Here is a 144179-nt window from a genome sequence, read left to right on the forward strand (position 1 = left end):
CCACCACCAATATGTTTATGAATCCATCCTTATTGTTACAAAAAGTCAGTTCAAAACATGCATAATTCGTTCACTGGGAAGAAAGTTATACTTTAATCACCACTTATTTAGACAGGCATCATCACTTACCAAGACCACTGTGACACCAGAAAATTCAAGCCTTCTTCAACTATGTTCAATCCCAAAACACTATGTGTTTTGTGCATAAACTATTACACACATCACCACTTATACATGCCCTATTTCCCACTTGCTGTGTGATATAACCCAATGACCACGACACCACATCACCTGTCAATAACTGGGAATGCAAAAATTACCCTGGGAAACCCTAAACCCACCACCAATATGTCCATGAATCCATCTTTATTGTTACAAAAAGTCAGTTCAAAACATGCATAATTCGTTCACTGGGCAGAAAGTTATACTTTAATCACCACTTATTTAGACAGGCATCATCACTTACCAAGACCACTGTGACACCAAAAAATTCAAGCCTTCTTCAACTAAGTTAAATCCCAAAACACTATGTGTTGTGTGCATAAAGTATTACACACGTCACCACTTATCCATGCTCTCATCCCCACTTCCTGTGTGAGATAACCCAATGACCACCACACTACATCATCCTCATCAACTGGGAATGGAAAAATTACCCTGGGAAACCCTAAACCCACCACCAATATGTCCCTGAATCCATCGTTATTGTTACAAAAAGTCAGTTCAAAACATGCATAATTCGTTCATTGGGCAGAAAGTTATACTTTAATCACCACTTATTTAGAAATGCATTATCACTTACCAAGACCACTGTGACACCAAAAATTTCAAGCCTTCTTCAACTAAGTTAAATCCCAAAACACTATGTGTTGTGTGCATAAAGTATTACACACATCACCACTTATCCATGCTCTCATTCCCACTTTCTGTGTGAGATAACCCAATGACCACCACACCACATCATCCTCATCAACTAGGAATGCAAAAATTATCCTAGGAAACCCTAAACCCACCACCAATATGTCCACTGGGCAGAAAGTTATACTTTCACCACCACTTATTTGGACAGCCATCACCACATACGAATACCACTGTCACAGTAAACAATTCAAGCCTTGACCAACTAAGTAATACAATAGGCCATTAGTTTTGTACATATTAATGAAATAACCTATTAGTATAAATGTAATGATGCATACAATTCCTTTGTCATAACCAATATAAAAACTTAAACATATCACATGTAAATAAATTTAGAATTTTACATTAACATGAAAACAAATATTAATAGACAATAAATCTATAATGACTACTACAGTAATGTAGCTAAATTGTGTACTTGTTTAAATAATAAATATAAATTAAAATATAAAATATTTAATGTGTAATAGTACAATGTCCCAGAAACATACTAAAATTAAGAAAAAAGGCATATATAACTACAAACGCTTCCTTCTTTTCCTGGAATATGTCATCCAAGGTGTTTTCAAAATAGGAGCCTTTACACGAATTTTGGGTTCACGTTTCATGCGTGATATCATGTTACTTTCTTCATTTGGCACCTTTTTTTCATCTTCTTTTTCATTTCCCCCATGTTGTTGGTCTTCTTCGTGTTGTCTTGCGTCAATATCATTAAACTGATTCATTTCCATGTATGTATAATTCACTGAAAGCGGTTCAAGTACAGGTGAAGGACAATCTTCTGGAACAGACTTGTGCATTTCACTTATGCATAGCTTTAACTCCTTCACAACCTTCTCAACATAGGTACTCAAATAATCCTGCTCCTTAGCTCGATGAACCATTTCTGCAGTTTCTTTAAGCATATGACGAACATCATCTTTTATTGGTATGTGGATGTTATATCCTTGTCGACCTTCTTCAAAGGCTTCTTTTACAAATACATTCTCAAACTCTTCCTTAGACGCGGACAAATGAACAATAACCTGATTATGTAAATATCAATGAAAAAAGTAAATCAATGCACAACTACATCAGCAACAACAATATTTCCCAACATATTTGTATTAATGAGATGATGTTACTAGTCTGAACTTTCAGGATCCTACTTGTGGGACTCCACATTCTTCCTTAGCATCCTACTGGAGCAAGAAGCTGGGGAAATATGATTTGAATGCTTATCAGGTATTCTCCTTTCACTCGTTGGGATTATCTGTCTCATTGTCATACTAATATGTAATTACACTTGTAACAGGCATCACTCAAAGGAGGAATTTTCAATATTAGTTTAGATGACCAGAACCAAACAGTGTTTTTGCGTGGGAAAGCAGTTATAGTCATGGAGGGGTGTATTCTGGTCTAGTTTTATTTCTATAATTGCAGATTAGGTAACTGTTATATTCTAAAGTTTTAGGATTTAATTAGTTAGGATTTAATTAATAGTTTCTATCATTTATCTTTAGTTGGGATTTAATTAGGATTTTATCATTTATCTTTATCATTTGTAGTACTCTATAAATAAAGTATTGAATTATTATTTGATATATGAATAATATATGCACTTGGTTTCCTTTTCTCAATTCTCTATCATTGTTCTTGTTTTTGGTATAATTGGAAGCCACCTAAAGGTTCCCTTTGTCCAAAGCCTAATCGTTCTTCGAAATCTCTTATAAGAGGACCTAGACACTTCTACACACGATCGTTCATATCAGTAACCAGATTATGTAACCAGAATCCCAAATCTTAATCCTACACAGACCCTAAAATAAGAACCCAAAACGAAACCCTATCAAACCCCTAAAATCACAATCCAAAATAGAAATAAAAAATACACAACATGAAATCGGAAATGAATGCCAACCAATCACAAAAGCATAAAAAAAAATTGCAACCATAATGCAAAAAAAAAATGAAAACAAACTTTTTTGAAGCCCCAAATCGCAATCTCCCAACCCTTTCGGAAAATGAAAATGAAGGTGCAAATTGGTGGCGTAAATCGAAGGCGCAAGCTATGAATTTGAAGGTTTGGTGGCATAAATTGAAAGCGCAAGCTATGAAATTGAAGGTGCAAATTGGTGGCGTAAATTGAAGGCGTAACCTATGAAATTGAAGGCGCAAGCTGGTTTACGCTGAAACCCTAAACGAAAGAACCAAAATTTCATTGAAATAAAAAATCCCATTTTGTTTAACCTTATTTTTATTTATTTAAGGAAAAGACACATTTACCCTTTGCCATGTCATCAAGTCTGCCACATACTTCAGTTGTATACAGGCGCAAGATGTCAAGCAATCATTTTCCGATTTTTTTAGTGTGCATGAGAATTGGTCAGTGAATTTGGTGAATCATAGAGCAACGATAATTGAGTAGGGATTTGCACATAATAGAGAAATATTTTGTTGCACTAAAGTAATTTGGGAAAACATATTGGACCAATTACATTTAGCTTCTCATGTCTCATTGAGAAATTTGATATTTTAATTTGGTAATTCAATTCTAGTGTCAATCTTTAGGTCTTTTTTTTAATGTCTTTTTTTATGGTCTTTAATTTCTTGTTTGTCATAATTTTTTAATTATTTTTATGTCTTGTCTAGTCTCTAATCTCTTGAGTTTAACTATCTTAATTTTGAGTATTATTGATATATTAAGATGAGAATTATTTCTTAGTGTCATTTTTGGAAAAGGTTGACTAACATTGTTAGGTAGCATATTGGAGAAGAAAAAGTTAAGTTAAGGATGATCACTCTTGAGAGAATCAACAAGTAGAAGTTCAAAAGCAAGAGCTAAACACTAAAGTGAAGAGAAAAGTGCAAACACTGGGAGAATATTTTTAATTTTTCTTTTCATATTAGTTCTCTTGTAATTCTTTGATACTAATAGTGAAATTAATAATGTGTGTAGACGGTGAGTGTGTCTCAAAGGTCCATAGGTGCCAATGAGTCTCACCTAGGGTTCGTGATACAAACCAAGTAGTTATGAAGATGACCAATGAAGCAAAAGACAAAGCACATGGCAAGCAGTCATCTCAACAAACAATTCATAACACCACTAAGGATCACATGGACCTCACCAGAGGAGCTGAGCATAAACCAGCACACCAACTATTGTTCCTTTTGGTCTTCTTATAAGATACAAATATGTTGTAAATAATTTGGGCTCACTTTAGGGGTCCAAATAGCAAAGATATGCTAGAATAAGGTGCCTTTAGCATAATAGAGGGTGTAGGTAACATTTTAGCTTGTTCCTAGCCCTTTAGCAAGGCAATTTGACCTAGTTTCTAGAAGGACAAGCCTAGGATGCGGGTTTGACTTAGTCAAACTCTAAGGCTGCCCATTTTTCCCTTTTCCCATCCTACCCCTCTTGCTTGTTTTCCAAGGCTCCTTCACCTATAAATAGGAGGCCTACCCATTGTATTTTACAAGTTGAGATTAATAGAAGAAGAGTTACAATGCACAAATTGTGTGAGGTGTTAGTGAGGTTTGAATTCCTCTTAGCATTTAGGTCTTATCTTCTGAGTACTGAGAGCTCTCAAGTGGCGACTATCATCACTTATCTTGGAGGCCAATCACACTCCAAGTGGCATGTTCCACCTCTCAAATCCATCACATAAGCTTTCTCCTTCCTTCATCTCTTCTTCCATTTGTCATTTCGTTTTACTCTTTGTATCATGTTCTTATTTTGTTTCCTTATTCCTTTCGACAATGTTTCTTTGGTTTTCCTTTTCATGTTCTTTAATTTTGCACCTATTGGCATCATGTTCACCTTGTAATTGTCTTTTCCTTTTGCTCTTGTGAAGTGAACCTTCACACTTACTTAACCACTTGGTTAAGTTCGTGTCCAGTGGGGATCTTCTTAGAGTTCTCACCATATTCTTGCTTAAAATATCAATCTAAGTAAAGTGACACATCATAAAATGAACAATCCTAAAATCAACTCACATCAATTCGTCTAGTTTTAACTTCATCTTAATACGATTAGACGGTGAGTGTATCTTAAGAAGTTCACATGAGTTTCTAAGCCTCACTTAGGATTAGTGTCTTATAGTCTTTTCAAATGTTAACTTTCTTTGTAAGAAAAATTAATTGGAGTTTTCATTAAGGAAGACAAATGAAATCTAACTGAGGGAACTCTGGCTAGGAAAGACTTAGTACTTAAGAGTGTCCATTGTGACCCACCTCTCTTTTCTGATAATTTACCTTGTGTGTTAAACTCACTTTCATTCTTGTAAAAAATCTTATAAAAACTTAATATATTTATGTATACTTCTCATTATAGTAGAAGTAATTCAAGTTCTTCATCAAAAAAATTGAAAAATATTTCTCAGAAACTTAAGTCACTTCAATTGTGGAGGCAACAAAAGGTTATTCAAAAATGATCCTGCTGGTAGACTTCGCACCAGAGCGTTGCCTCGTCACGAACCTCTTCACCAGCTTCACCCACGCGCTCTCCAAGTCCACCCCACAGATAGCCTCTCTGAGAACCTGAAAAACACAAGGTGGGGCCTCTGCGGCCGGTGGCGCTCCAACGCTCAAGTCAGTAACAGAAACACCCAAAACTCAGAGAAAATATGCTTTGTAGGATCGTACTAAAGCATACAACCCTAGCAGAATGAGCCGTAATAAAAATGTACCTCTGCAAATTTTGTTAAGGTTACCTTTATAGCTAGGTTTCTTCTCTCTCCAGGCCGTTATGCTTTTGGACGTGTGGCTCGCATCCAGCCCTGCACGTGTCGCCATCTGGGCTGGGATAGCAGGTAACACCCAGCCCTACACGTGTCATCATCTGAGCCAGGGTAACTCGAGCGTCATTTCCCTATTGCGCCTAACCCTACACGTGTCATCATCTGGGTTGAAGTAACTGGTAACATCCAACCCTACACGCGTCGCCATCTGGACTGGGGCAACTTGAACGTTATTCATGTGTAGTAACCAGTCGCGCGGCTAAGTCCTCTATTCGAGGGCGAGCTAGCGCGCGACATGCTTCTAGAACACCACCTGACAAGGCGAGTATCGGGTGCAGCAAAGTGCACCATCTCTGTGATATCGCTTATCCTAATGGCACCCTCCCTACCGCTGCGCCATGCATGTTCTGGCTGGGGAAACATCGCCATCAACGAATGTCCACTCTCGAAATCCCGTCGCTGATAGGCGAGCTAGCCCCTCAGCCCAAACACCCTTCACGCCCCATGCTGGCGCACCAATCGCCTCACTGGAGTTGTACACTTGAACTTACACCTCTGGGCCCTCATCAGCTTCAATCTGAGCTTGTCGGAAGGTCTGGCGACGTGCTTCCTGCGGCGATGTCAAGCTACATGATCGCCAATCGCCAAATACGTCGATGACGAGCCAACCCGGCGACAACCGGGCATGTTCCTCGCAGAACGCCACTTCCATGAAATGGCGATCACGCTCACCTCTGAACCATCCATCTGTTCTTGCCCACGTGTTCCACTGAGCACGCCCCACCTAGGCACGTGCAAGACACGTCATCACACCCGATGATCTGGTCGGTACACAAGCCCCCCAGTCTCGAGCTGCGACTTGTTCAGCGAGGAGACTAAAGAGGTTTAAATCCAACGGCTTACGTGGCCTTTCGCGTTGGCGCTAAAACTATTCACTGACTGGACATTTCACCAACTCCTTTGATCGTTCGACACGTGGACCCATCGACGGCCATTGTTCACTGTCGTTTGCGCTTCTCGCAACGTTCGACATTCTTCGAAACTCTTAAACCCTTCGCGCCATTTCACTGTTTCATTATCTTCCACCTCTCTTCGAACTCTCAAAACGCTCCAGCGAACGCTCCGATTCTCCCAACCTCCATCTTTCTGACCACTCTTCTGATCGTACAAAGGTAACTCTTTTGTCACTCCTACTGATATTTGCTGCATTTTAATCGGTTTGCATCATCCAATACTTGTCTGGAGCATACGTTGTGGGATGTTTTTCTGTTTTGTTTTCTTCTTTCTTCGCTTAGGGTTTCTGAACCTTTCTCTGCGAACCCCTGTTGTTCTCCCCTCTTCTCCCCTTCCGTCAAGTCTTTCTGTTTGCGAGCTCTTATGCCTTTTCGTCTTCTTGTAGCTTCGTCAATGACTCGTCCAAAAACCACACCAAACCCTCCTCCATCTCCTCGCAACCCTCCGACGAAAACCCGTAGGGCAAACCCTTCATCTTCCCGCGACCCCCCAAGGGGTTCCAACGTCCCTTCCGACCGAGTCGCGAGACCCGCGTCCTCTCATCGCAGCCAACCACAACCAAACCCACCACAAACTAACGCGATGGCGAAACCTCTCCCAGATTATAAGCGTCTATACCCGTGGGCCTCTGCAACTTTGTTGGGTGAGACTTCAACCGTTAACTCCGACCTTGACATCCTCCGCCTCAAGAAGGGTGATAGGGTAAACCTCTCTTTCAGTAAAGAGCATGACGACAGAATGGTCGTGCGGCCTTGTCCTCCCGGTGAGCCAATCTGCACCGATGATGAAGTGAGCGACGAGACCCCCTTCTGCTTCATATACACAACTATGTTTAAGAAGGTCAAACTCCGGTTTCCCTTCACACGCTTTGAGAGGGAGCTTCTGACCGAGCTCGACATTGCCCCCGCCCAGCTCCATCCCAACAGCTGGGTGTTCGTGCAAGCTTACCAGATTCTCTACGCCCACTTGGGATTCCCGGCCTCCGTCGACGTATTCTTGTACTTGTTCGAGGCGAAGAACCCGGGTGATCACCAATGGGTCAGCCTCAACGGGGTCGCTGGGAGGTCTATCCTCTCCATTTTCCAGCAATCCCATAAGGATTGGGAGGGGAAGTTCGTGCGTGTGTGTTGCAACGATCAAGACCCTGCCCTTCTCGACGGATTTCCCTTGTACTGGGTGAACAAGGGAAAGAAGGACTCAAGCTTCAGGAAAGCCAGGGAGCTAGAGAAAATGGGAGACCTCGACAAGGACTTATGCGGCTTTTGGAAAAGAGTCGCCTCCTCCAACGTGGTTCTCCCCACTTCCTCCATCATCTCTTACGAATTTCTCGAGAGCCAGCTTGACGTCCATATAGGTTTTTCCTTGGGCTTCCTTAGCTTACGTTCGTGTCGTCCGACCTTTACTTTGTGTATGGTTTTAGCTTTCTCTATGTATTGTCTTACATTACTTGTCTTTCTTTGCCTTGTTGACTGTCGAAACTTTGTGATGACTGTGTGTCGCTAACACAGATATGATGCTGGGAAAAGATCGGATTGCTGAGCTACGCGCCATAGGCAAGCACCACAAACTCGCGGCGGGTTCCCAAACCGTGCCAAACTCTGTTGCAGAGATCGCCGCTGCTCAAGACAAGTCCCCGCCTGTTGATCCATCCGCAACCGCCGTTCTTCCAGCCCCCCAACGTAAAAAGCTACCCCTGAAGAAGGCTAAGAGGAAAGCCCCCAGGGTGGTATCAGACGAAGAAGCGGATGAAAGCACTGAAGACGGGCTGGTCTGTAAGAGGAAAAGGACGGTTGTGGATGAGCCTCCAGCCGTTGAGAGCGCCGCACCAGACTTCATCGAGAACCCCCCAAGTGCCTCTACACCATTCGAGTCTGCTGGGGATGTTCTCGTTTCAAACGCCTCAGTGGCTGAGGTCGCTCCTGAGCAGCTCGCCGACACGCAGATTTCCTCACAAGCTGCCGAAGAGCTCGCAACCTCACCACCGCGCCTCAAAACTTCCCTCGCCGTCCAAACTTGTGAGGGCCGTGGTGAGCACCAGCCTCCACCCCCACCGCCAACACCAGGCCTTCCGACTTCTCTTCAAGAGGCCTTAAAGAACTTTAACGCCCGCCAACATGCTATGGCCGACGAAAACCTTCCTCACATCGTCGCTGAAGGATTAAAAGACCACTTGGAGAAAGTCGAACTCGACTGTCGTATCTACAAAGAGGCGTCCAGCACCGCGAAGGCTGAAACCGACAAGGTCAAGTGCGACATGCTGATGCAAGGCCTCGAGTTTTCGCGGGTAGAAAACGCGCTCAAAGACGAACTCAGAAGCGTGCGCGACGACAAGAATGAGCTGCGTAGAAAACTACATGATAAGGTCCAGGAGACCATCGAGTTGGAGAGCAAGCTCGTGTCCTTGAGGAAGCAAGTTGCGGATGTCCAAGCTCGAGAAGAAGTCAACCGAAAGGGAAGTTCTTCTGGGCAAAGTCGAGCAAGATCGGGATAAGGCGATCAAAGAACTAGGTGAGACTGCTGCTGAGTTGGCCCGCGCTCGCGAAGAGAACAACGAGCTCAAAGCAAAGGTCGAAGAGCTCCAGCTTGAGGCTGCCCAAGTTCTTATTTCCGGCTTCGGGGTAGCTCTGGAGCAATTCGCTTGCAAGTTTCCCGATCTGGACCTGTCCGAGTTCTCCGTGTACAACTAAGTGGTCGATGGCAAAATCGTGCCCCCAGCTGATCCATCGCCTTAAACCCTTCGTGTCTCACTCTGACCATATGTAATATTTTCATTCTGTTCGAACTGTTTGGTACTTATGCACACATATATATATGTATGTATGTATGTTAATCTTCCGACTTATCTGTCGTGCGATTAACTGTTTCGAATTGCTTCTTAACTCATGTACTTCGCCCAAACATGTACTTAACCTTTAGAACTCAGCGTACTTTGCACTCGCCGGTGCTTAACTTTCTGCAAGCCACCTTAACTTGAACAGATGGTTAATTTAAGACGACAACACTTAGTACGAAATTACTTACTTGGCACTTGGAACTTCTCTCACCTGACCCATCAAGGGCCAAGGGCATCTCTACATCGTCGCTCAGAACCTCGCTGGTGCGGCTCTCACCATGCGATTCTCTTTATACTTCAATCTCTTTCAATTTATTACTATTTATTAATGAAGATCGATTTGTGATAAAAATATTCACAAATGAAAGATGTGAATCAAACCAACTCGAAGTTGAAGAAAAGATGAATATTTCTTGATGAAATTATTCACTTTATCATAATCGGATAATAGTACATGAGTTTCTGGCGACGCCACCTCCCTTTTAACTGAACGCGCCCTACGGGGCCGCTTATCTCCTCGTTCCCCCATCTGGGGGTAGAGCCGCCTTTCGGATCCTTCTCTACCTCCCTGGGTTTCAGAACAATCATCTGGGTGGTGGGGTGCCCTCTGCGAACCTCTCCCACCACCTTTTAACTTCTAACTTAACAGACCTTACTAGGTCAATATTGGTGTCTCACTCAAGGGGAAAGAGTTCTTCTCCAACCCTCCTTTCCCATTCTCGAGATTGCCAACACCCCTGACTTTTCAGTTTCATCTTGCCTGAACTCACTCGAGGGCGAGAAGGACATTTCCTGATGCCTCAACTTGCCCAGGGGCTACATCTCCTCCTCCCCCGGATGCACTGAGGGCTTTCAACTTGCCTCAACTTGCTCATGCAAAGAGGTCTTGCACCCTGTTCTTGCCTGCGCTCGCTCATGGCGAGTAGGGCTTTAATTTTTTCTCGCCTACGCTCGCTCAAGGCGAGGAGGTCTTTTCTAAATCTCTTTCTCGCCTGCGCTCGCTCGAGGCGAGGAGGTCTTTTCTAAATCTCTTTCTCGCCTAGCGGCGGTCAGAAAAACCTTGTTCCTATACCTCTGATCGCCGGGTGGCGATGAGGATTTTAAAGACTTCTCGTTTCGAAACTTTTGTACTGGATGCATGCGATTTGGGTTTATTATTTTTAATCTTTCCCCGCAAACTTAAAAAACAAACAGCATGCAAATCTAATAACTGGGAAACTTCGAGAAACTTCGAAACTTTCTTTATTGGGTGGCCTCATTAAAAACCCTTCTCGGGGAAAAGAGTGCCCCCTTGAAAAATTGTTTCAACTGATACATCTCAAACTGTTGGAGTTTATTGCTACTTACCCTGCCTTAGCTGTAATAAAACTTGAGGTGGGTGGCGTTCCACGTGCGGGGGATGGCCCCTCCCTCCAGCGTCTCCAAGTGGTAGGCGCCATTCCCGAGTGCTTCGGTTATTCTGAATGGACCTGTCCACTTGGGCGAGCTAGCGCGCGACATGCTTCTAGAACACCACCTGACAAGGCGAGTATCGGGTGCAGCAAAGTGCACCATCTCTGTGATATCGCTTATCCTAATGGCACCCTCCCTACCGTTGCGCCATGCATGTTCTGGCTGAGGAAACATCGCCATCAACGAATGTCCACTCTGGAAATCCCGTCGCTGATAGGCGAGCTGTCCCCTCAGCCCAAACACCCTTCACGCCCCATGTTGGTGCACCAATCGCCTCACTGGAGTTGTACACTTGAACTTACACCTCTGGGCCTTCATCAGCTTCAATCTGAGCTTGTCGGAAGGTCTGGCGACGTGCTTCCTACGGCGATTTCAAGCTACATGATCGCCAATCACCAAAACCGTCGATGACGAGCCAACCCGGCGACAACCGGGCATGTTCCTCGCAAAACGCCAGTTCCATGAACCGGCGATCACGCTCACCTCTGAACCATCCATCTGTTCTTGCCCACGTGTTCCACTGAGAACGCCCCACCTAGGCACGTGCAAGACACGTCATCACACCCGATGATCTGGTCGGTACAAAAAAGAAAATGAACAGATTGAAAGAGATACCTATCTTGCCATTCCTAAGAAGGAACTTAGAATTTTAAGAAAAAAAGAAGGAGAAATTCGTCTAGCTCTCTTAGGACAAGAGCTTTGGGCCAAGAAGGCAACCGTCATAGAGATGATGAGTATAGTAAAAAAAGAAAGATTTATAACCCCTATTATCAAAGAAAGGAAGGAATGTGTTTTCAACCCAAAAGTTTATATTATTCTACAGAGCTGAAGTATATATTTCCTACTTTGATGAAAATAAAAATGTTGAAGCATATCTAGAATAGGAGACAAAGGTTGATCAAATCTTTGAAAAATATCAATTGGATGAATTTAGTAGATTTTTCTTGGTTACCCTAAGTTTTCAAGAATATGCCAGGTCTTGGTGGACACAAATGGAAACCATGTTAGAATTGGTAGAAAATCAGAAGTCCTAAATTGGAGATGTGTATGAGAAGAAAATTTGTCCCGCCTTAATATGTGAAAAAAAATAAGCTTAGAGAAAAAATGAAAGACTTTGTAGAAAAATGAAGAAAGTTTATAAATGGAGAAAAAAAAATATGTTAGAAGAGAAAAAGAATTTAAGAAATAATTACAAACTCTTAAAGAAAGATACATGAAAGAAGAGATAGAGAAAAAAATAGAATTAAAAGAAAAAAAATTTATAAAATTGAACCATACATTAACATAAACTCTTCTCTCATAAAAAAAATCCTTGTGAAAATATGTTTGAAGTAAAATCTGTGTCCAGAATAAAATTTCTCAAAATAGAGGCAATCAAAGGAAGGGAAAAGGTCTTCATTAATTTCATCCATAGGTGAGATCTCAATTCCTCCTTTTTAACATGCTAGTAATGTTATTTGCTAGTTTTTCCACAGGAAAAGATCGACCCGTCGATACCGTATGGAAACAGGAACAAGAGACCAACGAAGCCCTACATCACTATCTTCCGGAATATATTTAAGATTATGTTAAATTATGTTTATCGCTTATATTTAAGATTTAAATATTTGATTGGGTGTATAAGTGTAATTTTTTAGTTTATAACTTTTTTAATCCTTTAACATGATACTGATGTGATATTATTATTGATACATTTTCGTAATATTGATGACGTGATGCTATATAAATGTTGATGTCAATAAACATTTTTAAGAGAAAAAAAATAAAAGTTCAACAATAAGAGATGTTTAATTTTTATATAAATATAAAAGAAAAATCGTTAATAATTTATTAATATTTATATTACATTACATGTTTTACGTGTTTAGTATAATTGATTACATAGTTAATATTTTATCAACATTTATATTTTCAGTATAATAAATATATGTATTGTTTTCTATATATCTTATCTTTTTTTTCTACTTCAAAATAATTTTATTTTAATATTTTTTACTTTTTCATTTTTCATCTTCCATTTAAACAAAGGATGAAAGAAAATTATAAAAAAACAAAAAATAAAGGACATTAAATTCTAAGGATTAACTTCATATTTAATTATTATTCTTATTATGTAAACCAAACATTTTTGTGTGTTGTGGCTCATGTATATTTAATTTGAGTTAGGATGAAGGATGTTTAGAGGATAACTCGTCTTTAAAAGAATTTAAAAAGTTTTATAATAAAATATTTTGTTTAAATAAAAAAACTAAAAAAGGAAATTGTATGAATTTATAAAAGTAATTTGAATATTTTGATATTAGAGAAATTTAAAATTTTTATATAAAAGGTATAAATTTGAAAGTCTTTCCACTCTTTTTTTCTCTTAATTTATATTCTCGTTATGGTTGAACTTCGATTGAGATTGAGATATGTTAATTCAACTTTGATTAAGAGGAATAAAATCGAGAAACCATTGACTTGTTATTTGCTTTAGACTATGTTAATAAAATTCATTTCATGTTAAATTTGATTCTGATTATTTTTTAATTTTTTTTCAATTGTCGACTGATGTTAAACTCAATTCTTTGGTTAATATCAATATATATTATTTTCAATTAATATTTTTACCAATGTGAGAATATATATTAATATTATTATTTTTATCAACATTAATTAATTAGGATTTTCTCGTCATCATATGTCAGTTAGGATATTTTATCAATGTTAACAAGTTTTTTTCTTTAAGATGTTAGCATATTGGGATGACGTTATTTTTTTTTATGGATGTCAACCATTTTTATGCAGTTGTAAAGATAGGAAAACAGTTGATCATACTCTGAACTACTTAAAGCAATTAAAATCCCTGTAATCATCCAAATTAAGGTGACTGAATAAGGGGTGTTTAGGTATTCACAGAACTTCACGTAAACATAAATCACTAAAAGCTATATACACGCTTACAGTGTGATGTGATCCGTGAAGAAGCAGCATAGGAGAGGGTTCCACTGCCACAATATTGGACCCTGCTTTGAATGTGATGTGCCATATTCGTATCCCTTAGCAGCATACAACCCAATCTTTTTTTTTTGTTTCGGTTCAGTCAGTGGTACTACTAAATTGTCGTTGTATAATACCCACTCAACTTGCCTTTTTTTTTTTACCCAATGTCATGATCAAACATACCCACAAAATGTTTTTCTTCCATTCAACTAATAAGGGTGTGAGCAAATTGATTTTGGCTGGGGAAATTTTTCCGTGCCGAAATCCAAGTCTGACTGATGGAGAATGTATAAAAAATAAAGCTTTAAAAAAAATACAAGCCCTACACATGGAATTGCAGACCTATAAGAGCATACCAAATGCCAAGAAAACTTTGAAGATAAAATGTACCATCTATGGATTGATGTTGCATTCTCGCAAATACACAAGATCATGGTCAACATACTTCGTCCAATAACCTCGGAACTTGGGAATAGTAATCTCAAGCCATGGTTTCATGTTTCCATTGTAGTGTATAACAGCAGCCCGTTCAATTTCTTTTTGGTTGGTATTGGGGTTGTAGCCTAGACCCAAGACATGCCAAGAACGGTGCAGTGGGAAAGTGCGTTTCCAGAATGTTATAAGACCAGGCGGCAGTGTTCCTAACTTCCATAGTCGTCTATCATGATTCTGTATGTCAGTTTGGTTACAAATGAAACATCAGTTCACAATTCACATCAGAAAGAAACAAAACAGGAACAGGTGCATGCCACTTCATCTTCATTGGTCTCAATACTGAGATTAAGCACCAAAATATTGTATATGTTGAAATTATGAGATTTTAGGTATACTGGGAGGGAAGAAAATAAAAGAGAACATACATGATATTTATTGAGATGTATTACAATGCAATGACCATGTGAAACCCGGAGCATTAACCCTTTTTTAGACCAATACCCTTGACTAATTAATTAGGTACTTCTAATAAAGTTGCAAGACCAAGGACATATCACTAGGGAAGCTTCAAAATCAAGGTGATTTCTTTAGGAAAGCAGTGGAGACAAGCCGAGAAGTTGTGGCCAAGGCTGGTAGCTGGTTGAGAACAATAACAAAAAGATACCCAAGAAAGTCATATATTTGAACCTGTTAAAATGATGACAGGACAATGGGGAATCCGCAATGGTGACCAGAAACTATTTGTGAAACACTCCAAAAGTTTACGATAGATTGAATCCCAGTGAGAAGTACAGTTGTAAGGACACACAAGAGATGTCAGGGAAGTAGATGAAAATAACGGTCAAAATAAAGAACATTACCATCAACTGCAGAAATGAGGAACGCTGACTAGAAACTATCCAGGACAGAGAAGACTGTAGTCGGAATGAATACACAAACCAGAAGAGGGTAGACTCATCAGAAGGAACAATACAGTAAAAGGGAGTAAAAACTCTACAACTCCCACTTTTAGAGAGGTTCACATAACAAGAGAAAAAAAATAAAACATGAAGAATCCTGAAAATAAAGTAGAATCCAAGTTTTAGAGAGCTCAACACCAAAGTAGTGACAGAATAAGTCACAGAAGATGATACAATGACACTTTGATATCATGTTAAAATTATGGGATTTTACACAAAAATGGAGGGAGAGGTAAATGAGAATGAAACTGTTGTTGATATTAAATTAGATTTGTTACCCTGTATTGATGTTTAAAACCTAGACCTAACCTTTAATTACACTATATTATGATCCTAACTAATTAAGAAAAGAAAACATGACAGGATAAAAAAATTATAGAATAACCAATCCTAACAGAAAAAGACGAAATAAGGAAACAGATCCTAGATGATAATCTAAATTAACATTAAGAAATGATTCATATATGATACATGACACTATATAGTATACTTATACAATCTGATATTAAGAAAATAGAAAACACTGTGTTTTGCTTACCAGCTTCTGCCAATTGTGGTACACCTCGGTGATGTTTTGCTTCTTCCATTGAACCAAATCAAAAATATTCATGCCGTATGCCCATCCACATGCATTAGGGTCAAAATTCTTTGCAATAAGAGGATTTGAGAAATTGAGATAGCGGTCAAAACGATGGAAACTTTCTCTACAAGTTTCTACTGCACCATTAACATTGCCCTTCAAATCAATTGACCAAAGACCAGTCAGATCCTTCTGCACAACTATATCATCATCTAAGAATAGCACTTTGTTGAGCTTTGGAAAGATCTCAGGCAGGTAGAAACGAAGGTGGTTCAATATAGATAAATATTTGGGATTCCTAAACTTTAAGTTCGAATCGGAACTTGCCCGATGAGTCTTAAAGTAAAAATCTATCATAGAAGGAGAACCCAACTGCTTAAGAACTGGACTGTAACTTGAATTCAACCATGTAAAGTCTTCAATGTTCTCAACTTCAATGGTTGCCTTTCGTGGTGGATTCACCAAAAACCACATCCTCATTGCCGCATAATTGAGCCTATCAGTGACGATGTGGAAAACATGTTTTGAGGTGTCCTGCAATTTTATTAAAGTAACATAATGATATAATCCGAAATGGCATAGCCACTATTAATATCAAATAGCTCCAGTTTCTTTCTTTTCATTTTTAATTCTTCACTGACTATAGGGGCCAGAAGAAATGGAAACGAATTTCTTTGAGTCAAAATAGACACAGTAGTACAGTAACTGCAAAGACAAACCAAATTTTCATCGGTGTTTCATAAGCCTGGAAGATAAAAACAACCTGAGAAATTTCTGCGAACATAAGTTACCTTAGCATGGGCAACAGTAGAATTCACAACGACAGCTGTTGCCAATATGTTATCTGAAAATATAGCATAGTGGTATAGTCGAGGGTCTTCTAACTTCTGTTGGTTTGGGAATTGTTGCTGAGAAGTATTCAAGGTATAATACTCAGTTGTAAGGCGCAATGGAAGACAATGGAGACCTTTAGGCACTGTTTTTGCTATCAACTGTGTTAAAAACAAGGTCTGCTTCTTGTGCACACGAAGCTGCTCCTCTGTTGAGTGAAGCATAGCCCTAAGCTTCTTCACAGCAGCAGCACAATCATTTTGAACTTGCCTTCCTTTCATCAATGTTTGCTCCATTGCCTTCATTCTCTCATTTGCACTGCATTTATACAAAGTATAAAATAAGATTAAAGACTGAGTAATAAAATGTAGCTCAGTGCAGAATTGAACTACTCAACATCCATATATGTGCAGATAAACTTAAAAGATGAAAAACTAATTTGTGAGTTATAAAAACATGAAAACCCGATGACATGCATAACAAGATTCTTTAAGTTACACTTACTTCCTTGGCAAATCAGAATCTTTGCTTGCATCTCCTAGTGTTCGTGAGACTTCCTTCACCCGTAACCGAAGCTCTCGAGTGAGATGGGGAATGTTCCTTACTGCCTGAAGGGAAAGATATACCTTGGCCTGGATGAGCTGATCTTTTAGTTGTCGCAGACGAGCATCAGCTGGCGTTGGATCATTATGCTTATCAGTTCCCAATAATGACGGTCCTTTCTTGGTTATTTTACCAGAAGATTCAGTATGTTGTTGCTCCTGCTTAGTGTCCTGAAAGAGGATGCACCAAATGTCAAGAAGAAAACTTCAACCTGCATTGAGGTTGATTAACCTTTATTATATTAATATAATTTGATATTTTTTTCTGAATATGTAAGTTAAGAAAATAAAGTAATGCCCAGTGATGGCAACACTTATTTGTTCCTGTTCATTGTTCAGGAGGCCAGGGAATGAAATAATTTAAACTATATAAGTATGGTCCAGGAAACACGAGCACAGATTAGGAGTTCGAATATAAAAATATATTTTGGCTGTTGGCATTAGTTCCATTCATATTGATAGCCTCTTGACTCAAGTTCTTTTGAAGCACTACAAGGCTCATATTTATGAAAACCAAAGGAGAGAGTGAGAGAAGGGAAAAGCTTGAACTCAACCAACATACATATGTTTTTTAACATAATTGCACTGCCATAATTGCACTTTAAACCCCATATAAAATGTTTGGGTCTCAATCGATTATGTAAGTAAATCTGGCCCAAGATGTGTTCATCAAGGGCGCAAGAACCTGCCTTTTTAGATTTCCATGGCATCAACTTGACCAAAAAGGGCATTAAAACATGAACACATTTTCAATTAATAATAAAGTATGGCAAAGCTAGCAATGGAAACAATACAGCCTGGTCTTAAATTCCTCATAGCATTGTCAATTCAGGGTCCAAGCATCAGAAGCTTTCAAGTGTATTATACTTCATAGATGAGTGACCCACTACTAGACATACATGCACTGATGGGCATAATTTGTTTAGCATAACCAGAATCCTTTAGAAACATTAGAACCAAAACTGAACAAAGTCAGAAAAATCAAGAGGCACATATATCACTTACCAAAGTTTCAGATGCTTGATCAGAAGCATCAAAAGATTTAGCTAGTTTCCCTTCATTGTCATCAACATCAATAGCATCTTCCCCATTTACACTATCACCAGTTGTATCATATTTATCCAGGTTGCTGCTTTGATTTCCTCTCTTAATTCCCTCGGTCACCAGTTTGATGGGGTTCTCACCTTTAGTTTGACCTCCCTCATTTGTAGCTGACAATACCCTGGCAGATGCATGCTCCCCCTGCTTGGGAAAGAGAAAGCCTAGGCCAACCAAACAATAGAGTAGACAATAATGAAAAAACAAGAAACAGAACCCCAGCAGAGAAGGGAAAAAAATCTTGCTGAACAAGAACAAACAAAATACCACGACGCAAATTCTTTGTGTTTGTAGTGTCCTCTACAACCACACTTGGTTCCTCAAGGGCAGCAGAAAATTCCTGTTTTCAAAGAAATTATCAAGAATTTAGTTCACCCGTACATGCAGCCGCCAGCCATAAAGGAAAACTTCATCACAAACTTGCGTTATGGAGTAGAAGGAAAATATGCCTGGGAAAGGAGATTCAAATGGCCAGAATCTGATCCACTGACAGCCTGAGATAACATAACAATAGAAAACCCACTAAGTCAGAGATCTAATTTTGCTTGAATAAAATTCAATCTATCAGGTATATTACTCACAAAAGCAGTTACAGCTTCAATTACCTCCTGCTCAGCTGAAAAACGCATACAAAAGACAATCCAGACAAACAAAGAATTTAGCTCCTTGGAAAAGCTTAGGAGAAGATTAGAACCATTTAAAACAAAGCAGTTTCCAATAAACGAAGAAAAAGAGAGAGACACAAACACATACCAAAGGGGTACCTGAAGGTGCCAAGAGGGTCAGTGTAGAGCACAATCTGAGCAACAACAGTAATAGAAAGCAGCAGCAACACAATATTTCTGGTGGCCATCATCTCTAGTCAAACCCACTGCAATGATCGGTGTCGCCAAGGAGCCACAATGTCTCTGCTGTCGCTTTCCCGCGTAGAATCTAATCTCATAGGGCACTGGCACGACCAAAACACAAACCTTTTAAGCTGTAAAACCGACCCACTTTGTGTTTTAAGCTCTGGGCACGTTAAAAATCTCAGAATTGTAGAAAAGGAGGAGGAAGAAGCGAATCTGAATCAAGCACATAGAGTTGGCGAAAAAGACGCATTTTGAGGTGGTAAAGAGAGAGATGCGTAGAAAGTGTGGCCACAAACCACACAAACAGATGGGACCCGTTCTTCAAAAGCCGCTATTTTGTTGTTGTAATGTACAAACAAGAGTTGAGAAAGTCGAAGACAATAGAAGGCAGCTAAAGGATTAACGAAGACAAAGGAGAGAGCATAAGAGAGATATGAAGACAATAACACCAAAAATCTTTCAACCAATATAATGATCAACTCATAATGAATTAATGAATCAGTGTTTAGCTGTGTTGCAGTCCCTGTGTGCGTCCGTGCAATGTCGTTTATTTGCCAATGCCAACTTTTTTTCCTTCTCTGAATTGAAGGAAAAAAAACACTTAATGGTGAACGATGCATGCTTAAAACCGACAAAAAAATAAAGATCGATTTTTTAAGGTAATCTTGGTATTGTTTTTGCTACTAATGGTGGCGCGGGTGGGACCTTGCCCAATGAGGTAATCCCCACACACGCTTCTACTAGGATATTTTTGTCAGAACTTATTTTATTGTTTTAATACTGAAAATTTGTTCCAAATCTAAGAAATCCTTCAATAATGGATTCATCTCCAACAGCATAAACGAGTAAATAAATCTTCTATTGTTATGCAAACTTAATATCATGATAACGATGTATTAAACTACAATAACCTGAAAATTTATGAAAACTCTGTTTACCCCTTTTGAGTTTTGAAGGAAAGATTTTTTTTTGCCAATTGTTTAATTGAGTTGTGATGTTATGGGATTGGTCAAATACTCTTGTCAAATTCGTTACTAAAATGAAAATATTATAACGTTCAAAAGTTTGAAAGGCAAAAGATGAGACAATAATACATTCAAAATTAGTTTACTTTGTGATTATATTTAATTCAAAGAATTCTATCATATTTTCCATTAACATTTCTTTTTCTTTTTCTTTTTATTCCATTAAAACGGAAAACCTAATAAAAATCCCTACTTCATTGTTTATTTTAAATAATTTTTTTATTGTATCGTTAAATTATAATATTTGTGGATATGTTTACTCTTTCTAATATCTTTTGTATGATTGATTGTGGTTTTAACATATGGCTTGCACTAAATTGTAATTTTGTTAGGTGTTTTTTTTATGAGTTCTTATTTTTTTATTATCATTTTTCATTATTAAAAAAAGTCCAACTGAGTACATTATACAAGGGACAACGTCTATAATAAATATACGTTGATAGTGAATTCATTCTCTGCAACATTAAATTCTAAAGTTAACTATAAAATCACTTAAAATAAATCATAATTACCTTTTGGCTAAGATCAAATGTAGTATTTGTTCTTATCTCATATGTGCGTCATTGGCTCAAACGTTATTAAATTAATCTTGTCAAGGGGAGAATCTACAACCGTAGCTTGCTATTGGAATCTCAGGTGTCGCTCATGTCTTGTACTATTACATGAGCCTCGCACAAAAAAAAAAAATCATGATTACCATGCTCAGAAAACAAATTAACCATAATTTTCAAATTTAATAACTAGGTTTAGAAGATTAAATATCAAATTGATTAATTAGTAATATTAATTTTAAAAATTAGATTAATTAACATTTATAATACTCTCACTTACCAAACCTTCATTTATAAGGTGTCATCTATTACTACTCAACACAATGTTTTCATAACTAAAAGTTATACCAAATAAAATATAAATAATATATATAAATTCGTCCCAAAAAGTAATAAAATGAAATTATTATTACGTCTCCTCTTCATATTTAACTCTTGGGTTCTCCATTAACATCTTAAGTATCAAGTACAATCAATATTTTTTTACATATAACAAATAAAGGATATATTGTTGAAAACAAAGGTAACAATAAATACAAATTCAATCATATATAAGTCATCATATCACAACTATAATTAATTCAATTTTGATGGACAACCATCCTAGTCACCTAAACAATCAGACTTATAAGAGAAGAAGTTTTGATTAGAAGATTATCTTTCTAAAGTCTTGTAAAATTTATATAGAGTAAATAGGATTTCAATTTTTGTCTCTAATTTCTATATAAGAATTTTGGGTCTTGTATTTAGGTCATTTTAAACTAGGATTATAGAATTTTAGAGAAGCTCATTAGGCTGCCCACATGACACACACATGGCGCCACATGAGCTTCCTACAAGGCACATTTCTTCTCCTTCCTTCCTTCTCCTCTTCTTCTTGGAGCATATGAGGTGCCTCCTACTTGTCTTTTCCTCTCCCTTGTACCATATGATACCTATGAATGGAGAGCTTTTCAAGACATAGATTATCACTTAGCTATCCACCAATGAAGAATTTTTTAGGTATCACGTGTCACTTCATAAATGGAGAGTTTATGAGAGCTCTAATAGTCACTTTATTTCTATAAATATAGAGTTTCTCTTATATAATTCTTAAACTTGGACTGTGTAATGAATTTATACCTAAATGATTTGAGAATTCTTTTTCTAAGTCTCTCTTATCTCTTACTCTCACTCTTTAGTGGATAAGTCCTAGAGACAAAGCTAAAAGGTAGCTCTAACCTGCTTCCTAGCACCATTCTCCTACAACACTCCAAAACTCATGCCAATTTGACCCATTTCTGCTTCCATCAAATTCACATCAAACCAAATAACTTTAGAAGGAGCCAAGGAGAACTTCATCAAATTCTATTAATAATTTATGAATTATAAATCATGAGATTAATATAGCAAAAAGATATTCAATAAAAAATATTTATTCATGTCTTTCAAAAAATGCCTATTATGTTCATACTAGCACATGACTCATTTAAATATGTATGCGACTTCAAAAATTAGCGTAAGTTTAAGACATTTTATATATTTGGTACTCTCCATGTTTCAAATGCGCAATAATTAGAGTTTGTACTTAATACATACATTTAAATAAAAGGTTCATTTTATGTTTGTGACATCGACTAAACTCCATTCCATATATTCATCACTTCATACACATTCCAATAATATTTAAATCATTGTAACATTATTCAAATTCATAAAATCACTTGATTCCCTTAAAAAAAACTAAGCTTAAAGAATAAAAGTGACATTTGGAAATGTGGCTTGAGCAATACTGTTTTGCTATATAGTGAAATCCAATTAAAGAATATGGTAATTTTTTTTTTCTTGCTTGAATTTCAAACAATAAATCAACATAAGCAAAATTCAACTGTGTATCATTTTTGTTTGAGATATAACATCTCATTTGAACGAAAATGAATCAAAATAATATTTTTATGCAACAATTCAAAATGCATACAAAACTCGCAAAAAAAACCTATTCTATTAGTTATACTTTCTTAACAAGTTTAATATACCAAATTTCAACTATACCCTTCACAAATTCCATATTTAAACTCAATTTGACCAGGCAAGGCACAAAAATATCGTTTAATTAAGTTTAAGCACAATTCAATTAAATAAACAAGACTTCATTATTCTACCAAGTTTTAAACTACAATTAAAAGTGACTTGTATTCTAGCATGTACTAAAAGTTTCACTTAAAACTATCGTGATTTTTCTGTCCGGTTGACTTGCCTCACCGGTAATCTTCTACGGCTGTTTTGGCCCTTCTATCCTTGCCTGAGAATCGTGACTTCTCCACCAAGAAGCTTCTCACCTGCAAAGAAAAAAGGGCGCCATAGCGGTCGTTTGCACTCCGACGCTCAAGTCAGTATTAGGGCAAAAACCATCAAGTGTATAAAATAGCTTTAGTCTCAAAAGTTGTGTACCTTACTAGGGTTCTTAACACCCTTTATATAGGTTGAAACTAGGGTTTGCCTTTGTTCTGTTACCACTGTCTAGGGTTCCTAGGGAAATGTCCTTCTGCCGCTATTGCGTAATCTTCGCGTATCTGGCACATGAACTTCCTTTAACTGGAGTGCAAAGAATAATCAGAGTGCCGCCTAGGTCCCAACTTGGTGCACCTAATAATCCGCGCCATTTGTTTCGCGGGTGCCCTAAGTACCCACGTGCCATGCATGCAACTTCTCTGGAAACCCTAATTCTACTGGGCCCTTACGCCTCCTAGGATTACCCACTATGTTGCGCCTTCATGCGTCATACATTCCTCATGCACGGATCCCTCGTGCCTTAGGCTTCCTATACATATGTTATCTTAATGAATTTCTAGGGGCCCACCTTACGGGGCTTTTACTTCATCCTGACAGCCGATGTCCGATCTTATCCCCCTACAAATGAGGTCCGATATCGATCTTCGACATCAGGTTTGGGGTAGCAAACCCAAAGACTAACCAATCCCCTGGTAAGTGCGTCTGGGGCCCACCTTAAGTGACCCCCTTTCATTACCATACACCAGTGCGCGATGTTTGAGGTCAGTCTTTGGGTCAATGACCGAGGACTGGTCGGGACACAAGCCCCCCAGTCTCGAGCTGTAACTTATTTCAGTGAAGAGACTAAGTGATCGCGCTGCGCGACCTACATGTATTGTTCAAACACTTTTAACCCTTGCGTTCCCGCCACTGTTTCATTACTTTCGCTTACATGACCCTTCACTTAGAATTCTGCAAAGCGTAAACGCTCGCTTCTCTTTCCTCTGAAACGTAAACCCTCGAATCACAATGTTCGAAAGGTATGATTTTTATTTCCCGATCGCTTTGCCATTTATGATTTCGCTGCTTGTAGTGTGCTTACAACTGCCTGGGACTGTTTTGACTTTCGCGTTTCTTTGCACATTGATTTCGGATCCTACCGGTAGACCTGAGTGCAAGAGTCTTGCCATGTCAAGGATGCTTTTCTCTATCAGCTTCGCACCACGTTAGCCTTCGATCTTCACGTCTCAATTCCTCGTAAGAACCTGAAGAAAACAAAGAAACAGAGTGGCGTCGCTACGGCCGATCACGCTCCGACGCTCAAGTCAGTGACGGAATCACCAAAAACTCAGAGAGAATATCTAAACTCCAGGAACCGTGCGCAGTGAATCTCAGTGTACTGAAGTGTTCTAAAAGTGTACCTCAAAAGTCTGTTAAGAGTTCCTTATATACCTGAGCGTTTCTCTCTCCTGACGGTTACACCTCTGGACACGTGGCTCACATCCAACTGTACACGTGTCACCATCTGGATCCCTCTCCACTTGAGTGTCACTTCTACTCTTCGAGCTATTTCAACTAAGTTACCCATGCAAGGAGTAACTTGGTGCACAGCTTCCTTGGAGCGCGACCCCTTAAGTGGCGAGTACGGGGTGTCACCATGCACACCTTCTCTGTGGTCTCGCCTGCCGCTATCACGATCTGCTTCACTTGCACATCATGCATGTTCTGGGAAACTGCTCCCTTACCCCGACCTCTGGCTAAGGAGTGATCGTCTGATAACCTCGTCTTCCGTACTTGTACTTCTTGAAAGCCTTAAGCAAGCCTTCCTGATCTTTCGGCGATGTGCCCCTTTCGGCGGTCTCTAACCACCTGATCTCCTGGAACTCACATACGGCGACTATGACGCAAGCCTGGTGACCGCCGGTTATACATACTAGAGATCGGAGAATGCCAAGCCAACAATTGGCGACTACACAGACTTCTCGATGTACTTCCCTTTTGTGAGCCAGGTGTCCCGTTCAACACGCCTACATTATCGCTTACCGCCACGTCATCACTTCCGATTACCTGATCGGTACAATTTCTATTGCTTATATTTTCTGAGTTTTCATCTCTCTAGGTTTCCTCTGGTATCGGTGAATCACGCGGCTTCCCTTCTAAGGTGTCTCCTTTCTTTTTTCTCTTTAGCTTTCTCGTCAAGATGACCAAGCGAACGAGACGAGTTTCTGAACCAGTTTCCCCTTCTGACTCTGCTTCGACCTCGTCGTCCTCTTCTGTTCCTCCACTTTCCTCAGTCCCCCCCCCCCCTGCCTACCTCTTTTTACGAGTCTCTGTACCACTGGGCTCCAGCAGACCTTTTGGGGGAGATGTCTACTTTCACGACCTTAAAAAGCATATCCGCTTATAGGAAGAGACAATCATGCCACCAGTCACGCATTTTCGGTAAAGACCATGATAAGTTCGTGCGGATGGTGGCTTGCATATGGGGGAACCAGTGTGTGTTGACGAAGCCCCCGACCCGAAGGGCGCCTTCTGTTTCGTTTATTCGACCTTTTTCCGAAGGTTGGGGCTCTGGTTGCCTTTCACCCCCTACTGAATTGAATGTAGCCCCCGCCCAGCTTCATCCTAATAGTTGGGTGTTTGTGCGGGTGTTCATGATTCTCTGTTGCAGTCTTGGCCTTACACCATCGGTGGACGTCTTCCTCTATTTCTTTGAGGTCAAGGACCCAGGGAAAAAGTTGTGGGTTAGCCTTAACGGCGTGGCTGGGAGAGTGCTTTTAACGCTTTTTCAGCATTCGTACAAAGGGTTCAAGAAGAACTTTTTTAAAGTTCGTTGCAACCACAGGGACCCTTCTCTTTTGGATGGGTTTCCTCTATATTGGACAGAGAAGCCGAACCTACGGCGGGTTCGACATTTCGAGGATCTTTCTGTCTTGGAGAGAGGGGTATGTGAGCTTTTATCTAGGTTTGTTGCTCCTCTGAGTACTTTGGAGCTACTCAAACGCGAGTACAGGCCCGAGGACCTTGATAGCTATATTGGTACGTCTCCCTTCTGCTCTAGTTCTTCAAGCATTTGCATTTCATTTGCCTTTATGTTGACCTGCTTCTATTGCATAGGTATGCACCTTAACGAGGATAAGAAAAGGAAATTGGCGGACCTTCTGGTCAAACAAAGGGCGGTTGCCGCTGGGACGAGTCTCTCGGTACCCTTGGCTCCCTCTTCATCAACTGTCCCGGCCACTCAGCCGATGAATCTGGCCCCTGCTGCCAGCAAACTTAGGGGGGGTGTTGGTGGTTGAATCGGATGATGAGGACACCTGCACTGGCTTAGTCCATAAGCGACCGAGGGTAGGTGCATCTATGGTGCCCTCAGCTTCTGCTTCAGCTGGTGCTCCCCACTTCGTAGATCATCCTCCGAGTGCATCCTCCCCCTTCCCTACTGCCTTGGGGGGCAGGGAAGGGAGTGCTACTTGGAGTCAAGAGACTGAATCCCCAGCATCCTTTCCATCGCTGTTTAGACAGGCATTTGGTTATTCCTGAAGCGGTGAGCTGAAAGGCCTAGACAATAATCTTTTTCGGGACCGCATGGCTGAGTTCTTTGGGGGACTCGCACTGGCTTCCGATCAGGCTCTTGTCAAGGCTCAAGCTTCCAGTAACCTAGAGAAAAAATTGGCGAAAGTGAAGGACGATCTTGCGACCAGGGAACAGGTTTTTGCCAACCGTGAGACTGCTTTGTACTTGGAGGTGGCCAACCTTCGTCAGATTGAGAAGGACGTCAAGAAGGCCCTTCAGGATAAGAGCATGGAGGCAGTTGAACTAGAGGCCAAGATTCTTCCCTTGCGTACCCGCAACATTGAGTTGGGTGATCAGTTGACTGAGTTAAAAAGGGGAGATGGCTGACCTAGAGGATAGGACCACACGGCGTGAAGTCCTTTTGGGGAAGGGAGAAGGAGATTTGGTCGTACTGAAAGGTGAGTTGGCAGAGAAATCTGAGTCTTTCAAGAGGGCTGAAGAGGAACTTCTGAATGACGCTGCTGCGGCCTACGACGAAGGGTTTCAGGATGCTGTCGCTCAATTTAGTTGTGCATTCCCCGACACACATCCTTCCCTTTTCCATGAATCTAAATACGTGGTGGACGGCCAAATCGTACAACGAGAATGACTTCTTCTTGTAACTTTTTATTTTTACATTATATCTTTCGATGGATGAACATGTAGTCCTTTATAACTATTGTACCGACCAGTCCCCGGGCGTTGACTAACCACTAGTAATGTTGGTGCCACGTAAGCGGGTCTCACCAACAGTGCGGGCCAGTACCTCGTAAAGCACGTGCACCAAGGAGCCGAGAGTGTTCAGGCATCGATCATCAGGATGCACCGACTTGTCACTAAATAGTGTGGAGAGGTCGGACATCAGATCCAAACAGTAGAGATGGGCCACGAGAAGTGGATCCCAAATCATACACCAATTATTAGTAAGGGAGAAGCCTAGATCACGAGTGCCCATGCGTGTAGAGTGGACGACGCGTTCAGGCGTGACACAAAGTATAAAAGCCACTCGAAGGATATGGCCAGCAAGGGCCACGATCAGGGGCGAGCTGCATGCATGGCACGTGAACAGCTAGGGCACTCTTAGAGGCGGGTGATCCCAGAGATCAGGTGCACGAGGAGGCATCCAGGTGATCAGGTTGCACTCTAGTTAGGGACCCCACGCGCTAGGTTATCCTAAGAAATCCTAGTTTTCAGTTTATAAATAGTAAGTTAACAAGCTGGGCCAGGGGAGAATCCTCTTGTGTCGTTACACACACACAAGAGCAAGAGTATACAATTTTTGGTGTTTCCTAGCCCTAGTACTGACTTGAGCATCAAAGTGCAAACGGCCGCTAAGGCGCCCATTGTCTTTGTGTTTCAGGTGTTCATCACAGGGAAACCATACGCGAACGCAGAGACTCTAAACGTGAGCGTGACGTAGACGTACGAAGGCATTTCGAGTCAACCGGCAGGAACATTTGGCACCCACCGTGGGGCACGATACAAAACATTGTCCCACAAGCAAGAACCAGGAAGGCCCAAGAGATGAGAAGTACGAGGCAAGGACTTGCTGCACCAAATGGGGGTGAGGGCCTCACCCTGCAGCAGGTTATGGAGATGATGTGAGCCCTTAAGGAGGAAGTGGTCGTGTCAAGAGCATATCAAGAAAGCATCCAAGCTGATTTGGTAGAGTCGCAAGCCATGAACGAGGAGTTGCGTAGAGACCTGCAAACCCACACGGCTGAGTGTGAGGGTGCTGATCAGGGGCATGTGACGCCACCTAGAGAATTCCCAACACCGTTCTCGACAGAGATTGTGAAGGCAGTGATACCAGCCACGCTCGTGGGGCCCAAGGTGACCTTCACCGGGATGGAAGACCCGGAGGCCTACCTTGCGGCCTTCCATACATAGATGATGCTAGTTGGGGGCTCCGGAGCGATGCAAGCTGTTCATGAGCACTTTGGCAGGAACAGTGATGAAGTGGTTCATGAGCCTCCCTGATGGCCATGTAACATCGTTCCCGCAACTCACAAAGTTGTTCAGGGCATAATACCTCGTGAATAGAGCCCCCCCGTCAGTCTCCTATGACCTCTTTGATGTAAAACAGTATCAAGGAAAGTCTCTGAAGGAGTTCCTCTACCGTTTTGGAGCGCAAGTGGTGAGGTTGAACCTCACAGAAGAAAAGATGATGGTGCACGCATTTAGGAAGGGCATCGTACCGGGACGCTTCAGCGAGTCACTCATACGGAACCACCCCAAGACCTTCGCTGAAATAAAGCGCTGCGCGGTGGCCCACATTATGGTGGAGGAAGAACTTAGTGAAAAGCGCATATGTGTGGTCCCCACGCAGCCACGCGCGATAGATCGCCCTCATGCCCTAAGGGTCCACAAGGCGACGATAGAGACGAAGCCTCCCGTGAAACAACAACCCTATTAAAGGCCTAATACAAGGGGGCATGGGAGAGATAACGTGTCGCCAAGGCACGACTTCATAGTACAGCTGAAAGACCTCATCTCTATCCCAAACATAGCGGAGAGACTAAAGGTGCCTCCCAAGACCGACAAGAAGCTCGGGCGCAACAAGAACGTATGGTGTGAGTTCCACCAAGCATACGGCCACCCCATACGCAATTGCTTAGCATTGGGACATCAGCTAGATGAGCTGGTGAAGAACGGTCTCCTAAGAGATTACCTGCAAGAAAAACAGAGGATCGAAGACGCGCGGCAACAGGGGGTGACCTGGGGCACGAAGTCCCCGTACATGGTGAGGTCCACACCATCGCAGGAGGGTTCTCAGGTGGAGGCTGTGCCGCTTCTTAGCGAAGAAGATACTCACGAACGGTGATGTCAGGAGAAGCACAGAAAATCGAGCCTTCGACGTAGACCTGGTCTTTACTAAGGCCAACCTAGAGGACGTTGTCCCCCATGACAACGATCCAGTGGTAATCTCAACGGTAACCACGAGAAGGAACGTGCACCGCGTGCTAGTAGATCAGGGAAGCTCGGCAGACGTAATGTTTTGTACGACTTTCAACAAGCTGCAACTATCCCCCGACATGTTAAGGCCTTATGGCGGCTGTCTTTACGGTTTCGCAAGAGACCAGGTAGAGGTGCGGGGATACTAGGAGCTGAGGACCACCTTCACCGATGGTACCGCGTCACGAACGGAGAGCATCAAGTACCTTGTCGTTAACACCTTCTCTGCTTATAACATGTTGTTGGGCAGACTAACGCTGAATAGGTTAGGGGCGATGCCGTTGACAAGGCACATGAAGATGAAGTTACCGGACCTTACAGGAAAGGTGATTACCATCAAGTCAGATCAGAAGGAGGCCAAGCGATGCTACGAGAATAGCCTCAAAGCAAGACGAGGGGTATCTATGGTAACTAATGGACCACCGTACATTGAGAGAATCCCCCTACCCAAGATCAGCCGCTCTAACCCAACGAGGCCACAACAGAAATCGCTTGCAGAACCAAATCTGATCCGTTTGGCAACTCTGGGGAAAGAGGGATTGGAGAGAGAATCTCCAACTCAAGCAATACTCCCGGTCAAACGGTGCAAGCCCCGGTTCAGAAGACTGTAGAGTCCAGAACCGGGATAACCAGTGATGATCAACTAGGCGATCGGTTTGGCCCCCGAATAAAGGCAGGGTCAGTTTCAAGGTCTTACGCCCAGGGGAAGCAGAGTATGCTAAGAGCCTGGAGAGAAACTTCCTTGCGTTAGAAGTCTTGTGAGCAGAGAGGTAGGTACGTGAGAGAACACCTCCTCTCTCGAGTGAAAGCGCCAAGGTTGAACAAAATAGTTCGCCAGATAAATCCTCCTCGTGCTCGAGCGAAGCTGAGGTCATTTAATAGATAAATCCTCCTCGCCCTCGAGTGAAGCAAAGGTCAGTTAAGAATTTGTTTGCCTTACGTTAGAAGTCTCGTAGGTGGAGAGGTAGGTTCGCAGAGAGCACCTCCCCTCTCGAGTAAAAGCGCTAAAGTTAAACATAATAGATAAATCCTCCCCGCCTTTGAGCAAAGCTGAGGTCAGTCGAGCAATCGTTTTCCTTGCGTTAGAAGCCTCGTAGGTAGAGAGGTAAGTTCGTAGAGAACACCTCCCCTCTCGAGTGAGAGCGCTAAGGCTAAACGGAACAGTTATCAAGCTAAATCCTCCTCGCCCTGGGCGAAGCTGAGGTCAGTGAAGAATTAATTTCTTTTGCGCTAGAAGTATTGCGAGCAGAGAGGTAGGTTCGTAGAGAACAAATCCCCTCGCGCCTTTCAGCGAAGACGAGGACAGTTAAGAGTTTGTTTCCCTTGCGAAGAATGCCAAGGCGGAACAACCCAGTTCACAATGAAAACCTCCCCTCACGATAAGGGGAACATGCAACAGAAAATCCAAGGAAACGACAGGAGCAGTTATAAGAATCAAAATAAAGTTTAACATATAGAATGAAGAAGATATGAGTTTAAACAGTAAAAGTAGCAAGAAGATAAAAGAGTGTGTGCGTCAATACAAGTCAAGGAAATGTTGAACCAAGTGGTGTTCAATGTTTTGAAGAATCCAAATCCTTTGAAGGATGTTGAAGCCTTTGCTTTGCTTGATGTTGCTGTGCTGGTTTAAGCTTTGTTCTGGGGTAGTTTATATGTTGTAATCTACCCTTTGATTAAATCTCAAGCAATTAGCATCTCAATCTTTATGAAAGTAAAATGTTTTTCAAACTAAGTTGAAACAATCGATTGTTTTGTCGAAACAACCGATTGTTTATACTTAGGTGTTTTGAGAAAGATTGAAAACTGTTTTTGAATGGTTGAAACTGTTAAGTACCAAAACAACCGATTGATTCGAGGAAACAACCGATTGTTTGTTTTGGAACCATAACAGAAAAAATGTTTTGTGTTTGACTGAGCTTTAAATGCTTTAACTGAATACGCTCCAGTCATTAAATGCTTTGACCAATCTTTTAATGCTATTTAAGAGTTTGTTAAGATTTGATAACAAACTACATCTTTGAATATATTAAGAAAAACAGATTTGAGAATTAAGAATTTTTTTGACAAAGTTTTTCTAAAGAGTTTTTCAAAGTGCTGAGATTGCTTAAGAGTTTGTGATTGATCAAGGTGCTGGAATAGGATTCTACTTGTATTGATTTCAGATATTCATCTGTAACAAGTGTAATCTTTGTAATTTGTTGAACAATTCGTTTCTGTGTTTGCTGAGATTGGCTGTGTGTTCTTGAGGTGTTCAAGATCAGCAATCTTAATGTTGGCCAAGGAGAGTGTGTTTCTTGAGGTGTTCAAGGTCATTCTCTTGGTTGTTGTGTAAGTGATCATGTGGTGATTACTTAGTGTATATCCTCAGGGTTTTGAGAAGACTGGATGTAGCTCTGGATTTGGAGTGAACTAGTATAAACAACTGTGTAAAATTTCTCCATCCCTATCTCTTTAAATTCAGTTTTGTCATTTTGAAACTGGTATAAACAACCGATTGTTTCGCTAAAACAACCGATTGTGTTTCCAGCTTTGTGCTTTTGCTATTTGTTTTGAAAAACTGAATCCTTAATCAAGGTTCTTTTGAAGAATTTTCATTCTAAGCTGAAAAGTTTACTAAAATCTTTCTTTAACAATTCACCCCCCCTCTCATTTAAGGCTATATATTCTAACAATTGGCATCAAGAGCTTGGTTCTTGAAAGTTATTCAAGTTGATCTAAAATTTTCTTTCTATGGCTGGAAAACTATCTTTTGAGGAGGGTGCTTCAAATCTACAAACCACCTTTATTCTGTGGATTGAATTATAAGTTTTGGGAAGCAAGAATGAAAATATTTATTGAATCTATTGATCAAAGAATTTGGGACTCAATTGAGAATGGTCCTTACATTCCAAAGTTCAAAAAGGATAAGTCTTTCATTGCAAAACCTTTGTCCAAATGGACAAATGATGAATGTAAGATGGCTCAGTTTGATAGGTCTACTCAAAACATTATAGCTTCTGCACTAGATACTAATGAATTTTTCAGGATATCAAAGTGCAAAACTGCTAAGGAAATGTGGGAGACACTCAAGGCTGCTCATGAACCAAAGGAAGCAATGACAAAAAGTCAAGCAAGAAGAAAGAGAAGGCAAAATAAGAAAAGCCTCAATCCTTGCTTCATGGCCAGAAAAGAGGATGACTTAAGTAGTGTAAGTTCATCAAACTCTTCAAACTCTGAAAATTATGGTCAATTACTTCAAGCTTTTCAAGAAACGCATGAAGAAGCCAACCGATTGGCTCTCTTGAACAATCGGTTAAAAGAAAAGAACAGTTGGCTTGAAAACAGAGTAAAGGCACTGGAAGAAGATTTAGAACATTCATAAACAGATTTTGAAAATCTGGAAATCATTTACAAAAATTCCTCTTGCAAGTGTGATACTCTAGTTTGCGAAAATTGCGAAAAATATTGAAAAGAAGGTCCATTATCTTGTTAAAACAGTGGATAAGCTTTCTAAAGGCCAATCAAACTTTGAGAGTGTGCTAGCATCTCAAAATTGTGTTTTTGGAAAATCTGGATTGGGTTTTAATCCACAAAACAAACAAGATAGATTTTCAAAATCATTTTCGAAAATGACAGAAAAACAATTGATTGGATCATCGAAACAACCGATTGCATGCTTCTATTGCATGAAAAGAGGCCATTCTGTGCGATTCTGTAAAATCAGAAAACATGTTGTTCCTAAAGGGCTTATGAAGTGGATTCCCAAGGGAAATAAAGCTTTTGTTGATGAGTATAAACCAGATGGACCCACATTCATAAGGGGACCAAACCTTTGTACTTGAAAATCTCTTTTGTAGGAAATCTTGGAGGAGAGCAAGCAACTTTGGTACTTGGACAGTGGATGCTCCAAGCATATGACAGGGGACAAATCAAAGTTCCTGAGAATATCCTTCAAGCAAGAGGGTCATGTCACCTATGGAGATAACAACAAAGGAAGAATTCTTGGAAGAGGATCCATAGGAGATGAGAGCATCTTGGTGATTCATGATGTGCTCTTTGTTGAAGGCCTAAAGCATAATCTGCTGAGCATTAGCCAACTTTGTGACAAGGGATATCAAGTGATGTTCAAGACAAACACATCTGAAATCTGTCTACCCAACACCAAAGAGGTAATGTTGGTAGGTAAGAGAGTTAATAATGTGTATCTTCTAGATATCTCTTCACCATGTTCAATTGGATGTCTTCTATCCAAGCAAGATGAATCTTGGCTTTGGCATAGAAGAATTGCTCATATTCACATGAATCATTTGAACAAGCTAATATCAAAAGATCTTGTGATTGGGCTGCCAAAACTCAAGTTTGAGAGGGATCACATTTGTGAAGCATGCCAAAAAGGGAAACAAGTGAAAAGTTCTTTTAAAACCAAAAATGTTGTCTCTTCTTTGAGACCTCTTGAACTCCTTCACTTGGATCTCTTTGGACCCTCTAGAACTATGAGTCTTGGTGGAAATTATTATGCCCTTGTTATTGTTGACGATTTCTCTAGGTACACTTGGACCTTGTTCTTGGAATCAAAGAGTGATGCCTTTGCTGCATTCAAAAAGCTAGCAAGAAGACTACAAAACACAAAGAAAAACAACATAGGATCTATAAGGAGTGACCATGGAGGAGAATTTCATAATGAGAAGTTTGTCAAGTTCTGTGAGAAGTTGGGGATTCTGCACAATTTCTCTGCACCAAGAACACCACAGCAAAATGGAGTTGTAGAGAGGAAGAATAGGTCTCTTGAAGAGCTTGCTAGAACAATGCTTAGTGAATCATGACTTCCTAAGTATTTTTGGGCAGATGCAGTGAGTACCTCTTGTTATGTGATGAATAGGGTACTTATAAGGCCCATTTTGAAGAAAACTCCATATGAACTTTTAAATGGAAGGAAGCCCAACATCAGTCACCTCAAAGTCTTTGGCTGTAGCTGTTTTATTCTCAACAATGGAAAGGAAAGCTTGGGAAAGTTTGATGAAAAAGCTGACCTTGGTATTTTCATTGGTTATTCACTCACAAGCCATGAATATAGAGTCTACAACAAAAGGTTGATGACTGTAGAAGAATCAGTTCACGTTGTCTTTGATGAGGTAGATCGCAGAATCAGTCAGATCCCAAAGATCAGTGTTGAGGAAGATGAACAGAGCATCAGTTTGGAGAAGCTGGAAATCTGTGCAGAAAAACAACCGGTTGATTCGCAGAAACAATCGATTGAAATTCTGCAACAGAGTGAGCTGCCCAAAGAGTGGAGGATTCCTAGAGATCTGTCAGTGGATAACATCATAGGGCAGATAAAGGAAGGTGTCTCCACACGTAGCTCCATCTCAAACTACTGCAGGCACACAACTTTTGTCTCTCAAATTGAACCAAAGTCAATTGAGGAAGCTCTCAAGGATGAGAAGTGAGTAGAAGCTATGCATGAAGAGCTAAATCAGTTTGAAAGGAATGAGGTATGGTTTCTTGTCCCTAAAACTAATGAAATGAATATTATTAGTTCGAAATGGGTTTTCAGGAACAAGCTAGATGGGGATGGAGTGATCACTAGGAACAAAGCAAGGCTAGTTGCTAAAGGCTACAATCAAGAAGAGGGCATAGACTATGGTGAAAGCTTTGCTCCTGTGGCTAGATTGGAGGCTGTGAGGCTATTGCTGGCCTTTGCTTGTATGAGTGGTTTTAAACTCTTCCAAATGGATGTAAAGAGTGCCTTCTTGAATGGCTACATCAATGAGGAAGTCTATGTAGATCAACCACCGGGTTTTGAAGATCACAAGTATCCCAACCATGTCTTCAAGTTGAAGAAAGCTTTGTATGGACTGAAACAAGCTCCAAGGCAGTGGTATGAGAGGCTTAGCAACTTTCTGCTATCTCATGGTTATGAAAGAGGAATGGTAGACAAGACTCTCTTCATCAAGAAGTCAAATGCAGAAATAATTCTTGTGCAAATCTATGTTGATGACATCATCTTTGGTGCTACACAAGATAGATTGTGTGAAGAATTTGTGGCTGCAATGAAAGGTGAGTTTGATATGTCTATGATGGGAGAACTATCTTTCTTTCTTGGATTGCAGGTTAAGAAAACAAAGGATGGGATCTTCTTAAGTCAATCAAAATATTGCAAGGAGATTCTCAAGAAATTTGAAATGGAGAATTGCAAAGAAGCAAGCACTCCAATGCCATCAAGTTGCTACATGGATGCGGATGCTGCTGGAAAGAGTATAGATCAAACAAAATACAGAGGTTTGATTGGATCCTTGCTTTATCTAACAGCTAGTAGACCGGACATCATGTTTGCGGTGTGTCTATGGGCAAGATATCAAGCAAATCCTAAAGAGTCACACTTCAAAGCTGCAAAAAGAATTCTGAAATATCTCAAAGGAACATCATCTATTGTATCCTTTTCACTCTCCAATACATTTAATTGGTTATTTAGATTCTGACTTTGCAGGTTGCAAGCTAGATAGAAAAAGCACAAGTGGCACTTGTCACCTTCTTGGCTCAAGCCTAATCTCATGGCATAGCAAGAAGCAAGCATGTGTTGCTCTCTCTACTGCTGAGGCTGAATATATAGTTGCTGGTAGCTGCTGTGCACAGATTCTATGGCTCAAACAACAACTTGCAGATTTTGGTTTACAAATCAGCAAGGTTCCCTTGATGTGTGATAACACAAGTGCAATCAATCTTACCAATCAGCACTCAAGGACCAAACATATTGAAATAAGACATCATTTCATCAGAGATCATGTGCAAAATGGGAACTGTGAAGTGAAGTTTGTGGACACCAAACTGCAGCTAGCTGACATCTTCACAAAACCATTACCAAAAGAGAGGTTTTTCTTCTTAAGAAATGAGTTAGGTATTCTTGATCTTAATAATCTCTCTTAAATCTGTTTGTGGTACATGTTAAAGTCTATTTGTGAAGACAAATAGGGGGAGTATTATTAGTTCTTGTATATCTATGTCTGATATTGCACAAAATGTTAAAAACTCTGATATAAAAGTGTTTTCTGCTGCTGCTGATAGAAACAACCGATTGTTTCGTGTAAACAACCGATTGTTTATCATGTTATATTCTTTAAATGAGTTAAAATCTAACAAGCTGCGGTAAGAAGCTTTGGATAGTATAAATGCTTTTTCTGCAGAAAATGCTTCAGATTTAATCAGGTACAACACAAGCACCAGGGATTTGTCTTCATAAAATAGGGGGAGATTGTTGAACCAAGTGGTGTTCAATGTTTTGAAGAATCCAAATCCTTTAAAGGATGTTGAAGCCTCTGCTTTGCTTGATGTTGCTGTGCTGGTTTAAGCTTTGTTCTAGGGTAGTTTATATGTTGTAATCCACCCTTTGATTAAATCTCAAGCAATTAGCATCTCAATCTTTATGAAAGTAAAATGTTTTTCAAACTAAGTTGAAACAACCGATTGTTTTGTCGAAACAACCGATTGTTTAGACTTAGGTGTTTTGAGAAAGATTGAAAACTGTTTTTGAATGGTTGAAACTGTTAAGTACCAAAACAACCGATTGATTCGAGGAAACAACCGATTGTTTGTTTTGGAACCATAACAGAAAAACTGTTTTGTGTTTGACTGAGCTTTAAATGCTTTAACTGAATACGCTCTAGTCATTAAATGTTTTGACCAATCTTTTAATGCTATTTAAGAGTTTGTTAAGATTTGATAACAAACTACATCTTTAAATATATTAAGAAAAACATATTTGAGAATTAAGAATTTTTTTGACAAAGTTTTTCTAAAGAGTTTTTCAAAGTGCTGAGATTGCTTAAGAGTTTGTGATTGATCAAGGTGCTGGAATAGGATTCTACTTGTATTGATTTCAGATATTCATCTGTAACAAGTGTAATCTTTGTAATTTGTTGAACAATTCGTTTCTGTGTTTGCTGAGATTGGTTGTGTGTTCTTGAGGTGTTCAAGATCAGCAATCTTAGTATTGGTCAAGGAGAGTGTGTTTCTAGAGGTGTTCAAGGTCATTCTCTTGGTTGTTGGGTAAGTAATCTAGTGGTGATTACTTAGTGGATATCCTCAGGGTTCTGAGAAGACTGGATGTAGCTCTGGATTTGGAGTGAACCAGTATAAACAACTGTGTAAAATTTCTCTATCCCTATTTCTTTAAATTCAGTTTTGTCATTTTGAAACTGGTATAAACAACCGATTGTTTCGCTAAAACAACCGATTATTTTTCTAGCTTTGTGCTTTTGCTGTTTGTTTTGAAAAACTGAATCCTTAATCAAGGTTCTTTTGATGAATTTTCATTCTAAGCTGAAAAGTTTACTAAAATCTCTCTTAAACAATTCACCCCCCCTCTCATTTAAGGCCATATATTCTAACAAGAAAGACCCCGGGAACAATCTTCCCATTATCAACCAAGCTCGACGCGGAAAAGGGCGTAGTGTCCACTTCTGGATGCGCACAAGCAACTTGAGCGAGAGCATCCTTGAAACCCTCGTCGTAAACATCCAGAACGTCTCCAGTCAGGTCAGCCTCAGCTTCCTTAAACCTTTTGGCTTGCTGACGAAACTCGGCTTTCTCCCAATCCAGTTGCACCTCAAGGTTGGCGGACCTTCGTTCAAGCCCCGTAATCTTGGCTTTGGACTCCTCCTCGACCTCTTCCAACTCAAAGACCTGAACCCGCAGGGACAGAACTCTCACCTCCAGCGTAGTAACCTCTTGGCGCTTGGTGTGGAGAAGCTTCGAGAAGTGGACCAACTCTTCTCTCAGAGTCGCCTCACGGGCAACAAACGAGTGAGCTGTCGAGGAGTCCCCAGATTCAGCCCTGGACAATAGAACGTTGAACTGAGCGAGAAGCGCCCCGAAGTCGAAACCTAGTTTCTCCCTGGCAGCAGCTTCATCCAGGTCCACAATCACCTCTTGCTGAAAGCCCTTGATGGCATGTTGAAGGACAAGGGGCAGTTCAGGGGCAGAAGAAGTAGAGACATCAGTCCCGCCGAGACTAGGGAGCAGAGAAACACCGGTTGAGCGACCACAGGGCGAGGCAGAGCGACCGAAGGAAGAATAGTGTGATACCATCACCGGAGTAGGTTTGGGTTTTTTGTAGATTGGCCCCTCGGCAGAATCCTCGTCTGACTCAATCACCACGGCTTTACCTCGGCAAGAAAGGGAAGTGGGAGACGGTTGAACGGTGGGAAGAGGGACCGAAACCCAGGATTGGAGGGAACGGGTGAAGATGCAGTGGCGGCGAGGGTGCAGGCATGTTGAAGAGAAGTGCCCACGTCCCTAGAAACCCTATGAAGACGAGTGAGAATATTAGTTAACTTGGCCCGTTTTTCCTCGGTTAAACCCATGCCTGCACACAAAGTTCAAGAGATATGGAGATAAACCAGGCGAACGTGTGGAAGGAAAGCGCAAACGCGACATTACAGGAACAAGAAACAACATCTACAAGAGTTTAGGGTTTCTTGAATCAAAAGGAAACCCAGAAACAAAAAGCGATCCATGCAAAGATTAAGTAAACAGGCAGTATCCATAACCAGTAAACATGGGTGAATGAGAGTCAGTGTTCATACCTGCAGTCGATAGCGAATGAAACAGAAACGCTCAGAGGGAGTGTGAGAATGCTTGGGGAAGAAGGCGAAACAATCAAAAGGTTTCGGAGAATGATGTAACAAGCGATTAGACGCTCACGTTTTCCAGAGTTTAAAAGAAAACGAAGAAGCGTAAGCAACGTTAAACCCTAGCCGTTGATCAAGACACGTGTGCACAAATAAGACAAGCCCGGAAAGACATCACTTTGGCGCCGTATTTACGTCCTTTCGCACAGAGCCACGTAGATCACCTAGGGCAAGGACTTAGCCTCTTCGTTGAACGAGTTACAGCTCGAGGCTGGGGGGCTTGTGTACCGACCAGTCCCTGGGCGTTGACTAACCACTGGTAATGCTGGTGCCACGTAAGCGGGTCCCACGAGCAGTGCGAGCCAGTACCTCGCAAAGCATGTGCGCCAAGGAGCCGAGAGTGCTCAGGCATCGGTCATCAAGATGCACCGACTTGCCACTAAACAGTGTGGAGAGGTCGGACATCGTATCCAAACAGTAGATATGGGCCACGAGAAGTGGATCCCAAATCACACACTAGTTATCAGTAAGGGAGAAGCCTCACGAGTGCCCATGCGTGTAGAGTGGACGACGCATTCAGGCGTGACACAAAGTATAGAAGCCACTAGAAGGATATGGCCAGCAAGGGCCACGATTAGGGGCGAGCTGCATGCATGGCACGTGAACAGCTAGGGCACTCTCAGAGACGGGTGACCCAAGAGATCAGGTGCACGAGGAGGCATCTAAGTGGTCATCCCGTTAGAGGTTGTACTCCAGTTAGGTACCCCACGCGCTAGATTATCCTAAGAGTAAGGTAACAACAGTGTTGGGGCCCGTCCATCAGAAAGGCCCATTTCAGGTAAACAGGAAACCCTAGTTTTTAGTCTATAAATAGTAAGTTAACAAGCTTGGCCAGGGGAGAATCCTCTTGCGCCGTTACACACACACAAGGGCAAGAGTATACAGTTTTTGGTTTTTCCTAGCCCTAGTACTGACTTGAGCATCGGAGTGCAAACGGCCGCTAGGGCGCCCATTGTCTTTGTGTTTCAGGTGTTCATCGCAGGGAAACCATACACGAATGCAGGGACTCTGGACTTGAGCGTGACGTAGACGTACGAAGGCGTTTCGAGTCAACCGACAGGAACAACTATCATTTGTCTCGCTTGGCTATCTGTCTGTGTTTGGCTACCCCGCGAGGGTGGCTACTTTCTTTAACCTTTTGCTGTACAGAATTTAATCATGCCTTCCCTCGTAGGAGAGTTTTAACCGTGGGAGACTAAATTGCTTGTTTGGGAGGTCCCTACTGCCTCCAACTTTTTTGTGTATTACCTCGAAGAGAAGGTCTCCATTTTGCTCTCGAACGGGTGACCCCTTGCAAGAGGGAGATTCCCTCAGGGAACCACATTACTTCCGCTCCTGGCTATCACCACAAAGGGAGATTTTACTTATTTCTGCGAACCATACTATTCTCGGACTTCGTGAACTCACGTAAGAGGGAGGTCCACTCGGGGTACCATATTACTTCCACTCTTTACCTTATCACTACAAGGGATAGGTTCATTTATTTCTACGAACCATACTGTTCTCGGACTTGGTGAACTCACGTAATAGGGAGGTCCACTCGGGGTACCATATTACTTTCGCTCTATACATTATCACTACAAGGGAGAGGTTCATTTATTTCTACGAACTATACTATTCTCGAACTTGGTGAACTCACGTAAGAGGGAGGTCCACTCGGGGTACCATATTACTTCCGCTCTTTACCTTATCACTACAAGGGAGAGGTTCATTTATTTCTACGAACCATACTATTCTCGGACTTGGTGAACTCATGTAAGTGGGAGGTCCACTCGGGGTACCATATTACTTCCGCTCTTTACCTTATCAGTAAAAGGGAGAGGTTTCATTTATTTCTACGAACCATACTATTCTCGGACTTGGTGAACTCACGTAAGAGGGAGGTCCGCTCGGGGTAACATATTACTTTCGCTCTTTACCTTATCACTACAAGGGAGAGGTTCATTTTTCCCAATGTACTTTAACTGAATAACTTTTATTTGGGTGACCTCGTTAAAAAACCCCTTTGAGGGAAAATGCAAAGTTTAACTAAAGTAAAATTTCAAATTGGTTGCATTCCATGTGCGAGGAATTGCACCACCTTCTAACGTCTCAAGCCTATATGCCCCATTTTCGAGGGCCTCCATTATTCTAAAAGGACCGGTCCACTTGGGGGATAATTTGTTTTCTAACTGGTACGGGTGAGCTTTCCTCATTACCAGGTCGGCGACCTAGAATTGCCGAGGTCTTAGCTTGGAGTTGTACTTGTACTCCACCCTCCTTTTCAGAGTTTCGGCTTTGATCCTTGCTTCTTCTCTCACCTCGTCCAGTATGTCTAAGTTCACCTTTCTCTCCTCGTTTGACTCTTCGACTACGAAGTTCTGGAAACGCGGTGAATTCTCCAGGATTTCTACTAGGATCATAGCGTCCGAACTGTATACCAAATTAAACGGTGTTTCCTTGGTGGTGGACTGAGGGGTGGTGTGATAGGCCCAGACAACTCTAGGAACTTCTTCTGCCCACGTCCCTTTGGCTTTGTCCAATCTTCTTTTCAGACCCCTGAGCAGAACGCGGTTGGCCGACTCGACCTGTCCATTTGTCTGAGGGTGTTCTACCGATGCAAACATTTGCTTTATTCCCAACTCTACGCATAACTTACCCACCTGCTGGCTTGCGAACTGGGTACCATTATCAGATACTAACCTCTTCGGGATCCTGAATCGGCACACTATATTTTTCCACACAAAGTGTTGAACTTTGTGGGTCGTGATCTGTGCTACTGGTTCCGCTTCAATCCACTTCATGAAGTACCCTATGGCAACCACGAGGTACTTCATCTGCCTTAATGCTAAGGGGAAAGGCCCAAAGATATCGATTCCCCACGTATGAAATGGCCACGGGCTGTATATTGATCTCAACTCTTCTGGGGGCGTGTTGTGCCAATCGGCATGTTGTTGGCACTGCTTGCATCGTTGGGCGTATCTTGTGCAGTCTTCCCTCATGGTTGGCCAGTAATAACCTGCACGGAGGGCTTTTGACGAGAGAGATTGGTCGTCGATGTTACTACCGCATATTCCTTCGTGTAGTTCTGCCATGATGCGTGTGAACTAGTCACCGTCCACACATACCAATATGAGATGGGTGAACCCATGCCTGAATAACTTTCCATCGATTAAGGTGCACTTACTTGAGTTTTTCTTTACTTTCGGGGCTTTTGTGGGATCTAGTGGGAGTATTCCATCGGTCAAGTAACAACGGTAAGCTGTCATCCAAGTTTCTGCTTCTTCGACGTGATGAACCTGTGGTATTACCATTCCAACAACCGGGTACCTGCTTATTCTAGGCATTTTCACTGTCTCCTGAGCGATCTCCTCCTCATCCCTTCCGATGTAACCACGTGCTGGATCTCTGCCATTTTGTTCGTGATTGTTCGAGGTGTCTTCAGGGTTTCCTGAATCACCGTCCTCTGTCGGCCCCCCTTGCCCGAACTGGCGAGTTTGGCAAGCAAGTTAGCTCGGGAATTTTGCTCTCTAGGTACATGGACTAGCTCGAACACATCAAACGATTCTTTCAACACCTGGACGTATTCCAAGTATGCGGCCATCTGGGGATCTTTAGCTTGGTACTCCCCCGTGACCTGTCCTGTGACCATATTTCAACGAGATCGGGCTTTTCATATTTATTATGGCAGCACACTTCTAGGGGTTTGCCTCGATTCCTCGCTCAGTGAGTAAGAAACCTAGGAATTTTCCTGCCTCTACTCCGAACACGCACTTCTCCGGGTTCAATTTTAACCTGTACTTCGCTATCGTAGTGAATAGCTCTTCCAAGTCGGTTGCGTGTTGTTCCTTTTGCTGGGTTGTGACCACCATGTCGTCCACATACGCTTGGACCTTCCGCCCCAATATTGGAGCTAGTACCCTGTCCATTAGCCGTTGGTAGGTGGCCCCTACGTTCTTTAGCTCGGAAGGCATGGCTTTATAACAATAGCAGGATGATTCGGTCATAAATGTTGTCTTACACTCGTCCCTAGGATGCATCATGATCTGGTTGTAGCCGGAGAAGGCATCTAGGAAGCTGAGCAATCTGCACCCGGAAGCACTGGCTACTAGGGCATCAATACTGGGCAACGGGTAAGAATCCTTTGGGCAAGCTTTGTTAAGGTCTGTGAAGTTGACACACATTCTCCACTTCCCGTTAGCTTTCTTTACTAGCACCACATTGGCCAACCATTTGGGATACTGGATTTCCCTGATGTGGCCAGGTTTCAACAACTTCGTTGTCTCTTCCCAAATGACATGTCGCTTTCTTCGTTAAACTTTCGTCTTCTTTGGCGGACGGGCCGGACGCTAGGGTCCATGGTGAGGTGATGACACAAAAAATCAGGGTCAATTCCGGGCATGTCGACTGCGGACCATGCGAAGGCGTCGAGATGCCTTGCTATGACTTTGGAGATTTAGTCCCGCAACTCTATGCTCAAGGATTTCCCTAGTTTAAACATCTTCCCCCCGATCTCCCTTTCTTCTACCCCTTCGGCAGGCTCGGGTCGATTTTCCCGGACGGTCTCTTCTCGGGTCACTCTATCTTCCTTTGATGGTCTGGACATGACGGAGAATATTCCTCCCCTTGTTTTTAAACTGTTTTCGTAACACCTCTTAGCCTCTTCCTGATCAAACTTAATGGTGATCACTGCTCCCTCGAGGGAGGGCATCTTCACTTTCATGTATCTAGTGGATGGAACCGCCTTCAACTTGTTCAAAGCTGACCTTCCTAATAGTATATTGTAAGTTGAGGGGGCATCGATAACAAGGTACCTGATTTTGGTGGTGCGTGAAGACAGGTTGTCCGCGAAAGTGGTACTTAGCTCAATATACCCACAGACCTCTACCTCGTTCCCGGTAAATCCGTGCAAACGTCCGGCATAGGGTTTCAGTTGGTCCAAGGACAACTGTAGACGATTGAAGGTTGTTAAGAACATGACATCGCCTGAACTTCCTTGATCTATAAGGACGTGGTGTACCCTTCTTCCAGCGGTGATTAGGGAAATCACCATTGGGTCGTTATCGTGAGGTACGACGCCTTGGAGATCAGCTTTCGTGAAGGTGAGGTCGACATCGGGAGCGAGATCTGTCTGTTGTGTTTCGACCATTGCCTGGGAGGTACACCCCTCTTTTGGGAAACCCCCCGAGATAGTGTTTACCTTTCCTTGAATAGGAACTTCGTGCCCCTGATCCACTCCTGTAGCCACCAATGTCTGATCGTCCGTTTCTTCTTGCAGGTAGTCCTTCAGGAACCCGCTTTTTACCAACTCGTCTAGTTGATGGGCCAGGGCTAGACAGTTCCGTATATGGTGGTCATTCGCTTGATGGAATTCACACCAAGTGTTCTTATTGGGCCCCATTTTCCGGTCAGTCTTTGCTGGTATCTTTAACCTTGTCGCTACGTTGGGAATAGCGATCAACTCCTGAAGCCCCACCCGAAAGTTATGTTTTGGGGGAGGATCTCGTCTGGTTCGTGCCCCCCTTGGGGTCCGTTCATAGGGTTTCTCTAGTCCCTTCTTCTCTGTTGTTGCTTCATGAACTCTCAAAGGCGGGGGCCGGGTGGCTGCCCTTGGCCGGACAGGGGGCACAAGACACTGTTTCTGCGTTATGCGATCATCTGCGGCAATGAGGACTAGCGCACGACGTCGAATCTCTGTGAACGTCCTCGGGTAGACCCTCAGTAGTGATTCGCTGAAGGGTCCTGGTAGCATTCCTTGACAAAGGCATGAACTACCATAGCCTCATCGGTGGGCTTCAGGCGGACACTTGAATCGCAAATCTGTTCAGGTAGTCTTTCATGGATTCCTCCTACTACCGTTTGACATCAAAAACGTCGTAGGAGAGTCGGGTAGGGGCCTTGTTGAAAAGATACTGTTCCCTGAACAGTGTGGCAAATTGATCGAAACCAGTAATGTTTCCGTCGGAGAGGCTGATGAACTACTCCAATGTCGCGCCCGATAGGGTGCTCATCAACATCTTACAGTAGACGGCGTCAGAGCCGCCGGTGAGCATCGTTTGGGTGTGAAATGTCGTAAGGTGGGCCTCCAAGTCTTCTACTCCTATGAAGGAGACCTTTGGACCTAGGGACGTTGTTGGCAGCGCAACATTCATGATCGCTTGCGAGAACGACATAGGACGTGCCCTGTCGACCGCATTTGTAATTCAATTCAGAATGATTTACAAATGCGGTCATAGTAAAGACCGCATTTGTAAATCATTTTAATTGATTTACAAATGCGGTCTTACCCTAGAACCGCATTTGTAAATCAATTTTACCCTAAAAATTGAAGCGCGCCACTAGTTTTCACTTTCACTTTCGTCTTCTCCGCTCTTCGTTTCAACGTTCTGTTTCAGTTCCCTTTGCATTGTAAGTTTCAGCTCTCTCCGCTTCAACGTTTGTTTTCGTTTTCGTTTTTGTCATTGTCATTATTCACTTCCTTGGCATTGTCATTTCGTTTCCTAACTCGTTTTTGGCATATAGCTGGTTACTGTTCTATTGGGTTCGCTGGTTTTTTCTGCTCCGCCACTGCCACAGCTTCCGCCACCGCCGCAACTTCCGCCACCGCCTTCGCCTTCGTCTTCGTCTTCGTCTTGTGCCTCTGCCACTCCGATCACCATCAACCTAAAGGTTGGTGTTGTATATAATATTTATTTAATATTTTGAATTTATATTTAATATTTTGAATTTATATTTAATATTTTGAATTTTTATTTAATATTTTGAATTTTTATTTTTCTGTATTATAATATATATTTAATTAATAACTAATACAACTTGGAATTTATAACTAATAACTAATAATTTATATATTTGTGTGTATTTTGAATTTTTGTATTATATAATTTCTATTTTCTTAAATTTATATTATATATTTAGTTAGTTTTTAATTACATTTTAATAAAAGTTTTATGTTATGTTAGTTATTGTTACTTTTAGAATAGAAATATCGTGTTTGGATTGAGTCCGGGGGTGTTCGACCCTCGGCAAATGTGTGAGATTGAATAGAATACTAATTATTATAAAATCCTAACTATATTCCAGAATATATAATGGATTGAAGTTGGATTAATGTTGTTCGTATAAGTGATGAGTACGAAAGGGGAGTAGAGGAATTTATACAATTTGTGCAGCGTAACGCGATTATTAATGGTCATGATGGAGCAAAGATCAGGTGTCCGTGCGTTAACTGTTTTGAATGGAAGGATACTGGATGTGAATATCATGAGGGAACACCTGCTGTGTGATGGGTTTCTTCGATCTTATACAACTTGGACATGGCATCGTGAATTATTAAATTTACCACGTGTTTCCGTAACTAAGGAATATGTGGGTTCTACCATGGATGAAGCAGTACACGATGATGGAGATGATGATCGATTGGAGGACATGATTCGTGATGTGAGAGCTGAGTGTTTTGCAAAAGCGCATGGATATGAAAGTATGTCAAAAGATGCAGAAACTCCTTTGTATCCTGGATCAACTAACTTCACACGGTTGTCGGCGGTGTTAAGATTGATGAATTTGAAGGCAATAAACGGATGGACTGATAAAAGCTTCACGGAATTGCTCCAGTTGTTGAAGGATATGCTTCCAGAGGGAAATAGTCTACCTAATCGTAATTACGAGGCCAAAAAGATTCTTTGTCCAATGGGTATGGAGTACAAAAAGATACATGCATGTCCTAATGATTGTATATTATACCGGAAAGATTTTGAATTGTTGAAAAGTTGTCCGAGGTGTGGGTTATCACGTTATAAGTTGAAACAAAAAGATGATGATTCTATTGATGACATGGAAAAGCATGGACCCCCAATGAAGGTTATGTGGTATCTTCCCATCATTCCAAGGATGAAGCGTTTGTTTGCAAACCCAGACGATGCTAAGAATCTTAGATGGCATGCAAATGAGAGGAAATGCGATGGCATGTACCGACATCCAGCTGATTCTATTCAATGGAAGAAATTTGATGATGACTTTCCAGAATTTGGTAAAGAATCAAGAAATATCCGACTTGGTTTTGCTATAGACGGAATGAATCCGTTTGGTAATATGAGTACAAATCACAGTTCATGGCCTGTATTACTAGTTATTTACAACTTACCTCCTGGATTGTGCATGAAGCGAAAATACATGATGTTGTCTATGATGATATCCGGTTCGAAACAACCAGGGAATGATATTGATGTTTATCTAAGTCCCCTAATTGAAGATTTGAAGTTAATGTGGGACCAGGGTGTCGAAGTATTTGACGGATTTGCTAATGAAACTTTCAAGCTTCATGCCATGTTATTTTGCACCATCAATGACTTTCCGGCATATGGTAACTTATCAGGTTATAGTGTTAAGGGTCACAAAGCGTGTCCAATATGTGAAGAAGACATTGCTTCTCAACAATTGAAACATGAAAGGAAAACAGTATATCTTCGGCATCGGAGGTTTCTTAGAAGTCATCATCCTTACCGGAGGTTGAAAAAAGCCTTTAATGGACACCAAGAGGGTAGTGGTCCACCAACTCCATTAACCGGTGTTGAGGTTTACGAAAAGGTAAATAACATAGACCACACCTTCGGTAAGTCCAAAAAAAAGTCATCTGTGACAAATGTTTGGAAGAAGAAATCAATCTTCTTTGATCTTCCGTACTGGTCGAGGTTAGAAGTCAGACATTGTATAGATGTAATGCATGTTGAGAAGAATGTGTGTGATAGCTTAATTGGTACACTTCTTAACATTAACGGGAAGACGAAGGATGGTCTAAATGCTCGTCAGATTGGCAATGATCCTTTTCCAGTTCCGTGGGATAATACATTTTTTCAAATCAACACTGAACTGCCACTGATGATTTACAACACAGATTTATCAGAATTTATATCTGGGAAACAGGAGCTCAATATAAGTATAATTCAATTTTTTATGATGTAAGTATCTTTACCTATTATTCAATTTACTTTATGTTAAATTATTATTGATTATGCTTTAACTAAAAACTTTTAGGTTTTTGCATAAAGTCTGTATCACTGAGGGGAAGGAAAATATGTATGGATTCTTAGATCCTGCATATACTAATCCCGTTGGACCAAACTCAACTGAGACTCAAGCATACATCACTAACATCCTGGAAAAAGAGGGAAAACAAATTTATTTATGCCCTTATATTAATGAGTAAGTTTAATTATATGTCATCAATTATTATTATTTCATGTTTTAAATATTTACTAACTCTTTTCAATGATCATATAGGCATCATTGGCAGTTACTTGTCTTATCAATGGTTGATAAGACTGCTGTGTGGTTCTGTTCCCTACACAAGAAGATGCCCACAAAATTTAAGGATATCATTGATACGTAAGTATAGTATAAACTTAACTTTGTATGTTACTAATTAACCATCTACTAACGAGGTTTTTTGTATTAACCAGTTCATGGCGTGGATATAACATCCTAAAAGGTCGATCCAGTTCAAATAATTTGAACTACATAAGAGTAAAGGTTTGTAATTTTTTTCTTTCTCTATTATCATTGTTTATCAATATACTAACATATTACTTTTTATTGAATTATAGTGTAATAAACAACCAGGAAGCTATGAGTGTGGCTATTACATTATGCAATGGATGATTACCATTATAAGACTAGGTGTTAAAACTGGTTGGAAACAGGTATATGTTAAATCATTTCTATAATTCTTGAATATATATATATATATCTAGAAACTAATTTATGTCAACTTTGCAATGCATTTATTCACAGAAGAAACACCAATGAGTGAGGAAGGCATTTCATATGTTAGAGATTCTTGGTCCACATATTTCATTAATTTTTATAACTCTAGCATAGGTAAACAATAGTGGTTTTATTATATGTAATTTGATCACTTGTAAATGTACATTTTGATGATTTCAATTGATTACTACATTTCTGTATTTGTCTGGCTGGGTTTGATCATTATGCAGGTTATTTAAATATATGGTTTCTGCACAAAACAGAGTGTACTTTAAAAAAAAAAGCACTATTTACAAATGCGGTCTTGGTAAATGACTGCATTTGTAAATAGTGATTTATGAATGCGGTTTTTACCAAGACCGCATTCATAAATCCTAAACCCCAAACCCACTCCCTAATTTAGAATAATATACAAATGCGGTTATTTTAGGTAACCGCATTTGTAAATGTGATTTATGAATGCGGTCATAGGACCGCATTTGTAAATTCCAGATTTACGAATGCGTGCTGATCAAATGCGGTTCTATGACCGCATTTGTAAATTTAAAATAGCCGCATTTGTTTTACATATCTGCACTAGTGGTAGCTTACTAGGGTTCTTAACACCCTTTATATAGGTTGAAACTAAGGTTTGCCTTTGTTTTGTTACCACTGTTTAAGGTTCCTTGGGAAATATCCTTGTGCCGCTATTGCGTAATCTTCGTGTATCTGGCACATGAACTTCCTTTAACTGGAGTGCAAAGAATAATCAGAGTGTCGCCTAGGTCCCAACTTGGTGCACCTAATATTCCGCGCCATCTGTTTCGCGGGTGCCCTAGTACCCACGTGCCATGCATGCAACTTCTCTGGAAACCCTAATTCTACTGGGCCCTTACGCCTCCTAGGATTACCCACTATGTTGCGCCTTCATGCGTCATACATTCCTCATGCATGGATCCCTCGTGCCTTAGGCTTCCCATACATCTGTTACCTTAACGAATTTCTAGGGACCCACCTTACGGGGCTTTTACTTCATCCTGACGGCCGATGTCTGATCTTATCCCCCTGCAAATGAGGTCCGATATCGATCTCCGACATTAGGTTTAGGATAGCAAACCCAAAGACTAACCAATCCCCTAGTAAGTGCGTTTGGGACCCACCTTAAGTGACCCTCTTTCATTACCATACACCAGTGCGCGATGTCTGAGGTCAGTCTCTGGATCAATGACCGAGGACTGGTCGGGACAGTGACCATTTAATATCATATTCACTCAACTCTTAAACACAACACAACTTATTTTTGTAATCTCAATCTACCTTTAATCAAAATATTAACTTTAATTATCTTATTAAAATAGACTTTAACATAAAATTTTATTCTACTCCGACATGTAATTAGACTACTTCAAACTCATTATGATTATAGAATGTTTAAAGTTCTCGTCTAAAATTAACATTAAATTTCTAACTCACACATACATGAAATTCTTCAATTCAAACCAATCTTAACACAATATTATTTCACTAGTAATTCACTTTCTAAATAGATCTCAAAATGCAATAATAATGTCTGGTGCAAAAATAAAGTATAAAACTAAAAATAATAATAATAATAATAATTTATCTCCGTATTAAGTAATGTCGAGTATAACAAATATTTTCGTCAACTTCTCACACATGTTCAAATGCGCTCAAAAGATGTAGCTGCTTTCTCAAATATTGTTATTGAAAAAGAATGAAATACGATTTAAAAGAAGGTATGAGAGTGCGGATATTAAAACTGAATTTTTATAATTAATATGGTGATAGGAAGGAAAAAGTATGAAGTTACATGAAGAATTTACCTTTATAATACTTTATCCAACAACTAACTCAAATCTAGTTAATATTATTTAATTCTTATATGAAAGCTGAAAAAAAATAATCAAAAGTAGTCAAATAAAATAATACAAATGTTCATACCGATTCAAACGAGGGTTCATACTCATTCAAACGAGTGGTTATTCTTTTATAAAATTAGTTTTTAATAATTTCTTTTTGTTACATAATTCTTAAAATTTTGTTCAAGATTTTATCGTTAGAGTTAATACTAAAGTAAAGTAAGTGATAGAAGACAATAAAAACAAAATAACTAATACTAGTTAAATATTATTACTCTCTTAAATAATAATATATAAAAGTTGACGTCAAAAAATATTTTTTAATAATTATTAAAGTATATCTACAAATACGAAATAAAAAATTAGTTTTATTAATCTAATTTTTCAATAAATTTAAAAAGATTAGTCACTTTTAATTGATTTTTTTTCCATCTAGTACACTTGGTTTTTATAAATGCTTGCTCATTTAACTCTTCAAAATATATAGAAAATTGATTTTCTTTACTAAAAAAGTTTAATTTGTTACACTCTATTTTTTCACCGAACCGATCCATGTAAACAAAATTATTTTAATAAAAGCTACTTTGTTGGCAAACTCATTTTAAATTCAATAACCAAAGGCTTTTTAAGGATTTGAAGAACATTCATAGTATGAAAATCCTTCATGAAAATGTTTATATCATAAAAAAATAAAATTATTTTTTCATAGCCTAAAAAGCAACTTATATAAAAGGGAAGAATTCTACGAGAAATCAAATGAAAAAATGGTTCTCACCATCCCCTCATTCACTCTTTCATTCTCAAAATTACTGAAGAAAATACAAGAAACACCCTCTCTCCCTCCCTGCCTCTTCCTTACATATACCTGAAAACAAAGACGGTATAAATCCTTATTCTAGAGCATGAGAAGAGGAGAAGATCTAAGATAGTTTTTATATCGCTCCAGATTTAAATGATAATATATGTCCATGTAATTTAATTTGGAGAATGAAAAAGGGTGAGATGAAATTGGTGAGAATGTGTTTGAGATCCATGCAGAAAGAAAAGGATTTAAATTACAATGGAAAAAGATGAAGAATAATGTCTGGGAGTGGGACTAATAATATATTAAATATTTTACACCTAACTTTCTGAACTCTATATGAGATGAAGAAGCATAGAGAATGTTGGTGGTGGAGTGGTCAGAGAGGGTGTTTGAGGAGAGAGCTCCAGATGCAATCCACATCCTCTGCTTCATGCTCTACCATATCACTCTCAAATGGCTGCCATGCAATATCCTCCAACTTGTCTTCAGGAGTCTCAAACAAGCCATATGCCCTGGACAAATCAACAGTGGAAGCTTTGGAGGATGCGTCTTCTTGTTGTAGCAATGATGAGAAATTGTCTTCAAAATCCAAAAAGTAGTCCTCTGATTTACACGTCACACCATCTTTCAGCCATGGGAAATCAAAGACCCCAAGTGCCAACTGGGACTCCCATGCATCTGAAGAACAACCCGCCTTCTGCTTCTCCTTCTTCTCTTTTTCCACCTCCTTCATCAACTTCATGCCACGCACGTCTCTTCTCTTTCCGTTAACGTTGTTCTCATTCTCATACCATTCCTTCTGCCTTTCATCCTCTCCTTGTCTTCCTCTCTTCATCTTCTGCTGCTCCATTTGTAAAACACTGCAAGATTTGCAAAAGGCTAATTATTAATTAAATGGTATACATTTTCACACAAGATCGAACACAAAAAACAAGATCCTTTCTAACTGAAACATGCATTTCGCCATCTCAGATTTAATTAATGAATGCATCTCATGGGGTGAAGAAATGGAATAGACAAAAGATGATATGAGGTTATTGAAAGAGTAATGGGGTAGTTGGGGCACCTTTAGACGAGTCTTGAGGCGAAGAAGGAAGCTAGGTAGGATGGGTATATATATATATTAGGTATGCATCTGAGGGTGGTAACGTATGCATGTGTTAAATGATTAGAAATGGTAAAGGTTACACACACGCCACGCCATATATATAAATATATTAAGCTAAAACCGTCTAAACTCATCGCACAAACACATGCATGAGCACACTGTCACACATTTTATTTCATGCCATCCACCCTTCCCCCGTGGCCTAAGACCAACAAAAGCAATCTGAGATAGCTGTTTTCTCCTTCTTTTGCGTCTCTAATTTTGGCCACCACAAACAATCAAAGGGGGTTTATATTTAACGTTCCCACACTCTCCACTACCAATCAAAGGGGTTTTTTTGGTAACCAACTATTGGGCTCGTTATTGTGGCACCGTTTTTGTGATTTCTGTCCTGTGATGAGCCATGATCTATCGCAAAAGAGTACCATATTCAATTCAACTATCAATTTGATCCATTTTGTTAATGCACACATGTCTTGATAGATTACTGTAGCGATTATCACGAGGTTAGTCACGTTTTCACTGAATGTTATAAAACTAGGCAGGAAAATTATGCATGGATCTAATTGGAGTGGGTTATTGATTATGAGATTTGATTTTACCCTTAGCTTGGATTAAACATGGAGCAAAACTATATTGTTGGAATTGCAAATGAACTTTAGCATCTAGAATTTCATGAATTTCAAATTTAATCTTGCACTATTGATTTTTGTTAAGGACAATTAGCCCCTTATAATTTTTGTGAAGCATACCCAAAATCAGTAAATTGGTTCTTTTCCAGCACGTGAAAATTTTATGCAGATATTTGGGATCAAGTTTCCAATATATTCAGCTCAATGATAATAAATCAACTGACAAGATGTATCTGTATGAGGGCAACAAATCCATGCAGAGAAATAAAAATTGGAATATCAAATGGTAGCTTTCAGAGATAAAAACATGTATAATTTTTTTTCTCCTGTTAGAATGAAAGTTTCATATGAATAATTTACATATACCTATCGAAATAAAATCCCAATACCGTTGAACACATAAAATACTGTATTTAAGTTCTATTTTAAAATGTTTAAATACCCACAACAAACAAATGTATACAGTAATTGAAAGGCGTATGTACTGCAGTTCAGAGTGTGTAATACAAGTACATCTAAAGACTTTTGATAAATTACATGCAAATATGTTGAGTTTTTTATTTTACACTCTTTTTCATCATATTTGAACTTACTACTCACCGTTAAAAATAAAATAAAAATATTTAATATATTGTTAACATACATCTTAATTTATAAAATTACGCATTAATCAACATTTTCAAACTGGTTTAAAACGTAATTATACATTTGGATCACATTTATAAATTTAAACTTTTATTATTCATTTATTCAATTGAAACAAAAAAAATATTTATAAATTATGTTATATATTTATATTTCATAACATACAAACTTTAAAATACAAACTTTTTAACTAAGAACAATTTATATAATATTAATATTTTGAATGTACAGGTTACATATTTACCTTTCAAAATAATATCCACCTTCTAAAGTGGTGCTTGATTCTTCGGACATCCTCTTAATAGTGATGTTATCATAGAACTTAAGACATCCAAGTCTGAACCAGCTCCAGCAGTTATCAGATCATCAGTAACATCCTTCCATCTTGAGTCCAAAAGCTTGCGAAGCTCATACATTACCATATACCTCACATTTAAGTTTTCATGATTTAAACCATCAACAACATCTCGCAATTGGTCCTTCAAAGTCATAGTTCCACGAGCATCCTCAATTGCTTTGTTCACTTCTGTCAAAGCAGGAATGTTGGGCAATGGCGAAAACTCACATATATGCTGCTTTCAGATAACCCTGTTCTCAAGAACAAGTTCTTCTAAAATTGCTTCTACTTTGTCTAAATGTATTGAGGGATTTTCTTTGTCTCTCTCCAGGAGGGCAAGCAAAAACTTGAGAAATAATATGCTTAATGCTAGATAGAGATACCTTAGACAATTGCTTTATAAGAAAAATGCAAGACAGACAGACTCTCCTTTTAAAGTGTCTCTTTAGCATACATGAGAAGAATCATCAATTTTGGCACATACGTACTAAGAAGAGAAGGCACATCATCCTAATCAGCAACTCAATCCGGTTTAGTGATTGCCTCTGAAGCATAAAATCATCAGCATGGAGCAATTTTCTGTCTATACTATTAAGAAGGCCTACAAAATGATTCCTCAAAAATAGAGGAAGATATTATGCACCAGTGAGAACTTTAGCAATGCCTTTAATCATATGAGGAACTCTTGCTAACCTGTTAATAAACATCAGAATAATGAATCTCAAACAAGCAAAATTTCTGTGTACTTCAATTGCTCTTTTTTTCATTATAACTCTGCACAAAAGTATGAGTCCTTGTCTGGTTTATGATGGAAGGTTATACAAATACTCCAAAGAAATGTGAGATTTAATAATGTTGCTAATAAAGAAAAAAAAATCCACAGTGAAACAAACCAATTTCAGCCAATCAAGAATTTGTACAAACAAATTAGAGGGCTTTTGTTTAAATGTATGATTTTTTAATCCCAGGAATCATATTCTATGGAATATTATACCAAGAATGATATTTCCACAAACATGTTTGGTTGGTATTTAATAAATTTAAGAAAAAAATTAAATTTTATTTAATTACAAAATTGAAAAACAAAAATAATATAAAAAAGAAAGTAAAAGAATGCAGTGAGAATAAGCAGTTATTGTAGACAACAACACCGATCTCGTGGGAATAAAAAAATAAAATGTGAAGGCCTAATTTTGTTGAGAATAGAAATGCCTAATAATATATTTTTATAACCTCCTAACAAAGGTGGGAATATTTAGTCCCATTTTCACATTCCCATAAATGAAAAAAGATAATGTGAAACAACCAACCCTTACACAATAATCCTTGATGTAGCTAAATCTGAGATGACAGTAACATAGTTTCCAACAAAACACAAATTTCAAAGATTAATATCCAGGTGTGAAAGTTTTCCACTCAGGAACCAAATTAAAACCAAGTTTCAGAAAATACACAAATTTCCTTCTAGTTATCTCATATGAATTGTCATCATCTGTAAAGCATACAAGTTCATCTAGAAGAGCAGACAAAGTAGCCACAAATATTTGCTTCTTGTCAGAATCAGTTTGTGCATAGTAAAACAGCACACGATAAAGTTAATTTATTGAATATATATACATATATATAACAGGAATTTGAAATAGTACCTACCAACCTGATCAACTTTCCATGGAAGCCATGTAGCTCAAAGATTCTGAGAGACAGATCAATCTCTGGATAAATAGAGAAGGTAATTCACAAAAGAACAATATTTCAAATTAGTTCTAAATGAACCAACTGGATCCAGTACTAGGATGTGTAAACTTACTTGTGGCATATCATCTTATCTTGGTTATACTTCCTTGTCAGTGCCATCAAAGATGGCTCAATAATACCATCAGGAAGCCTTAAAACAAGATGCAATGTTGACTCTGCAAAATAGAGAAATCAACCCAATGATAAGTCTCACAGTTTACACCAAAGTCATTAAGCATAAGTAACAATACTTGGAGTCTGCTGTTTCTCAGCCAACAACACGAAAGTGCTTGGACTCGGACAAAATAAAATAAAAAGTATCTGATTTTCAAATTCATAAAGATTGTTAGGTTAATTCTTATCACTTTAAAAACTACAGATTTCAACCTCAAACACCTACACTCTTTCCATTCATACACCTACAGGTTTATGTATCTCTTACGTCACAAACGATATCTTATACTTTATTAGTAAACAATTTTGTACGCAAACGGTTTTGATGCTATAATATTTTGAGGGGAAAGATAAAGAAAAAAATAGGGAATATATTCTCACAAACCATGAAAATAGATAAATAAGAAGAAATTTATGGATTTTTAATGTGTCCAAATTTTCTGAGTACTGAAAATCACGAAACGCACCAATGATCAAAACATGTCGACAAGGCCAATAGCTATCAACCTCTAAGTGGTTCAAATAAAACTGAGTTGTTGTTACAAGTGGAGAACTTTTGGTTTTTTTGTCATGTGATTGAAGTTGTGATTTATGATTATTTAATTAAATTAAATTTGGCAGTGTTGATGTTAGTTAAAGTCATTTCACAAATGAATTGTGTTTGATTAATAAGAGAAAAAATGGATGAAGATTAAACTCAATGAATGATTAAATATAGCAGAAAAAAACAGTATTTATAAAACGAGTCATATATGAATTTGGCATAAGACGTGCCTACATAATAAGGACAAGAAAAAAGTGGAGAAAGGAAATCCAACCCTGCACATGGGTGCAACCAAAATTGCCCCATCCCAGTATTCTTGTTTTTTCCTATGCAAAAGAATTGTCACAACGAAGGTTATCAAACTCGGGTGTCTACTTAGACTCGTGGGAGCCATGTAAATTCGACTCGTAGATTCGTAAGAGTCTACTTCACATAAAAAATTTAACAAAAAAAATTCATGATACAAATTCCATAATATTGAAATAAAAAAGTTTATACACCAACAAAATAACTAAAACAACACAAATGTTATCAAGATTAAAAGTATCATTCATCTAATACTCTAAGGAAATCATCTCCAAGATCTTCATGATCATCTCCATCATCATCTTCATCTATTTCCTGCAGCATTCTTACTTCTAGGTGGCAGTGAAAATTCTAGGTGGTAGTGAAAATGCTGAATTTGAATCACTTCACACATCTTACAATGTGCCAAAAAAAAAAATCAATTAGCCAAAATTTAAAAAAAATCCAATCTACCCTAGAATTTTAAAAAAACCCAATCTGCCCAAAAAACTAAAAAAAAATCAATCTGCATAAAAATCCGCCCTAAATCCAATCACTTAAAAAACCCCAACCCATTTTTAAAAGCCCCAACCTAATTTCAAAACCCTAATCCAAAACCCAATTTGTCCTAACCTTAAAAGCCACCGCAGCAGCCACAACACGACGTATCTGGCTGAAGTGCTTCTCGAACGGCCAGCGGCGAGGATGCGTGGTGCAGTGCGACGAGACGCGCGGCGCGATGACACAGTGAAGAAGATGGCACCGTGAGCGTGAAGAATGGAACCAGGTTCCTAAAATCTAACCTAATCAGAATGGAACGCACGGTTTTGGGGCTTTTTTATTGCAACTCAGTGACCCGGCCTTAGACTCGCGAGTTTGACTGAGTCAACTCCGAGTTTACTCAAAAACGAGTTTGCTCCCGAGTCGACTCGGCAACCTTCACCTGACTCTTAAACTCATAAGGGTTTACGAGTTAACCCTAGAGTTTGATAATCTTGGCCACAACTTCTCCCATGGATTCCCCCATCAAGAACCTCATCTTATTGTACTCTGCTTTTTCTGCAATTTCCATCATTCAAAAATTCAAAAAAGAAGACAAATATTCACCAAAAGACAAATTGGCACGTCATGGGTTGGAAAATATGTTCAACAAAACAACCTTAGTGGTAAGTAGCAAATAAGTTTGAAAAAAAAATCAATTGTTTAAGGTTGTCCCTCACTCATCTCATTCATTGCTTTTTTTATGATACACATGACATGTAAATGTATTTTCAATTATATCTTGCAATCTTATATTCTTATCTAACTTAAGCCATCTATGCCTCATTCATTGGACAAACATTACTGCAATGAATATCTAGGAAGATATCACTTACATGAAAAGTTTTAATCCAAAGCTGAGTCGGAAAATTATAGTTCGTTTTTTCACATGAAAAATTTATAAATAAAATAAAAAGTACTCATGGGTACATCTTTGCTTGGGGCAGAAATGACATCCTTCTTGGCACCACCCTGATAACAACAAAATCCCAAATTACACTCATTTCAAACTACTCAATAATTTTCCTAGATATCTATTATAAGGTGATCTTGTAGGGATTCAAACGTCGAAGGATTCGCCTCGTCAAACTCTATCTTCCACCTCCGCCACCGTGACAAGTGCAAGAACGCTCCAGGAACTCCACAAGAACTCCAAGCAAACCTGCGAAACACACCAAACGGCGCCTCTAGCGGCCGATGGCACTCCGACGCTCAAGTCAGCCTTACAAAACCACCAAAGAACTAAGAATTGACTCTCTGCGAGACTCGTGTGCACTCTGTGATTCTCTCTCTTTTCTCTGTGTGTGTAAACTGGTAACTTGCAAGAATGAATCTTACCTCCCTTTGCATGAGCGTGGAATGCCCTTTATATACTCTGTTGTGCGCCTAAATTATCCGTGCATGAAGTAACTTAGCGCGTTTCTTCCACTAGATGGCTCGTGCAACCTCAGTGTGAATACCAAGCGTGGCTTGGCTAAGCGCACGCACCAGGCATTACCTACTGTGTGAACGATCATCTCTGCTTTGCACCATGCACGTTATGGGTTAAGAGAGCACCAATCACCGAATGGCTTACTAGCTCTCTTAGGCCACTCTCGTGCACGACACTACCAAGCACATAGCTTCTCCTTTCTCTGATACTCTGTCACACAAGGCTCGTATGCGACGCTCTCGCTGGGAATCACCCTTCGTTTCCAGCTTAACTGCGTGTAACACGAAACCCCGATGATCATCGCTCAGACCAGATGACCGATCGGTGCACCATAGCACCACGCCTTCTGCTTCCAGGCGCTTATCTAGGCGTTGATCGCGCATCCTCTCTGACCACCGCCCCCTGATCACCGATCACCACCCTGGGTGACTTTCTCAATGACTCATCTGCTTCCCTGGCCCATGTGTTCCACTAAGAACGGTCCACGTGGCTATCTGTTGCTGATGTCACCGACTACCGATGACCGACCGGATCACAAGCCCCCCAGTCTCGAGCTGTAAATTTGTTTTCAGCGAAGAGACTAAGTGATTGTCTTCAGTGGCCACGTGACAAGTGATGCCACGTCACGTGTCACATCACGTGCTGTGCTTTAAGTGACGTTACGCCTTCCTCCCCTAACCTTGCAACACGTGTACGCATCAACGGCTAGCATGAAACGTCATTTGCGCTTCTCACATTCAAATACTTGCGCGCCTCCACTGTTCCATCACCTTCTCCAACGCTCTTCTCTGAAACTCTCGAAGCCCTTCTCTGCGCGATTCGTCTTCCTCAATCTCAAGCTTTCAGAAACCAATTGCGATCATCAAAAGGTACCCCTTTTCTTCATCTATGGCATAGAGAATACTTTCTACCGATTGCATCATCCAATAACTGCACTGTGCATACGTTGTGGGCTGTTTTCCCTTTCCCTGCACTGTACTGGGGTTTCTTCTGGTTTTTCTGCATTTTCCTGTGTTTTCGCTTCTTCTTCTTCGTCGCTTTCGCTTCTCCACTCCCTTCAACCATAGCATTTTTGTTCTCCTCGCCTTCCTCTTGTTTTTCGCTGAACCTTGTTTTTCATTGGTCCCTCATTCCTTCTTTTCTTTCTCCATTGTAGCTACTGAACAATGCCTTGAACAAAAACTACTGCACGTCTCGCCTCCTCCTCTGGTGCACAGCCTTCCGCAAGTGCACCACCACCGCCTTCGACGAGCGCGCCCCCCTCAACGAGTGCGCACCCCCAAGCGGCGCCTCCTCGACATAACTACGCGCGGGTGTACCAATGGGCTCCCCTCCACTTGCTCGCTGAGACTTCTACGCAACTTCCCGACGACCATCTCACCAACCTTCTGAGCAGCGACTCAGACGAACCCACATGCGCCCTTGAGAGGGACGATGACTCACACTTGGACGTGTGCATCCCCCCTCGAGACATGCCAATATGCGTGGATGATAGGGCCACCAATGGAGTGCCCTTCACCTTCATTTACTCCGCCATCTTCAAGAGGTTGCGCTCACCGAGTTGAACGTGGCTCCCTGTCAACTCCATCCAAACGCTTGGGCCTTCATCCGAGCGTTCGAGATTCTCTGCAACCATTTCGGACACCCTCTTTCAACCGACGTCTTCCTCCACTTCTTCGAGGCCAAGAACCCCGATGATAGGTCATGGGTGAGCCTGAACGGTGTGTCAGGGAGAGTGATCTTGGGCCTATATCAGCAATCCTTCAAGGACTGGAAGGGTAGGTTCTACATGATCACCTCAAACGAGCACAGTCCGACTCTACTTGAGGGTTTCCCACTCTATTGGGTTCCCAAGGTAGAGTTCAAAAAACCCTGAGCGCGAGCTGTGAGGCCTACTCTCGAGCTTGGGCGCTAAATTCGGCTCCTCCACCCTCATCAAGCACGAGTTCGACGCGGAGGCGCTTAAAAAATACATTGGTTTGCATTCTCTTATTCCCTTCAACTTGTCATTTCTCTGGGTATGATAGTGTTCTTGCGCTTAACTGCAACTGCCTGTGTTGTTTTCACTCCTAGCTTGCTTGCCACACTTGCACACTTGCACATATTAATCACTTCTCTGCATGCTAACACTGAACTGATGAGCTTGATCGACTCTTCTGCACTTTGTTTGCTTTCTTGGCTCTTTGTGCACTAACCCTTTGTCATGCCTAACCGGTGCAGATATGACTTCCAGCAAAGAACGACGCCAAAAGCTAATCGTGGTAGCTAAGAGCCGATGAGCTATTGGGTCGTCTTCGGGGACCGAGGCCACCTCCGAGCCCATCTCTGCCACCCCTCTCTCGGTCGCGCCAGCTGAAGGCCCCGAGACCAGGGGTGAGAGGAAAAGGAAACGGCTGGTGAAGGCTCCCACCACCGTCGCATCCACCGAGGAGGAGAGCTCGGGGTCTCCTCTAGTCCAAAGAAGAAGAAAGGGAGCCGAGGTGGGCGGCTCTTCCACTCTAAGGCCCGAGGGCGCTGAGGGGGATGCCTCTCCGATCCCCCCAGCACAGACTTCTCCAACACGCCCTCCTTCTCCAGCACATCTGCCTTCCGCGCCCCCAGTCAGTCAACCCCTCACCTTGCCATCTCAAACTGCTGGGAGCGGGGCTGCTCGCTCGGAGGGGATCTCTCACCCCTCAACCTCACCACGCCCTCAAGACTTCCCTGCCACAACCGAGGGTGGTGGTGAGAGTTCCCTCCGAGCCTCGAGTTCCAGCACTGAAGGGCTCACCACAGTTATCGAGCTGACCAAGCAACAGCTCCAACACCGCGAGCTGGTCAACTGGAGCGGGAACGAGGTGGACCTTCATCTGGCCCGCCAACTGGTGCTTTCTCTGGAGTTCTCCACCCAGCATCGCCGCATCAAGAAGCTGGAGGGAAAGATGAGGGAGCTGTACAGCCAAAAGGAGTCGCTACAAAGTTACTACGAGGCCCTGCAGAACACCAACGAGCTGCTGAGAAACATGGTGGAGGAGGCCAAGACGGGGCACCCCTGCAAGTCCAAGAAACCATCAAGACAGAGATGCTGATGGGGGACGCCGTCGCCATTCTTGACGCTGAGTTGGTCGAGACCACGGGCAAAGCCATTCAGCTTGAAGCCGAGAATGCCTTCCTGTGCCAACAGATCACAAATCTGGCGGAGGCTCTCGCTGCAAACGAGAAGCGTGCCGATGATCAGGGGTCCAAGCTCAAGGAAGCCGAATCCACCATCGCCCCTGCCACCGTGACGATGGTTTAGCTCAAACTCTATCTTCCACCTCTGCCACCGTGACAAGTGCAAAAACGCTCCAGGAACTCCACAAGAACTCCAAGCAAACCTGCGAAACACACCAAACGGCGCCTCTAGTGGCTGGTGGCACTCCGATGCTCAAGTCAGCCTTACAAAACCACCAAAGAACTAAGAACTGACTCTCTGCGAGACTCGTGTGCACTCTGTGATTATCTCTCTTTTCTCTGTGTGTAAACTGGTAACTTGCAAGAATGAATCTTACCTCCCTTTGCATGAGCGCGGAATGCCCTTTATATACTCTGTTGCGCGCCTAAGTTATTCGTGCATGAAGTAACTTAGCGCGTTTCTTCCACTAGATGGCTCGTGCAACCTCAGTGAATACCAAGCGTGGCTTGGCTAAGCGCACGCACCAGGCATTACCTACTGTGTGAACGATCAACTCTGCTTTGCACCATGCACGTTATGGGTTAAGAGAGCACCAATCCCCGACTGGCTTACTGGCTCTCTTAGGCCACTCTCGTGCACGACACTACCAAGCACACAGCTTCTCCTTTCTCTGATACTCTGTCACACAAGGCTCGTATGCGACGCTCTCGCTGGGAATCACCCTTCGTTTCCAGCTTAACTGCGTGTAACACGAAACCCCGATGATCATCGCTCAGACCAGATGACCGATTGGTGCACCATAGCACCACGCCTTCTGCTTTCAGGCGTTTATCTATGCGTTGATCGCGCATCCTGATGGCATTCTCATGGAGCTCTTCTTGGATGTTGTGAAAATGGTGCGGAAGCTATGGATTGAAATGGGCAAGATCCTCCTAGGAGTTGTGGTGATCTTGAAGGTGCATGATGAGTATGGAAGGGAGGTTCGGCCAATCCTTTGATAGATGGTGAAGATGAAGATTAGGTCCTAGAAACTACGCAAAAGCAATGTATGGCACAATGTGGGCAGCATAACATTACTCTCATTAATCTTGAAAATAAAAGTGATGGGCTTCTCCTTTTATAGGTTAAGGAGGCCGTAAATCCTAAGCTAAGAGAAGATGAAATGTGAGCCAAATGAAATGGAAATGTGAGGCAAATGGGCATGGGTGCACATGGCTTCCAAAACTGTCCCTTGATTAGTAAAGGCTTCTAGAAACCTTTAGCTAATCAAGGTTAACTCCTCCTTAATTCTAATGTGCAGAAAAATAAACATTTGTCCACGTGGCTATGCTATTTACACCCCAATTAAAGCTAAACTACACTTGATGGGCCTTCACGGAATATGTGCTAGTATGCCACTCTTCCATTCATAGCTTGATCCAAGTCTTCTTGTCCTAGACGCTCCAAGCTTGGCTTTTTTGTCCTAGACGCTCCTAGCTTGGTCTTAGACGCTCTTGACTTGGCTCTTGCCTTTCATGGAAGGTTGTGCTTGGCCCTCTTCCATCATCCCCTCCCTCTTGAAAAGGATTTGTCCTCAAATCCAAAGCTTTTGAGAAAATCTATCCTCAGATTTGCAAACTTGACCTCGGATAGCAACCTCTTGCTTCGTCAAGGTGTGTCCTCCCGGATCAAATGTCAATCTATGGGAATCTTGAAACAAAGCAAAGGAGTTAGTGTGAGCATTTGGAGAAAGTTTAATTGTGCGAAGTTGCCATTTTTGTGTTTCTTTTGTTTTCGGCAACTTCTCACAATATTTCCCTTTTGATGGTTGTATGTGTCCTCTAATCCTCTTATGTTTTCTAAAATTTCCAATAGTAGTTACTTGTCCCTTAGGCATAATTCCTTTAGGAGGTGGTAACAACTTTAAAAGGGCAAGAGGACTATGTTCACATACAACTTCAAATGTAGAAATATGATTAATCTTGTGGACTACTCCATTGTATGCATGCTCAATAGGAAAAGGATTCTTATCCCAAGAATTGTGGGTGTCCCTCATGATTTCGTGAAGCATAGAAGGAAGAGTTATGTTTTCAAATTTTGGAGTTCTATCCATCACTATTTTTGAAGTTAAATCATGGAGACTTGTCACTTTTCTTAGGAAGAGTTTATCCACATCCATGAAGAAGGAATCAAAACCTTTTGTTGTCCTAGGAAGCTCTAATATGAAATGTGTGTCTTCCCAAGGATCATTTACAAAAGGTGAAGGAATATAGAGTTCTTGAGACTTTGCCTTAGGTGTAGTTTGAAAACAAGAATTGTACCTAAGGTAATGTCTTTGAACCTCTTTTCTCATGGGTGACAAAAGTTTTCCTTCTAAAAGCTCTAGAGTTTTATCAACTCTAATTTGGCCCATGAGTTCTCCTTCATGTTGACTTTTTCTCTCATGTGTAAAGATAGTCTCGTTGGTACATCCATTGTTTATGAAAATTTGTACACTTGGCAATGGTTGTCTCAATAAGACATGACAAGTTGCTCTAGGCACTACTTCACACAAAACTTTGTTTTTGTAGATGCTTATAGTTAACTTGACATTCTCTTGGGGATATCTTAGCACATTTGAGAAATGGTTTTTATCTATGCAAGCTTCTCTTAAAGACTCTTCTTTTTTGCTTATGCTTGCAAGTGTTCCTTTACAAAAGGGAAGGCTAGGTTTTTCAACTAGAAGCATGTTTTCAAGGGTATTTTCAATGTGCTTGTCTTGTTGAATGACCTTGTGGGAAGGAACACTCTTCTCCCACGCCTTTTGTTTCCAAAAGTTTTCTCTTTTTCTATTTTCTCTTCATCCCTTTTATGTTTCATTTGTATTTGGTCTTTTACCACTTGGGAATGTGGTAAAGGGCTAAGTACAAACTTTTTGTGCTTGTGGATGAAGGAAATCTTGTTAGTTAGACCATCATGCAAGGTTTTCTTATCAAATTGTCATGGTCTACCTAATAAGATGTGGCAAGCTTCCATAGGTACTACATCACATAAAACTTTGTCTTTGTAGTTACCTATAGAAAACTTGATTTCCACTTGTTTGTCTACACGTAGTTCCTCATTCTCATTGATCCCATTGTAAATTGTAAGGTTTTGGATGAGGAACTACTTGTAGATTTAGTTTCTCAATCAATTTAGTGCTACAGCAATTGCAACATGACCCACCATCCACAATAAGAGACCATATATTTTCTAAAACATTGCATCTAGTATGAAAGATGTTCTCTCGTTGTGTCTCGATGGATGCACTAGGTTGATTGTGGAGGATTCTTTGAATCATCAATAAGTCCCCCTCCAAAGAATTTATCCTCTCTCCTTCCCCCTTTTCTTGTGTACTAGGTTCATCCTCACCACTAGTGTACTCATCTTTTCCTTTTAAGAACAAAGCCCTTTGGTTTGGACATTGCGCTTGCACATGTCCTCTTCCAAAACACTTAAAACACTTGGTGTCCCTAGCACGGATGGATGGGGTGGAGGCATCTTTCACTAAAGGTTTGGTAGTTTCTTTGGGTTCGTCTCTAGATGTGCTACCCTCCCTTTTAAAGTCTTTCTTGGGATAAAAGTTGGAGTAAGAACCACCCACCCTTTGACTTGAAGTTTTGCGCAAATTTTGTTGTTCAACTTTAATGCAAAGTTGAACCAAGTCATTCAAGTCTTGGTAGGGTAGAAGTTCTACTTTATCCCTTATCTCAAGGTTGAGCTCACTTAGAAACCTAGATATGGTGGTGGTTTCTTCCTCTCTAATGGATGCTCTCATCATGTAGAGCTCCATTTTCTGCCTATACTCTTCCACACTCATGTTCTTTTGTTGGAGTCTTTGGAGCTTGTCCATTAACTCCCTATGGTAGTAGGAAGGTATGTGGCGACGTCTTAGGGCTCCCCTAAGGTCATTCCAATATTCTATGGGAGGCTCCCTATGAAGACGTCGGTCTCTCTCTAGAGAGGTCCACCAATACATGGCATTGCTTTGGAAACTAAGGGTTGCTAAGGGTACCTTCCTTTCTTCACTCACCCTATGGCAAGCAAAGAGTTGCTCTACTTTCATCTCCCAATCTAGGTATACCTCTACATCTTCCTTACCATAGAAATGGGGTAGGTCTACCCTTACTTCCCTTGGGCTCTCTTGCTCCCTTTGCCTATTTCTTCTAGGGGGTGGTTGGTAATAGTCATTGATTCTAAGGCTTCCCTCCCCTAGAGACTCATTACTTTTAGAATGGGATGCATGAGTATGAGATTTTTTTTATTTTTGTGACTTCTTTTCTTGGGCTCTAATCAACTCATTAATTTTAGTCTCATTCTCCAATTGTCTAAAAGAAATCATTTGCACAGCTTGTGAAACTTCTTTCAAAAGAGTTTTTATAGATTTTGTTTCACTTTCAATAGACTTTGAAGAGTGAGAAGAAGAAGACATGACTAAAGCTTTGTGTATACAAGTATTTTACCTTGAGAAAATTTAGGAAAGTCTAAGAAGGTAGTTTTCCAGGTAAGGAAGGTGAGTCACAATGGACTACTTAAATACCAAGCATTTGCCTTAGCCAAAAACTATCCCTCAATGTCTTCACACAAAGTTTTCTCTTAGTAAACCACTTAGAACACAATTAAGTTGAGAAATCAGATTTTGATGCAAGAAAACAATGCAAGCTAACTAATTAACCAAGCAAGAAGAATTAACAAAGCTTAAACAAGGCAACACAAATGAAAAGCGTAGCTAATTAAGCAAGGAAATGCAATTAAAAACAATTAACAATTGCTAAACTAGATAGTTCTACACTAGTCGGCCCTAGGTGAGGCTTCTTGGACACTTGGAGCCCTTGAAGACACACTCACCGTCTAATCACGTAATTAAAGAAGTAATTAACACAAGTTAAGTTGCAAAGAAAATTAAGAAAACTCCATTTGTTGATCTTTTTTTTGCTATTGGCACTTCCTTGGTTGTCTTTTCTTTGTTGGGCCCTCCAAGTGTTTGTGGTGTTTTTGATAAGCATTTGTTTCTGCCTTTGCCTTTGTTCCTCTTAGAATTAGGGACTTAATTCTCTAATCCAGCACCTATCAAGAAAACTAGACCTCACTCAAGTCAAATTTCCATTCAAATAAGTACCAATTGAGAATCAATCCAGCACCAAACTTAGAGGCCAAAGAATTAAAGCAAGAAACAATTTAATTGGAAAAACAGTACCACACAAATGGAGTTAAATTGTGACAACTAGAAAGAGTTCCAAGAAATATTAGACAAGCAAATAAAGGTACTCAAATAAAGGTAGGCACACAAAATGGATCCTAAGAATAGCACTACAATAGATTTCAAAATAAAAAATAGCACCACTGAAAAAATTGTTGTGGGCCAGAGAACGTGATTTTCCCCGATTTATGCTGAGCTGCCCTTTTAAGATTTGCTTCTGAAAATTTATATGCAAATAATTCAAGATCTCAAATAAATTCTGGCGTTGGTTTCACTCCAAACGCATGAACCATTTTTTTTTAATAAATTTTTCAAAATCAGTGTTCAGTTACGCCAACTATAGCGCCAGATTTGCACACTGTTTTTATAATATTTATCATTTTTTTTCTATTGACTCTTTTTAGCTAATTCTTCTTTTGTCTTTTCTGTAACACCTCAATCTTGCATAATCCAGAGAATTAGAAATTTCCTATGTAGAAAAATAATTTTCTTAAACAAAACAGCCAGCACAGAGTTATGTAAAACAGGGGATTCTGTAAAAACTGGAAAAAAAATAGCAAGATACCAAAAGACAAACACAATGGAATTTGATGAAAAGTAATTTTTGTAGATCTAAACACAAATATGAACTCAAGCTAAAAATAAAAGGCACCAAAGGATAAAAAACACAGCAGATTCAAAACAAATATTTAGACCAAAATCAAGAAACAAATAAGCCAAACAAAGTACCACTATGATTTGATGACATTTTGGAAAAACATGACTAGACAAAACATATATAGATTCAGAAATTAAAAGACTCAAATGAACATAAAATAAACCAAATAAAATTGCAATAAGGACTCAAATACCTAAAATAAAAACAGTCACACAAGGTATATGGAATCCTACCAAAAATTGCACAAAGATTGCTCAAGAACAATTGAACAAGATGCACCGATTGGAAATTCCAAACAGCACACCAATTCAAATCAAAAATTAAAAAAAAAAACAGCAAGACAATCTGGAATGTAAAGATGAACAACAAGGAAAATAAGAAGAACTCAAAATGAAAATGACCAAGAACTACTCATCTTTGAAGAACCTATGCTCATGATACCAAATGATGGCATTCTCATGGAGCTCTTCTTGGATGTTGTGAAAATTGTGCGGAAGCTATGGATTGAAATGGGCAAGATCCTCCTAGGAGTTGTGGTGATCTTGAAGGTGCATGATGAGTATGGAAGAAGGGAGGTTCGGTCAGCCCTTTGATAGATGGTGAAGATGAAGATTAGGTCCTAGAAACTAGGCAAAAGCAATGTATGGCACAATGTGGACAGCATAACATTACTCTCATTAATCTTGAAAATACAAGTGATGGGCTTCTCCTTTTATAGGCTAAGGAGGCTGTAAATCCTAAGCTAAGAGAAGATGAAATGTGAGCCAAATGAAATGAGAGGCACATGGGCACATGGAGCACATGGGTGCACATGGGCACATGGAGCACATGGGTGCACATGGGTTCACATGGGTTCCAAAACCGTCCCTTGATTAGTGAAGGCTTCTAGAAACCTTTAGCTAATCAAGGTTAACTCCTCCTTAATTCTAATGTGCAGAAAAATAAACATTTGTCCACATGGCTATGCTATTTACACCCCAATTAAAGCTAAACTACACTTGATGGGCCTTCACGGAATATGTACTAGTATGTCACTCTTCCATTCATAGCTTGATCCAAGTCTTCTTGTCCTATACGCTCCTAGCTTGTCCTAGACGCTCCAAGCTTGGCCTTCTTGTCCTAGACGCTCCTAGCTTGTCCTAGACGCTCCAAGCTTGGCCTTCTTGTCCTAGACGCTCCAAGCTTGGTCTTAGACGCTCTTGACTTGGCTCTTGCCTTTCATGGAAGGTTGTGCTTGGCCCTCTTCCATCACATCCTCTCTGACCACCGCCCCCTGATCACCGATCACCACCCTGGGTGACTTTCTCAATGACTCATCTGCTTCCCTGGCCCACGTGTTCCACTAAGAACGGTCCACGTGGCTATCTGTTGCTGATGTCACCGATTATCGATGACTGACCGGATCATAAGGTAAATAGTATTTAAGATAAAATCAAAATATCTAAAATTCAAATAACAACAGAATAATATTGGCCATCAGAACTCAGAGTGAACCTTAAGTGAGCAGCAACCTTGTCCTTGTCAGTGAAGACACCAGTTGACTCAACAACATAATTAGCACCAGCCTCACCCCATGGAATGACCTCGGGTTTCTGTGGCAACAAAATAAATTAATCAGATAAAGATTAAAAAAGTAAACCTTGATCCCACTAATTACAATAACAAATCATTGATTTAATTAAATTCAAAACTAAAAGCATGAGTTACCTGATACCAAAAACTGTCACAGCCTTCTCACCAAAGTGAAGGGTCTAAAAATGCTTCCATTGGCCCACTTCTTGAGTTCAAAGTTATCACCGACCCTATTTTACTAAAGAATGTTAGGAACCAAGAATTGAAATGAGAAAGAAAAAAAATATTTTACTGAATAGAAGAGAAATATCTCCTCCCAGGGTTTTCCCTTCACAAATGAAGCTAAGGTTCAATTTACAATGACAACAAATCTAAATCTCTCCTTCAGATCTTCTTCCCCTATTGATACCTAATTAACAACCCCTCTAACTAACTAACTCATCATTGATCTAACTTTCCTAACTAACTCCCCCTTTCTCATAGTCCTAACATAGAATGATAATAACTTTGCTTCTTTGGAACATGGTTGATGGACATTTTCTTACAAGACTTAGAGATTTAGTTAATTTGTAGCCTTTTTTTCCACAAGAACAATAATTGTAAAAAAAGTAACATATCAATTATAATTTGTAAATAAATAAATATAAGATAATAAAGTCCATGAAATAGTTTATCTAATGTTATTCTTAATATTCCAAATCAAACATTATTGTTAATACAAGTAATAATAATATATTTGGACAAGTCCGTAATTAAATAGATGATATATCATGAGTTATGAATATGAATATCAAGTATTTACATAAGTATATCTCATTTATTCTAGTACATGCTGGCGTATGAAGTAATAGATAAATTGAACTACAAAAGGATGACACATGTCTTTTGCATTCAACCATGATATTTAGAGAAATGGATTAAGTTATAATGGAAACCAAGAGAAAAGAATGGTGAAACTACCGTAAGGGATGAGTTAAAAAGACTAAAGGGTGGGTGTGAATGACAACTTGTCTACTGGTACATATTCCAGTCATCATCAAAGAATTTATAATATCTTCTCTGAATGTCACCTAAGTCAAAATGTTCTCCCTCGAGAGTAGTTATTCTTCCATTTTTGTTCATATCTAAAACAGAGTTAGTAGAGGAGCCTTGGAGTAGGATCCAAATCCAACTCACGATTTCAACGCCCGATGTTCATCAACAAAATTCAATGCCCTGTCTTCAAAAATAGGCACCGTACCGTTTCTTCTAGTTTGATCCAATCTTCTATCTAGGGTCTCTTGCTTATCATTTTCCCTAATTTTGTTCAATTTGGAGCTAAACAAATTTTCCCTAGACAAATTGCTAAACAACTGTAGCACGTGGTACCCACCTTCTCCAACTTGTGTTTTTCTTCTATTTCTCTTACACCACTAGAGCTTTCCTCACTATCAATCAAAGCACTAACAACATTCCTAGCACTCTAAAATGAAAATCAAATCTTATGTGATTTCAACATAACCATATAAATCATGCACTGGAATTTTATTATTCCTAATAGCATTTTGTAAATTACTGTTTAAATTTTGGACCACAAGATTAACCTAGTTAAGTAAAGGTGGTCACCATATTATTTATCACTCTTCCAGTCCATGCATTATGTTGGTCCGTCACCGCTGCACTCATCCACGTCTACACGTTGCCCACCGTCTTGTATTTCAGCACCGCAATGACCGATAGCGAGTCGTTGAGTCGACTCAACGCGTCGTCCAACTAGCCCTTGCAGTCGGCGAGCACACCGCCTTCGTCATGTCGAGCAAGGACTAGAGGTTTTGGATGAGGATGGTTTGGATCGGTGGAGTTGGTCGAGGGCGGGATGCCGACGAGGCAAGCGGCGGGGAAGCGTGTGACATTGCAGACGACTCGGATGTACTCAGCCAAGTTGAGAAGTTGTTGTGACTCAGTGGTGCGGTGGTGAACAATGGATGCGAGAGCGAAGGATAGAGTAAGGAAAATTATGAATGCGGAAATTGTGGTGGTGTGATTAAGGGTTTTGATATTTGGAATTTAGGGCTTGGTTATTGATTTCGATTTGGTGCAAATCATGTTCTATTTGGTCATAACTGAACATTTTCAGAGAATTCACATGTTGTTTAAAATGTTATTTTAAACATTCACATTTTGCCGAAGTTATTTACATTTTAATAACATTATCTATTATTATCTACGGAAACACAGGCACAGGCACCATATTTTTTATTTTTATATAATTATATTTAATAGTAAAATTGAATAAATAATATTATTATTCACCCATTACATTTATATTATTAGTAAAAGTGAAAAAAAAAATACAAAACAATTATTAGTGTATAGTAATACTCTTATACCTTCAAAGCAAATATTATTCACCTTTTCCACTCTCTCCTTCAACATTACTTTGTTAATTTTAGGATAGAGTTCCCTTGAACCAAAAGTTTGGTCTTCTCACATCCCCAACATGATTACAAAATAATAATCTCAAAATATGTAGAAACACACAATTCTCAAATTATTATTCATACATTACACTTATATTTATTAAAAATTTTTGAAGTGTTTGGAAAAGACTTTAGAGTTTGAAAATTTGAAAATTTAAAATTTAAAATTTTTGAAAATATAAAATTTAAAATTTTAAAAAAATAAGAAATGACACAATGTACATAATAATGAAATAAAATAAATATTGATATAAAGATAAAATAGGAAAAAAATTGAGGAAAGTTAAAAGTCCCCTTTATATATAGGTATAGATATATTAAAAAAAATTCTCTGTAAATATTTTTAAGTATATGTACTTTTTTTCTAATTTAATCTTATGTCAATATTTTATTTTATTATTTTTTTGGTTATTTTTTTTTTAGTTAATAAAGTAGTTATTAGTTTTTTAAGATTTTAATAAAATAGGCAGATTCTTCCTGCACCAACCAGATCATTTTAAACTACACCCAATATACATAAAGAAAAAGACTAAAATACCCTTAATGAAATGAAAATTAGGATTTTTTAAAATGTGCACCCAACCCACATAAAGAAAAAGACTAAAATACCCTTAATGAAATGAAAATTATGGTTTTTTAAAATGTGCACCCAACCCACATCCAATTCACCCAACCCAACAGCATTGCACCCTTTTTTTTGTGATCACTGTGAGGAGGCAACGCGCGGAGAAGACGGTGAGGCAGCGCGCCGAGAAGGAGACGAAGCCACTGGAGAAGGATTGAAGCCGCCGGAGAAGAAGACAAAGCCACCAGAGAAGGATTGAAGTCGTCGGAGAAGGATTGAAGCCACCAGAGGTAGTTGGTAAAAAGGTTCTGTGACATATATAGGTAGAGTCTGCAGCCAATATGAATAAATATGCAACTTTTGCCCAATTTTCATTGGCGATGTAAAATTAATATTGGAACCATTATCACTACTACTACAACTAGTTTTTGCAAGCAAAATAGTAATGAACAACATATATCATATCCTGTACTTATCTAATAAACTAAAAATGATTTGGAAGCTAAAATTAATTTGTAACTAGTATGTATCTCTGCGTTGCATCCAGTCCAGATTTGCTTTAGTAATATATCCCTCACTTGCTTAACAGAATGCAGTCTCAGGAGCTTGGATGTGTAGGAGTAAGAAGTTATGTTGTAAAACAAATTTTTTTGTCTTAGATTCAAATTCAATCAAACTTTCAGGTCTGTCTGGTGCCCTAGATGCGAAGTTTATGAAGGAGAAACTTCATCTTTGCACTTTGGAGGGTGCTATATACAGATGTAAATGAATCAGAGGAAACCACTAGTCATGTGTGATACTGATCTTTGAAAGAGACTTTGCATACTTCAGCTTCACCATGCTATATACACTTTTGGTTCAACTTTTTTTGTTTTGTTTCAGATCTTAAAAAAATTATTTTCATATGATTTTGTAGGAAACAAGCTCCGGAAAATTATGAAAGCATGAAAAATAAACAGACACTTTTTCTCATAAGCAATTTATTCCACATTACATTAAACACTGAAGCCTTAAAATGGTTCATTTTATTTGAGATGAAATCTCTTACTAGATTTTTTTTTATGAAAATGGATGTCTATTTAAGTATGCATATTACAATTTGAAGATCAAAGCTTCTTCGTAAATTAATAAGTGTTATGCAATCTTTATTTTTTATTTTATTTATTTTTTTGGAATGAAGCTTCTATATTTTAATAATTTTATTAAATATTTGATATATATAAAATAAAATAAAAATAATAATTAATAATTAATAATAAAAATAATAATTGATATATTTATAAAAATAAATAATAATAATTAATTAATTTAATTTATATTCATTATTATTATTATTTAATATTATTATTTTATAAATTAATTCTAAATATGATTTTTATTCTAATATTCTAATATTTAAATATTCATATTATTAATATTAATATTTTTTTTATTATAATATATATATATATATATATATATATATATTTACAATATATATATATTTATTATTATATTATATAATTATATTATATTATTATAATTAATTATTTTAATAATAATAATAATAATTGTTATTATATATATATAACCAAAAGTTCGTAAGTCAAATATGAGTTTTGGATAAACTTATCCAGAAGTATATTTTGTATTCTAGATATGAATATCCAGAATGATTTTATGTGTTCCAGATTTCAAATTGCGGAAGGATATTGTGAAACTTACGGATTTGTATATTTGAAAGCTAACGTTATGTTGTTTTTTTTCAGCATTGCCAATGGATACAACTGACTCATACATGGGAATTTCAGGGAAGATTGATGTGTGGGATGGATTAGATGATGTTGATCTGGAGCAGTCAATAACGTATAACGCGTTAGATAATGAACATAGAGCACATGAGTGTAGTGAGGTGTTTACTACAAATAAGGTAAGGTAAATGTTAGGCGTGTGAACCTTATTGTTTATGAATGATTTTAAATTTTGGCATCTATTATTGTAGGTATTTCATAATCGAGATGAGTTGTTAGAGTGGGCAAGAAGTGTTGGCTATTATTATGGGTTTGTTATTGTTATATTAAGGTCGGATACATGGACGGGGCAACCAGGAAGGATGACATACATATTATTAGGTTGTGAGAGAGGAGGTAAATACAGAAAGTATAAAAAAGACATAGATATCAGTCGAACGGGAAGTAGGAAGTGTGATTGTCCTTTCAGATTGCGAGGCAAACCAGTCTAGGGTGGATGGTTGAATTAATTTGTGGTTATCACAATCATGATTTGGCAGAGACATTGGTAGGTCATCCGTGTGCCGGAAGGTTAAGTGTTGAGGAAAAGGCTATGGTTGAGGATATGATTAAAAATTTAGCGAAGCCAAGAAATATTTTACTAACCAGGAAAGAGAGAAATGAGAAGAATGTCACGACAATAAAGCAAGTTTATAATGCAATGAGTGTTCACTGAAGATCACAACGAGGTCATAGAACAGAAATGCAACAATTCATGTTGTTACTAGAGCGAGACATGTATGTGCATTGATGTAGGTGTGAAGAGGTGTCGAATGTTGTGCAAGATATATTTTGGACACACCCAGATTCAGTAAAGCTAGTGAACTTGTTTAACATTGTCATATTGATGGATAGTACGTACAAAACGAACAAGTATAGGATGCCATTACTTGAGGTTGTTGGGATTACATCAACTGGTTTGACTTTTTCCGTTGCATTTTGTTTACTAGCAGCAGAAAAGGAAAATAATTTTTTGTGGGCCCTTGACAGACTTAAAGGGTTGTTTTTTAGAGTTAATTCATATCCTAGGGTGGTGGTATGTGATAGAGATATTGCCTTAATGAATGCAATTAGAATCGTTTTTCCTGAAGCTTATAATTTGCTTTGCCGATTTCACATTGATAAAAATGTGAAAGCAAAATGTAAAATGTTGGTGCATCCAAGAGAGGCATGAGATCAAGTAATGCAGTCTTGGAGATCTATTGTGGATTGTGATATTGTTGAGGCCTTTGAAGATCGTGTCAATGCATTTCAAGTTGTGTGTTCTCCATGGCCTGTATTTGTTGATTATGTGATGGCTACATGGTTACGTCCACATAAATTAAAATTTGTTAAGGCATGGACAGATAAGGTGATGCACTTAGGAAACACAACAAGTAATAGGGTTGAGGCGACACATTGGAGCCTAAAGAGAGTTCTTCAAAATTCCATGGGGGATTTATGTTTCTGCTGGGATTCGATCAACAAGATTATTATTTTACAACATAATGCAATCAAAGCTTCATTCCAAAAGAGTCTGCATGTGGTCGGACATCGGTTTAAGGTTACAACTTACAAAAAATTGTTGGGTTTTGTGTCTAAATATGCTTTGAACCTGATTGCTGAAGAACTTGATAGGGTTAAATCTGTGGGATTTGATAAAAATAGTTGTGATGGATGTACTCTTACATGTACTCATGGTCTTCCTTGTGCGTGTCAATTGGCTTCGTTTGGTGCAGGTAGCATACCACTTAAATCAGTACATGTCCTGTGGACTCGATTAAGCTTTGATGATATTGCAGCAGAACAATGTTCATATGAGTTGTCAATTGACAAAGAGTTTGAGGTGATCACGAAGCGGTTCAAAGAGTTGGACGTTGCAGGTAAGGTTAACATCAAAACTAAATTGCAAGAGATTGCCTTTCCAGAGAAGACATCTATTTACGCACCACATGATAAGGTCAAAACAAAAGGTGCTGTGAAGATGGCTCGTCCTACCAAATTCATGAGATCAACTAAGCGAATCCCTTCTTATTTTGAACATGTGGATTTCTTACACTCACAACATGATAGTTGTTCGAGTAAAAAATCTACTGAAGGACACTTACCACAAATTCTACCAGCACAATCCATTCCTTTGCTTGATCAGTTCCCTGTAGGATATCATCCATACATTGTTTATGTTGTCGACGTTAAGGCTGATGGCCATTGTGGGTACCGTGCTGTTCCTGCCGAATTGAGCATGGGAGAGGAGTCACAGGTTGTTGTTCGAATGAATTTGTTAAAAGAACTAAGTGAATGGAGACAAGAATATGTTGAACTGTTTGGCGGTGATGAACGATATGAATACTTGAAGAAGTCACTTCTAGTTGACCACATGTCTATGGTATCAACCACTAACACCATTTCATTTGTACTTTGCATTTCTTCATTTAACTCACTTCGCCATTTGTACTTTGCATTTCCTCATTTAACTCACTTCGCCATTTGTACTTGCAGGCAGGAGCAGATAAGTGGATGACAATTCCAGACATGGGATACGTTATTGCTAATCGGTATAATGTCATTTTCGTTTCATTGTCCATGATACAATCATTGAGTATTTTTCCTTTAAGAACCCAAGCACCAAGTAAATTCACTCATCACCAAATAATTGCAATTGGGCACGTCCACGAAAATCATTTTGTCCAGGTATACCCTAAACGAATAAAAAAAGTAAGTCATAATGTTAACTTAAAAGTTATGTAACTTATATTTATAACTTTTATAGGTGAAGCTAAAAGATGGTTGTCCAATTCCACCAACAGATATACTGTGGGCATCACATCGTTATCCCACGGCCCAATCTTGGTCAACATACTACACTAGTCGATACAAGTTTATACACAAATAATGTCCATTAGACGATATTTCTAATATTAACATTTGTAATACATATTTAATGTTTATGTTTTAGTATGTTTAGTTTCTTTTGATACATGTATTCACTACATTTCTATTGCATATACGCGTTTATGGAACTATCATATACAATTACAGATGACACAATCCATCACACACAATGGTGTCTACAAATGCCAAAATTCGGAACACATTAGGGATGACAAAATCCGGAACACATAATGATGCCTAGGGATGACAAAAAATTAATAATATTGTAAATATATATATATTATAATAATAAAAAATATATTAATATTAATAATATGAATATGAATATTTAAACATGAGAATAACAATAATCTTTAAAATTAATTAATAAAATAATAATATTAATTAAATAATAATAATAATAATGAACATAAATTAAATAAATTAATTATTATTATTTATTTTATTTTATATATATCAAATATTATTAATTATTATTTTTATTTTATTTTATATATATCAAATATTTAAAATATAGAAGCTTCATTCCAAAAAAAAAAAAATTAACAATAAAAAATAAAGATTGCATAACTCTTGTCAATTTAAGCTTTGATCTTAAAAATGTGATTTGTGATATCCATAAATAGACATTCATCTTCATAAAAAACTTAGTCTGAGATTTCATCTCAAATAAAATGAACCCTTTTTGACTTCAGTGTTTAATGTGGAATAAATTGCTTCTAAACAAAAATGTGTGCTTATTTTTCATGCTATCAAAATTTTTTGGAAGAGCTTGTTTCCTACAAAATCATATGAAGATAACTTTTTTAAGATCTGGAAAAAAAAAAGTTAAACCAAAAGTGTATATAGCATGTACAAATATAGGATTTTGAACTGAAACACTGGTGAAGCTGAAGCAAACCTGGGTGCAGCGCACATATACATACTAGTTACTTTAGCTTCCAAATCACTTTTAGTTTATTAGATAAGCACGTGATATAATCTATGTTGTTCATTACTATTTTGCTTGCAAAAATTAGTTGTAGTTGTGATCACAGAAAAAAGGGTGCAATGCTGTTGGGTTGGGTGAATTAGATGTGGGTTGGGTGCACATTTAAAAAAATCCTAATTTTTATTTCATTAAGGGTATTTTAGTCTTTTTCTTTATATATATTGGGTGTAGTTTAAAATGATCTGGTGCAGGAAGAATCTGCCATAAAATATCTATAAAAAATAATTGATAGAGTAGTTACAAAAAAAAAAATTGAATTCAAATAAATTAATTGATAGGGTAGTTACAGAACAATTTTTTTGAATTTAAACAAAACAGTTAATAAGTAATTATGAAACATTTTTTAAAATTTAAATAAAATAATTAAGAGTAGTTGATAGAGGAGTTAAGAGATAAAAAAATTTAAATTTTTAAATTTTAATATAAATTGTGAATTTTAAATTTTAGTATAGATGGAAAAAAAATAGCGTAAATGAAAAATATCTTTTGAAAATATTTTGCAAAATGTGAAAATAAATATATAAAATATGATAATATTTTTTTTAAAAATTATCTAGATGACAAAAAAATTAAAATATCTTTCTTTCAAAGGCTTGAATAAAATCAAAATTAAAAGCATAATTAGATAAAAGAAAATCAACAGAAACAGAAAAAATGGAAAGAGAGAAACAAAAACTAACATTTTATATTCACATCAGAAGAATAACAATGGAGTTTTTTTTTTAGTGTTCAGTATATCCTTCTCTCAAAACTTTCTAATGCACCTTCCCTTTTCTTCCTAATCCCTCCTTTCTCATATACTAACCCCTCTCACTTCCACATACGCAATTTTATCGGGTACGTTTTTTTCTCTTTCAATTTTTTATTCAATGAACAAAGCCCTACAATTCTTATTTGTTTGTTTTTCTTTAATAGTTCTATTTGTTTGTGTTTTGTGTGAGCAAAATAAAAAATAAAAGTAAAATCAGACATTGCATTTTCATATTCTACTTTATAATTGAAAAACAACACTTATTGAATGGTTTCGTGGTTTTGGAACGATGAAAGTACAACTTCTGGTAATTTGAATATGAAAATAGAAAGTTTGATGGGATAAAAGTGAAGATGAATGGAAGAAAAAAATAATACAATTGTACAATGCTCCTGAACAAACCTCACTTTGTAATGTTTAATTTTGAATTTAAAGTAGTTTTATCTATTAGTATCTCTTTGAGATATAAAATTTAAACTGTTCACAAAATGAAAAATAAAATAAGATGAAAAACAACACTTACTGATTGGTTTCGTGGTTCTGGAACGGAAGTGGTTCGAAGTGGTTCTGGAACGGAAGTGGTTCGAAGTTGTTCAGGAATGGAAGTGATTCGAAGTTGTTCTGGAACGGAAGTGGTTCGAAGTTGTTCTGGAACAAATGATCGGGAGAAAAAGATGAGAGAAAGTTTGATGGGATAAAAGTGAAGATGATTTGGAGAAAAATATGATAGAAAGTTTGATGGGATAAAAGTGAGAATGAACAGGAGAAAAAAAAATGATAGAAAGTTTGATGGGATAAAAGTGAAGATGAACGGGATAAAAAGATGCAATTGTACCATGCTCCCGAACAAACCTCACTTTACAAATATTTAGTTTTAAATTTAAACTCTTTGAGATATAAAATTTAAACTCTTCACAAAATAACAAATAAAATAAGATATAAAGATAAGGATAAAATTTAAATAAAATAAGATGGTAGTTAAGAGGGGAATCCCCTTTATATATAAGTATAAATTTTATAAAATGTTATTTAAAATAGTTAAGCAACATTTTTTCAAATATTTTGTGTCAGAAAAAAAATAAACTTTACATGTACAACAATTAAAAACAGTTGCCTATAATTATTTTAAACAATATTTTTTTATTCATTAACATATAACCGTGATTTAAAGTGAAAAATCTTATAGTAAAAATTATTACTCAGTCAGCCACGTCATAGATCCATCACGGTATATCCGTATATGTTTGCTTAATAAACTTACTCTAGTGTATGTATTAAAAGATACGGATACCAGAGTTATAGAAGGATCATAATATTAATTGGGTGTCTTTTCTAATTATTCATTATTTCTCTTTTAATAGAAGAAAATAATTTGGTGTCTTTTCTAATTATCAGTTGTTTTTCTTTATAGAGATGAATAACCTTTATTTTGTCTTTGTGTGTTAGTTATGATTCTAGTATTTAATTATTGATTATTTTCCTCTTTAGTTAAACCTAGAATTAGTGTACTACTTGTATATATTGAGACCATTTATTTTGATTTTAATAACAAGAAAAAGAGATATTCATTCTCATATCCTTTACCTTCCTTTTACTCTTTTATTCATCTCTGTTCTATTTCATAATATGGTATCAGAGCTCTGGTTGCTACATTTATGTATGGGTGAAGTTGTTGATCACTCACAAGATCTTTGTTGACCTTACCATGTTAGTTCATCAGATAATTCATTCTTGAATAGAGTTTACCCTCTCATTACACAACAAGAGAGACAAGTTTTTGGTGATCAATCCAAACAATGATTGCTACTAGCAAAGGAGGTTATAAAAATAATGCTACGACCTATGGCATGGATGGTGGATATGGAAGAGAATATACTTCCAAAATTTGCAGTTATTGTGGAAAAACAGGGCATACCATTGATACATGCTATAAAAAGCGTGGTTTTCCACCTCATTTCAAATTTAAAAATCAGAACCATCATCAGAGTCATGCAACCTTTCACAATACAAATTTTAACAATAATGAGCAGAATCATGAAGGTTCAAAATCAGAAGTAGAGTCTCAACAAATTGGTTTTACTCCTGAGCAGTATCAAACATTGTTAGCTCTTTTACAACAGGTCAAATCCCAGTGACAATGTTTCTAGTCAAGTCTTTGTTATTCCTTCCAACATGACAACACAAACTGGTAATAACTCTATTTCTTCTTTTAGTTCTTGGATTATTGATAGTGGTGCTACTTATCACATTTGTTCATCCTTAACTTACTTCACTTCATATCATCAACATGATCCTATTTATGTCAAATTACCAAATGGAAATCAAGTCATTGCCAATTATTCTGGAAGTGTTTTTCTCAATCAAAATCATGTTATAACAATGTTTTGTATATTCCTTGTTTCACTTTTAATCTTCTTTCAGTAACAAAATTGATTGATAGATTATCTTGTGTTCTTACCTTTGATTCTAATGGTTGTCACATTCAAGCCAAAAAAATCCTTGAAAATAATTGGTTATGTTAAGATGCAAGATAGACTTTATATACTCAGGATCCCATCTTACCAGAAATTTCAAATTAAACCCCTTGAATCTACACACATCATCAATATTGTTAATGTCAGTGCTAGTGATCTAGAAACCCTTTGGCACTTTCGATTAGGTCATATTTCAAATAAATGTATTGATGTTATCAAGAATAAATTTCCTTTTGTTAAATATAACAAATCTTTTGTTTGTGATGTTTGTCATTTTGCAAAGCAAAAAAGACTTTCTTTTCCTATTAGTACATCTAAATAAATAAAAAAATGTTTTGATTTGATTCATGTAGATGTTTGGGGACCATACTCAATACCATCAATTCATGGTCATAAATATTTCTTGACCATAGTTGATGACTATTCGAGGTACACATGGATTTTTCTTTTGAAACAAAAATCTGAAGTTGTTAAGGTTTTGGAAAATTTTGTTATTTTTGTTCAAACACAGTTTGAGACAATAATAAAAATAATAAGAAGTGATAATGGAATTGAATTTTTCATGACTAATTTTTTTGTCAGTAAAGGAATAATACATCAAACAACATGTGTCAATACTCCACAACAAAATAGTATAGTTGAAAGGAAACATGATCATTTATTAGATGTAGCAAGAGTTCTTATGATACAATCTCATTTACCCAAAATTTATTGGTCATATTTTGTGATACATGTTGCGCATATTATAAACATGCTTCCCACACCTGTTTTAAACTATTCTTCTCCTCATGAAATGTTTTTCCAAACAGATGCAGATTTTAATGGATTAAAGGTGTTTGGTTCTTTACGTTATGCTAGCACTTTGTCAACAAATAGAAGAAAATTTGATCAAAGAGCATCAAAATGTGTTTTTATTGGTTTTCCAAGGGAGACAAAAGGATATATTTTGTTGAATATTCAATCAAGAGAAATTTTTGTGTTTAGGGATGTTGTCTTTTATGAACATGTTTTTCCATACCAAAGGGTTCAAGATACTAGTAATGAAACTAACCGTCCTGACATTGATGATCAAATTTTGTTTGTTGAAGATCAATATGTCTTAAGTAAGCCATCACAAGCCATTCTTGCACCTTGTGATAATACACCTTGTGATAATGTTGAAAATAGCAGTGATAATAATTATGAGTCACAAATTGAGGTTTCAAAAGTAGATTGTTCCATATAGACCAAAACCTCAATGAAAATCATGATATAGAGCAAAGTTCTGAATCAAATCCATTTGTCCAAATGAGCACAAGAATAAAAAAACCACCTGAGTATTTAAAGGATTATCATTGTAAGTTAAATATCCTTTGAATTTTGTTTTGTCTTATAGAAATTTATCACCTTCTTACAAATCTTTTGTTATGTCTCTTTCTTCACATGTTAAGCCAAACACTTATTCTGAAGCTGTGAAACATGACTGTTGGAGAAAAGCTATACAATGTGAGATATCTGCTTTAAAGTCAAATCAAACTTGGGAGACTGCTCTTCTGCCTAAGAACAAAGCTGCCATAGGTTGCAAATGGGTATTCAAAATAAAATATAAGGCTAATGGGACAATTGAAAGGTATAAGGCAAGGTTAGTGACAAAGGGATATACACAAAAAGAAGGCATTGACTACCTTGATACTTTCTCCCCAGTAGCAAAGATGACCACCATAAGGTTGCTTCTTTCTTTAACTTCTATTTATAATTGGGAATTGAAACAATTAGACATAAACAATGCCTTTTTACATGGAGATTTGAAAGAAGATGTATACATGGTTGCTCCTCCTGGATTGACTTCTATTCCACCAGGAAAAATTTGTAAACTAAAAAAAGCTTTATATGGCCTTAAGCAAGCCAACAGAGAATGGTTTGCCAAAATGTCATCATTTTTGCTTTCTATGGGATATACTTAATCTATGAATGATCATTCCTTGTTCATTAATTCTTCTGAAGGATCTTTTACAACATTATTGGTATATGTGGATGATATAATATTGGCAGGAAATGATAAAGAAGAGATTGCTTGAATCAAACAAGCCTTAAATTAGACATTCAAGATTAAAGATCTTGGGAATTTAAGATATTTTTTTGGTTTAGAAGTAGCAAGAAGTAAGACAAGAATAATGGTAAATCAAAAGAAATATGCATTGGAATTATTAACAGATATTCAAGCCTACAGAAGATTGATTGGAAGGCTTATGTATCTCACTAATACCCGACCTGACATAACATTTTCTGTGCAACAACTTTCTCAGTTTCTTGATAAGCCTACAATTGCTCACTATAATGCAACGATTAGAATTCTCAGATATATCAAAGGGGTTCCAAGTCTTGGTCTATTTTTCTCTTCCACTACCTCAGTTCATCTCAAAGCCTTTTGTGATGGTGATTGGGGCACCTGCAGTGAAATTCAATGGCTAACTTATCTTCTTCAAAATTTCAAAGTTCCTTATACTGTGACAATGACTCAGCAAGATATATTGCAGCAAATCCAGTGTTTCACGAGCGTATAAAACATATAGAAATAGATTGTCACGTGTTCCGGGAAAAATTAAAGAAGGGTCTCATCCATTTGCTTCCCATTTTCACCACAGAGCAATTGACTGATATTTATACCAAAGCTTTAAGTCCTCAATCTTTTAAGAATATTTGGCGGGTATTAAAGGATACAGATAACAGAGTTATAGAAGGATCTTAAAATTAATTAGGTGTCTTTTCTAATTATCCATGGTTTCTCTCTTTATAGAAGAAAATAATTTGGTGTCTTTTCTAATTATCAGTTGTTTCTCTTTATAGAGATGAATAACTTTATTTTGTCTTTGTGTGTTATGATTCTAGTATTTAATTTTTGATTCTTTCCCTCTTTAGTTAAACCTAGAATGAGTGTATTACTTGTATATATTCAGACCATTTGTTTTGATTTTAATAACAAGAAAATGAGATATTCTCTACCTTCCTTTACTCTTTTATTAATCTTTGTTCTATTTCATAATAGTATGCAATAAATATATATACACACATACTAATGTTGAGTTGTATTGACAAAGATAACAAACAAACATTTATTTATTTATTTAGTTCTCACAAATGAGTACCTAATCACTAGAAAATGATGGAAACTAACAATTCCATCTTATTTGTTAGACCTTTTCCCAATCTCCTAATGATATATACATAGAAAAGAATGAAGGAGAATATGAAAAAAAGGATGTCATCCTAATTATGTCTGATCCGATCGGTCATCGGTAGTCGATGACGTCAGCAGAAGATAACCACGTGGACCACTCGCAGGGTGACACGTGGACCAGGTGACAGATAGATCAGGGTGAACGTGATCGGTTGTCACTAACCAAGTGACCACCGACAGATCAGGCGGCAGAGAAGTCAGGGGACAGATCACCCAGAACGGTGATCGGTGGTCAGTAACCAAGTGGCCACCAACAGACCAGTTCCCAGATGAACGCCTGGGGGCAGAACGCGAGAAGCAATAGAGCGCCGATCAGTTATCGGGTGCATGTCATCGGGGTCTCGTGTTACACGCAGTTAAACTGGGACTGAGGTTCCCAGCGAGAGCGTTACGCATGGACCTCGCATGAGCACATCTCAGGGAATCGTGCACGAGAGTGGCCTGAGGGAGCTAGTAAACCGGTCAGTGATTGGTGATTCCCTCAACCCATTACGTGCGTGACACCGTGAAGGGTAAGCCGTTTACGCAGAGAGCAACGTTTGGTGAGTGTGCCTAGACCAGCCACACCTGGCATTCTCCTGAGAGTATGCGATTTACCCAGATGGAAGAAATATGCTAAGTTACTCCGCAAGGGAATAACTTAGGCGCACAAAGAGAAGCGTTGGAGCCCTTCAAGTAGTGACATGTGTATGGTCAGATGTGAGTCGCATGCCTCCACGTGTCATCATCTGAGAAGGGCGCGGTCCAGATAAAGGTGCACTCCGTACCGCTAAAGGTACAGATAAGCGCAGCCAAGCGCAGAGACGCGCGGACACGCACAGACACTCGCACTCCACTGATTCTGGAGGTACGTTGTCTCAGAAAGCATAACAGGGTTCTGACACATGCCAGAGGGGCATAACAGAATTCTGTTAGGCCCAGATACAGAGGGAGGCATAAAAGAGAATCGGGGTGAGATTCAAAAGGGAAGAGAATAGAAAAAAAAAAGAGAGCAAGAGTTTACACACACACTATTAGTTTTTCTCATTGGTGGTTCTGTGATCTAACTTGATCGTCGGAGTGCAAACGGCCGCTAGAGGCGCCGTCTGTGTGTTTTGCAGGTCGCGTTTGGAGATCCTAGAGAAGGTTCTGAGGGTGATTTTGCAGATAACACAGTCGCGTAGACGGGGCAGAGAGTGCAACGAAGCGATTCCTCCACGCGCAAGTCGTCGGCAGGATCAATGTCTAATCACATATTCTACCCTCTAATTCCACCAACTACAATTGGACTCCTCACTTGATGTTTCCCATCAGACCAAGTTATGCCTCCAAAATGTTATAGCCTCACCCGGTCTTGTTACTTTCAGTGTCAACTTATAGCTCTTCTCTTCCCCAATTTTGTCAAATTTCAACACATTAGGCTCCACAGAGATGGAAAGGCCTGCTGGTACTCTAAGACTTGCAGTGTAAGTGCCTGGTGACCCAACATTTTTCACCCTCCGTGTGAAACTAGCTGAGCCATAAAGTTTTGGTATTGTCATTGTAGGGTAGTTGAAATCCAGGATGTCTATTATATCAGGGCAACGATAATGTGCACCAGAGAACGTCTTTATCTGAGTCTGGTTATAGCCAGAGATACAAAGAAAGTTTAGGTAATCATTCATGGTTAACTCATACACCAACCCGGGATCCATGGCACGATTTGGTCTGATGTGGCCAGACCCATATGCAAATGGCGTTGCCTTACCATTATTCCCATCAAGCATCGGCTTGCCAGTGTTGTCCCTTGTCCTGGCTGAAACATGACATTTTCCACAACAAAAATTTATGTAAATATGTGCCACAATAAAAGATAAAGGACAAAACTTAGATAACTCTGATTTTAGTTCTCACTCCTACAACATGTGTAACAGCTATCTATGTTACTTTGTATTATCATAGAATTTCTTAAAGAAGTGTTGTCCTAAAGAGAAAAAAACAGCAAGGAATTGTATAAATAAACCAAATGGACCTCATAATAAGATTATGAAGTATAGTGATAAAACAATATTCTAAAGCTCTTAGTTAATTACCAGTTGTCATTATTGCAGATTTAATAGCTGCTGGACTCCAAGTAGGATAGAGAGTCCGGAGAAGGCCAACAACTCCAGCCACATGAGGACAAGACATGGATGTTCCAGACATGGTGATAAAAGGAACCCTGCGCTTGTCAAAATTCAATTCGGTTGGGCTGACAGCTCCTGAGTAGGCAGCAATAATGTTCACACCTGGAAGCGGTGACATCAGGCTGGAGATATAAAAAGGGGATGCAGAAGAAAAAGAAACCAGGAATTAATCTAAAACCACAAGTTACAAAAGACTTACTGAAAAAAGAAACAAAATACTTGAAAGTGACTCATGAATTTGAAGGTTTTATCTCGACAATCCTCATTATATATAAATATTTGCATGCAGATTAATGAAGTAAAAGTCCCTAGTCTAATAATTTTTTTTAAAAAAAGCTAGGGAATGTATCTAACTTTTGTGCAAATTTGAAAGGAACTACATAATGGACAAATGGGCAAACCTTAAGGATCTCTGGGGTGACTAGGTTGGGCCCTCTTGAGGAGAAAGCTGTCATGACTGGGGCAGGCTTTGTCCGCAACTTGGTCTCGGGTGGTTCAATATATCCTAGTGGATTCCTGCATGATAACATTATTAATAGCCATTAAAGATGTTGACGGAACAATAGTTATGTGGGGTTTGCATTAAGAGAGAAGAGAGATGGTAGAGTATGTTTGAAAGTGAGGGAGGGAGCGAAAGAGTTACTTAGTTGAGTTCACGTAGGCATAGACAGCAAGACCATCTTTATAAGTAACTTGTGATGCAGGAAGGAGATGAGGATCAGCAATAAGCTCATTGCCACTTAACTCGTCATTACAAAGAATCATCCCAGCTGCACCAGCCTCCAAAGCAACCAGACTCTTTTCCACTCTTGGATTGATACCTCTAAGGCAAACCAATATTTTGCCCCTCGCCTTTTCAGGGTCAATTGTTCCTCGTATACACAGAGTACTACATACACAGGGACAAGCGTGTTAATCACATCAATCATGTTGTACTTTCAAAATCACTACATATAATAAATTTTGGAAAAGTTTTAAACAAGCGTTACGCGTTTTCAACTGATTCCTTGGCCAATTTTGCTTCTGCAGCTTTGATAAGTGGGTAAAACTTGGATTCCGGCATAGCTTTGGCAAGGCTTGCTCCCTGATAACCAAGGATTGAAGTTTTTAATTAAAATTGGACAAACAAAGTGAGATGAATTAAGTTGTTGATTGAAAAATTCCCGTTCAAGACATTCATAATTTGTCATATACACATTATTTTCTCTATCAACTACTAAAAGCACTTACTTTACTATAAAGAAACAGAAATATATACCTTGAAGCGTTGTCCATTGTGGAGTTGAATAACAGTGTCAAACTCTCTGTCCAACGTGCTTGCACTAACTGTTACTATCCAAGGTGCAACATTAGCGACAGTTCCAGGCGAAGGTCCGGAATTTCCAGCAGAACATACAACAGGAATGCTCTTCATGTTAGCATGAAAGGCCCCGATTGCTATACCATCCTCAAAGTAATCCGAAGCAAGCCCTCCAAGAGAGAGGGAGAGAACATCAACCCCATCATGTATGGCCATGTCTAAGCCTGCCATGATATCAGCATCAAAGCATTCATTGCCTTCAAATGGTGGCCAGCACACCTTGTAAGAAGCAACCCGGGCCTTAGGAGAGCCACCTTCGGCAGTTCCATTTCCAAAGCCAAACACATTGGCTCCAGGAACAAAGGTCCCTCCTATTGTTGACAGTGTGTGAGATCCATGACCCTCATAGTCTCGTGCTGTGTTCAGTGTCCTGTTAAATTTTGCTATTCCTCCCAAATAGGCAAGATAACCTTTGTTGAAGTACCTTGCCCCTATAAGCTTCCTGCATATATTATCAGAACGTAACACTATTCAATTTTTTTCATTGCACTAATGTTCTGTTTTTAACAAACAACTGCACCATAATTGATACACATTCAGGTACATTCAACGAAAGCCAGTTATAGCTGCATTTTATCTGGATTTTTCTCATTTGAAGGACATTAACAAAAGGCAATTTTTTATTAAGACATTGTTTTTTTTTTTCATTCTCTGTCATTTTTCTTGCATTAATTATATTATATTGACATACAACTCGAACATGACTACCTCCAAGCATAAAACAATTAGCAGATAATTTTTAAACAGATAACTATCATTAATGCCGTCCCTTGTCATCCCTATTTATAAATGCTATAATTATCAGGATTTAATACATCTAATTTAACAACGGATTTTTTTTTATTAAATTATAAATAGGAAAATTGTGGTTGAAACCGATAAAAACACGGGTAAAAGAAAGAACTTGATCACCTGTTGCAACGGAAGCCGGTGATATCATGTTGACAAGTTCCTTTCCACCGTGATGGAATGGGTCCCATCCCCTCATCTCCAAAGCTCGGAGATTCTGGCCATACACCTACAACACACAAGTTTTAATCAGACTTTATGAAAACAATAGCCCAAATGCATTTCAACAGATATGAAAAAAATAAGAGAAGGAGAAAAAGAAAAGGAAGAAATGAGTAGTTGTGATGAAACACTGGGAAAATTGTTTAGGCACTCTATTTGGGTAATGCGGTATCCCAACAACATTATGCATAATAAATAAGAAGGCATGAATTATTAAAACGTGGTTAATTGGATAGTTAGAAAGTTACAATAAAAAACACAAAGTGCTACTTGAGAAAACATCATGGGTCGACCGTGATTTGTCACACATGAAAAGGATCCACGCCAAAGTGATTTCCACGGCTGCAACAAGACAGATGATGCTTTTGACAAGTGGATAGTGATTGCACATTTTTCAATATTTAAAAATAAAAATAAAAGAAATGCATGTGGCAATACCACAGTGACAGACAACTGAGAAAGTTACGGTACTTTAATTACTCAGCAGCTCACAAGAAAGAAAGAACAGATAGGAAACAGGACCTCTCGAAATTTTAACTCTTGATACGTAAGAAATCCCTGCTTTGTGTTGGTGTGATGCCAATACCATAACACATTCTAGTCAAAATCCCTTTACATGATCTAATGGTAATATATGCACATGACATGAGTGAGTTGGGACTCGGGACAGGAAAGGTGAAAATTTACAATAGCTGAGGCAAGCAAGGGAGGAATATTACCAGTGTCAAGATGCGCAATAATAGTATCTTCACCATATCTGGCTTTTCAGAACACTGAATCGGAGGGAACTACCCCATCAACCCTTTCCATGTCCATGAATTCCCATGAATGAGTAGTGTGTAGTTTTCTTCCTTTGTTTAAGAAAACTGACACAACCTCTGGATGTTCTGCATTAAACACACAAAAGTAACTTTGTTAATTAAGGATGGGATTTCATTTCTGAACCATGTCTTGTTTTGCTGGCATTCTTACCTGCAATGTCAGCCGCTTCTTCCTCTTCCAGCATGGCAGCAAAGCCATTGATGTGCCTTGTGTAAGAGTATATCATTGCCTCTTTTGCTTTCTCAAAGCTGCATCACAACGTTAATTTAGAGGAGTTTGCACTGAGGATTGAAGGAACATTCATTTAGTGTGTACCTTCCAACATAGGAATGAAGGAACTCATGATGAGCTTGTGTAACTAGATCAAAATCAGCATATGTGGCTCCTTCACCATGCTCATGGGATCCCATGTAGACTATGTAAGACTATTTTTTTTTAAGAAAAAAGAAAGAACTTGAGCCATTAGTCAACTTTAAAACCAAATGGATGAGTGGGTTAGCACAAAAATTGTTAAGCAACCAACTCACAAAGTGTTGAAGAAAGAATAGTGACATAAAGCAAACCTTTTTTTATTGCAAAAGCAGGAGCATGAAAAACAGAAAAGAGAATGAAGGAGAGTAAGAGGAAAACTGAATGCTTTCCGGACAACATTTTACACTGAGTCATCTTTATTACGAGAATGCAGGAACATGAATTGAAAAGTGAAGAAGAGAAGGTGAATGAAGTAGAGAAAGAGTAAAACAGGACAGGTTAACAAGTAGAGCATATATGGACAACTTGCTCCACTATACAACTCTTCATTTATAATATAAAAAAAGGGTATTTTTGTCATTTCATATAAAAGTTGAAATTTTAGGTGATCCTGCCGACAACTCGAGCATGGAAGAATTGCCTTGTCGCTTGCTTGACCCGCCTCTGGCAACTATGCTATCTGCAGGAACACTCTTAGAACCTCCTCCTTGGGAACTCCGAACGCAACCTGCAAACACACAGACAGCGCCTCCAGCGGCCGTTTGCACTCTGACGCTCAAGTTAGATCACAGAATCACTAGAAAATAATGTGTGTAAAAAACAGTGTGTGTATTTCTCTCTGATTCCCTTTTTATCCCCCTCTGTGTCTGTGCCTAACAGAATTCTGCTACGCTGTCCTCTGCGCGTGTCAGAATTCTGTTATGCTTTTGTACGAAAACGTACCACAGTCAGGGTCGTGGGTGTCTGGGTTTTCTGTCTGTACCTTTCACGACAAGGAGTGCACCTTTATCTGGGTCGTGCCCCTCTCAGACAGTGACACGTGGAGGCATGCAACTCGCATCTAACCATTCACGTGCCTCCACCTGAAGGGCTCTAGCGCATCTCTTGTGCGCCTAAGTTATTCCCTTGCGGAGTAACTTAGCGCGTTTCTTCCATCTGGGTGAAATTGCACATTCCCAAGAGAACGCCAGGTGTGGCTGGACTAGGCACACTCACCAAGCATTGCTCTCTGCATACACGATTTCCCCTTCACGATGCCATGCACGTAATGGGTTGAGAGAGTAACCAATCACTGACCGGTTTGCTAACTCCCTCAGGCCACTCTCGTGCACGACTATACCGACGAGGAGCTCTTCTTTCTCTGAGGTATGATCATGCGAGGTCCATGCGTAACGCTCTCACTGGGAATCTCAGTCCCAGTTTAACTGCGCGTAACACGAAACCCCGATGACCATGCACCCGATGACTGATCGGTACTCTATTGCTTCTCGCATTCTCCCCCGGGTGTTTATCTTGGAACTGATCTGTCGGTGGCCACTCGGTTACTGACCATCGATAACCATACCGGGTGATCTCCTCCCTGATTTCTCTGCCACCTGATCCACGTGTCACCCTGCGAGTGGTCCACGTGGTTATCTGCTGCTGACGTCATCGACTACCGATGACCGACCGGATCACAAGCCCCCTAGTCTCGAGCTGTGAACTCGTTCTCAGCGAAGAGACTAAGTGGTCGCGCTCTTGGTCCACGTGGCAAGCGGGGCCGCATCACGTGCCACCTCACGTGTCGCCCTTTAACGTTACAACTTCCTTTCTTAATCTTGCGTCACGTGGCCGCATCAACGGCCAGCGTGGAGTGCCGCTAGCGCTTCCCTTATTCAAATAGGCGCGCGTTTTCACTGTTTCATCATCTTCTTCAACACTCTCAGGCTCACTTCGAATTCCCTCTCTGCGCGCCCATCTTCCTTCAAGCTTTCTACCTCCAAACCTTTCGCGATCACTCAAAGGTATGGTTTTTCTTCTTCCTTGGTCTATTTAGGCTCTTTTCACCGATTGCATTCGTCCCTTTCATTATCATTCATTCATCTTCTCTGTTTTTCCTCTTCTCGACCCGCGCTAGGGTTTTCGCGCCCCTCACTCTGCTTTCTGCTTCTCCCTCTTCCTCTTTTTCGCCTGGACATCTCTTTCTTCTTCCCTTCCTCTGTTTTTCAACGAACCATTCATCATTTCTTCTTTTTCCATTCCTCTGACCCTTCATTTTTCTCCATTGCAGTTATCTCGCAATGGCCCGCTTAAAACAAATCGCTCGAATCGTCGCTTCGTCTTCTGGTGCACAGCCTTCAACAAGTGCACCGGCGCCGCCACCACCCGATGCTACCTCCTACCATGACAACGCCAGGGTTTACGACTGGGCTCCCTTGACGTTGCTGGCCGAAACCTCCACCCTACTACCGCAGGGTCACCTCACATCCCTTCTGAGCAACGACCCAGACGAGCCTTCTTGCGCCGTCGACAGGGAAAACGACTTTAATATCTGTATACGCATTCCTCCTCGAGGGATGCCCATCTGTGCGGATGACAGGGCCACCAATGGGGTGCCCTTCACCTTCGTCTACTCCGCCATCTTCAAGAGGTTGAAGTTGCGCCTACCCTTCACCTTTTTCGAGAAGGAGCTGATGATGGAGTTGAACGTCGCACCCTGCCAACTCCATCCAAATGCCTGGGCTTTCATCCAGGCATTTGAGATTCTCTGCAATTACTTCGGGCTTAACGCCTTCGTGGATGTGTTTATCTACTTCTTCGAGGCGAAGAACCCTAGGGACAGGTCCTGGGTTAGTCTGAATGGGGTTGCTGGACGGGTGCTCTTGGGCCTGTATCAGCAATCCTTCAAAGATTGGAAAGGCAGGTTCTACATGATATCTGCCACCCCACGAAGTCCAACATTGCTCGAGGGGTACCCCCTCTACTGGGTTCCTGGGGTTGAGTTCAAGAAACCCCGGGGTCTCGAAGCCATGGCCCCCTACGAGCGCGAGCTATGTGGGCTGTTCCTGGGGGCCAAGTACAACTTTGCTCTTCTCATCAAACATGAGTTTGATGTGTTGGCTTTGAAAAAATACATAGGTAGGCTCTTCTTCTTTCACCTCTTAAGATACTTGCACATTCTCATGCATGCTTGCATACATTTCGACTCACTTGCATAACTATGCCATCTAACTCTTCTTTTTCCCTTCGATGTAGATACGATGTCAGGGAAGGAAAGGAGGAAAGCTTTGCTGGAGCTTGCCAGACTCAAAGGGGCCAAAGGGACTGGCTCCTCTTCTTCCACCACCGATCCTATCGCCGCTCCTCCTCTCTCGGTCGCGCTAGCTGAAGGCCCCGAGCCAGGAAGGAAGAGAAGAAAGCTGGTGAAGACCTTTCCTTCATCTGCTGCTGCTCCTGCTCCCTCAACCGAAGAGGAAAGCTCAGGCTCTCCTCTCGTGCACCGCAAGAGGAAACTTCCAGCGGTTGGGGGGGTTTCACCTCTTCAGCTTGGGGAGATTGAGGTAGTGGAGATAGAGGAAGGTTCACCCTCGCCTCCTTCTATTCAACCTGCCCCAGTGCCAACAAGCTTTCCCTCTCCTCAACAACTGCCATCCCCAGCTCCTCGATCACCATCTCCTTCCCCAGCAGGCCAACCACTTGGTCAATCCACTCCACCTGCTGGGGGCGATTCTGCTCGCTCGGGGGACCTCTCGTGACGCCACCGCCACCGCCAACCTCCGCCGCTACCGCTGAAGGCGGCGAGGCCAGCTCTCGACCAAGCGGCTCTGGAGCAAGCAATGAGAACTTCAGCCGAGATATTGCCTTGGTCCGACAGCTCATTCGCAGCCGGGAGCTTGTCGAGTGGAACGGGGAGGAGGTGGACATGCACCTGGCGAAGCAGATAGTGCTTTCCCTGGAGTTTTCCACCCAGCACCGCAAGCAGCTAATCATGGAGAAAAGGATCAAGGAGCTTGAGCATGATAAGGAGTCACTGCAAAGTGACTTTGAGGCTGCCCAAGGATCCGTAGAGTTGATGAGGGGTATGGTGGAAAAAGCCAGGGGAGAGTACCTAGCGCAGGTCCAAGAGACCATCAAGACTGAGATCTTGATGGGGCAAGCCATCAATGTCTTGGACTGCGAGGTGGTGGAGTTGCGGGGCAAGGTGACCCACCTGGAGGCCGAGACTTCCTCCCTACGCCAACTGAACTCACAACTGGCGGGGGATCTCGAATCTGCCAGAGAAACGGTCGTTACTGGGGAGAAGAAGCTCGAGGAGGTGGTGAGCAAGCTGTCCGAGGCAAAGGGCCAATTGGAAGAAGCTGCTTCTTCCATTGCTTCCCTTACCACCGAGAAGAATGCTGCGGAGGCCTCCAAGCAAAAGCTCGAAGTGGAGAATGCTGACCTTATGGGCGTGGGCGCTGAAGCCCTTGCTTATGGGTTCGAGCTGGCACTCGAGCATATCAAATGCATTCTCTCGGATCTGGACCTCTCCCAGTTCAGCATTTATCACGAAGTGGTAGATGGAAAACTCATCCCTCCTCCTTGAGCTCTTTCTCTCTTTTTTCTTTGTAAATTTACACTTCTGCACAATTTTTTGTACTTGAACTTGTATAAACTTTGTCGCTTAATATATACTAGTTTCAGACGTATATCTTTCTCTTCGCATTTTCTTAAGCTTTGTCTTTCTCTTTGCACGCGACTAACTGTTAACCAGCTTAGGCTTAGCGCGATCTGCCTTCTTTGATCTTGGCCTCTACTTTGATCACGACTAACAACTCCCTTAGCTTCGTCCTTAACAGTTCTTGTGCACTGCTTTGTACTGGATGACTGACAAGGCATAGTCTGTCTACTAGCTTGTTGTGTAGGAATTTGTTTGGAAAAGTTTCCTCCGACCAGGCAAGACTGATCAGTCACCGTTCTTCAAGCAGCGTACCCACCAACAACTCATCAGTCATCGTTCTTCGGGCAGCGTACCCACCGACAACTCATCAGTCATCGTTCTTTGTACTTCACTTTGCTTCTCTATCGCTCTAGCGCTAAGTGCATAGAGGACATCGATCGTCAGAGGTGATACTTTGTTTGGCGAAACCTGCTCAACTGCGTGAACTCAACAATACTTGAACTTGACCCTCCATGTACCGCCTTTAACTTGAGCAAGTTGTTTAACCTTATAACAAACTTGGCAAACTGTTAACTCAAAATAAACTTGAGCAACTATCAATTCTTCGGCGATGACGTTCAATAAAACTTGTGAACTTAAGGCAACAAACCTTAACATAAAATCACTTACTAGGCAGCAGGTTTTGACTCAAACTAGTATTAAAATACAGTTTACCTGATCTGCCAAGTGAAATCCCCCCTACTTCTGTCATCGCCCGGAACTCTTCTGATCTGGTACTCGCCGCACAACCCCTTCACTGTCTCAACTTTCACGCCATAAGGTTCTGGCGATGTTACCTTTCTTCTTTTCCTGACTTGATCATTGTTCCCTCATCTGGGGATAGAGGCGCCTTTCGGATCTTTCTCTACCTCCCTGAGTTTCAGAACAATGATCTGGTCTTATTGGGTCAACATTGCTGTTTCACTTAAAGGGGGAAAGGCATTTTCCTTCCCTTCCCACCATTTAAGGTCACAAACACCCCTGACCTTTCAGCTCATTTTGCCTGAACTCGCTCAACGGCGAGAAGGACTTTATCTGGTGCCTCTACTTTGCCCAGGGTTTACATCTCCTCTTCCCTGGATGCACTGAGGACTTTTAATCTTGCCTCTATCTGCTGGTGCAGAGAGGTCTTTTAATCTGATCTCGCCTGCACTCGCACAAAGTCGAGGAGGACTTTATCTGGTGCCTCTACTTTGCCCAGGGGTTACATCTCCTCTTCCCTGGATGCACTGAGGACTTTTAATCTGTTCTCGCCTGCACTCGCACAAAGTCGAGGAGGACTTTTATCTCTTTCTCGCCTCAAGACGCGCGAGGGCGTCGAGGTCTTTAATCATTGCTGGTGCCTCCGATCGCCGAAAGACGATGAGGACTTTAAAACTTTAACTGTGCCGCCGATCGCCGAAAAGCGATGGGGACTTTAAAACTTTTAACTGATGCCGCCGATCGCCGAAAAACGATGGGGACTTTAAAACTTTTAACTGAGAGCATGCAATACGATTTTACTGTTGCCCTAGATCACATACGAGTAATAAGGCCTTTTTCCTAAAACTCTCGAAGCCATAAGCATGCAAACATAGAAGCTTTAAACTTTGAAAAACTCTTCTTTATTGAGTGGCCTCATTAAAAACCCTCCTTAGGGAAAAAAGAGTGCCCCTTGAAATTGTTTTAACAGAAACTATTCGAATCTCTTCATATTCGTCTTTACTTACAAGGCTTTAACTGTAATACGACTTGAGATGTGTTGCGTTCCGAGTGCGAGGAATCGCCCCTCCTTCTAACGTCTCCAAGCGGTAGGCGCCATTCCCGAGCGCCTCGGTTATTCTGAACGGTCCAGTCCACTTGGGCGATAACTTGTTCTGCATCTCATACTGATGGGCCTTCCTCATCACCAGATCGCCGCTTCTAAACTACCTTGACGTTACCTTAGAGTTGTACCTTCGCTCAACTTTTCTCTTTACCGCTTCAGCTTTCACTCTCGCCTCCTCCCTGACCTCATCCAGCAAATCCAGATTCATTCTTCTTTCTTCGTTCGAGTCTTTCGCCACGAAGTTCTGGAATCTCGGCGAGCTTTCCTGGATTTCAACTGGAATCATCGCATCACATCCATAAACCAAACTAAAGGGGGTCTCGTGGGTTCCTGACTGCTCAGTGGTATGGTATGCCCAAACTATGCGGGGTACCTCTTCAGCCCACGATCCCTTAGCTTTCTCTAATCTTCTCTTTAAACCTCTCAGCAACACCCGATTGGCAGACTCCACTTCGCCATTCGTCTGTGGGTGCTCGACAGATGCAAACACCTGTTGTATCCCCACCTCTTCGCACAACTTTTTCAAGAGGTGACTTGCAAACTGAGTCCCATTGTCTGACACCAAGCGTTTAGGCACACCAAACCGGCACACTATGTTCTTCCATACAAAGCTCTCGATCTTGTGTGCGGTGATCTGGGCCACTGGCTCCGCTTCGATCCACTTGGAAAAATATTCAATCGCCACCACCAAGTACTTCATCTGCCTGATCGCCAATGGGAAGGGTCCCAGAATGTCAATTCCCCAAGTATGGAACGGCCAGGGGCTGTAAATCGACTTCAGCTCTTCTGGGGGTGCCTTGTGCCAATCGGCGTGCTGCTGGCATTGCTTGCAACGCTGGGCGTATCTCTTGCAATCTTCTCTCATCGTGGGCCAGTAATAGCCTACACGGATAGTCCTTGTCGCCAGCGATCGACCTCCAATGTGGCTCCCGCAAATTCCCTCATGGAGCTCAGCCATAATCCTCGTGCACTTCTCTCCGTGTATGCATACAAGAAGGGGGTGCGTGAATCCAAACCTGTACAGCTCGCCGTCAATAAGGGTAAACTTGTTGGAGCTCTTCTTTATTTTTCTGGCCTCAGCTGAGTCCACTGGAAGCACACCATCCGCTAAATAACGTTGGTAAGGCGTTATCCATGTGTCTGGCTCGTGGACATCGCAAATCTGCATCGATCTTGCCCCTTCTTCTGCTAGGCGCGCTCTGACCCTCGGCGCCCTCAGAGTTTCCTGCGTTAGGGACCTATGACTTCTCGTCGGTCTTCCCATTGATCTACAAACATGGAGAACTTGGTGGTCTGCCACGAATGCTCGAGGCGCTTTCAAAGTTTCTTGAATGACAATCCTCTGCCTACCCCTCTTGCCCGAACTAGCGAGCTTGGCTAGCAAGTCAGCTCGGGCATTATGTTCTCTTGGCACGTGCACCACTTCAAACGAAGCGAAAGATCTTCTTAGCTCCTGCACGTACTCCAAGTAGGCTGCCATCTGCGGGTCTTTGGCTTGGAACTCGCCAGTTACTTGTCCCGTGACCAACAGCGAGTCGCTCTTGGCCATCAGCACTCTCGCCCCCATTTCCTTAGCCAGCAAGATTCCAGCGATCAAAGCCTCATACTCTGCTTGGTTGTTGCTTGCTTTGAAAGCGAACCTCAATGACTGCTCTATCAACACTCTGTTGGGCCCTTCCAAGATGACCCCAACCCCGCTGCCCAGCTGGTTGGACGACCCATCAACAGAGAGTACCCAACGAAAGTCACCCTCGGCGTTTTGTGCCACCTCGGAGGACAACTCGACCACGAAATCGGCGAAGACTTGCCCTTTGATCGATCCCCGGGGTTCATACTTGATGTCGAACTCCGAAAGCTCGACCGCCCACTTCACCATCCTTCCAGCCACATCGGGCTTCTTCAAAACCTTCTGGATCGGCAGATCAGTCATCACCAGTACCGTGAAGCTCTGGAAGTAATGGCGCAATCTCCTCGCCGAGAATACAACCGCTAATGCTGCCTTTTCTAGGGCCTGGTACCTTACCTCCGGGCCTTGCAGCACCTTGCTAACAAAATATATAGGCCTTTGGGTCTGGTCCTGATCTTGCACTAGCACTGCGCTGATCGCCCTCTCAGTTATGGCAAAGTACAGCTTGAGGGGTGTTATGTCTTGGGGCTTGCACAGAACTGGAGGGCTCGCCAAATATTCCTTGAGCTTTACGAAGGCCTCCTCACACTCCTTTGTCCAAACAAATCTGTTGTTTCTCTTCAAACATTGGAAGTATGGGTGGCCCTTCTCTCCGCTTGCCGATATGAATCGAGACAGGGCGGCCATCCGCCCCGTGAGTTGCTGCACCTCCTTCACATTGGCGGGGCTCCTCATTGCCAAAATGGCGGCGCACTTCTCGGGGTTAGCCTCAATTCCCCTCTCTGACAGAAGAAACCCCAGAAATTTCCCTGCTTCTACACCGAAAACGCACTTTTCAGGATTCAGTTTTAGCTTGTACCTGGCTATTGTGGTGAACAACTCTTCCAAGTTTGCGACGTGCTTGTCTTTCTCCAGGGACGTCACGACCATGTCGTAGACGTATGCCTGCACATTCCTTCCGAGCATGGGCGCGAGCACTTTGTCCATCAGCCTTTGGTACGTGCCCCTGCATTCTTCAACCCGAAGGGCATCACCCTGTAGCAATAACATGACCTTTCCGTCATGAAGGCGGTCTTCTCTTCGTCCATGGGGTGCATTTTGATTTGGTTGTACCCTGAGAAGGCATCCAGGAAACTGAGCAGTTTGCACCCTGATGCACTGTCTACTAGGGCGTCAATGCTTGGCAAAGGGTAAAAGTCCTTCGGGCAGGCCTTGTTCAAGTCTGTAAAGTCAACGCACATCCGCCATTTTCCGCTGCTCTTCTTGACCAGGACGACGTTAGTGAGCCATTCTGGATATTGGATTTCCCTGACGTGTCCCGCTGCAAGTAGTTTCCGTGTCTCTTCTTTGATCGCCTGTCTCTTTTCCTCATTAAATTTTCTTCTTCTTTGGCGGATGGGCCTGACTTGGGGGTCCATTGCCAAACGATGGCACAAGAAATCGAGGTCGATCCCCGGCATATCTGAAGCAGCCCACGCAAACGCATCCAAGTGTCTACTAATTACTTCGGCGATCTGGTCTTGCATCTTGCTATCCAGGGTTCTTCCCAACTTAAACACCTTACCACTGATCTCCTTCTCGAGCCATTCCTCTACTGGCTGAGGTTTCCTCTCGCTGGCGATCAGCGCCCTCGCGATACCGGTTTCTCTGGCGGTCTCCGAGCAGTTTCTCTCCGACCTTGCCTCTACATTCCCCATCGGCACATCGCCCTCGGCGACCACCTCTAACGCCGCATCCGAAACTCGCCGGGGTTCGCGCTCCGACTCCACGCCAGGGGGAGGCGTTGTGGTTACGTGGCACACAGACCTCTTATTCTTGAGGCTGTTTTTGTAACATTTCTTCGCCTCCTTCTGGTCGGAGCAAATAGTGATGATCATACCCTCCATAGACGGCAGCTTGACCTTCATGTGCCTTGTCGAAGGCACAACTCCTGTTCTGTTGAGCGTTGGCCTCCCCAGCAGTATGTTGTACGCTGACGGGGCGTTTACAACAAGGTACCTGACCTTCTCCGTTCGTGAGGCCAAGCCGTCAGTGAAGGTCGTCCTCTGCTCGATATACCCCCTCACCTCCACTTGGTCGCCGGCAAAGCCGTACAAGCAGCCCCCATATGGTCTTAGCTGATCAGGGGACAATTGTAACTTCTTAAAGGTTGGCCAAAACATCACGTCTGCTGAGCTTCCTTGGTCGACCAGCACCCGGTGGACGGTCCTTCCCGTCGTGACAAGTGAGATCACAATAGGGTCGTTGTCATGAGGCACCACGTCCCTGCGGTCCTCCTTGGTGAACGTGATGTCCATGTCGGGCGAGTGATCTTCAAAGACTTCCACTGACATTATCGACCTCGCATAGCTCTTTCGTTGCGACGCCGTGCACCCCCCGCCGGAGAATCCGCCAGCTATGGTGTGGATCTCGCCGTGAATAGGCACCTCGTGCTGTTGCCCTCCGCTGCTCGCCGGTTGAGACCCTGATGCTTGGTCCGCTTGCTTCTCTAGCAAGTAATCCTTCAGGAAACCACATTTGACCAGCTCGGCGAGCTGGTGCCCCAGAGCCAAACACGAATTGATAGAGTGGCCAAAACTCTTGTGGACTCGCACCATGCGTCTGGTTTTGCCCCGAAGATCTTCTCCGCCGTTTTCTCAGGCACTTTGAGCCTGGCAGCTATGTTTGGGATGACGATCAAATCAGCCAAACCCATCACAAACTCATACCTGGGGGGGCGATTACTCTCCCTGGGGCGCCCTGGTCCCTTGCTTTTATTTTTCTTAGGGTCGTAAGGATGACGCGTCCTTTGATCCCTCTTTCCCGCCGCCGCCTCCATTACCCTCCGAGGATGTACCCTTGCTTGGGTGCGCGGTTTAGCTAGGGCCACATTTCCTCTCTTCTCGGTGACTTCGCTCTCGGCGGCGATATGAGCCACAACACGTCGCTGGATTTCGGCGAACGTGGCGAGGTGGCTCCTGATGAGCGACTCACTAAAAGGCCCAGGCAACACGCCCTTTTTGAAGGCGTGCACGAACATCTCTTCGTCCTTTCCTGGCAAACGGACTATCCGAGCTCCGAATCTGTTCAGGAAATCCTTCAAGGACTCCCCTTGGTACTGCCTTATATCAAACAAGTCGTAAGACACCAACGGTGACGCCTTGTTCACTATGTACTGCTCAACAAACATCTTGGAAAACTGTTGGAACGTGGTAATGTGGCCAGTGGGTATACTGACGAACCAGTCCAACGCCGTTCCGCTCAAAGTGCTCATGAACACCTTACAATACACCGCGTCTGAGCCCCTTGAGAGCATCATCTGAGTATGAAACGCCGTGAGATGGGCTTCAGGGTCCTCCACCCCAGTGAAAGACGCTTTCACTGCCACAGTGCTGGCCGGGACCACCGAGTCCATGATCTCTTGGGAAAATGGCATAGGAAAGCTGCGTGGTGGGGATGGGGGTGCAGATCTGTCCCCTGCCGCACGCTCCTCCCGCTCCTGAAGGGCTTTGCACAGCTCTTCGTTGATCCTGTTGAGCTACTCGTTCCTTGCTTGCGAGGCCACCAGCGCCTCGTGCATCCTTTCCTGCTCAAAACGTGAGGCAGCCACGTTCTCCTGCAGCGTCCTCATCATGTCCATCACTTGCGTCATGGACACAACATCTTCGTCTGTTGATGGCGCAACTGAACTGGAGCGCGTTGTCCTCATTTTCTCAGCAAAGACTTTGAAAAACTCTAGAAACTTTGGTGTGGATGGGACCTCGATTCAAACGTGCCCCACGGTGGGCACCAAATGATCCTGCCGACAACTCGAGCGTGGAGGAATTGCCTTGTCGCTTGCTTGACCTGCCTCTGGCAACTATGCAGAACACTCTTAGAACCTCCTCCTTGGGAACTCCGAACGCAACCTGCAAACACACAGACAGCGCCTCTAGCGACCGTTTGCACTCCGACGCTCAAGTTAGATCACAGAATCACTAGATAATAATGTGTGTAAAAAACAGTGTGTGTGTGTATTTCTCTCTGATCCCCTTTTTATCCCCCTCTGTGTCTGTGCCTAACAGAATTCTGCTACGCTGTCCTCTGCGCGTGTCAGAATTCTGTTATGCTTTTATACGAAAACGTACCACAGTCAGGGTCATGGGTGTCTGGGTTTTCTGTCTGTACCTTTCACGACACGGAGTGCACCTTTATCTGGGTCGCGCCCCTCTCAGACCGTGACACGTGGAGGCATGCAACTCGCATCTAACCGTTCACGTGCCTCCACCTGAAGGGCTCTAGTGCATCTCTTGTGCGCCTAAGTTATTCCCTTGCGGAGTAACTTAGCGCGTTTCTTCCATCTGGGTGAAATCGCACATTCCCAGGAGAACGCCAGGTGTGGCTGGACTAGGCACACTCACCAAGCATTGCTCTCTGCATACACGATTTCCCCTTCACGATGCCATGCACGTAATGGGTTGAGAGAGTAACCAATCACTGACCGGTTTGCTAACTCCCTCAGGCCACTCTCGTGCACGACTATACCGACGAGGAGCTCTTCTTTCTCTGAGGTATGATCATGCAAGGTCCATGCGTAATGCTCTCATGGGAATCTCAGTCCCAGTTTAACTGCGTGTAACACGAAACCCCGATGACCATGCACCCGATGACTGATCGGTTCTCTATTGCTTCTTGCGTTCTCCCCCGGGTGTTTATCTTGGAACTGATCTGTCGGTGGCCACTCGGTTACTGACCACCGATAACCATATCGGGTGATCTCCTCCTTGATTTCTCTGCCACCTGATCCACGTGTCACCCTGCGAGTGATCCACGTGGTTATCTGTTGCTGACGTCATCGACTACCGATGACTGAGCGGATCATTAGGTAAAGAAAGAGAGTTGTATACTGGAACAAGGTTGTCATTGTATCATTTTCTTAACAAGGAAGCTGTTCTTCTCCTTCCTGCTATGGATTTGAAGTCCAAAGGTAACTCAAAAGCTCTTATTAATAAGTGAAAGGAGACTGATAAGCTGAACAGAATACCACAAAACAAGGAAACAAAATACTAGGATTCAGTTAGGATAAGGGATTATATTAATTAATTATAATTAAATTAAATATATTATAATATAACTAAATATATATAATATATAATATATAAACAAAAAATCGATAATTCTGTTAGGATAAACAATCTAAAACAACTCCGCTAACTAAATTAATATCACCAATCACAACAAAAACATTTAACTTTTAAATGTTTTATATATAATAATATAATATAATTTCAATTTGAATGGGCTTTAGGCGTAGTAATAGACATCCAAGCCCAATCTGCACCCCAACAAATGTCTTCCTACACTCCATCATTTATGAAAAGACCATTTTACCCCTTCTAAAAATGTTTTTCATATTATTTTTTTTAAATATTTCCAAAACATACTTTCGGAACACATTTTATGAATTCTAAATTTATCATTTTAGAAATCAAAAAAATATGTTTTGAAAAGGATATTCCAAATTTTTTTTGTCTTTCGGATATTTTATCCTGGAAACACCCTTTGGTGACAAGGTTAATTTTAGTATTTCAAAAAAGGTAGGGGTGCAGTAAGAAAAATGTAGGGTTGCAGGAAGAAAGAACTTCTTTGTATAATTGAAGCCCAATCATTGTATAAATAGAAGCCCAATCATTGTAGAAATTAAAGCCCGTCAATCTTGATGGATTTTATTCTAGGGTTACATAAGAGGCTGACATACGATCAAGGTGAGGGTATTTTCCTGCAACTGCCAGTGCCTTCACTTGTTTGTTGTCGTTCGAAACCAAAACCCTAGCAGTCGGCAACAATGGTGAGCTCTTCTTCGTCTAAGATGAGACTGAGTTACATTTATGGTGGCTGTTGTTTTTGGTAATGAATTTTGCTTCTGCATTTGCAGGCAGACGTTGAGGTTGATGTGGCGGCAGCAGCACAGCCGAAGAAGAGAACATTCAAGAAGTTCAGCTTCAGAGGAGTAGATCTGGACGCGCTTCTCGATATGTCGACTGATGAACTCGTCAAGCTCTTCAGTGCCCGTGCTCGTAGAAGGTTTCAGAGAGGTCTCACCAGAAAGCCCATGGCCTTGATTAAGAAGCTCCGCAAAGCGGTACTCTTTTCTTTTTCTCTTATCTTACATGTGCTTCATTTCGTTGCCGTTCCTTTGAAACTGATCTTGTTAGGTTTTACTGATTTTATTTTCCTAGCAATCTGAAAGTGATTTAATAAGCAAATAAATAAGAGTTGTTTGTTTCGGATTGTGGTTACTTGATTTTAATGACAGAAAAGGGAAGCACCGGCAGGTGAGAAGCCAGAGCCAGTGCGCACTCATCTGCGCAACATGATTATTGTGCCTGAGATGATTGGTAGTATCATTGGAGTGTACAATGGCAAGACCTTCAATCAGGTTGAAATCAAACCTGAAATGATTGGCCATTATCTCGCTGAGTTTTCAATTTCATACAAACCTGTGAAGCATGGTAGACCTGGTATTGGTGCTACTCACTCGTCTAGGTTCATTCCTCTCAAGTGAAAACATATATGCCTTAGTAATTTCTTGCGGCCTGTGGGATTTTGTTTGTTATTTAAGTGTTTTATTTTCGGTTCCTTATTGTATGGTTAATCAGGACTTGATTCCATAGATCAAACATTTTAGTGTTTCTTTTATTTTCACAACTTGTTCATTTAAAACATGGATTTATCGAATTAGTCTTTTAAACTTAATTTGCGATGTGTTAACGGTTGAATATTATGGCTTATTGGCATGCGATTACGGAACAACTCGTCCCATTAGGAGTTTGAACCTGCCTATTTTTGTTTTGGTAGCTAGAGATTCTTTTATTTTCCAAGGACTTAGAAGTTCTTAGTCGTTTAGTTTCTGTTAAATATGTTTTATTTTTTAATCTATTAGGTTATGTTGTTTTTGTTCAATTTAATATAATGTATTGTTTTTAATATATCAGGCTATTTAGTTATGTATTCTAAGTTATGTATCTAGCAAATAAAAATTTTCTAGAAATCGGTGATCCCTTTGAAGTTTTTTACCAGAGGTAAATTTAGTTAAAAATGAGATGGGTGAGACGGAAATAGAGGGAATGTAGGTAGAAAGGGGATCCAAATCAGATTTGGGCAAGGGGAGCAGGGGTTTCTAGGAATTTTATTATTCCAATCTTACATTTTTCATTGACACAATCCTGGCATCAGTTTATTTGTGTACTAGAAACTTCATCAGCAAAGTACGAGGCAATTTTATTTAGTTATGTATTCTAAGTTATGTATCTAGCAAATAAAAATTTTCTAGAAATCGGTGATCCCTTTGAAGTTTTTTACCAGAGGTAAATTTAGTTAAAAATGAGATGGGTGAGACGGAAATAGAGGGAATGTAGGTAGAAAGGGGATCCAAATCAGATTTGGGCAAGGGGAGCAGGGGTTTCTAGGAATTTTATTATTCCAATCTTACATTTTTCATTGACACAATCCTGGCATCAGTTTATTTGTGTACTAGAAACTTCATCAGCAAAGTACGAGGCAATTTTATTTAGTTATGTATTCTAAGTTATGTATCTAGCAAATAAAAATTTTCTAGAAATCGGTGATCCCTTTGAAGTTTTTTACCAGAGGTAAATTTAGTTAAAAATGAGATGGGTGAGACGGAAATAGAGGGAATGTAGGTAGAAAGGGGATCCAAATCAGATTTGGGCAAGGGGAGCAGGGGTTTCTAGGAATTTTATTATTCCAATCTTACATTTTTCATTGACACAATCCTGGCATCAGTTTATTTGTGTACTAGAAACTTCATCAGCAAAGTACGAGGCAATTTTATTTAGTTATGTATTCTAAGTTATGTATCTAGCAAATAAAAATTTTCTAGAAATCGGTGATCCCTTTGAAGTTTTTTACCAGAGGTAAATTTAGTTAAAAATGAGATGGGTGAGACGGAAATAGAGGGAATGTAGGTAGAAAGGGGATCCAAATCAGATTTGGGCAAGGGGAGCAGGGGTTTCTAGGAATTTTATTATTCCAATCTTACATTTTTCATTGACACAATCCTGGCATCAGTTTATTTGTGTACTAGAAACTTCATCAGCAAAGTACGAGGCAATTTTATATAAATCTTCATATTCTGTTTTACGTTGCTGAAATTTCAAATATTGGTAGAAATTAGCCATTTTTTACGACGATTGAGTTTTCAGTTCTTAGGTTTGACCAGTACAAGTTTCATCACAGAATGCGTGGATTTCAAACTCATTATCTAACCTCTGATTGTTAAATAATCTTTTATCCTTCACTTGTCAAGGGAATAGTCAGATAGAATAGTCAGTTTTGATCTATCGCTCACAGAAACTGTAACTTATGACCAAAGGGAATCAGACGCTAGAGTGGTTTATAATATTTGCAACTATTTTCCACCGGGTATCCTTACCATGGTTGAGCAATGAATCTTGTTAGTTTGCGTTGCTCTTAATACGTTTAGAGGGCTGAAGTATCTCGGTGAAGATTCTTTCTAATTTTATTCTTTTTGGGTTTGATTGGATTTGTATTGATAGTTAGTATGAACCTCTATTACCAGGTAGTGCAACTGATTTTGGAGTTTATTTAAATTTCCATGTCTTATAGGCTTAATACTGAGCTTGTGGTACGAGAGATTCAAAGCTGTAAACTGTGACCTTGGGTCTTCTAGTATAGATAATATTAGTACAGATAATATTTGTTAGGATTTGAGTAATAGAACTTTCTAGGAAGTATAGATAATATTTGTTAGGATTTCGGTAATAGAAGAACTAATTAGGATTTGGACAATGTATCGTGGGTAAATTCACTCAATTCTGGCTTTTCTACTTACAGATACTAAGAATTATATCGAGATATTTTTTACTAAAATATTTTGGATTTCGTGAGATGCCAAAACATTTTGATGCCCCTGTTTTTAAAAACTATTGTGATAATGTAAGCTATTCGTGAGAAACACCACCTTAGCCTCAAAATCAACAATGCCCTTTTTCTTCTCTACGTACTTTTCTATTTTCAACCTCGCTGAGATTTAATTACTCTCAGATTAAAAGGTATAATTAGTGATTGTATTTTTTATATTATGTAATATATCTATTATTTATCTTATTTTATTATATTGTAGGCTTGCCACATACGTGATTATCGTTAATTTTTTTTTTATATATAACTATATATACAGAAGTAATAAATTACTTATTTAATTTTTTTTAGCTTTTAGTATGTTAAAAAATAAAAATTATGACATAATAGTATTAATGATTGATTTTAAAGTTTAAAATAATAAAAATAAATCGTAAGTAAAGATATTTATAAAAATGATAATTTTATTATTATTAATTATTTTATTAAGAGGTTTATAGTATATGGTTTAGGCTTTAGGGTTATTTTAACTAAAGTAAAAATTAAATGATATTATTATGTTATTTTTTTTCAAACCATACAATTTTGTTATAGGAAAGAAGAGAGTAATTTTAACTGAGATACTTAAAATAAGAGGTAATTTTATTTAAGAATGTTTTATAGTAGTTATAAAATTTTAAATATTGTCTTAAATGTCAAACGTTCTTTTCATATAAACAGAAGTAACATTTTTAAAATATGTATTATATTTAGAATATAATTATATAAACTTTCTGGTTTGTATAGAATTAAATTTCAATTATAATATTCTTCTCCAAGAACAATAAATTTAATATGAATGAACATATTCAAAATATATATATTTATTTTATTTTAATGTTTTGTTTGAATTAGAGAGAAAATGAACGGGGATTTAAAGAGTGATTTTGAAGTAATTTGAATAAAAAGAGTAATTTAATGTTTTGTTTGAATTAGAGAGAAAATGTACGAAGATTCAGAGAGTGATTTTGAAGTAATTTAAATAAAAAAGGTGAAAAAAGTTAAGTTGTTTGAATTAAGGTATGTACGAGAAGAATTAAGGTATGTACGAGGATTCAGAGAGTGATTTTAAAGTAATTTAAATAAAAAAAATAAAAAAGTTAAGTTATTTGAATTAAGGTATGTACACGTAATATATGGGAAAGGAAAGAAAGTTGGAAAATAAATTTTATTTTTTTAATCAGTACAAATTTATTTATTAACCCTAAAGCCTAAAAAAAGGGAGTGTGTTCACTGTGCGAAAATGGTGAAGCAAAAACAATGGTCTAAACCCTCCCAAAAATCACCGCTCACGGTTCAAATCAGCTAATCCAAACACACATGAAACTTGTGTTTCCTTCCACGGCTACTGTAGACAAGATAGCTATTTATTATTTTTATATATCTAAAGAAAAAAATATGGCAAATCAGATAAAGAAATAAAAGTGTTTATTTCATGGGAATGAAAGTTTCACACCATAAGTATAATTGCATATATATAGGTTTGATTTTAGTTATTACAGGTTTCAACAAAATATGAAAAGTTATATATTCAAAAACTAGTTCAAATATTAAGTAAGTCTTTGCATCTTCTAGACTTGACATTAAGGGTTTGTGTATTGCACTACACCGTTTCCTATCTATAGTAACATTTTGATAGTGTGAATTTATTTAAAATATCACAATACATAACTTTTAAAATGAAGCAAATTATTTTGCTAATAGTCATTCTTCATTTAGTTGTACATTAGCCTCCATGAGACCAATTCAGATACTAATTTATATGGATTCATCTTCTAATTTTTCCAATGTTGCCAAAACTGTCATGTTAGCAATATGAATCGGTTCTAGCTATGACATCACTCATCAGGTGAAAAAGTATGGAGAGTAATGATATACAAAAAAAACTTTTACACATACAACCGACCTCTGCATGCGGTGCAGCCTTGGTGTTTTCAGCACCCCAAGGCACATTGTGAAGCTATGAAGACAGAAATAAAAGGTTCATTTAAAACCCTCCAACTCATTCTCCAAGTCAATTTCAGGTCCCTGATAACCTAACCTTTTTAACTTCATCGGCTCCCTATCAATTAGATAACTAATGATGGGTTTGCAAGTAGAACTTTCAGGGTAACTTACGGTTTCACCGTAAGCTTCAAATCCAGGTGCACCTATGCTTACATAAAAATCTATTCGAGCACTTCCCATCCTCCTATACTTTTCAGACTCGATATCCATATCAGCCACCAGACCTGAAATAAAATTATCAAATGTTACGTCGAATATCATGAGCACAACCAGATGCTTCTGCACAACCACCTATGTTTCAAAATCCAATATATGGTGACGTTGTATTAGTACGACCGAACGACTCAGTGAGTTGACCAACACTCGGCTCATGACGCCACCTAAGTAATAAAGAGACGGTCACGTCACTACACGTGGCCGACCGACCCATAACGTTCAAGTCCAAGGTTGACCAGGTTAGCAAGACTAATCTATGGTTAAGGGTGGCTTAACGCAATCCTAAATATAAACCAACTCTCTTAATCTGGCTCAACAGTCAAGACCCATTAAGGTAATATAAATAACACATATTTCAAGGAGAAATGTACGTTATTATCTACAGTACTCTGACATCTGAGCACTGACACCCCAACTAGCTTGAGCGTTGGAGTGCCTTCTGCAGGTACCACCTCCGCCTGTGGAGCAGGGTGACCGAGAGGAGTGGAGTGCATCAGAGATTTTGGAGTGCATCGAGGAGCTTGGAGAGTGTTAGACCGATCGAGGGTAGAAGCAGGAGCAATCGTTCTTTAGGTCCCCAAGGCGCCCACCGTGGGGTCGAGAGAATAGCGTGAAGAAACAACAGTAGATGGTATCGACCCGTAGTATGGTAAGCGAGAGAATGCCTGAAGCAGACCAAGCAACAATAATGTTGGTTCTCCAAAGAGAGCTGGCAAAAATGAAGAAGGCCCATGAAGAGGCAATCAAGAAGAACGAAGAAGAGATCAGGAACCTCTGAGAGGAGAACATAGAGATGAAGAAATTGGTGGAGGGGGGACCATCCCTTATTCCAACCAACCAGGTTGGTAGGTCCTTCGCCACAGCTGTCGGCCCCCAGACTGAGAGGGAGTCGAAGAACAAGAACCCCACCTTGGAGATGGATGACGAGTCCCACCAAAACAAAACGGTGAACACAGCAGGTACCGTTGGGGCTGACCATCGTCATCCTTTCATTGATTTTATCATGGACACTCTCCTACCGGACAAGTGGAAAAGATAAAACAAAGATCAGTATGATTGGACGACCGATCCTGATGAACACATGGACGCGTACACTACGCACATGAGCCTCTACACGGCCGATGACGCGGTTCTGTGTTGAGTATTCCCAACTTCCTTGAAGGGAGAAGCTTTAAGCTGGTTTTCGAAGCTCCCCCCAAACTCAATGGATTGTTTTGAAACGCTGGTGGCCAAGTTTGATGTCCAGTTCGCAACTAGCTGACCCCACCACCTGACGTCCATTGCCTTGGCCAGCATTCGCCAGGAAAAGGGAGAGTCTCTGAGAAAGTTCATCGATCGATTCGGGAAAGTCGCTATGAGCATTCAAAACCTCAGTCTTGAGGTGGCAATGCATCATATGCTGATTGCCCTCCTTCCGGGTCCTGTCGCAGACAGCCTATGCATGCAGCCCGCGGCAAGCCTGGACGAACTCAGGTGTAGAGCCGCCAAGTTTATGCAATTGGAAGAGCTTCGCGAGTTCCGGAACTAGGCTCGAGCAGAGGCTGGCGGCGAGAAGAAAGACGAGAAGGAACGATAGGGAAGGTATGGACGAGGTGATCCAAAGCGAGACAATCGTGGGCCTCAGTTCTCACGGTACACGCCCCTCAACATTGACAGAGGGAAAATACTGCAAGAAGCCCTTAGTGCAGAGCTGATACCACCATCTAGAAGGGCTCTAAGTCTTGATAACGCCGACCGTAGCAAGAAGTGTCGCTATCATAAGAATACCGGTCATTCGACCGAGGAATGTCAAGCCTTGAAAGATAAAATAGAAGAATTGATCCAAGCTGGGCATCTAAACCGCTTCGTGTGAAATAGTCGCACCACCAGACGTTCCCTGTGCAGGGAAGAGACGCCGAGGAAGAGAGACCGCACCCCCAGGGCCTAGGAAGGATGATCGTCACCGGGAACGACACAAGAGAAGGGACGATCCTCTCAAAGACAACCGCCAAGGAGGTCGCGAGGTCATAAACACCATCGCCGGCGGGTTTGCCGGAGGTGGAAGTTCGAATAGTGCAAGAAAGAAGCACCTGTGTGCTATCCATCAGGTGAACTCAGTGGCCATCTGATGAGAATACTTGAAGGACCACAACACTTGAAGGGTCACAACACTCAGGTGAAGATGACCAAGGATGCTATACTTGAAGGGTCATTTCAACAAGCATTTAAAGATGCCATCAATAGGAGGAATGGTCAAGGACCACAACACTTGAAGTTCTTCCTATTAGTGTTCTTAATATGGAGGCCCAAGCCCAAAGCTCAAGCCCATACTAAGGCCCAAGCCAACACATGAACATCCATCATGCCTCAGAAGATAATAAGAGCAAGGGCACAAGCATTAAATAAATGAGCATCATTGGATGTCTCTATTTGTAATTTCTTTTGTGTAGTTTTTAGTAGAACTTTAAAAGGGAGGTGTAGATATTAAATAAGGGGTGCTAATGTACAAAACAAAGTCACACCTTCCATGTGACAAAAGAGTAGGTGTAGATATAGTTTTAGAAGGTGCCAAAGTAGGAAAGCAAGTCACACTTCTCATGTGACTTGTTTTGGCTCCAATTTTGAATAGTCTAGTTTTTGAATTGTGAATTCAGAATTTAGAAGTTGAAGAAAGGAAACTCTACTCAAATTGAGAGAGAATTGTGAGAGATTTGATCTCCTTCACTAAGTGATATGATTCCAATAACATGATACAAATATTTCAAGGACATGTTATGGATTCAACTTGAGTTGGAATATGATTAGGCACTTTTCTAGAATTGGATCAATGTTCTTTCACTCAAGAACTCACCAAATCATAAGCAACCAAGCCAAAACTCATGGAAACCCATTTTATGTCAAATGAACCGATTAAAATGAACAAGAAAGCAAATGAACCGATTATAACTACCTAGAAATCAAATGAACCAAACAAAAACATGATAGAAAGCTAATGAACTGATTGAAACAGGCTAGAAATCAAATGAACTGAACAAAAGTAAGAAAAGATGCAAATGAACCGATTATAATGACTAGAAAAGCCTAAGACATGTTTTAGAGTTTATTTGAGAATGGAAATGGATGAATAAGGTGGAAAGGAGAAGAGAACTTATGTGGTTGGAGTGCTTGGAGAGGAACGCGCCACTTGAAGGATGCAAAGCTTCAAGATGAGTGTAGATGCTGCCACTTGAGGTTCTAAGAGTGCTTTCAAGATAAGACTAGAATAAGAGAAGACACAAGTCTCTCAATCAGTCATCAATTTGGGAGAATTTTTGTACTCAAAATATCAAATCTGTATTAGAAAGACTCAAGCCCTCCTTTTATAGGAGAAGGACCGGTCATGAGTGTACAAGAAGCTTACAAAGGAAGCTATCCAAGGTTACCTTGCAACTCTTCCACTTCTAGCGCCTAAAGTGGAGAATAGAAGGGATACCTTCTAGATTTTTCTAAAGCTAATATCTAAAGATGCTTTACACAAGAGATATGTTTAGGTTTCCTTCTTAGCACTTACCTAAACACTTTTCTGTATTATTTACAAATTTATACAAAAGAAACTATAAAGAGAGATATTAATTGAAGCCCATTCTTGAAAGCTTGTAGTCTTCTTTTGGCTTTAGGCTTGGTCCTCTCTTTATTTTAATTCTTCTTTAATTTTTGAGAAGACTAGAAGGAAAAACTTCAAATGTTTGGGTGAATGAGTGTACAAAAAGCTTACAAAGGAAGCTATCCAAGGTTACCTTGCAACTCTTCCACTTTTAGCGCCAAAAGTGGAGAATTGAAGGGATACCTTCTAGATTTTTCTAAAGCTAATATCTAAAGATGCTTTACACAAGAGGTATCTTTAGGTTTCCCTCTTAGCACCTACCTAAACATTTTTCTATATTATTTACAAATTTATACAAAAGAAACTATAAAGAGAGATATTAATTGAAGCCCATTCTTGAAAGCTTGTAGTCTTCTTTTGGCTTTAGGCTTGGTCCTCTCTTTATTTTAATTCTTCTTTAATTTTTGAGAAGACTAGAAGGAAGAACTTCAAATGTTTGGGTGAATGACCTCTTCCTCCATTAGTAAAATCCTCTCTTATTTGATCTCTATCACTAAGTGTTATCTTGTGAGCTTTGGAGGGCTTCAAGTGGCGGCAACTAGCAATCATCTTGGAGCTTTCACCATCCAATTGGCATGTTCATCTCCTTCAAGTCTTCATCCAATTAAGTTCCTTCTTCCTTCCATCTCCATTTCCATGTTTCTAGCAATTCCAATCGGTAGTTTGTCTTTTTAGGTGTTGTTTTTTAATTTCCACCGTTTGTTCTTGCTTCTCTTGTGTTTCCTTTTATTTCCAGCCCTTAATTCTCCTTCCAATCAGTTCATATGTGTTAGTTTCTATTTTTAATCGGTTTAATTGTTCTATATTGTGTTTCTACTTGTGTTCATGTGTTGATCTTGCTTTCCTTTCCATTTTCGTCCTATATTTGTGTATAAGGATATGGCACTCATAATTCTTATGAGTTTGGCTCTTCATTTGGAAGGCAATGTCCTCCATGGAACTGTCCTTAAGCCTCCTTATTGTGTTGTACCTTGTCTTGTGCCAATTCAACTCACATCATGTGGTATCTAGAGCTATGGTTGTGTTCAAATTTTTTTTTGAGTTGATTGACACTTTGATTCAGTTTTTGTGATAAGTGATTATGTTTTTGTGTTATTTTGAGTCTTTCTTGCTGTTTTAATTGGTATAAATCATTGTGTTTGTGTCATTTTGATTTTTGAATCCATACATGTTTTGTCTAGTCATGTTTTTCCTCAATTGTCATCAAGTCCATGTAGTACTTTTTTTGGGCTAATTTTTTGTACCGCCCTGGTAGTCGGAAGTGATGACGTGGCACCAAGCTACAGTGTAGGCGTGTTGACAAGGCGCCAGATCCGCAGAAGGGAAGGAAGTCGGGGGGCTCGTGTAGTCGCCAGTTATTAAGTTGGCGTGCTCCGATCTCCAGCATACCAGGCGATCGCCCAGTTGAAGATGAAGTCGCCAGATTGTAAACTCAGGCGACTAAGTGATTGGAGATCGCCAGAACAAGCACATCGCCGAAGATGAAGGTGGTGCAGATTATGAAGGCGGCCGGCGAGACCACAGGGAAGGTGTACGAGAGCACCCTAACTCGCCAATCCCAGTAGAGATCGCGCTCCCAAGTTAGCTATGCACTGGGCAGTACCATGCATAAGTAACTTAGCCAAAAAGAGAGTCAGAAGCAGTGCCCAAGTCAAGAAGGCTCTAGATGGTGGCACGTGTACGGCTGGATGCGAGCCACGTGTCCAGGTCTGTAACTGCCAGGAGAGAGAAAGTGACCTGGTATATAAGAGTTCTCAACGAACTTTCTGAGGTACGCACGTTCAGATTATACTCTTTACGCTTGCGAGTTCTAGAGCTTACTGTGAGAGAGGACATTGCACGGTTCCTTGAGATTTCTTGAGTGATTTTGCTCTTAGTATTTGGTGGTTCGGTCACTGACTTGGGCGTTGGAGTGCGATCGGCCGCAGCGGCGCCGCTCTGTTCATTTGCAGGTTCTTGAGGTGGATCTTGAAGAAGGACGGAGGTTCGAAGCGGTGCACGAGTCGATCCTTTGACGAGGCAGGTTCCAACATTGTGGTCAACAGGCAGGATCATTTTTGTTGCTTGATTTTTCCTTGAGTGCAGTTTTCTTTTTCTGTTTTTTGATCCTTTGGTGCATTTTATTTTTAGTTTTGAGTTCATTCTTGTGTATTAGATCTATACAAGTTCTATACATCAATTCTTTTGTGTCTTTGAAGTTTCTTAATTCTGTTTTTTAATTCCAGCATAGGTTTCTCTGTTTTCCAGTTTTTGTGCTTACTAAAATTGCTTATGAAATTAATTCTGTTGGATAAAAATTCTGAAACTCTGGATTTTGGTAGTTTTAAGTGTTATAAAAGAGTGAAAAAAATAAGTGTATCAAAATTCAAAGTACGAAAAAAATGATAAATCAAATATGTACAGAGTGGAATTCTGGCGCGGGAAAAAAAGGTGAGTGGCAGTGATTTTGAAAAATTTATTACAATTAATTGGTGCACTGTTTTTTATGTGATTCCAGTACCTATTTTGAGCTAACATCTTGAATTTTCAGTGGTTTAAATTTAAAATTCCAGTTTGCTTTATCCAGTTCCAGTTAAATATTTTAAGTCACACACAGTTTTTACATAAACTCCAGTAGTACTGTTTTTTGGTTTTCTTCATCTATTCTAGTACTATCACTACAAAAAATCATGTAAAAAGTGGCGGTTTTAATATGGCGGTTATTAATAACCGCCACAAATTTCAGTATAATACGTCATTTGACTAACCGCTTCAATTTTCTTTCAAAAATATGTCATTTCCAACTAATTATCCTTCTGAATTAAAACAAGTTTTCCTTTTCTTCATTTCTTCATTACCGCGTTGCGAGAACTGCTGGGCCTACTTCAACACCTACTGCAAGCTCGAGCAATGGTTCTAGTCTTGCTCCCTCTGCGGCAACCTCAATGGCCTCTCCTCCGACGCCATCGAACGCTACTTTAGCCCTCAGTCCTGTGCCGAGATTATGTCCTCTTTCGTAGATCTCGCATTGCCTACGCGTAATTATGAAATTTACTTTTCGATTTTGGTTAATCGTTGTTGAATTGGATTGCTTTTGTGCATGTTTTTCATATTTGACTGTTTTGATTGGAACTGTTACAGAGGAATCGGCAATGCTGGCATGTCCGGTATATGTTGTTGCTGTTGAGTTGTCCTGTAAGTCTCCTAACATCTCACGGCTTATTGATTTGCTAATTGTGATAATTGGAACTGGATTTTGACAATTGGATGGTTCGGTGAGGTTAATTGATCAGGAGTTTATGGTATGCTACTGATTGTGAGTTTTGCTTTGGGTTCTCTGACTAGGACCTGGTGGAGCCTAAGAATTTTGTGTGAGAGCAGTATGGCATTTTACTTATAATTCTGTAGGCTATGTTGCTTATGGCGATAATAACTTTTATATGTCTAGTTTCCACATGGTTCTGATATTATCTCCTGTTCCCTTATTTAAGAGTTGAGACCGTCGATAAATATTTTTTTCTATATTAATTTTATCTAACCGATTGGAGAATGAGACGCAGATTCAAAACACATGGATCTTGTGTCTAGATATCGTGAATGATTATTAGATTACATGGCCAATGTTTTTTTAGTGTTACTGGCCATGATTGCTGCAAGTTAGACTTATAGGGTTTGGAACTGTTTCGGTGGCTATGTTTTCTGGACTAACTTTTGTTTGAATGAGAAGGTTGTGATTGCATAAATGACCTTTGGTGATGGCATTTCATGTGTTCTTCTTGAATCAAAGTAGTAAAATGGATGCGGAAGCAATGGGTGAGTGAAACAAAGCCCTCATAGGAGTTGTGATGGCTTTGAAGGTGCATGATGAGTATGAACTAGAGAGGTTCGGCCAGCTCTATGAAGAAAGGTGAAGGAAGTGAAGTTTATAGCCTAGATTTCTAGGAGAAGTATAGCTAGTGCACAAAATGGGCAGCATAACAATACTCAATAAAACTTGATAAATACAATGAAATAGCCTCCCTATTTATAGGCTAGGTGGACGTAAATGTTAAGCCACCTTTCTAAAGAAAATAAAACCAAAAATTAAATCTAAATCTAAGGTGCCATGACCGGCCATACACTACCCTAGATTCTAGAAGGTTTCCATCAAAAATGCTTCCTACACTATCCTATCTACTAAGTACCCCCAATGGGCCTTTATGCAAACATATACAAAGCCTTCTCTCTTCCATCCGTGGCCTCATTTGCTTGTGTTTGAATATGTTTGGCCATTGATCTTGTAAGGGGTCCTAGACGGTCTAGCTCCATGGATAGCCGCTCACCTTCACGTCCTAGACGCTTACTTTCACGTCCTAGACGCTCACTTTGGTCTTGGTCTTGGTCTAGACGCTCTCCTTGGCTTGTGCCTTGGCTTCCTTGGGTAGGTGTGCTTGGCCCTCCTCCATCATCCCCTCCCCCTTGGAAAGGATTTGTCCTCAAATCCAGCTCGTCATCGTCATTGGTTCCTACAAATGGAGAAAGATCAATTACATTAAAAGTGTCATGTACTCCATATTCAAGAGGTAGGTCCAATTTATAAGCATTGTTGTTGACTCGCTTGAGAACTTGAAAAGGTCCATCACCTCGGGGACTTAGTTTGGACTTCCTTTGAGTTGGAAATCTATCTTTGCGAAGGTGAAGCCAAACTAAGTCTCCTTCCTCAAAAATTATTTCTCTCTTCCCTTTGTTGTTGTATTTTGTGTACTTCTCATTTTGTTGTTGTATTTGAATTTTAATCTTCTCATGCATTTGCTTGATAAAATCAGCTTTGATTACTCCTTCCTTATGCACAAAATCTTGTGGATTAGGAAGGGGTATCAAATCCATGGGCGTGAGAGGATTAAAACCATATACTACCTCAAAAGGAGAAGCATTAGTAGTCTTGTGAACTACTCTATTGTAAGCAAATTCAATGTGGGGAAGGTACTCATCCCAAGATTTGTGGCTTCCCTTCATGATAGCCCTAAGCATAGTTCCAAGAGATCTATTGACTACTTCGGTTTGACCATCCGTTTGAGGATGACAAGAAGTTGAAAATTGTAGTCTTGTTCCAAGTTTACCCCAAAGAGTTTTCCAAAAGTGGCTTATAAACTTGGGATCTCGATCGGACACTATACTTCTAGGGAGACCATGGAGTCTCACCACTTCTCTAAAGAAGAGTTTAGAAATATTTTGAGCATCATCCACTTTGTGGCATGGAATAAAGTGGGACATTTTGCTAAAACGGTCCACTACCACAAAGATAGAGTCATGGCCTCTTGCAGTCCTAGGAAGTCCTAAAATGAAATCCATGCTAATGTCTTCCCAAGGAGCATTTGCAATCGGCAAAGGGGTGTAGAGTCCATGCGGCATTGTTCTAGACTTTGATTTTAAACATGAGATACATCTAGAACAATGTCGTTGGACATCTTTCCTCATGTGTGGCCAACAAAATTTTGCTTTTAAAAGATCTAGAGTTTTATCAACTCCAAAATGGCCCATGAGTCCCCCTTCATGTGATTCTTTGACAAGGAGTTTTCTATGTGTTCCTTGGGGAATGCAAAGTTTTCCTTCTTTAAAAAGATATCCCTCGGACACATAGTAACCTCCTTGCGCTCTATGTAGACATTGGGCATAGATGGATGAGAGTTCTTGATCTTCTTGGTAAAGCTCTCTTATGTGGTCAAATCCAAGAATTTGGGCACCTAGTTTTGAAAAGAGAGTGTGCCGTCTTGAAAGAGCATCGACCACTATATTGGTGCTTCCTTTCTTGTATTTGATTACATAAGGAAATTGTTCAAGAAATTCCATCCATTTAGCATGTCTCTTGTTGAGCTTGTGTTGGCCCTTTAAATATTTTAAAGACTCGTGATCACTATGGATAACAAATTCTTTGGACACAAGGTAGTGTTCCCAAGTCTTTAGGGCTCGCACAAGAGCATAGAGCTCTTTGTCATAGGTGGGGTAGTTGAGGGTGGCACCATGGAGTTTTTCACTAAAATAAGCAATGGGGTGTCCTCCTTGCAACAAAACCGCACCTATGCCTACCCCCGATGCATCACACTCTATCTCAAAAGTTTTGGAAAAATTTGGAAGAGATAGAATGGGCGCATTGGTGAGTTGAGCTTTGAGCCTTTGAAAGGCTTGCTCATGCTTTTCATTCCAGCAAAATGCAACATCTTTTTTCACAAGTTCATTCAAAGGAGAAGCTAGACTAGAAAAATTAGGGACAAACCTTCTATAGAAGCTAACTAACCCATGAAAACTTCTTACATCACTTACATTTTGTGGAGTTGGCCACTCGCGGATGGCTTTGATTTTCTCGGGATCTACATGCACCCCCTTTTTGTTAACTATGAAACCTAAGAAAACTACACTATCTACACAAAAGGTACACTTATCCCTATTGGCAAAAAGACTATTTTTCCTAAGAACTAGAAGAACTTCCCTAAGGTGACTTAGATGGTCTTCTAGGCTTTTACTATAGACTAAGATATCATCAAAGTAAACTACTACATATTTACCTATACAATCCCTCAAGGTGTGATTCATAAGCCTCATGAATGTGCTTGGAGCATTAGTAAGCCCAAAGGGCATCACCAACCACTCGTATAGTCCAAATTTGGTCTTAAAAGCGGTTTTCCACTCATCACCCTCCTTGATTCGAATTTGGTGATATCCACTTTTAAGGTCAATTTTAGAGAATAGAGTTGACCCATGCAATTCATCAAGCATATCATCAAGCCTTGGGATTGGATGCCTATACTTGATGGTGATGTTGTTGATTGCTCTACAATCACAACACATACGCCATTTTCCATCTTTTTTTGGCACCAACAAGACAGGTACAGCACAAGGGCTTAGGCTCTTTTGAACCCAACCCTTCTCCAACAAGTCTTGAACTTGTGATTCTATCTCCTTTGTTTCCTCGGGGTTGGTTCTATAAGCAGGCCTATTTGGTAGGCTTGCCCCCGGTATAAAGTCAATTTGATGTTCTATCCCCCTAAGAGGAGGAAGCCCAATGGGTCCTTCTTGGGAGAATAGATCTTCAAATTCACTCAAAAGGTTTTCTACTTGAGGAGGTAAAACCATGAGTTCACTACTTGTGGTAGTGCATGTAAGTGCTCCTTTACAAAAGATAAGGCTTGGTTGTTCAACAAGAAGCAAGTTTTCAAAAACATTTTCAAGAGGTTTTTCTTGTTGAGCAACCTTGTGGGAAGGAACACTCTTCTCCCACGCCTTTCTATCCCTAAGGATTTTCTCTTTTTCTAGCTCTTTTTTTTTTTGTTTTCCTCATCCCTCTTTTGTTTCATTTGTATTTGGTCTTTCACCACTTGAGAATGTGGTAAAGGACTAAGTACAAACTTCTTATATTTATGGGTGAAGGAAATCTCGTTAGTGAGACCATCATGCAAGGTTTTCTTGTCAAATTGCCATGGCCTCCCTAATAAGATATGGCAAGCTTCCATAGGCACTACATCACATAAAACTTTGTCTTTGTAGTTCCCAATGGAAAACTTGATTTCCACTTGCTTGTCTACATGTAGTTCCCCATTTTCATTAAGCCATTGAAGTTTGTAAGGTTTTGGGTGAGGAACTACTTGTAGCTTAAGCTTTTCAACCATCCTAACACTACAACAATTACAACTAGATCCACTATCCACAATGAGAGAACATATATTTTCTAAAACATTGCATCTTGTATGAAAGATGTTCTCCCTTTGTGTTTCCATGGATGTGCTAGGGTGATTATTGAGGGTTCTCCTAATCATAAGCAATTCTCCCTCTAGTGGATCTACCCTCTCATCCTCTCCCCCTTCCTCTTTCTCACTAGGCTCATCCTCGCCACTAGTGTACTCGTCTACACCTTTTAAAAACAAAGTCCTTTGGTTTGGACATTGTGCTTGCACATGCCCCCTACCATAGCACTTAAAACACTTGACATCTCTAGCTCGGATGGGTGGGGTTGAGGTTTCTTTGGTGAAGGGCTTGGTAGGCTCTTTTGGTTTATCCTTGGATGTACTACCCTCCCTTCTAAACTCTTTCTTGGGATAAAAGCTAGAATAGGGGCTCACCTTTTGACTTGAGGTTTTGCGCAAGTTTTGTTGCTCAACTTTAATGCAAAGTTGAACCAAATCATTCAAGTCTTGATAAGGTAAGAGCTCTACTCTATCTCTTATCTCAAGTGATAGGCCACTAAGGAACCTAGCAATGGTGGTTTCCTCTTCCTCTCTAATAGAGGCTCTCATCATATAGAGCTCCATCTTTTGTCTATACTCCTCTACGCTCATATTTCTTTGTTGGAGTCTTTGGAGCTTGTCCATCAACTCCCTATGGTAGTAAGAGGGTATATGTCGACGTCTTAGGGCTCCCCTAAGGTCATTCCAATATGTAATGGAAGGTTCCCTATGAAGACGTCTATCTCTTTCGAGAGAGGTCCACCAATACATGGCATTCCCTTGGAAACTAAGGGTGGCTAAGGGTACTTTTCGTTCCTCACTTACCCTATGGCAAGCAAAAAGTTGCTCTACCTTCATCTCCCAATCTAGATATACTTCTACATTTTCCTTTCCATGGAAATGAGGTAGGTCTACTCTTGTTTCCCTTGGCACCTCTTGTTCCCTTTGCCTAGTTCTTCTAGGGGGTGGTTGGTAATAATCATTGATTCTACGGCTTCCCTCTCCTAGAGACTCAATACTTTGAGAATGTGATACATGAGTTTTTTTTGATTTTTGTGATTTTTGGGACTTCTCTTCTTGAGCTTTAGCCAACTCATTGATTTTGTTCTCATTCTCCAATTGTCTAAAAGATATTAATTGTACCGCTTGGGATACTTCTTTTAAAAGAGTTTTCAAAGATTTTACTTCACTTTCTATAGACTTTGGAGAGTGAGAAGAAGAAGACATGGCTAAAACTTTGTGTATATAGGTGTTTTACTTGGAGAAAGTTTAGGAAAGTTAGAGAAGGGAGTTTTCCAGGTAAGGGAGGTGAGTCACAATGGACTACTTAAGTACCAAGCCTTTTCCTTGCCAAAAACTTTTCCTCCAATGACTTCACACAAAATTTTCTCTTAGTAGAACACTTAAAACACAAGAAGTTGAGAAATCAAAAAGCAAGAAAACTTATGTAAGCTAGATATGCAGCAAACTAGTCGGTATAGCACAAATTTAAACAATACTAAACATGCAAAACGTTTCTACCAAAACAAAAGAAATACAAGTTCAAACAAGCAACAAATTACTAAGCAAAATGACTATGCTATTCGGCCCTAGGTGAGGCTTCTTGGACGCTTTGAGCCCTTGAAGACACACTCACCGTCTAAAACGTAATTTAAAAGAGGTAATTAACAATAAACCAAGTTGTAAAGGAGATAAGAAAACCCCCTTTGTTGTTCCTTTTTTTGGTTAGTGCACTTTCTTTGTTGTCTTGATTGTTGATCTTCTAGGTGTTTGTAGTGTTTGTTTCAATCAAGAAAGCTTGTTTCGGCCTTAGCTTTGACTCCTCCTTAGAAAGTTGGCTTTAATTCTCCAATTTCCAGCACCTATTCACAAGGGCTTAACCTTAAACCAAGTCAATTTCCATGCACATAAGCACCAAGAGAGAATTAAATTCCAGCACCCAAAAAGAGAGGTCAAGGAACAAAAGCAAGAAACAAATTTAATTGAAAGAAAACAGTACCACCAAAAGGATTTATAATATGACAACTTAGAAAGAGATTCAAGAAATTAAAGGTACTCAATAAAGTTGGCACACAAAAGGAATTCCTAAAGAAAAGTACTAGATTAGATGACCAAATAAAAAAAAACAGCACCACTGGAAAATGTTGTGGGCCAGAAAACAGTTTTGTTCCCCAATTTATGCTGAGCTGTAATTGTAAGATTTGTTTCTGAAATTTGGATACAAGAAAATTCAGGATCTTAGCTAAATTTTGGCTTTGGAATCACCTAAAACGCATGCACCATTTTTTTTTAATAATTTTTGCAAATTTGGTGTGCAGTTAGGCCAGCTGTAACGCTCAAGATTCGCACTCTGATTTTGTGAGATTTATCATTTTTTTTCTGTTGCTTCTTTTGACCTCATTCTTTTTTTGTCTTTTCTATAACACCTTAAACTTGCATTTTCCAGAAATTCAGAATTTTCCTATGGGTAGAAAAATTTTGTTAAACAAAACAGCCCAGAACAGAGAGGTGTTACAGGGGAAATCTGGAAAACTGGAAGAAAACAGCAAGATAACCAAAATTAACACAATGGAAATGTGAGAAAGGAAATTGTGTATGAACTAAGACACAATTATGAACTCAAACTAAAAATAAAAAGCACCAAAGGATCAAAATAACAGCAGATTAAAGCAATATAAAGAGACCCAAAACAAGAAACAATCAAGCCAAAAAAATAGGACTACTAAGAATTGATGACAATATGGATGAACATGACTTGACAAAACATGTATAGATTCAGAAATTTAAAGACTCAAAGCATAATATGAAGCAAAATAATGAAAGCAATAAAGACTCAAAGCCTAAAATAAAAATAGCAACAAAAAGGTGTATGGAATCCTATCACAAATTGCACAAGAACTTGTTCAAGATCAAATGAACAAGAGTGCTTAGGTTGGATCTTCCACAAAGCACACCAAGAACAAATTAAAATATAAAAACAGCAAGACAAGTAAGGAATTGAAATGACAAAGATGAAAATAAAGAAGAACTGAAATTAAAAAGACAAGCTACTCATCTTGAAGAACCAATAGCTCATGATACCAAATGATGGCATTTCATGTGTTCTTCTTGAATCAAAGTAGTAAAATGGATGCGGAAGCAATGGGTGAGTGAAACAAAGCCCTCCTAGGAGTTGTGATGGCTTTGAAGGTGCATGATGAGTATGAACTAGAGAGGTTCGGCCAGCTCTATGAAGAAAGGTGAAGGAAGTGAAGTTTATAGCCTAGATTTCTAGGAGAAGTATAGCTAGTGCACAAAATGGGCAGCATAACAATACTCAATAAAACTTGATAAATACAATGAAATAGCCTCCCTATTTATAGGCTAGGTGGACGTAAATGTTAAGCCACCTTTCTAAAGAAAATAAAACCAAAAATTAAATCTAAATCTAAGGTGCCATGACCGGCCATACACTACCCTAGATTCTAGAAGGTTTCCATCAAAAATGCTTCCTACACTATCCTATCTACTAAGTACCCCCAATGGGCCTTTATGCAAACATATACAAAGCCTTCTCTCTTCCATCCGTGGCCTCATTTGCTTGTGTTTGAACATGTTTGGCCATTGATCTTGTAAGGGGTCCTAGACGGTCTAGCTCCATGGATAGCCGCTCACCTTCACGTCCTAGACGCTTACTTTCACGTCCTAGACGCTCACTTTGGTCTTGGTCTTGGTCTAGACGCTCTCCTTGGCTTGTGCCTTGGCTTCCTTGGGTAGGTGTGCTTGGCCCTCCTCCATCATTTGGTTTTGATCCTTTCCCCTTATTAAGTCATTCTACCCATTTCTTCCTATTTCTGGTCCTTTTGATTCTGTATAGAAGGATGTGATGCAATGATTAAGGTGAAGATAGATGTGCCTGATTTGCATGTTTGTTATTCTATTCTGGCATTTGTTTCCTTCACAGTGTTCTTTAAAACTTGATTAATTTCCTAAATATACAGATGTGTCTTCTTTATCACTGTCATTTTGTAATCGAGAAAAATGTTTTCGGTTATACTGCAGCTTCTGAGGAGTTTCTAGAACTTACCAAAAGTGCACTGCTGGCTGCTCTGGAAGGTATTATGTTGACCACACCATTGCATCTGCACTTGAAACACTTAGACCAACAACTTCATGGGAGAGAACCACGGCAGCAGGTCAAGGATTGGATGGTGTTCTGATAGGTGGGTGTGGTTTAGGGATAGCAATGGAAGCTCTATGCAATTTCCTTGCATCTGAATATGGGAATACTTTTGCTTTAGGTTTGAATGGACAAATACAAAACTTGCCATTTATGACTTTTGTTAGTGTGATTCTTTAATGTTTAATCTTCTATATTTAAAACGCTTTAAGAAGATATTATTTCTTCTGAGAACTGCAGCTAGAGTCTTTGTCTTCTTGTCTGATCCCCTGATTATGGACACAAGACGATATGGTGAGCAATATGAAAGCAAAGGAAGGATGCAGATCGTGCTTTACTCCCAGAGCAGACACCCTTCTATAAAGATCTGGTATTTAAGTTATGATGTTGCTATTCCTGTCTCCCATTTTTTAGAAGTAAAAGAATTGACATATGTATTACAGGCTGCTGTTGCTGTTCAAGCAGGTATATGTGTTGACATATTTGCTGTAACAAATGAGTAGACTGATTTGGTCTCCCTAAAGTTTCTAAGTACTGAAATTTGGGGTTCCTTATTTTTGTACACAAGTACTGAGGATTCAACATTGCCCCAGGACATGTAAGTCTCGTGTGTTTACATAATATCCTGAGACTTGCTTTACAGTAAGAGATAGCTGTTTGGTATTTTCCGATTATTGTGTGACTGCCTCCAATACAATCTCAACTTGAGGTGGTTTTATATACCCCTTTTCTCAATTAGCCAATTATGTTTTATGTTAACTGATCCTTCCGGTTGACCAAAACGCAAGAATCTTGCCACGTCAAAGGTATCTCTCTGGATCGGCTTTGCACCACGCTAGCTTCCCTCCTTCACACCTCGATTCTCCTTAAGAACCTGAAAAAGACAGAGTGGCGCTGCTGCGGCCGATCGCGCTCCGACACTCAAGTCAGTGACAGAATCACGAAAACTCTAAGAGAGGAAAGCTAAAACTCAAGGAATCGTGCAAAATCTCTCTCAGCGTACTCCAGTGTTCTCAAAGCGTAAAGAAGTGTTCTAAACGCGCGTACCTCAGAATCTGTTAAGAGTTCCTTATATACCTGTGCATTTTCTCTCTCCTGACGGCTACACCTCTGGACACGTGGCTCGCATCCAGCTGTACACGTGTCATCATCTGGAGCGTCTTCTACTTGAGCGTTACTTCTACTCTTCAGGCTGTTCGACTAAGTTACCCATGCGAGGAGTAACTCGGTGCATAGCTGCCTTGCAGCGTGATCTCTTCTAGTGGCGAGCACGGGGTGTCACCATGCACACCTTCTCTGTGGTCTCGCCTGCCGCTATCACGATCTGCTTTACTTGCTCATCGTGCATGTTCTGGTAAGCTGTTCCCTTGCCTCAACCTCTGGCTAGGGAGTGATCATCTAATAACTTTGTCCTTCGTACTCGTACCCTCTGAAGGCCCTAAGCAAGCCTTTCTGATCTTTCGGCGATGTCCCTCTTTCGGCGGTCTCTGATCACTTGGTCGCCTAAACTCACATACGGCGACTATGACACAAGCCTGGTGACCGCCTCAATCATCTCCTTCGAGTTCTTCGAGGGCCAACTTGAAGCTCACATAGGTCAGCCCCTACCCCAGCACCAAGACTCTTGTTTTTTGTTGGAACTAACTTAGCGTTCCTACCATTCCATCCTTTTGGCGTTCTGCTTGTTCTGTATTGGTCTTGATTTTGAATCCATGTGCCACTTGCTTGCGTTATTCCTGCGTGCATATACTTGTATATCTTGCTTCTGCTTTTGTGCTTACTCATCTATTTTCTACCTGTGCAGACTTCATGTTGGGAAAAGGTAAACTAGCTGAACTGAGGGCGATCGCCCGATCTCACAAGCTGGCGACGGGCTCCCAAACCGTGCCCAACTCGGTAGTGGAGATCGCCGTTGCTCAGGGCAGAACTCCTCCCAAAGGTCCAACTCCTTTGGGGGCACTACCCGCCCCACAAAGAAAAAAACTTGTCTTGAGGAAGCCAAAGAGGAAAACTCCTCAAGTAGTACAAGAAGAAGAAGAAGATGACGAGGTGACTGAGGATGGCCTTGTCACCAAAAGAACAAGGGTGGCTCCCTCTTCACCACCTGCACTCCCAATTCCAACACCGCCCTCACCTCCAGCTCCAACACAACCAGTCCAAGTAACTCCCTTGGCCGTCGCACCCCCTGTGGTTGAAAGCAGCGACCCAAACTTCATTGAGAACCCTCCAAGCGCCTCCACGCCATTTGTATCTACTGGAGAGGGTCCTCCTTCAACCACCTCTATCGCTGGGGCTGCACCAGGAGGAGATGAGGGTGGCCATAACTCGCCAATTTTAATAACTGAGTCTCCGACTTCACCACCACGCCAAGAAGCCCCCCTCGCCCTTCAAACTCAAGAGGGTGGTGGTGAAAGTCAGCACCAAGCTCCTCCAGCACCTCCACCAGCAACAACTTCAAGCCTTCCCCCCTCCATCGAAGAGATCTGGGGACCCTTCACAGCCAAGATGAAGATGATGGCAGAGGATCTCCCCTCAATAATATCGAAGGCTGTGAAGGACTCGAACAAGAAGCTCCAAGGTGAGAATGCAGCGCTTAAGGAGTCAAACCGCCTGATAAGGATGTAGGCGGAGAAGCTCTCTTGCAACCTGATGATGGCGGAAATTGACCATTCAAGGATGGAAGACGCCATGGATGCTGAACTAAGAGGCGCACGCAAGGAGGCCTCCGATCTGCGCCAAAAACTGCACCTCCAAACCCAAGAGAAAATCGAGCTGGAGAGCAAGCTTGTACCTTACAGGCTCAAGGTGGCCAACTTGGAGGCTGCAATGAAAGCGGACAACCAAGGTGGAAAACCTTGAAAAGAGGTCAGCAGATCGGGAGGTGCTCCTCGGGAAAGTAGAAAAGGAGAGGGACGACACTGTGGCTGAGCTCGCCAAAGCTCGAGAGGAGGCCACGAAGATCGCTGCAGAGCTGGCCCAGGCTCAGGAGGAAAACAAAAAGGCTGCTGAGAAACTTGCTCGGGCTCGTGAAGAAACCGAAGAGCTGAAGAAACAAGCTCAAGAGCTCGAGCAAAGCTCCGCCCAAGTCATTTCCGCCGGGTTCGACGCCGCTTTGGAGCAAGTCTCGTGCCAATATCCCGAGCTCGATCTCTCCATGGTATCAATCTGCAACGAGGTGGTGGATGGGAAGATCGTGCCCTCTGAAGATTAATCGCCTCCCTCCATCATCTTGTTTTTTGAAACTTGGTGCTTATTTCTGTCTGTAAGAACTTTATATGTAATTCTTCTTCGTATGTACTTGAACTGACATTGCTTTATATAACTCCTTCTGCTTAAGATGTTGTTTTCTAATATCGTGCCTCAAACGCCTCTTACTCGCTGTGTGACATAACCGGTAGAACTCGCTTAAACAAATTAACTTAGCGATTCCTCGGGCTTAACCGTTCACTCACTGCTTTGAACTTGAACAAACTGTTAATCTTATAACAATTTATCAAACTGTTAACTCAAAGTAAAATTTGAGCAACTATTAACTCTCAAATGATGACATTTAACACAACTTACAAACTTAAGGCAATAAGTTACTTACTAGGCAGCAGGTTTTAACTTAAACTTGTATCACAATACAGTTTACCTGATCTGCCCGGCAAGGCTAGCCTTTACCCTCGTCATCGCTTGGAATTCTTCTGATCGCCATAGGGTCCTGGCGATGTAAGCTTTCTTTGCCTTCATCGCTTGACTATTGTTCCCTCATCTGGGGGGTAGAGGTGCCTTTCGGATCCTTCTCTACCTCCCTGAGTTTCAGAACAAAGAACTGGATAGCAAGGTGTTCTCTTTGAACCTACCTTAGCTATCTCTTAAACCTCTTTCACCCTTCACGCCATACCTGAACTCGTTCAGGACGAGAAGGATTTTATCTGCCCTCACACCGCCTACAAGCGTGGAAGTTTTCTCTGGTCTTACTAAGTCAATATTGATGTTTCACTTAAAGGGGGAAAGGCGTTTTCCTTCCCTTCCCGCCGTTTAAGGTCACGAACACCCCTGACTTTTCAGTTCATCTTGCCTGAACTCACTCTGAGGTGAGAAGGACTTTTTCTCGCCTGAACTCGCTCAACGGCGAGAAGGACTTTATCCTGCCTGACCTGCCTGAACTCGCTCAATGGCGAGAAGGACTTTATCTCGCCTGAACTCGCTCAACGGCAAGAAGGACTTTATCTTGCCTGAACTCGCTCAACGGCGAGAAGGACTTTTTCTTGCCTGAACTCGCTCAACGGCGAGAAGGACTTTTTCTTGCCTGAACTCGCTCAACGACGAGAAGGACTTTTTCTGGTGCCTCAACTTGCCCAGGGTGTACATCTCCTCCCCCTGGATGCACTGAGGACTTTTTCTCTTTCTCGCCTGCACTCGCTCGAGGGCGAGGAGGTATTTTTCTTTTCTTGCCTCAAAACGTACGAGAGCGCTGAGGTCTTTAGTCATCGCTGGTGCCTCCGATCGCCGAAAGACGATGAGGACATTAAAACTTTAACTGATGCCACCAATCGCCGAAGAACGATGGGGACTTTAAAACTTTTACTTAGAAAGCATGCAGCATAACTTTAAACTTGCCTTGAATCACGTACGAGTGATAAGGTCTTTTTTCCAAAACTTTCGAAACAACAAGCATGCAATCTTAGAAGCTTTAAACTTTGAAAACTCTTCTTTATTGGGTGGCCTCATTAAAAACCCTCCTTAGGGAAAAAAGAGTGCCCCCTTCAAACTGTTTTAACAGAAAGCTTGTAAATCTCTTCATGTTCGTTTTTACTTAAAAAGCTTTAACTGTAATATAACTTGAGGTGTGTGGTGTTCCAGGTGCAAGGAATCGCCCCTCCTTCTAGCGTCTCCAAGCGGTAGACGCCGTTCCCGAGCGCCTCGGTTATTCTGAACGGTCCTGTCCACTTAGGCGATAACTTGTTTTCCATCTCATACTGGTGGGCCTTCCTCATCACCAGGCCGCCCTCTCTAAACTGCCTTGGCATCACCTTCGAGTTATACCTTCGTTCAATCCTCCTTTTCACTGCCTCAGCCTTTACCCTTGCCTCTTCCCTGACCTCATCCTGTAAATCCAGATTCAACCTTCTTTCTTCATTCGAGTCTTCCGCCACAAAGTTCTGGAATCTCGGCGAGCTCTCCTGGATTTCGACTGGAATCATTGCATCACATCCATAGACCAAGCTGAACGGGGTCTCGTGGGTTCCTGACTGCTCGGTGGTGTGGTACGCCCAAACTATGCGAGGTACCTCTTCAGCCCACGATCCCTTAGCTTTCTCTGGCCTTCTGTTCAAACCTCTTAGCAACACCCGATTGGCAGACTCTACTTGGCCATTAGTCTGAGGGTGCTGGACGGATGCAAACACTTGCTGTATTCCCACCTCTTCGCACAGCTTCTTCAGTAGGTGACTTGCAAACTGAGTCCCATTGTCTGACACCAGGCGCTTAGGCACACCAAACTGGCACACGATGTTCTTCCGTACAAAACTCTCGATCTTGTGTGCGGTGATCTGGGCTACTGGTTCTGCTTCGATCCACTTGGTGAAGTATTCAATCGCCACCACCAAGTACTTCATCTGCCTGATCGCCAATGGGAAAGGTCCCAGAATGTCAATTCCCCACGTATGAAACGACCAAGGGTTGTAAATTGACTTTAACTCTTCTGGAGGCGCCTTGTGCCAATCGGCATGCTGCTGACATTGCTTGCAACACTGTGCATACTTCTTGCAGTCCTCCCTCATCGTTGGCCAGTAATAACCTGCACGGAGAGTTCTTACAGCCAGAGCTCGACCCCCGACGTGACTTCCACATATCCCTTCATGGAGCTCGGCCATAATTCTAGCGTATTTTTCTCCGTGCATACATTCTAGGAGTGGGTGTGTAAACCCAAACCTATACAGCTCACCATCTATCATGGTGAACTTGATGGAGTTCTTCTTTATCTTCCTAGCCTCCGTCGGATCCAGCGGGAGAAGGCCATCTGCCGGCAGCGCTGGTACTGTGTTATCCATGTGTCTGGCTCATGCGTAGCGCAGACCTGCGTCATGTTCACCCTCTCCCCCCGACATGCTCTTATTCTCGGCGATCTCAAGGTCTCCTGAGTCAAGGACCTGTGACTCCTCGCCGCTTTCTCCGTCGACTTGCTTATCTGAAGAACCAGGTGGTCTGCCACAAATGCTCTAGGCGTCTTCTGAGTTTCTTGGATCACTGTCCTCTGCCTACCCCTCTTGCCCGAACTGGCGAGCTTGGCTAGCAAATCTGCTCGGGCATTCTGCTCTCTGGGCACATGCACCACTTCGAACGAGGCAAAGGAACTCTTCAACTCCTGCACATACTCCAAGTAAGCCGCCATTTGTGGGTCCTTGGCCTGGAACTCGCCTGTTACTTGTCCCGTGACTAATAATGAGTCACTCTTGGCCATCAGCACCCTAGCCCCCATCTCCTTAGCCAACAAGATTCCGGCAATCAGTGCCTCATATTCTGCTTGATTGTTGCTGGCTTTGAAGACAAACCTCAGGGACTGCTCTATCAGCACGCCGTTAGGCCCCCTCCAAAATAACTCCAGCACCGCTACCCTATTGGTTAGACGATCCGTCCACCGAGAGCATCCAACGAAAATCGTCCCCTTCAACTCGTGCTGCTTCTGACGAGAGTTCGACCACAAAATCAGCGAAAATCTGCCCTTTGATCGGTCCTCGGGGCTCATATTTGATGTCGAACTCTGACAGCTCCACCGCCCACTTCACCATTCTCCCAGCTACATCAGGCTTCTTCAGGACTTTCTGGATGGGCAAGTCGGTCATCACCAACACTGTAAAACTGTGAAAATAGTGGCACAACCTCCTTGCCGAAAATACTACAGCCAGTGCAGCTTTCTCCAAGGCCTGATACCTTACCTCTGGGCCTTGCAACACTTTGCTGACGAAATAAATAGGCTTCTGAGCCTGGTCTTGATCTTGGGCGAGCACCGCACTCACCGCCCTCTCAGTCACAGCAAAATACAACCTGAGAGGGGTTCCTACTAAGGGTTTGCACAAAACCGGCGGGCTCGCCAAGTACTCTTTAAGCTTCACGAAGGCTTCTTCACACTCCTTCGACCAGACAAACTTGTTGTTTCGCCTCAAACATTGGAAGTACGGATAACCCTTCTCTCCACTAGCTGACACGAAACGAGACAGGGTGGCCATCCGACCTGTAAGTTGCTGCACCTCCTTCACGGTAGCCGGGCTCCTCATCGCCAATATGGCAGCACACTTATCAGGATTTGCCTCTATTCCTCTTTCAGTCAAAAGGAAACCCAAGAATTTCCCCGCCTCCACGCCGAAAATGCACTTCTTGGGGTTTAGCTTTAATCTGAACTAGGCGATCGTGGTGAACAACTCCTCCAGATCCGAGACGTGCTTGCTTTTCTCTAACGAGGTCACGACCATATCATCTACGTATGCTTGCACATTCCTTCCCAGCATTGGTGCAAGTACCTTGTCCATCAATCTTTGGTACGTGGCCCCCGCATTCTTCAGCCCAAAAGGCATCACCTTGTAACAGTAGCACGACCTCTCAGTCATGAAGGCAGTTTTCTCTTCATCCACAGGATGCATCTTTATCTGGTTATACCCCGAGAACGCGTCCAGAAAACTCAGCAACTTGCACCCTGCTGCACTGTCGATCAGGGCATCTATGCTTGGCAAAGGATACGAATCCTTTGGACAAGTCTTGTTCAGGTCAGTGAGACGCACATCCGCCACTTCCCGTTGCTCTTCTTCACCAGCACGACATTAGCCAACCACTCAGGGTACTGGACCTCCCTGATATGGCCTGCGACGAGGAGCTTCTGCGTTTCATCCCGAATCGCCTGTCTCCTCTCCTCACTAAACTTCCTTCTTCTCTGCCGCACTGGTCTGACTTGTGTGTCCATTGCCAAATGGTGACACAAGAAGTCGGGGTCAATTCTCGGCATGTCTGAAGCAGACCATGCAAAAGCATCCAGATGCCATTCTATCACCTTGGCGATCTGGTCTTGGAGCTCACCCTCCAGAGATCTTCCCAGCTTGAAGATCTTGCCCCCGATCTCCCTCTCGAGCCACTCCTCGACGGGTTTAGGCCTGGTTTCCCTGGCGATCACCGCCCTGGCGATTCCCGATTCCCTTGCTTCCTCTGGGCGGTTCCTCGCTTCTTCTTCTCGTCCGACGCTCTCTCCATCCGGCTCAGCATCCACCATGGTGACATCGCCTCCGACGGCCACTTCCATTGCCGCATCAACAACTCGCCATTCTATTGGCCTGGGCTTCACACTGGGAGGCGGCGTCGTGGTGATGTAACTTACTGACCTTTTATTCTTGAGGCTATTTTCATAGCACTTCTTCGCCTCCTTCTGGTCAGATCTGATGGTGATCACCACCCCCTCCATTGATGGCAACTTAACCTTCATGTGCTTGGTTGAGGGCACGACTCTTATTCTGTTGAGGGTTGGTCTTCCCAACAGAATGTTATATGTTGAGGGGGCATTCACAACGAGGTACTTGATTTTCTCCGTCCTCGAGGCCACCTCATTCATGAACGTTGTTCTTAGCTCGATGTACCCCCTGACCTCCACCTGGTCGCCAGCGAACCCATACAAGCACCCTCCATAGGGTCTTAGCTGGTCAAGGGGTAGTTGCAACTGCGTGAAAGTCGGCTAGAACATTACATCTGCCGAACTTCCCTGGTCCACCAGTACCCGGTGGACTTTTCTTCCCGCCGTGACGAGCGAGATGACTATGGGATCGTTGTCGTGAGGCACAACGTCCCTAAGATCCTCTTTTGTGAACGTGATGTCCACATCTGGCGAGTGATCCTCGAACATATCCACCGTCATCACAGACCTTGCGTATTTCTTCCTCTGTGATGCAGTGCATCCACCACCCGAGAATCCTCCAACGATGGTGTGGATCTCGCCATGAGTGGGCATCTTATGCTGTTGAGCCTCACCACTCGCCGGCTGGGAGCTCGACGCACCTCCCGTCCTCTTGTCCAACAGGTAGTCGTTCAAGAAACCGCTCTTGACCAGGTCGTCGAGCTGGTATCCCAGGGCCAAGCACGAATCAACAGTGTGACCAAAACTCTGGTGGAACTCACACCAGGCGTTTGGTTTTGGTCCTAACACCTTGTCGCCCACTTTCTCATGCGGCTTAAGCCTGGCTGCTATGTTGGGAATGGCGATCAGATCCGCCAACCCCATGACAAACTTGTACTTTGGTGGGCGATTATACTCCCTGGGGCGTCTTGGGCCCCTTCCCTTGTTCTTCCTCAGATCATAAGGATGGCGAGTCCTTTGATCCTTCTTGGCCGCCATCGTCTCCAACACCCTCTACGGCTGGATTCTAGTCTGGGCTCGTGGCCTAGCAGGGGCCACGCTCCCTCTCTTCTCGGCGACCTCACTCTCGTCGGTGATGTGGGCCACCGCAAGTCACCTAACTTCAACAAATGTGGCGGGGTGTGCCCTAATCAGCGCCTCACAGAAAGGTCCCGACAGCACGCCCTTTTTGAAGGCGTATACCAACATCTCCTCGTCTTAAGCAGGCGAGCGGACCGTCTGTGCTCCAAAACGATTCAAATAGTCCTTGAGGGACTCTCCCTGGTATTGCCTTATGTCGAACAGGTCATAAGACACCCTAGGTGGCGCCTTGTTCACAATGTACTGCTCGACGAAAAGCTTTGAAAACTGCTGGAAATTGGTTATGTGACCTGCAGGCAAGCTCACAAACCATTCCAGCGCTGTTCCCTGGAGCGTGCTCACAAACATCTTGCAATATACAACATCTGAGCCTCCTGACAGCATCATCTGCGTGTGGAACGTAGTGAGGTGTGCCTCAGGGTCCTCGATGCCGGTGAAAGAAGCTTTCACAGGTACTACGCTCGCAGGGATAGGCGTGTCTGTGATCGCCTGAGCAAACGGCATTGGGAAAACGCGCGGTGGCGACGACGGCGCGACCTCTTCAACAACTGGGCGTCCTCTCTGCTCCTGAAGAGCTTGACGCAACTCCTCAATTAGTTTGCTGAGCTCTTCATTTCTGGCCTGAGAGGCGACCAAGTCTTCATGCATCTTCGCTTGCTCTATGCGCGATGCCTCCACATTCGCCTGTAGTGCACGCATGATCTCCATCATCTGCGCCATGGTCATGGCGCCTTCTGCAGCAACTGGCACAACGGGACTTGAACGGTTGCTTCTCATCTTTCTCATGAAAACTCAGCAAATCAAACTTCATGCAGAATGCACACTTCTTTTGTGTAGGATTCTTGGTACATTGTGTTGTTGTTTTTGATTTTTAGGTTGCTTGAGTCTTGATTGAAATTCTATTCGGTTCATATTAATATCTTTGAGTCATTTTATTTTCTGAATCTATAAGTTTTGTCAAGTCTTGTGATTCCAAAATTTGTCAACAAATCTTAGTAGTACTTTTCTTGAATTATTTGTTTCTTGTTTTGATTTTAGTGCATTCTGAATCTGAATTATGTTTTGATTTGATCCTTTGATGCATTTTTCTTTTTAGTTTGACTTCATACTTGTGTGCTAAATCCACACAAATTCCATCACATTAATTCCATTGTGTTTTTGAAGTATATCTTTCTATTTTGATTCCAGATTTCAGAATCCTTTGTTTTCACAAATCTGTTTGGGCTGTTTTGCTTTATGAAAATTAAATACGTCATAAGAAAATTATGAGCCTCTGGATTTCAATAGTTTGAGGTGTTAGCACAAAAAGAAAAAAAAATCAGTTGAAAAAACAAAATAGAAAAAAAAGAGATAAATCACACAAAAGAAGTGTGCATTCTGGCACTATACTCAAGCACAATTTGAACAAAAACTACCGATTGAAATGCATAGACAAGCATTCAAATCATATTAAAAACGTAAAAACAGCAAGACAAGATGAACAAGATGGAAATAAGAAGAACTTAAGCAGAAAAATACAAAGAGATACTTATCTCTTGAAGACCATAGCTCTAGATACCAAATAATGGCATTCCTATGAGCTCTTATTTGCGTTTTGGTGATGAACTTGCGGAAGCTAGTGGAGGAGATGAAGCAAGGCCTTCCTAGGAAGTATGGATGCCTTGAAGGTGCATGAGAGTGGGGAATTGGGGAGGGTTGGCCAACCCCTTTGAAGGTGATGAAGTGAAGATTAAAACCTAGATGCTAGGCAAAGAGTAGTGTATGGCACAAATTTGGCAGCATAACAATACTCTATTCAATCTTACAAAATGAGAGCCAAGCACCTCCTTATATAGGATTGGAGGGCTGGAATTTGAAGAGCCAAATACAAATGAAATGCTAGCCAAATTACATGCAAGTGTAAGCACATGGAAGCACATGGAGCACATGGCACATGGGAGCACATGGGTGAGGTGGCGCCTAAATGGAGGTAAATTCTAGAAGTATTCCTTGTGTGGTTGGTCTAGAATTTATGCCCATTATGACTAGCTAATTAGCCTTTTAAGTACCACTTTGCATGTTTCATCACATTTACAAAAAGATTTAAACTATGCTACTTTAACTAGAAAAGGAAGAAGAACTATCTCACACTAGAGTCTATGACATGTAAAAATGTCCCCTTGACCCCTCTTTGACTATGACTCTAGTGATTGCCTTAAATGTAGCATTTTTGGTGGCCTTTGATAGGATTGGTGGTGGTGCCTCTTCCATCAAAAATACTGTCTAAACTCGACCTTGCAGGATGAATGATAGGATGATCGGTCGAACCTTACAGGACGAATGATAGAATGATAGAATTTGACATTCGGTATTAACCAAAAGGTGCCATCAAATCTCAGTGCTTGGCGGACTTCTCAGCAGAGTTAGCATCGCAACCTAACACCCCGACTGAATGGGTACTCTATGTGGACGGTTCGTCCAATAAAAATGCTTGCGGTGTAGGGGTCGTGCTGGAGGGTCCAGGTGACCTCCTAATTGAACAAGCGCTCCAGGTCGCCTTCAAAGCAACAAACAACCAGGCCGAATACGAAGCCATATTGGCCGGTCTCAACCTTGCTCATGACCTTGGAGCACGCGAAGTCATATGCAAGAGCGACTCGCAGCTGGTTGTCGGTCAGATAAAGGAAGAATTTGAAGTAAAAGAACCCCTCCTCCAGCGCTATTACCACACGGACCACAACTTTATTGCCAAGTTCGATAAAGTCATCATCCAGCATATACCGTGGTAGGACAACGAACGGGCAGACGCACTGTCCCGTCTCGCCTCATCTAAGAAACAAAGCCACCATCACTCAGTCGTCCAGATGCGCCTACAACAGCTAGGCGTAGGAGATGTCGAATGCCTTGCAGTCACTGAGGCCAATACATGGATGAGCCCAATCATCCAGTACCTAGAACATGGAATATGCCAACCAGGCGAGGAAAAGAATAGCAGACGGCAGTGCGCCCGATACACTATGATCGGCCAAGATCTGTATCGAAGGGGATACTCGACATCGCTTCTAAAATGCCTCACCAAAGAACAATCCCAGTATGTGTTACAAGAGATCCACGACGGAGCGTGCGACAGCCATTCCGGGGCTCGAACAATGGCGGCTAAAGTTATCTGAGCGGGATACTATTGGCTAACCGTTCATGGAGATTGCACAAAGTACGTCAAGAAGTGCTAGAAGTGCCAGGAGTTTGACCCGCTCCATCATCTGAAACCGGAGGAACTCGACAACATGACATCACCTTGGTCGTTCGCCATATGGGGAACGGGCATCATTGGCCCATTCTCGCCCGGCAAAAGGCCAAATGAAACACCTAGTAGTCGCCGTGGACTACTTCACAAAATGGATAGAGGCCGAGCCTCTAGCCGCCATATCCGCCAAGAACGTCCAGAATTTTGTATGGAAGAACATTGTGTGCCAGTTTGGAGTACCGAACACAATTGTGTCCGATAATGGCCGACAGTTCATTGAACAAGGCCTTCAGACCTTCTATGCCGACCTCGACATCAAATCCATCACGAGCTCGGTCGAGCACCCGCAAACGAACGGTCAAGCAGAAGCGGCCAACAAAGTCCTTCTAAATGAATTGAAAAAGAGGTTCGAAACTGCAAAAGGAAGATGGACAAAAGAGCTACTAGAAGTCCTATGGGCATACTGATGCACCCCACAGACCACCACACAAGAAACCCCATACAACCTCACATACGACACCGAGGCCATGATACTGGTGGAAGTGGGCGAACTGTCCATCATACAACAACTATTCGAATTGTCCCTCAACAAGGAAAGCCTAGCGGTCAGACTCGACCTCCTTAACGAGCTTCGCGACAAGAGCAAAATTCGCGAAGCAACATGCAAGCTTCAGGCGGCAAGAAGATACAACACGAAGGTTTGGCCAAGAAGCTTCCACAAAGGCGATCTCGTTTGGAGGATGCGAAGCAACGCCAGGAAGACGAACGACAAGTTCTTGTCAAATTGGGAGGGACCGTTTCGAATTCGAGAAGTAGGAGAAAGAGGAGCATACCACCTAAAATGGCTATCAGGAAAAATGTACCGAGGATATGGAACGTCACGCACCTCAAATATTAGTTCAGCTAAACATGAATAAAATTCACGCACTCTTTCCTCGCCCGGCATCATCAGCGATCAGAGAGGTTTTAACGAGGCGTTTTCTTCAAACATTGCGCAGACCACAAATCACACATTCAGATTGGCCAGGATGAAGCCCTAACTGGCATGCCCTCTCGAGGCTCAAACGTGGGTGTTGGCCAGGAAGAAGCCCCACACGGCATACCCTCCCAACACCCCACCCACGGTTCGACCAGGATGTAGCCTTAACCGGCATACCCTCCCGAGACTTGAACACAAGTGTTGGCCAGGATGAAACCTCAAGCGGTATACCCTCCCAACACTTCACCCATAATTCGGCCAGGATGTAGCCTTAACCGGCACCCCCTCCCGATACCTGATAAAGTATATCGATCCACCCCGATATCACTAATCATGACTGAATAAGATTTCACCCGAACGAGCAATCCAACTTCCTTAAATAAATGTTCACTATCTTTAGAGGACGACCGCCATGTCACCTCAACTCATTATTAACGCACGCCAACCAAGTTCATCAAATTAGTCATTGACTTACACTCACACTGACCAAAAGAAAGACTTCCATTCATTAAACAAAAAGTGGAGGCCACACCCCGGCCTCAAGGGAACAAAAAGAACGGGTCTAAAATCCTAAACCCTAAAACCTAAAGCCTAAGCTCTAGTCTTCAACATCCTCGATCGGGGTAGGTTGGTCGGCGCTCTGAAGGTTCTGGACATCGTCACAAGCGGGCATCAAAGACCTCCATATCTTGGTCAAATTGACTAGAAGGTGGATGCCCCCCGCATAGCACGTCTAGGTCAAAACTTTGGTTTATTAAGACCATGGTGTCCTCCATGGTCTTAAAACCTCAGCCTCTGCCGCTTTCTTTCCTTGACGTTGAGAAACGGCCTCCTCCTCCAAAAATGCCCCCCTGCGCTCGGCCGTCTCCAGTGCCTTTCGTAGTAGCGCGCTCTCCGCCGCCTTATCGACATCAGCCTTCTACACCTCGGCCAACCGAGCCGCACGAAGCTCCAGCTCCGCAGCTTGCGAACACAACTTCTTCTTGTATGTTGTGTTCGCATCAACGACTTGCTGCAGGTTGCTGGATGCCTCCTGAAGTTCGTGGTCAAGGCGCGACAGGTCCTCAATGCGCCGCCTGCGAGCCTCGGCACCTCGATGGGTCAGGATTAGCCCGCGGGAGATCATCTCGATGCCACCATCGAGAATGTCATCATCAGGCACCGACCTGATCAACTCCTCGAGGTCGGGGGGCAAATGAAAATTCATTGCCCGGGTGAAACACCTATCACCCCCAGCAAAGCCAGAGACATCTCTCCGGCGGCCGCCACAGGCACAACAATTGTGGTTGGGATCGGACGGTTGAAATCATCAGTTGGCGGCGACCCAACACGAGTTACCGTTCGGCTCGGAGGAGGGATCGACATCTACCCAGGAGCCCAAACGGTGCGGGCGATGTTCCCTCCCTCTCTAGCCCTTTTCCTGGAGCTTTTTGAAGAGCCCGCTTGGCCATTATCGGCGACAGGGGGCCCGACACTGGCAACCCCCCACTTCTCGTTCAACTTATTCTTGAAAGAGCTCAGCATACCGACATCTTGCGGGATTTCTCTCTTAGCAATCTCTGAAACAAAAAATAACACGTTAGCAAAGAAAATACAACAAACGACCAAAGCGTTAAGACATAGAACATACCCTCGAAGGCCTCCGCACGCTCGATCTCTGTTTACAAGGACATAAGCGGCCGAGCGGGATGCTTCTTCGGGAGGCTATCGAACAACGCAAAAACCTCCCGCTTGCCCTCACTCGGCTTGACCGGCCGCGACCAATCCTTGATCTTTGTGGGCTTCCTCGTCCAGAACAGAGGAAACCTTTATTAGCCAACTTCATCGAAAAAGTAGCGCATGCCAGCCGGCTCCACGTACACCTTGAAGAACTTTTCTTTGAAGTTCTTATAGGAGGCTGTGAAGGCTTTGAACAACACGCTGCGAGCCCGACTGACCAAAGAATGCCAACCAACCAACTCAGCAGGATGGGAGGCATAGAAATGCAAAAAGCAAGAAGAGAGAGGGCGCACCCCAAACGTTCGGCACACCACGTGAAAAGCTTGCATGGACGCCCACGTATTAGGGTGCAACTGAGTCAGAGCCATGTTAAGTGCCCGAAGGACACTGGCCATGAACGCATCAAAGGGAAGGGACACATGGAGGTTCGAAAAAAGGCAGCTGTACATGAAAAAGAAGGGGGGTTCGGTAGATGACCGCTCCCTATACACGCGGTCCGCCCGGGAACAAGGATCGAAAGCCAACAAGGACTCCTCGGCTGAAGCCTTCAAAATTGGGATCTTGTTTAAAACTCAGCCATTGAGGCGTCCGTATGAAATACGGACGCAACCTCGCATACCTTGGGATCAACCCAGGCAGGCCACACATGGGGACGCGACCGCTTAGATGAGATCGACTAGTCTGACGAATTACCAGCGTCTTCACCCCTCACTTCCTCCACCCGCGGGGCAGCGGTCTGAACTGCTCCGACCAATATGATTTTATTGGAAGAAGAAGTAGAAGAAGAAGATGAGGATGACGACGAAGACGAACAAGAAGGGGGCTCAGGAAGAGGAGACCGAGCGGGAGAAGAGGAAGAACTAGGACGTGAGTGGGTAGAGTGGCGTGAAACACTCACGACCCTCTGTTTCACGATTCCCAGGGTGGTTGCGCAACCCGCGGCGCAAGTCTTTGTTCGCGCGACACAACTCTTCATTCCTTGCTTATGACGCTGCAAGATCCACCCGAATGCGCTCTTGCTCTGCCTTCAACACCACCATCGCCTCTTGAAGGCCTTGCATCATCTCCATGACCTGTTGCAAGGTCATGTCATCACTCTCTACGTGCGTCGTTGAACTCTGCCTCGTTGTCCTCATTCTTCGCGATTTCTTGGAGAATTCAAACTGTACCGTCCCGTATCCGGGCGTTGACAAAGTCAAGGTCAAAGTCAACGTCGGGGGGTCAAAGTCAACATAAGGCGTCGCCTAGGTGAAGAGACGCCAAGTGCCGGCGTCGCCAAGAGGAAGCGTCGCCAAGGTAAGGTGATCCTGCCGGCAACTCGAACGTGGAGGAATCGCTTCGTAGCGCTCTCTGCCCTGTCTACGCGACTGCGTCTTCTGCAGGATCACCCTTAGAACCTTCTCTTGATGCTCCAAACGTGACCTGCAAAACACACAGACGACGCCTCTAGCGGCCGTTTGCACTCCGACGATCAAGTTAGTCCACAGAACCACCAAAGATGAGAAAACTAGCAGTGTGTGTGAAAAACTCTTGCTCTCTTTTTTCGTCTCCCCTCATCTCTCCCTGATTCCCTCTTTTATCTCTCTCTCTGTTTCTGGGCATAACAGAATTCTGTTATGCTTTTCTGGCATGTATCAGAACCCTGTTATGCTTTTCAGAGACAGTGTACCTGCAGAATCAGAGAGTGCGGGTGTCTGTGCGTGTCCGCGCGTCTCTGCGCTTGGCTGCGCTTGTCTGTACCTTTCTCTACCTTTAGTGGTACGGAGTGCCTCTTTGTCTGGACCGCACCCCTCTCAGATGATGACACGTGGAGGCATGCGACTCGCACTTAACCACACACGTGTCACTTACTGGAAGGGCTCTAGCGCTTCTGATGAGAATCAACTAAAGGTGGCTTTTTATAATGAAGAACAAGATCATTCGCCTTCACATTTAAAGTTTTTCTTGTTAATCTTTGCAAAAGATAAAGCCCAAGCCCAAGCCCAAGAAGGCCAAAGCCCACAAAAGTCCAAAGACCATCCCATGAAGGGCAAAGCCAAGTTTTAAATAAATATTGTTTAGAAAGGTGCTTAGAGGGAAACATTAGAAACTTCTATTGTTAAAGCATCTTTTAGTCTTTAGTTAAGAGTCTTAGGGGGGGTGTGTTAGTAGATAGGTGTAGGAGTAAATAAGGAGGTGCCAAAGTGAGAGAAGGGATCACACCTTCCTCATGCTTTGTTTTAGGCGCAAATTCTAGAAGCTTTTTAGGAGGGAGTTTTTTTGAATTTGTGTAGCTTACTTTTCAGCACCTTAGGCTATAAATAGAGGTGCTCTCTTTGTAAAAATTCAGATTTGAATTTATCTAAAGAAACTATACTCAAAATTGGAGTGAGCATTTGGAGAGCTTTGAGCTTCTACTCTAGTCTTATCTTGAAGGACCATGGTTTCCTCAAGTGGCGGCTTCCACACTCATCTAGGAGCATCCATACTTCTAGTGGCGTGATCATCCAACCTATCTTCCATCTTCATGAGCATTCTCTTCTCCTTCCTTTCTTCTTCTTCAATTGTTCATGTTGCCTTGTGTTTTGAGTTGTCTAGCTTTCGGTTTTTTTCTATTTTCAGCACCTATATTCTGTTTTGTTTTTAATTCTGTTCGGTTCTTTTGTTTAGTAGCTTAATTCTGTTCGGTTAATCTAGTTTCTATTCCTTTGTTGATTCAATTTGACAATATTTGGTTCATCCAAATGAGTTTGGGATTTGGTACTTGTTATTGGTGAGTTCTTGATCTTAGAACCATGATCCAACTTCTAAGAAAGTGCCTCTACATTTTCCAGCTCAAGGTGATTCCTCAAAGTGTCAAGAATCTTGTTCTATGTGGCTATTGGAATCACATCATGTGGTATCATGAGTCTTAGGTTCTTCTTGTTTAATTGTTGAGTTGTGTGCACTTTATTTCAAGAGCTCTTTTTAATTTCTTGCAATTTAAGTTTCTGTTTTAGAATTTTAATTGAGTATTCTTGCTGTTTTTCTTTTGCTCCAAGTGTTTGTGGAAAGGTTTATGGCACTCATAATTCTTATGAGTATGGTTGCTCTTTTGGAATGGCATTATCCTTCCTAGAGTTTACCTTAAGCTTCCTTTCACTTGTTACAATTTGTGATGTGTCTTTTAATTTTTGAATCATGTCAAGTTTTGTCTTAGTCATGTTATTCCATATATGTCATTACTTCTAGTAGTACTTTTATTGTTTTGATTGTTTCTTGCTTTGGTGTCATATAATTTTCTGAATTGATGTTGATCCTTTGTGCATTTTCTTTTTAGAATTGAGTTCATACTTGTATTCTAGACCTATACAAGTTCCAATACATCATTTTCTATTATGTCTTTGCTAGTTCATCATCCTGTTTTTTATTCCTATTAGGATTCCTCTGTTTCTGAAAAAAAGTGCTTACTGTTTTTCCTTATTGCAATTGATTTACGTACTGTAAAATTCTGAAATTCTGGATTTGAGATATTCAAAGTGTTAGAAAAGAATAGAAAAAAGAATCATTCAAAAATATGAAGTACACAAAAAATGATAAATAAAATAAAAAAAGTGTACATTCCTGCCGAAAAAAATACGGTAATCTGGCAGTGATTTTAAAAAATTTATTTCTCTCAATTGGCTTACTGTTTTTAATTGATTCCAGTGCCATTTTTGAGTTAACATCTTGAAGTTTCTGTGGTATAAATTTCATAATCCAGTTCGCTC

General features: G+C 40.9%; 7 protein-coding genes, 3 long non-coding RNA genes and 1 pseudogene across 18 annotated transcripts; 6 read left to right on the top strand and 5 right to left on the bottom strand.

The window, feature by feature from the left end:
* Positions 1-14100: 14100 nt before the first annotated feature.
* Positions 14101-19904, bottom strand: LOC137806813 (probable galacturonosyltransferase 4). Of its 3 annotated transcripts, none has more exons than XM_068607114.1 (9): positions 19179-19904; positions 19007-19041; positions 18875-18919; positions 18693-18765; positions 18333-18589; positions 17230-17498; positions 16686-17043; positions 15853-16428; positions 14101-14589 (listed from the first exon to the last, which is right to left on the bottom strand). In XM_068607114.1, exons 1-9 carry the CDS (start codon positions 19279-19281, stop codon positions 14314-14316), a joined length of 1992 nt encoding a protein of 663 aa, XP_068463215.1. In that variant the 5' UTR covers positions 19282-19904; the 3' UTR covers positions 14101-14313. The 3 variants fall into 3 exon arrangements, with proteins under 3 accessions (XP_068463215.1, XP_068463214.1, XP_068463213.1); XM_068607113.1 differs by having other exon boundaries at positions 19031-19100; positions 19190-19875; XM_068607112.1 differs by having other exon boundaries at positions 19007-19100; positions 19190-19427.
* Positions 19905-20800: 896 nt separating this feature from the next.
* On the top strand, positions 20801-20983 carry LOC137808856 (U2 spliceosomal RNA; annotated as a pseudogene).
* Positions 20984-43709: 22726 nt separating this feature from the next.
* Positions 43710-45005, bottom strand: LOC137839246 (uncharacterized). The gene has a single exon (XM_068648368.1). It carries the CDS (start codon positions 45003-45005, stop codon positions 43710-43712), a length of 1296 nt encoding a protein of 431 aa, XP_068504469.1.
* Positions 45006-48315: 3310 nt separating this feature from the next.
* Positions 48316-48916, top strand: LOC137805827 (uncharacterized). Its single transcript, XR_011080250.1, has 3 exons — positions 48316-48454; positions 48533-48637; positions 48712-48916. It is a non-coding gene; the product is annotated as an uncharacterized lncRNA (long non-coding RNA).
* A 2887-nt stretch (positions 48917-51803) lies between these two features.
* Positions 51804-52901, bottom strand: LOC137806814 (uncharacterized). The gene is made up of 2 exons (XM_068607115.1): positions 52746-52901; positions 51804-52539 (listed from the first exon to the last, which is right to left on the bottom strand). The coding sequence occupies exon 2, from the start codon at positions 52527-52529 to the stop codon at positions 52056-52058; it is 474 nt and encodes a 157-aa protein (XP_068463216.1). The 5' UTR covers positions 52530-52539; positions 52746-52901; the 3' UTR covers positions 51804-52055.
* Positions 52902-54233: 1332 nt separating this feature from the next.
* On the bottom strand, positions 54234-71795 carry LOC137806815 (uncharacterized). Of its 5 annotated transcripts, none has more exons than XR_011080420.1 (6): positions 71297-71713; positions 69827-69921; positions 69614-69711; positions 56209-56311; positions 56048-56113; positions 54234-55094 (listed from the first exon to the last, which is right to left on the bottom strand). It is a non-coding gene; the product is annotated as an uncharacterized lncRNA (long non-coding RNA). The 5 variants fall into 5 exon arrangements; XR_011080418.1 differs by having other exon boundaries at positions 54893-55094; positions 56056-56113; positions 71297-71695; XR_011080419.1 differs by lacking the exon at positions 54234-55094 and having other exon boundaries at positions 55797-56113; positions 71297-71695.
* A 3872-nt stretch (positions 71796-75667) lies between these two features.
* On the top strand, positions 75668-77356 carry LOC137839247 (uncharacterized). The gene is made up of 3 exons (XM_068648369.1): positions 75668-76849; positions 76963-77154; positions 77234-77356. The coding sequence occupies exons 1-3, from the start codon at positions 75668-75670 to the stop codon at positions 77354-77356; spliced, it is 1497 nt and encodes a 498-aa protein (XP_068504470.1).
* An 8519-nt stretch (positions 77357-85875) lies between these two features.
* On the bottom strand, positions 85876-90776 carry LOC137806817 (subtilisin-like protease SBT5.4). Its single transcript, XM_068607116.1, is given in 13 exon segments — positions 85876-86100; positions 86102-86562; positions 86840-87038; positions 87040-87054; positions 87334-87448; positions 87576-87821; positions 87922-88016; positions 88191-88734; positions 89205-89310; positions 90023-90190; positions 90276-90373; positions 90441-90550; positions 90678-90776. Coding segments are annotated over 13 exon segments (2331 nt in total). The 3' UTR covers positions 85876-86025.
* A 1880-nt stretch (positions 90777-92656) lies between these two features.
* LOC137839248 (uncharacterized) lies at positions 92657-94111 on the top strand. The gene is made up of 2 exons (XM_068648370.1): positions 92657-92909; positions 93612-94111. The coding sequence occupies exons 1-2, from the start codon at positions 92657-92659 to the stop codon at positions 94109-94111; spliced, it is 753 nt and encodes a 250-aa protein (XP_068504471.1).
* A 10044-nt stretch (positions 94112-104155) lies between these two features.
* LOC137806818 (small ribosomal subunit protein uS19x-like) lies at positions 104156-105203 on the top strand. Its single transcript, XM_068607117.1, has 3 exons — positions 104156-104295; positions 104383-104589; positions 104764-105203. Exons 1-3 carry the CDS (start codon positions 104293-104295, stop codon positions 105010-105012), a joined length of 459 nt encoding a protein of 152 aa, XP_068463218.1. The 5' UTR covers positions 104156-104292; the 3' UTR covers positions 105013-105203.
* Positions 105204-115895: 10692 nt separating this feature from the next.
* Positions 115896-125807, top strand: LOC137806819 (uncharacterized). Of its 3 annotated transcripts, none has more exons than XR_011080424.1 (3): positions 115896-116252; positions 124953-125191; positions 125311-125391. It is a non-coding gene; the product is annotated as an uncharacterized lncRNA (long non-coding RNA). The 3 variants fall into 3 exon arrangements; XR_011080423.1 differs by lacking the exon at positions 115896-116252 and adding an exon at positions 125514-125807 and having other exon boundaries at positions 124716-125191; positions 125311-125440; XR_011080422.1 differs by lacking the exon at positions 115896-116252 and having other exon boundaries at positions 124700-125191.
* The last annotated feature ends 18372 nt before the right edge of the window (positions 125808-144179 follow it).

The sequence above is a fragment of the Phaseolus vulgaris genome, chromosome 3 (assembly GCF_000499845.2).
Source record: "Phaseolus vulgaris cultivar G19833 chromosome 3, P. vulgaris v2.0, whole genome shotgun sequence".
NCBI classification, from domain to species: Eukaryota; Viridiplantae; Streptophyta; class Magnoliopsida; order Fabales; family Fabaceae; genus Phaseolus; species Phaseolus vulgaris.

What these genes read in the sequence shown, in the direction of transcription:
- LOC137806818 (XM_068607117.1), top strand. An exon ending in TTAAGAAGCTCCGCAAAGCG is followed by an intron (nt 104,590 to 104,763) that starts GTACTCTTTTCT and finishes TTTTAATGACAG; the next exon opens with AAAAGGGAAGCACCGGCAGG.
- LOC137806814 (XM_068607115.1), bottom strand. Translation starts at nt 52,529, where the DNA reads ATGGAGCAGCAGAAGATGAAGAGAGGAAGACAAGGAGAGGATGAAAGG.
- LOC137839247 (XM_068648369.1), top strand. Translation starts at nt 75,668, where the DNA reads ATGCAGTCTTGGAGATCTATTGTGGATTGTGATATTGTTGAGGCCTTT. An exon ending in TAGTTGACCACATGTCTATG is followed by an intron (nt 76,850 to 76,962) that starts GTATCAACCACT and finishes TTGTACTTGCAG; the next exon opens with GCAGGAGCAGATAAGTGGAT. An exon ending in ACGAAAATCATTTTGTCCAG is followed by an intron (nt 77,155 to 77,233) that starts GTATACCCTAAA and finishes TAACTTTTATAG; the next exon opens with GTGAAGCTAAAAGATGGTTG.
- LOC137839246 (XM_068648368.1), bottom strand. Translation starts at nt 45,005, where the DNA reads ATGCTACCAGGACCCTTCAGCGAATCACTACTGAGGGTCTACCCGAGG.
- LOC137806813 (XM_068607112.1), bottom strand. Translation starts at nt 19,281, where the DNA reads ATGATGGCCACCAGAAATATTGTGTTGCTGCTGCTTTCTATTACTGTT. An exon ending in GACCCTCTTGGCACCTTCAG is followed by an intron (nt 19,101 to 19,189) that starts GTACCCCTTTGG and finishes TCTTCTCCTAAG; the next exon opens with CTTTTCCAAGGAGCTAAATT. An exon ending in ATTTGAATCTCCTTTCCCAG is followed by an intron (nt 18,766 to 18,874) that starts GCATATTTTCCT and finishes CTTTGAAAACAG; the next exon opens with GAATTTTCTGCTGCCCTTGA.
- LOC137839248 (XM_068648370.1), top strand. Translation starts at nt 92,657, where the DNA reads ATGGCCCGCTTAAAACAAATCGCTCGAATCGTCGCTTCGTCTTCTGGT. An exon ending in GGAAAACGACTTTAATATCT is followed by an intron (nt 92,910 to 93,611) that starts GTATACGCATTC and finishes CCTTCGATGTAG; the next exon opens with ATACGATGTCAGGGAAGGAA.